Genomic DNA, 121,896 nt, shown 5'->3' on the forward strand with positions numbered 1-121,896 from the left:
CTACACTACTAGGGTAAGTCGACCAACGTTACACTACTCCAGCTACGTGAATCCCATAGCTGGAGTCGACGTAGCTTAGGTCGACTTACCACAGTATCTACACCCCGCTGCGTCGATGGGAGACGCTCTCCCATCAACTTACCTTACTCCTCTCGTTCCGATGGAGTACCGGAGTTGACCAGAGAGCGCGCTGCAGTTGATCACAGCAGCGTCAGTGCTTGGTAAGTGTAGACATGGTCTCACATTAAAAACATGATACACTAGAACCTCAAAGTTACGAACCCCAGAGTTACAAGCTGACCTGTCAACCGCATGCCTCATATGGAACTAGAAGTACGCAATCAGGTGGCAACAGAAACAAACAAAAAAACCCACAGTACAGTACTGTGTTAATGTAAACTACTAAAAAAAGGGGAAATTAAATTTTTTTTGACAAGGTAAGGAAATATTTCTGTGCTTGCTTCATTTAAAGCAAGATGGTTAAAAGCAGCATTGTTCTTCTGCACAGTAAAGTTTCAAAGCTGTATTAAGTCAATGTTCAGCTGTAAACTTTTGAAAGAACAATCGTAACATTTTGTTCAGAATTACGAACAACCTCCATTCCTGAGGGGTTTGTAACTCTGAGGTTCTAGTGCAGTAGGCAACACTGGACTTTGTACCTTACCAGATAGTGAAAGCTTAATCTTGTTATATTGAAGTTAATGGAAAAGTGCTTGTTCACTTCAATAGAAGACAGTACTGGTCCCTAATTCACTTAATTTCATTGTGCAATGAAGATAGCTATGCATGAAAATACAGCACAGCCTTCCTTAGATGTATATGCTATCAGATTAGTGTGAATGCCATGCAGCATGTACTACACATGTACAGGTACAATGTAATTGGTCACTGATGCTGGCAGATCAGGTGCCAGTGTAACGCCGACAGACCCTGGTCGTCGGCGGGCGGGATCGAACCTGGGACCTCAATGCATGAGCTAAAAGCCAACTGACTGTTAGCTAAGGTTGTAGAGCAGACTCATTAATCTCTATCTCTCAATGCCACTAGATGGGACAGAACACCACACCCAGGAGGTGTGTGGGTTACATACTTCCCCTAGCTGAGGAAGTGCGGCCGGAGATTCAGAGACTTCCCAGTTGAAATCCCGGACGAGTCCCCACTATGCTGCTTAGAATTTGGGGAGGGTGATATTTCTAAGCTTAAGCAAGGGATCCTCAAGCTGCTTAGCTTGGGTTAGCCCTAAAGGACATATAGAGCTTGCACATTACTGCAGCTTCTAGAACCTTCTGAAACCTAAGACCGTAACTCGTGTGTGTGTGTGTGTAAATTTTACCTGCTTTAACGTTGTAAATAGCTCGGTAGTTTATTACCGGATTGGCTACAAGCATTGTCTTTGGTGAGAAAGCTAAGGTACAATTTATCAGGGATAAGTGATTGGTCCTTTGGGACTGGGAATAACCTGAACATTGTCATGATTTTTGGTGTAAGGGACCATCTATCACAAAGGCAGGCTTGCCTGGGTGGCAAGCTAGACCAGAGTGCCCAAGGGGACAGTCTGTGACTCCATGTTAAGGCTGTTATAGCACTTGAGTTCACAGTTGACATTGAGTTTGTGCCCTGATTTAACAATCTGCCCTGAGGTTAGCACCCACATTCATGAGCCACTCCAGATAGCGTGACAGTCACCACTATCAATTCAAAACCAGTTTTCACTACAACAGTGGCTCTCAACCTTTCCAAACTCGTACCCCTTTCAGGAGTCTGCTTTGTCTTGCGTACCCAGGGCCGGCTCCAGGCACCAGCTTAACAAGCAGGTGCTTGGGGCGGCCAAGGGAGAGGGGCGGCACCTGCGGCAATTCGGGGGCGGCAGGTCCCTCACTCCCTCTAGGAGCGAAGGAGCTGCCGCTGAACTGCTGCCGCCAATCGTGGCTTTTTTTTTTTTTTTGCTTGGGGCGGCAGAAATGCTGTAGCCGGCCCTGTGCGTACCCCCAAGTTACACCTCATTTAAAAACTACTTGCTTACAAAATCAGACATAAAAATACAAAGGTGTCACAGCACATTATTACTGAAAAGTTGCTTATTCTCATTTTTACCATACAAGATAAATCAATTGCAATATAAATATTGTACTTACATTTCAGTATACAGTATATAGAGTAGCATAAACAAATCATCATCTGTATGAAATTTTAGTTTGTACTGACTTTGCTAGTGCTTTTATGTAGCCTGTTGTAAAACTAGGCAAATATCTAGATGAGTTGATGTACCCCCAGAAGACCTCTGCATATCCCCAGGGGTGCATGTACCCCAGTTGAGAACCACTGCACTACAAGACTCAGTGGTACTTGCTCAAAGATTACTAAAACCTGGCATGAAAGTTTTCTACCTGTAGCTATTTTGACACTGAGGCTGTTTAAACAATATCAAGAGGTTTTTTGTTTTTTTTGTTTTTGTATAGAGAAAGAAGTTTAACGATTCATACTTATAGAGCTAAAATCTTTTGTTCAAATTTGGCAGAAGCCATGTCTAGACAATTTCAGCCTGAGAAGTTGAATAAACTTAATAAAGCTGAGCTGCTGAATAAGATGATGAAAATACTTCTCTATAGTGGTTACTGCTGTTCCCTCTATTCCAAATCTGGTGAATTTAGACAGGTAATATTGAATACACAGCATTGTTTTACAGAGGGTGTTAAATTGTGCTCCTAGTTACTGGGAATTCTTGTTTTCGGTGTTGTTGGAGGTGTGTTGGTCACAGGATATGAAAGAGACAAGTAATATCTTGTATTGGAGCAAATTCTGTGGGTGGAAGGAAGGTACAAGCTTTCAAGCTACAGAGCTCTTCTTCAGGACAGGGGAAAGAAGCAGTGTCTGAGCTAAATACAAGTTGGGACAGATTGTTAAGCAGAAGGGGTAACACATGTTGGAGATGGTCACTTGACATGAAGTGGGCAATAGGAGATTAAATTATGCATAAAGGATTTGAAGAGCAAATTAAGGGTAGCAGGGTGTGTTACAAATTGTTGTAATGAGCCATAAAACCACTGTCCAGTTTCAGTCCATGGCTCTTGGTGTCTAGCAGAGCTATGAATTTAAGTTCCCAGGCTCACCTTTTGAAGATGTGGTGAAGGTTTCCCATGATGACAAGCATTGAAAGATCAGAAATGGAGTGAGCACTTTGTGAAAAGTGTTTGCCCAGACATATGATATGGTGTTTTTGTCTATTTTTCTGTACAAGTGTGACAAGATGGCCAATGTTCAGACGGTGGGTCCCATGCTTTTCTTGGGGGGCAGGGGACAGCTAAGACATCACCCCTTGCCCTTGGGTGCCAAGGCCCCCGGGAAGGTGGTAGAGGAGGGGGTCTGGGTTTGCTCCTCACTCTGAGCCCCAGCCCCTCTCAACCCCTGCGGGTTTCTTACCCTCAGTCCTTAGATGCTGGGGGAGGAAGTCTCCCTGCCCTGCCAGGGTAGGGTCTCCCTTACTTTGGTTCTCTGGTCTTTCAAATCTCACAATATGCCTCCAAGCTCGCTCGCTCGCTCACTCACTCACTCGCTCGCGCTCTCTCTCTCTCTCTCTCTCTCGCTCTCTCTCTCTCTCTCTCTCTCTTCCTCCTCCTCCTCCTCCCTGACTGCCTTAAGCAGAGGGTTTTATCAGGTGCCTGACAGGGCCTTAATTGATTACGGGTGCTCCAATTAACCTGTAGGAACCCTCCCTAGTCTATAGGGAACCACGCCTTAATTAGCCTAGGGCTTAAATATTTCCCCTCTCCCACTGCTCCCTGGCCCTCTTGTATCACAAAGTTCATTCCAGAGTGTAGAGAATATCTGGTTTCAGCCACAGTTACACATTAGAATTGATTTTCCTAATTATTGCAAGAGGTTATCATACAGGAGCAAGGTAACAAAAGAGTTGAGACAGTATAGGTTCTGAGTTACAGTCCTTTAGGAGTAGGGTGCCCAGACATCCCGATATTAGGGGCTGTGTGTCACATAAGCAACTATTCCCCCTCACACACCCCAAACCCCCCCCCCCGGAAAAAAAAAGTATCCTGATTTTTCATAATTCCTATTGTGACGGGTTGGATCACAGAAACCCCCTTGGGAGCTGCCACCTGATGTGCAAAGACTACCTCTGCTCCTGTTTTCCCTGCCAGCTCAGGACTCCAGCACCCTGTCTTGCTGAGACAGACACTCCAGTCTGCTCCAACACAGACCCAGGGTCTGAATCACTTGCCCCAAAGCTGCAAGTTTACCTGAAAACAGCTCACAGAAGTGTGCTTGTCTTTAGCACTCAGATGCCCAACTCCCAATGGGGTCTAAACCCAGATAAATCCGTTTTACCCTGCATAAAGCTTATGCAGAGCAAACTCATAAATTGTTCGCCCTCTATAACACTGATAGAGAGATATGCACAGTTGTTTGCTCCCCCAGGTATTAATACATACTCTGAGTAAATTACTAAATAAAAAGTGATTTTATTAAATACAGACAGTAGGATTTAAGTGGTTCCAAGTAGTAACAGACAGAACAAAGTAAGTCACCAAGCAAAATAAAATAAAATGCGCAAATCTATGTCTAATCAAACTGAATACAGATAATCTCACCCTCAGAGATGCTTCAGTAAGTTTTTTCTCAGACTGGACACCTTCCAGGCCTGGGCACAATTCTTTCCCCTGATACAGCTCTTGTTCCAGCTCAGGTGGTAGCTAGGGGATTCTTCATGATGGCTCCTCTCCCTCCTTTGTTCTCTTCCACCCCTTTATATATCTTTTGCATAAGGCGGGAACCCTTTGTCCCTCTGGGTTTCCACCCCCCCTCCCTGGAAAAGCACCAGGTTAAAGATGGATTCCAGTTCAGGTGACATGATCACATGTCACTGCAAGACTTCATTACTCACTTGCCAGCACACACATATACAGGAAGACTCACAGGTAAACACAGCCATCTGCAGACAATGGGAGTCATCAAGGTTCCAAACCATCCTTAATGGCCCACACTTTACATAATTACAATAGGCCCTCAGAGTTATATTTTATATTTCTAGTTTTAGATACAAGAGTGGTACATTTATACAAATCGAATGATCACACTCAGTAGATTATAAGCTTTGTAATGATACCTTACAAGAGACCTTTTGCATGAAGCATATCCCAGTTACGTTATATTCACTTTTTACCATATTTTTCTAAAACTATCCCAGTTACATTATATTCACTTATTATCATGTTTTTATAAAACCATATAGACTGCACAACGTCACAGCTATTTGGTCACCCTAATTAGGGGGTGATTATAGTTACTACTTTGATGCAATCCTGTTTATAAATAAAGAATGTATAAAGCCCTGTGTCCTTTAAGGCAGGAGGAATCAAACCAGGAGAGTTTCTGTGTTCATAGTTCCAAGACTTTTTCAGACAGCACTTAATCAAAGGACATGTTGAGGTTTCTCTCAGGCCTGGGCTACACTAGCGGGAGGGTTTGAACTAAGATTCGCAACTTCACCTATGCTATTCGCGTAGCTGAAGTCGAAGTATCTTAGTTTGACTTACCTAGCCATCCTCACGGCAGCGAGTCGACCACCGCGGCTCCCCCATCGACTCCACTTACTCCTCCTGCCTAGGTGGAGTACAGGCATCGATTCGGGGATTGATTTATCGCGTCTAGACGAGACGCGATAAATCGATCCCCAATACATCGAACACTACCCGTCGATCCAGTGGGTAGTATAGACGTACCCTCAGTGTCATACTTCCAGTGCTTCTGTGGCTGGCTGGTGCTTCCTTCTCTCAGCTTCTCTGGTCTGCCTCACCTTCACAGCCATAAACCTTCACACAACAATATCCAGGGAAACCCCTCACCCTCCAGGCGCACTGCATAGGACTTTGTTTTGGGCAGTAACATTTGCCTGTGTACTGAGCAGAGGCTGTTATTGTTTCAGCTAGGTGGTTCCATGAAGGAGTTTAACTGTTTCTTAATCTACCCCAAATGAAGGGTGGTTGTTCTACCCACCAGTTTGAATGAGAATTAACCCAAACCATAACACTACACAATAAATAGGCAAGTATTTTGCCCTTCGTGTATGGATGTAGTAAGACTTGCCATCTGCCAGTAACTCCTACAGTGTGTAAGCAACTCAAAGGGTATGCACTGCAGCTGGGAGCATGCCTCCTAGCCCCCATGGACAGGCTCCAGTTAGCATGCTAAAAATAGTAGTGTGGACATTACAGCTCCGGCAGCAGCTCTGGCTCTCAAGACAACCCATTCCCTTGGGTCTGAGTTTGGGTGGCTAGCCTGAGTCTGTGCCAGAATCGCAATGTCCACGCTGATATTTTTAGTGCACTAGCTCAAGCCAAGCTAGCAGAAGTTGGTCTACCCAGTGTGGGAGCCGGAGGCTTGTTCCCAGCTGCTGTATAAACATATCCAAAGAACCGATGCAAAATACATTTATTTCAATTCCATAATCAGCTGTACTATTAATAACACTTCATGTCCGTGTCTGATTAACTTAATGATTTGAGAAAAGATGGGCCACGTTATATGAGTCGAGTAAAAAAATAAAAGTATTGTAACTCTGCTGTCTTACCTTGCCCTTGTAGGATAACCTCTTGCAATAATTAAGGGGGAGGGGGGAAATCAATTCTACTGTCAATTGTCATTAATAAAAAGCTTGAAGGGTTGAAATCTCAGCAATTGTTCCTAATTTAAAACCCCTTTCTTAAAACTGGATTTTAAATTAAATAACCCCTTAGCAGGACTAGGGGGAAATTATCAAGGCCCCTTAGTAGGGATTTATCTTTCCCAGAGAAAGCAAGTAGAGTATAACATAGAGGACAAGCACTTGTCATTATATTACAAGTGCTTTTCCAAGAATCTAGAGGTTTAAAATGCTAACGTACAGGTATCAGACAATTTAACCACAGCCATCAATGTAAGAAGTGGTTTGTTAGGTACCTCATATTCAATGTAATTAGATGTTACTCCCAGGGCCGGCTCCAGGGTTTTGGCCGCCCCAAGCAGCCCAAAAAAAGCTGCGATCGCGATCTGCGGCGGCAATTCGGCGGACGGTCCGAGCAGGAGTGAGGGACCGTCCGCCAAATTGCCGCCGAATAGCTGGACCTGCCGCCCCTCTCCAGAGTGGCTGCCCCAAGCACCTGCTTGCCAAGCTGGTGCCTGGAGCCGGCCCTGGTTACTCCTATTAACATTCACATACTAGGAAAATGATTCTGTACTCCTATTCACGGGCTGCATGAAAGCTACCAATCTGATCTCAACTTTTACTACTTTTTTAAACACAGGCATGCTGCTTTTTCCCTTCTTAATGTTGTATGCATTGTTGTGACTGGGGGGCAGGGTATAGGTGCTGGAACTAGGGTTGCTGGGAATGCTGCACTCCTTGGCTTGACGTGGTTTCCATCATATACAAGGTTTACAGTTTGGTGCAATGGCTCTCAGCACCCCCCACTATACAAAGTGTTCCAGTGCCCCTGCAGCAGGGGCTCCCTCAAGTCCCCTCCAGAACCCACTTCTGCTCCTTTATGTCTTCTGCCCCCAACAGACACCCAAGGGGTGTGGGGGGGTCTTCAATCAATTAAACAAACAAAAGAAAAGTCCTTTCCCCTCTGGTTTCCCTTATGAAAGAGAGGAGTCCATAGAAAAACAAAGAGAAGCAAAGGTAACCGTCTTCCTGGGCTAGCCCTTTAGGCCTAGTCTAAAATGGGGCCTACTTCCAGCCCTTCCTCCTGGGTCATGTCACTTTGGGAGCAGTGAGGCCTACCACTGCCTTCCTCTCAGCAGAGCTGTCTCTACTGTCTGAGGCAGAGCAACCATCTTCCTATTCATCACCCCTTCCTGCGGCAGGTTTTCCCTTTTAAGCTCCCCCATCCAGGCAGAACAAGCCTTGCAGGTGTGCCTTGGTGATGTCGAACAGGCCCACAGGCACTCATTAGCCTCTTCTCTGCCAGAGCGAGGGGATGTCCCTTCACAGTGACCTATACAGTTCCAACATTGTCTTCCTTGTCTGTAACGCACCTCGCACACAGATCCTTGCCTCAAGGAGCTTGCCGTCTAGATTAATAGTCTTATTTACTCTGGCATCAACCTGAAGCTATACAGCTGCAGCTGCCTCCCGGCCAAGTATCATGCTCTCGATCTAGTCTCAGAGGACAGTTGCACAATCTCTCACCTTCTCATTCTCCCACCTAGGAAGGTAATTTTTCCTTTTGCTTTGCAATTTCAAATTGAATGAATATAACAGATTATAATTTTGATCCAGTACGGGTTTTGTTATTTTGGAATTTCTGAAGCATAATGGCATAAACGAGATAAATAAAGTAATTATTTGCAATGGCAACTAATGCAATATTAATTGCACTAAGTGGATTTTAGATTAAACAGATACAATTTACAAAATCGTTAGACCCTCTAGCTACTCATGGCAAATCAGACATTGCATCTCATCCTGCTGTTAATATTTTCCAGTAAAGAAAAATGACATATCCTGTGATCCCTTTGCTCCAGATTCTACAGACATGGCTATGATTCACTATTCACAAATTTTATTTCAAATGCACTTTAACATCGTAAGTGCTGAAACTCACAAGCCTTAGTGAGGCACCATAGTATAGTGGTAAGGGAACCAAACAAGAGCCAAAACACTTGGGTTCTACTCCTGATTCTGCTACTGAATGGCTGTGACTTGGGGCAAGTCACTTCAGTTCTGTGCCTCAGTTTCCCCACCCTCTATTTAAATGGTAAGGTCTTGAGGGTAGAGAATTTCTCACTGTTTATAAAGTATTCATCACAATGGGGTCTTGATCTCATTTGGAGCCATTAGATGCCATTGTAATACAATAATCTCTGGATGCTTGTAATAACCAGGCTGCTCAAACATAAGGTAGGGGAGATATCAAGGGAGACACTTACAAAAATTAGCTTAACTACAACTCACTAATTCAACTTTTTGCATAAACTGACCAGCCAGGCATCGTCACCATGTCATCTATCTTGATTCTGTGTCATGCTTAAACATGATAAAGTTTCTTACCAAAGACACAACGAAGTAGTACGTAATCAGCTGGTTTAACTGTTTTTAGGGGGGCTTTAAACCTTCTATTCTCCCCTTGGGGTATATGGACCTTGATTGTCACATATAGTGTGTTCTGTCACTGTCTCCTTGGATGTCCTAGTCTCTCTCTCCATGTATTCTTCTATAAAGAACAACTTTAGGCAGTTGGTCATTCTGGCAACATGGCAAAACCACTGTCACTGGAGCGTTTTAATGACTGAAGCCATGCACTGTGCTTTCAACCTTCTACTGAGGTCATCATTTGTTAGTCCATCTAGCTTTACCATTCATAGAATGCCTCATTCAAATGGCTGCAGCTTTTGCTCTAGATGCTTTGTCAGTACCCACATTTCACAACTGTAGAATAAAGTGGGTACAATGAGCATTGTATGTAATTGGGTCTTAGCTTTCATGGATGGGACTCTTCCCATTGGTATTAAGGATAAAGAACAAGTTTCCTTGGTTCCGAGTAATGCCGATTAAATGTCATTGGGAACTTAATTCCTTATTGTCCCAGAAAGGGAAGGTGATGCTGGCATGTCAGTGTGGGGGCACCAGGTTTCCCAATCTGAGCTCAGTAACTTATTAGAGACAAGCCAGAAAAGCAAGTCAGTTCTAAACTGCAACAGTTAACACTCCTGGAAACTAAGGGACCCCCATCCTTCTCCCAGTGAAATCAAGTTGCCATTAACTCCAGCAGGAGCCTGTTGTGCTAGCATGTCTGTGCATGTCTGTGTTGCATTGTGCAGGAGATCCTGTATGTACTATCCATGGGGTGCAGGCAAAGTTGGATCCTACTGGACAGAGCAAAAAATTTTACCACAAATTCCACTGCCTATATGGAGAACCAGAATTTGGTCCACCAAACAAAAGGTGCTCTATGCTTCCAGCTACCAGATTTTTGTGACCCTGTTGCACTGAGGTCTGAATGTGTTTGCTCTAGGAGCAGTTATACTTATGCTCTATTTAGGCGTTAGAATTTTGAGAGCATCCAAGAACTGTCAGAAGCCAGCTGCTCATTCCGGGTTTTTGCTGCACACGTGGATGCAGTAAGGTCCAGATATTTTGTGCACTGGTATCAGGTAATTCCCGTCCGTTTTGATAGTACAATTTAAGGGCGGCGGCGGGGGGGAGGGGGGAGGGGGGAAGGGGGAGAAATAGCTGGCAGAATCCAGGTTTTATAGCTATAAAATCCTGCTCTTACCTCTTTCCCTGTCCTTGCAACAGGTGCTCCCCACCCCCCAGCTCTACTCTTTGGGAGAGCCATGCAGACTTTCCCTGCGCAACTGCGGTTGGATCAGCCTCTTTAAATCAGCACTCATCTTTGCTGTCCTCCCGCTTCCTCACGTGCATGCCTGCTGGGGTGGGAGTGATCGGGGCTTCTCCTCTACAGGAATCAGGTCCCGGACAGCTCCCCTGTTAACTTAGCTCCATTGCTGTGAGCGCAGCTGGGGACGGGAGGGAGGCGGCAGCCGACCTGTGGAGAGGGGAGGAGGAGTGGAGCAGAGGAGCTGGAGCAGAGCGGATTGCACTCAAAGCTCCCAGTGCATCCGCAGCCCTCTGGCATGTGCTCCATTCTCTAGTCCCTCTGCCTCTGGCACATCACCGCCAGCTGCTGCTGCTGAGGCCCCTGCACTGTCAACAGCAACCAGGAGCTGGGTCAGAGCCTGAACAGAGCCCCAGAGAAGAAGCCCCCAGGAGCCCAAACACTGCAACTGGAGGAACCTCCATTCTCTTCATCCCCTGAAGAAAGGGTCCAGGCACAGACAGGAGGAGAGAGCTCTTTGAAGCAGGGCCACTGAGCACCAAATAACTCAGACAGACTGCCACTGTGGGCACCAGGAGTGGTCCCTAGCAGGCACCCCGGAGGATCCAGTCTCTCCCCTGTACCTACCCTGGTTCCATGGAGGAGGAGGAGGCTGTACTGTCTCCCAGGGCTAACAGCACTGAGTGCAGCATCGGGGCTAACTGGACAGGCTCCCCCGTGTGTTGGCTGCAAGTGTCTGGGGGTGGCCCAGAGGTAGTGATTGTGCCTGTGCTCTTCGGGCTGATCTTCCTGCTGGGCATGGTGGGGAACACACTGGTGTTAGTGGTGCTGGGGCGAATCCGATCCGAGGGACGCCCTTCACGCAGCGCCACCAACATCTTCATCCTCAACTTGAGCATTGCCGATTTCTCATTCCTGCTCTTCTGCGTCCCCTTCCAAGCCACCATCTACTCCCTGCCAGAGTGGGTTTTCGGCGCCTTCTTCTGCAAGTGGGTTCATTACCTGGCCATGGCCACCATGCTCGTCAGCATCTTCACCCTAGTGGCCATGTCTGTGGACAGATACATCGCCGTGGTGCACGCCAAGCGCTCGCCCTGCATCCGCAGCAAACGCAATGCCTCCCTGGGTGTGGGCATCATCTGGCTGCTGTCGCTGCTCATTGCCATCCCCGTGGCCCAGCACCAGGCCCTCATGAGTGGCCACCAGCAGGCACCCAACAGCTCCTTCTGCTGGGAGCAGTGGGCTGATGATTCAGCTGCCAAGCAAACCTACAAGGTGACCATCCTGGTGACGGGGTACCTGCTGCCCCTGGTGCTCATTACCTGCTGCTATGCCAAGGTGGGTGAAGGGAGAGGAGGGGGAGGTGGGTGGCGGTCTTATAAGGGGTTCCAAAATTGCCAGTTTCCCTTACTTCCTACAGCAGGACTCATGATCAATCCATCCACCCCATGTTCCCGACGGATGGAAATAACCCCCACCACTCCTTGTTCCTTTCCTAAAGCTGAGGATACCAATTCCACACCAGGTTGGGAGGGGATGAAAAGAGGGGAGTGGGCAAAATTGGGGTAACATAACAGATCTCCAAATATTTATTTGCCTATTCCCTCCCCAGGATTGATGGGTGAGGGGATTGGAACAATCCCCGCATATGCCTTCTCCAGGATTGATGGAGACTCATCCCTTACCAGCCACCCCAACTCCAATGCTGATTCTTGTAGCTTCACAATCGTTTTCCTACTTTTGCAAAATGTTCCTCCCTGTGTTGCTGGGTGAGACCCACAAATAAAGGGAAATACAGTTAAGAGCCTTTTTCTCAGACCATTAAGTTAAAGTATTAGGTAATGCTTCCAATAAAAGCAACTTAAGTTGATGTCCCTTTAAGATTAACTGAATATTCTACCAGTATAACAAATCTTCTTTTAAAATGTATGCTTGAAATTTCAGTAATAGGATTTACATTAGAAAGAGGCACTTAACTCTTCTACTGTGTTTATACTGAAATCTCTAATCTCTGTCCTTGTGTGTGTGAGGGAAAAAAAGCCCTAATATACAAACATCTTTCAATAAAGTGCTTAGCTTCCCCTATGGTAGCTTAAATTGATGCTGGTTTCTTTCCAGTTCATTGCTTATGGTGTGTGTACTGGCAAATGGCATGTGAACGACATTTAATAGATGGATTTTCTTATAAATAATTGATTTAGGTACGTTAGTCGCCTGGCTCCAATAGCCAGAATATAATAATTGCCTAGTTACAGCAGTGCTGTAATTGTGTTTTAAAAGGTTAATTTAAATTCTGTTAGAGCACTGAATGGAAATTATCTTCTTAATAGTTTGTTTTGTTTTTTTATAGTCCTACATCTCTTTGAAGTCAGAACCTACAGGTATGTCTACACTTAAAATGCTACAGCTGCTGTAGCACTTCAGTGTAGACTCTACCTACGCCAACGAGAGGGGTTCTCCCCTCGGCGTAGGTAATCCACCTCTCCAAGAGGCAATAGCTAGGTCAATGGATGAATTCTTCTATCGGCCTAGCACTGTCTGCTGGGGACTTAAATTGGCTTAACAACGCAGCTCAGGGGTGTGGATTTTTCACACCCCTGACCAACGTAGTGAAAGTGATCTTATTTTCTAGTGTAGACCAGACCTAGATAAGTAACTTTAAATTCAAGTTACCACTTCAGAGTGCCCAGTTAACAGTTGTGCAGTAAGTGCCCTATACTGACTGGATACACTGAATATACTGGATACTGACTGGATATACTGACAGTGGGGTACTGACCATGTTACATCTTGACGGGACGTAGAAACGTAGTTGAGTTAACCTGATCCAAAGTCCATCGAAGCTGATGGAAACACTGCCATGGACTTCAACAAGCTTTGGATCAGGCTGTTTACGTATAATGAGCAACTCCTTGTCCAAACTTAGCTTTTTTCCATAATTTTCCCCAGGAAACAAGCTTTTAGAAGAAACAGTAAGGGTTAAAATCTGGAGCTGAAAATTTCAAAATGTATTTAATAAAGCATTGAAGTAGACTTTTGTTGAAATCTAACATCTTTACAAATCAGTTCTTTTCATTCTTAAATGTTTCCACAAGTTGCAAGTCGATATACAAACACACACAGCATGTAATAGCATTTGTGCATGTGGCATCTGCCACTGAATAGTTTATTTTTTATTTTGTTTAGGTTTTATATCATCTTCATAAAAAAGTGAAGAACATTTCCAAGAAGTCGGAGAGATCAAAGAAAAAGGTAAAATAAAAACACTTCCTTAAGTCTGTGGAAGCAATTAATTATAAACTTTACTTCTATCATACCCTGAATATAGTGTAATACATAGGACAGATCTTTAAACGGACTAATGGCTCTATATACTATACCTGTGATTAGACTGGGGCAGTCCAGGAGCACAGGTGAGAAAAGAGTGGAAGGGGCAGGAGCAGAGAAGATCAGAGCTCCACCCACCGGAGTGACATTGTCAGCATTTCAGCAGGGCCGCCCAGAGGATTCAGGGGGCCTGGGGCAAAGCAATTTCGGGGGCCCCTTCCATAAAAAAAAGTTGCAATACTATAGAATACTATATTCTCGTGGGGGGCCCTGCGAGGCCTGGGGCAAATTGCCCCACTTGCCCCCCCTCTGGGTGGCCCTGCATTTCAGTAGGTGAATGGGAGGATCAGCCACCTCACTGCTGGGCTATACACAGTGCAAGGCTGTGGCTTCACCTGCCTCCCTCCTTCCTGGAATTCCCTGAAAAGGCAGTAGCAGGAGTCAAGCTCTCTTTATTTGCTGGGAAGCTGAAAGGAGAAATGAATGGGGCGCCCCCATCCTCCCCCTGGGTCCCTGGAGAGGATTGCAAGGAGCAGCAGAGTTGCAGACCTGACAGGACTCTCTCCCTCTCTTTCCTTCTGAATTCACTGGTGTTGCAGCAGCAGGAGACAGGCTTCGTTCTCCTGTCAGAAAGCTGAGGATGGAGTGACTGGGAGATCCATTCTGCTTGGAGGAGCATTCCCATATTGATAATTATATTAAGGATAATCCCCTACAAGATATATCCCTGGAAATTAGGTGGGAGGCCTTTACATCAGAATAAGGGGATACAGACAGCTCTCATATTTGCCAGCCAAAGGCTTTATGAATGAGGGAACAAATCTGGCAGATTACTAGTCAGACTGGTTTCCAACAGAAGATCCAGAACAGCCTGAAGGACAAAAAATGGAATACTCAAAAAAACAAGGGTTATTAACAAAGTGCTAGTGGAATATTCCCGAGAGAGAAATACTAGCAAATATGCAAACATGGAAGAACTGGGAGCATGTATTGCAGGATTTTAAAATGCCCAGACTGACACATAATGAAAGAGTAGTACTACATGGCCCAACAACACAGGAAGAAATAAAGATGGTAATCTCATCACTAAAATCGGGGGGAAATCCTGGACCAGATAGATTCACATTGAATTCTATAAAATGTTTAAAACATGGGTAACTCCATTGTTAGCAAATGTATTTCAGTCTTCCTGGTCAACAGAGTGCTTACCAAATACCTTCTATCAAGCAGATATAGTTTTGATACCTAAACAAAATAAGAACTTATCAGATCAAGCATATTACAGGCTCATTTTTTAAACATAGATAGTACTATTTTAACTAAAATATTAGCATCCAGATTAGAGACAATTATGCCTAAATTAGTACATCAAAGCAAAACTGCCTTTATTAAAAAGGAATAAGCCCCTTAAATAACATAGACAATTCCTACATGTGGTATAGCGTTCCAAGAGTGCTAATAAAGATGCCTGCATTCTAACTATGGATGCAGAAAAGGCTTTTAACTTGGTAGAACACCCTTTTTTGTTTAGCAATACGGTTTTGGCGAACACTTTCAGAAGTGGGTTGAAATCTACAAAAATCCTATAGCATGTATTTGGGGAAATACCAAAAAGGCTCCATTGATACCATTCTACAGAGAAACAAGACAAGGGTGTCCCTTATCACTCTTATTATTTGAGGGGCATTGAAGAAATTCAGGCAATCAGTGTTCTGGGAACAGAAAACAAAATTTCATTATGCTGATGACCTTATGCTTTTTATACGAGATATAAATAAAAGTTGGCTAGTATCACAAGAAATAATCAAAGCTTTTGGTTAGGAATCAGGATACAGACTAAACTACTCCAGATCAGATACTATTCCTGGGCTTCAGAAGATACCCAATAAATGATAAATCACCACAGAAAAGTAGTGGATGATTAAAATTACATATTTAGTAATTAATGTATCACCTTAAGTGGAGTGAGGGGGTATTAAATCAAATATTGAGTAATTAATGAAAATTATTTAAAAAGACTTAGAAAGGTAGGCATTACCATTGACTTTGACGGGTAGAATTGTGTATTTTAAATGAATATCCTGTCCAGGGTCTTGTCTCTTTTTTCCCCATGGTTCCCTTTACACCTCCCAAAAATTTAGTCAGGAAATTTAAAAAAATACCTATTCAAAGATTCCTGTGGTCAAACTGGAAACCAAGAATCAAAACAGAATAGCTGGAACGTCCTTGGTGCTACCAGACTTCAAGAGATATTATAGCACACATTAGACTGATACAGGAAGGGATTTCACAGAGAAAATCCATCACAAATACAGATAGAACAGAAAATGGCAAAACCCAATCTCACATAATTGTATGCTGGACTCTTATCCCAAAATTCTAGCACCAATGAAATATCACTCACTACTTAAAAGTGCACTGACTAATTGGGCATATGTGAGGCATTTGACCAAACAAAAATACCAAAAATAAAAAATAGAGCTTTCAAAGCCACGTTGAATAAGGAAGATTTTAGATATTGGGGCAAATATCCCTATAATAAGTGGAAGGATTTCTTTATAGATGGGCAACCCTTAAAACAAACATGTTGCTGATATATTTTTTGAAAAAGAATGTGCAATCTGAGTTTACACAGAGTGCTTACTTTATTAAACACTTTTAGAGAAGAAAGGAATCAACAAAATTATCTGTATTAGAAATAAATTTATATACAAGCTTGAAGTCTCAGCAATCATTATGTCTACACCAGGGTTTTCCTCAACCTTTGAGTCATGCCCCACCTTAGCTTTTTTTTAAACTTAGAGTCCCTCCCTTATAATAGAGAGAAGAACATTGCTATCTGGTGTTGCTAGTGCATTTGTTCAGGAGATAATGGGAAAATTACTCAAAATGCAAGTCAAACGGTACTATAAAAGCACCCTTTACCTGAATTAGTGCTGCCAATGTCAGTCAATGAGAAATCTGAGTGTGTGGCATTGCATATAAAATGATGGGGTCTAAATTAGCTGTTACCACTCAAGAAAGAGATCTTGGAGTCATGGATAGTTCTCTGAAATCATCCACTCAATGTGCAGCGGCAGTCAGAGAAGCGAACAGAATGTTGGGAATCATTAAGAAAGGGATAGAGAATAAGACAGAAAATATCATATTGCCTCTACATCATTTTATGCCACTGGTATAATTATAGTGGAAACTCAAAGTTTATGAAGGCTTAAAACAACATTCTAGTTGAGTTTTAGACCCGTAGCTCAGCATTTCTACTGATTCAAACAAAACCAGTCACTGTCCCACCAGTACATAATTTGAAGCTATTGCAGAGATTCTGCCAGTCTTTTATGTGAATAAATTGTTGAGTTGGGGCTTTAATACACAACCATCATAACCATTTTCATTTAACTATATGTATCACTTATTATTTCCATTATATATAGCTACTGTTTTCCATATTTTGTGTTCAGTAGCAAACTCACTTCAGGGAAACTTCAATCTGTTTGGGTACTGTATGTGCACTGGACAACGCTGGTCCATGATTAGAAAACAACTCTTTCTACTTAATAGAGCACCCCCATTATCTTACCTGTGTTCAGCTACGTTGGTTTAAGTGCTGAAAGACTGAACTTTCTGGCCTGCCGTGACTGGACATCAGAGGTCAAATTCTTCCTTAGTGTAACTCCATGGTTCAACCTATTTCCTTTCACATAATGGATTGGCATTAAATTGTATCACATCCTATCGCAAACTGAGCAATTGCCACTCTCCCATCTGCGGTGAGAGATTTCTCCAGTTACACTGATTTAGGTTTGTGGTTTGCTCCTTCTTGATATGAAACTGCATGAATTATCTGAGCAAAAACTTAAGACCCATGGCTTATCTCCTGCCCATTGTCAAGGAGGAATACTGGGTATGAAGGGATAGACCTCCACCTTGCAGGAGGAAAGGTGCTGACTGTTCACAGCCCAAAGAGACTGAGAATTGGAAAAAGCTTGTATCAAGTCAGTGTTACGTATATGTGGTGTTTATTTAAACTGCGCTTTTGCCTAGGGGCCCCAGTGTAGCTAGGTGCTGAACGTACATGCTCCCTACCCCAAACAGTTTACAATCCAAGTCGAATTAACTTACTTGTGTAGACATTTACCCCTGTTATGTGTGAAATTGTGCAGACTTGAAGGGGTACCAACTGCATCCAGGTTTGAAAATGTAATGCTGAGTATAAAATGACATAAACTTATCCTGTAGAAGTACTGTAATATACACAACCAGTTTCCTGGGAATTCTGTGTCCCTACTGGTTGGTAATGATCTTAATCTTCCTAAAGTGAAGCTAAGGAAGATCAGTAACTATATTAGAATAATTTTCTTTGGGATCTTTGCCCCCCCCCCCATTAGCTTTTAATAGCTGCATTAAAGTAAATTGCTCATTTCAGATGCAAGCTGTTTTCCCACTATTAGAAATAGCCTGTATACTGCTAACTGCATTTTATTATCCATTCTATCTTAGAATTAAGTGTTTGTTTTAATAGTGCTTTTATAGCCAGTCCTGTCTAAGTAGTCAAGAACCTTCTTACTTACAAAAGTGAACTATGGTGGCTACTGTAACAGTGACTGGACAAGTTTCTGACTTGAGGTATAGTTCCACTATTTAAAAGCTAAAAGACTCCTTTTCTTTCACTCTGACCATGAGTCTCTTCTCCTTATCCTAAATTTACTGCTCCACTCTTCAGTCATAGCTCTGAAAGCTGAATCAGAAACATGAGTAAACAGATGCTATTCAGTGGATGCCTAGGAAATATACAAATCACCTTGCCAATACCCTTTTTATCCTATTCCTCTCTCCTCTGCTTTCTTACATTTTGTCCACAGGGGTTCCATTTGCCATGCTATCATGGCAATTTGAAAAGGCTCATAGGACCTAATAAGGCTGGTTATTCTGAAGTTTCAAACAGTGACTGATTAAACTACATGTAGTGTGAAGAGTGGAACAAATAGCAGTGATAGGGTATGTAAAATGCTCAGCTATGCACACAAGTGTGGTAACTTCTCATTCTAAAAACGTGTGCCATACCATAGAGTGGCAGCAGTAGCTCCTGCTATAGAAAGTCGCGGTGTGATTGCAATATACATCTTCTTGGTAATCCATCACTGAGGAAGCAAAAAGGACAGTGCTTTTGTATCCATGAACACTGGATCCCAGCCAGGTGGGTTTGTGATGATGGAAGATCGCTTTAGGTGAGAAACTACTTTAGACGAGGATTTTAGCCTGACAAAGTTAAATTGAGACGCTAAGAAGCATGTTTTGCTTTTGTTTCAGATGTAATTATTTCTGTTGCCACTATTAGCCCTACTCAATATCTCTTAAAACTTACCCTTTGATAATAAACTTATGGTTGGTTACTAATTGTATGTCAGTGCTGTGATGTTATAAAGGACCTGATCCCGAATTGTACCAATCAAACTGCGTGTGTTCTATTCCCTTGGAAATAGCGAACCTGATAGCTTCTGTGCGTGTCCAGTGACAGGGGCTGAACATTACAGGGGACACTTCAGAGGTGCTTGAGGACTGGGGCACAACAAGTGTTAACCTGCAAGGCAAAGGAAGGGCTGGCAGATTCCTGAGGAGATTGTTTAGGTGGCTAACAGACTGAAAGTGTCAGGGAGCTGACATCCAGTTAAGCACCAGCAAGTCTCTCTCTCACTATGGTGTGTGTGCGCGGGGGGAGGAGAGGGTGGAAACAGTGACACACAGTCCTGGGCATCTTGAGAAAGTGTCACAAAGTGATCACCCATTTTTATGCTATTAGTACTTAACATGAAATCAGACTTACTCTTCAATGTGAGTCCAGTCTTGTGGTATGACACCTTTTACTTTCTCATTTTGGTACTTTTCACTCAGCAAGTGCTCTCACATCTCCCTTCTTTTCACAAGCAGGATTGGATTGTCATTTTCTTTCCCGTTTTGATTCAGCCATTTCTCTTATCCCCTTATAAGCAGTCGATACTAGGCAATTCTCTCAGGTGTTCTCAATTCCTGCATGTTCTTTCAAAATGTATTTAAAACATGTAGAGTGTCAGCCACTGGCACAGTAGGTATTGCAAAGAACACTTCACAAAAGGCCTTGATAGAAATTGAATTACTTCTTGTAGTTTTTATTAAACTAGCTTCCCTCTTATATAACTAATTGGTCTGGTAGAGCGACAAGTGGATTTATTACAAACCTGGTCTTAGCAAAAAAAAAAAGCAACAACTCTAAAAAATGAACAGCTTTCACTTTACTATTTTGTTTCAGGCTGTCTGCACAAAGCTGCTTGCTGCAGGTCTGAAAGTCTAAGTATAATTTGGAAGCTGCAGAACCTCTAGTTTTATAAAATATGCTTATAATTTCACAGTGATGAAAGCCTAATTGCCTTGATTTATCAAATGTAAAATTAGCATAATAACATGGTCTCTTTGAATGAGGTGACAGTTTTATGTACATATTACTAGACTTGATTTTCATCTTCCATTAGCACATTGAGATGGAAAACAAAGTGCAGTCATCTTAACTCCAACCAACACTCTCAACTCCCTTCTGCCTTGCTGCCTCACTACCGTAATTTCAGCCAATATTAGCTAGAATGGTTTTGCTCAATGTTTTTTCCTCCCTTGTGCAGAACCAGAAAAAATAAAATAAAATAAAATAAAATAAATAATTTTAAAAATCCAACCTTCCCTTTTGATTTTGTGGGAAAACAAAGGGTTGGCTTTGTGAACCTTTACTCATGCAAGTCTCACAAACCTCAGTGAGTCTAGACATGAGTAAGGGCTTCAGGAGCAGGCCTAAAACCTTGCAATGTTTACTAGGACAAATCTTCACCTGAATTACTGTTTAAAACAAAACTCATTGGTAAGTGTCAAATTCCAATAGTTTACCAAAATGAGATGTTTAACACTGTGGATTCCATAGGTAATATTCTTTCAGATTAGGAACACACTGAGGGCAGGATACAGCCAACACACTATAAAAGCACACTAAGGAAGATAAGCCGTAGGGATGTAAGGGGAGAAGTGGATGCCGAGGGACACCACTCAGAGCACTGACCAATGGAACTCCAGTGGTTGCTGCCAAGAGCTCAGTGCTGGGTCAGAGACTCCTTTCCATGCTTTTCAGGGGCATTATCTAGCACCCTGAAAATATCTGCAGCTGTCGGTGACCTAAGTGGAATTTGTGTCCATCATCCCTGAAAAGAAGGCAATGAGAGCAAGGAGAAGAGGTTTAGGGGGGGATAGCTGCCTCCATCTCTAACAAAGGATCAGCCCCCAATTTGACTTAAGAAGTTCATGTGCATGAATATGTGCAGGAGGGGAACGCTTCAAAGCTACCCAAAGGCTGGGTCCTGAGTTGTTAAACTTGGGTCTGTATCCAAACGACTGGAAAGATCAGAAGAGAGTTGAGATTTGGCCTAAGATCTCAGCTGGGCCTTGCCAGTGAAATTCAGATCAATATCTAAATCCGGATGGAGCAAATGTACACAAATGAGAATGGAAGAAGGTGTTTGATATGGGGTAATTATTAATAGAGACATTAAACAACTGTAAAATGGCTATTCATAACATGCTGCTTATATTCTTCAAATAGGCAAGTGAATACTTGACTTTCTTAATTTTTTTTTACACCAACTTGATAAACACCCTTCTTATGTAATAATGGATTTAAGTTGATATCAGTTGTGAAGCACAGTAATAGTGCTGGACACTTATATCAGTGCAGACCAGCCTTTTCCCTCCACTATCACTTAAACAATGCAGATGGTTGTAGCAGTATATATCAGTGTCCTTTAGAAAAATTCTGCTTTTTTCTTTAGAAACTTTCTGGCACAGTCAATATTGCTAAATGTTTGTTGCTCATCCCACATCTTTCTGTTCTACAGATTCTACATCTGCTGTTTTGCCACCTTTCCTGAGTTCTTCCTCCATTACTTTGTCATGTGTGGAGTTCCGTGGTTTTCTTGTGTCTGCTCCTTCACTGCTGCTGTTTGAATTGATTCTCTTCTTTGACATCTTGCCTATTATGTGCAATCTGCATCATAGGGGAGGAATAGTACCTGATATTCGGGCAAAGCTGTGCACAGTGGCAAATGTGCATTAGTTATATAGTTAGGGTTTTGTCATAACTATAAAGGGAAGGGTAACAGCCCTCCTATGTACAATACTATAAAATCCCTCCTGACCAGAGACACCAAAATCCTTTTACCTGTAAAGGGTTAAGAAGCTCAGGTAACCTGGCTGACACCTGACCCAAAGGACCAATAAGGGGACAAGATACTTTCAAATCTTGGTGGGGGGAAGGCTTTTGTTTGTGCTCTTTGTTTTGGGGGTTGTTTGCTCTTGGGACTAAAAGGGACCAGACATCAATCCATGCTCTCCAAATCTTTCTGAACAAGCCTCTCATATTTCAAACTTGTAAGTAACAGCCAGGCAAGGCGTGTTAGGTTTATCTTTGTTTTCTCAACTTGTAAATGTCCCTTTTGCTAGAGGGTTTACCTCTGTTTGCTGTAACTTTGAACTTAAGGCTAAAGGGGGTTCCTCTGGGCTCTTTGAATCTGATTACCCTGTAAAGTTATTTTCCATCCTGATTTTACAGAGATGATTTTTACCTTTCTTTCTTTAATTAAAAACCTTCTTTTTAAGAACCTGATTGATTTTTCCTTGTTTTAAGATCCAAGGGGATTGGATCTGGACTCACCAGGAATTGGTGGGGGAAAGGAGGGGGGATGGTTAAATTCTCCTTGTGTTAAGATCCAAGGGTTTGGATCGGTGTTCACTGGGAAATTGGCGAAGAAGTCTCTCAAGGCTACACAGAGAAGGGAGTTAGTACTTGGGAGTGGTGGCAGCAAAACCAGATCTAAGCTGGTAATTCAGTTTAGGGGTTCACATGCAGGTCCCCATATCTGTACTCTAAAGTTCAGAGTGGGGAAGGAACCTTGACAGGTTTATTTTTAGATTCCTTGAGATCATTTGAAAACTAAAACTAAAATTGCTGCATACTTGAGGGCAGCTTTGATGCAAGCCCTCTCTGTCTCTAGATTTATGCTTTATTTGCCTCATTGAAGGGTCTCTGATGTATACTGTTCATACAGCATTTTTGCCCACTCCTAATATTCAAAAGAGCTAGAATAATTTATTTCAATGTACTAGAGAGCTATACATAATATGAAGTACTCTGAATAACAAATGGATCTTTATTGTACAAAGCTTGTTCATCATCCTCTATTCCATTTAGCTTCCAAAATGATTAGTGCATGCTCCCACTCATCAAATCATGAAGTAATTGAGACAGGAGTTTTCAAATGTAATATTTGTGAGCACTCTTTCAATTCACTTTGATGTTCAGGGTGTACAGCTGAAGGCAAACTGTTTACTGAAACACCTTGAATCGAAAATACTGAGATTGAGCTGGGTGGGAAGGCCTATGGAAACCATGCAAATCAGCAAAAGAGAAATGGAGGTTGTGCTAAGTCCCTATCAGTTATCTACTAGTAGTGAGAGGAAAGGCAAGGTTAAAAACAAAGGGTGAGGTGCAGAAACTATGACTAGGTTTAGTTGTAAAAAAACCCCAAAAACCCTACTAAGGTGACCTCACGTTCTCAGAGCGGGCAATGCCTGGATTGGGCATGCCACAGGGATCACTGGGCTTCCCATTCAGAGCTGTAATCCGTCTTCCAGGTGGAGCCAGCAGCAACAAGGGCCAGGTTCAGTATCTAGAGGTTCCTTTTCAACAATTCAACACGAAACCAGCTCGAGCTCTCACCTTGTGACTTGGGCTTGTGACCCCCTGGGCGCCTCTAAGAGGCAATACTGCCCCTCTCACAAGCACAGAGTCTGAGTGTAGCAAAAAACTTTTAATAAAAGGAGGGAACTAACTCAGCATTAATTTGGGAAAACACCCCAAACAGGGTTCATAAACATAAACCACGAGCAAAAGACAAGTAAGTTGGGCAGTATCCTTTTCCCATCAGGTTCTTAAGTCCAGCAACCCAAAAGTCCCTTTAATGTTCCCGTCCCTTCGCTGCACCCCACTCACAGTTGCTGTCCTTGGTCAGTGCAGAGCCAGAGTTCTGAGGTGCAGCTGCAGAGTTCACCTCCCACCCTGGGTGGGGGTAAGGCGGTACCTTACACGCTCCGCTGCTCAGGCACTCGCTCGCTGCCCCTTTCTGCCAGCCAATCACACCTCTCTGCAGGGCTCTGCTCTGGCCCTCTCCGCCAGATGCCCTGCTGGCACATTGCCACGCCTCTCCATCAGCCACCCTGCTGGCCGCTCGCCGAGATGTCTTCAGGGCGCCCCACTTCACAGCTCTCAGTGATTTCAGCTTTTAGTGGGGAAGCCTCACTGCTGGTGTACACGGGGCAGTCTCTTGCATCAGAGACACTGTCCCACAGCAGGTCTAATACTCAGACCTGGCTATCCGTGATTTCAGCTCTGCAGCGTGTCACAAGCCTCTCAATTGAGTCTAAATTAACTCTTATTACACAGTGGAGAGAGGCAGGGTCAAGTGGTGCCTATGGCCCTTAAGCAGGGCCCACACCATCAGGTACAAATACCTATCCCCTCCACCTCTCTCAACTCACTGGGCTTTGTAACCCATGTCCCCTGCCTAGCGAATGCCATTAAGTTGAGGGTGAGTCCCTCCATGGGGATATGCCACGTACAGTTCTGCTGCCCTCAATTCACACAACAAAGATAACAACCCTTTATTACTCCTGCCCCAATAACAAGGAGACTGGGGATCCAACACCAGCCAAAAGTGATCATTTGGGCAAGCTATCCTATCATGCTGAGCACCTAGACAGGGTGGGTGTGCCCATGCAAACGAGATTAGTTCCTGAAGTCCTCTTCCACAGCTCATCACTAGACGTCAGTGGAGAGCTCACGGACTCTGCTTACATCCTCCCACAAGCCAAGAATTTGTCATCCCGACAAATCACACTCCATATTATACCAAATTCATTAGTTCCCTCAAAGGGCCTCAGGAAACCCACTATGGCTTTCACAAACCTGTGAACTAAGTGTCGCTAGTCACCCCAGGTGCATCATAAGTTAACCGGCTTACTAGCCTTATAACCCTGTCCTGCCTATGGAGAGAATGGAACAAACTAAAACTGATTCAGGGAGTGCTGCACTGAATTACCACTGACTCTTTACAAAAGCAACGAATGCAATTAGTGCTACCAGAGTAAGAGTAGAGAGCCCTGGCCATGAGGCCCCTGCATGATGATTTTGGACATTTAGGAATGGAGCGGACCGTGGAACTTATTCCTAGTAGGTTCTATTGGCCCCGGATGAGACATAAAACTGGGCCACTGAGCTATCCTATTTACGGTATTTCTATAGCCCCCATTACCATAGTAGTCAAGAATCACAGACCATCTAGTCTGACCTCCTGCACAACGCAGGCCACAGAATCTTTAACACATTTAAACTCACAACATCCCTGTGAGGTAGGGCAGTGCTACTACCCCTATTTTACTGATGGGGAACTGAGGCACAGAGAATAAGTGACTTGTGTAAGTTCATATAGGAAATAGGGGGCAGAGCAGGGAACTGAACCTACGTCTCCAAAGTCCCAGGCTAGTTTGCTAACCAGTGGATCATGCCTTCCTCTATTCACATTGTTGAAGAGCAAATACCCATTTTGCGCATGTACTTACAATGATCATGTACCCATGTTAGGTGTACATTTTTGAAAATCATGTCCTTCGTAATCAGAACCTTTGGACTACATATCAGTACTGTAACCTCATCATAGCAAGATTAAAGCTAATGTTAAAAAATTATGTTAAGAAAAGAGCATCTGTACATCTGGGTATAGTGCTTAGATTATCCACAAATACAAAAAGTTTATTTTTAAAGTTATAAAATACATATAGTGCATAATCAGCAATAATCCAAATTTAGGTGAATAAATTTAAGAATACAGTTTAGATATTAGCATCCAAGTATTCAGGTACATCACTCATGAAAAGTTATACAGAGAGTTGGTTTTAGAAAGCAAATATAGCAATGAATGAAGATTGTCCCTCAGTAATTGAGAATATAGCGTAGGTTGTCCATTTAGAAAATACATTCCCTCAGAAAAGTATTTCAGTGACTTTCCCCACTGCACTTCTCATCGGCACTCCAGCTCAACCCTCCTGGTATTGCCGATGTCCAGTGATGTGTTCTATGTAGATGTCCCTCAACTACCTGATAGCGTCCAACACCATGACTTGCCGCATCAGTCGAACGTAGCACTGACCGATTCCGCATTCTCTCAACACTCCCTCATTACTGGGGTCCCATGCGCCCAGGGCTCTGACAATCAGCACATGTGTCTGAATCTGGTAATCCTGAGCTCTCAAGGTTTTGGCCATAGGGGCGTATTTCTCCACCTTTCGAGCTTGGGCGTTGCAGAAGACCAGGGTCCTGTTCTCAAAGGGCACTGTAATGTCTACTATCATGATCTTCTTCTGGTCCTCGTTGGTGATGACGATGTCCAGTCACAGATGGTTGTCGGTTCTGGGGATGGCGGAGTTCATGGCCACCTTCCCTACGGGTGGCGGGATGGCTCTGACTAGGTGATCTTGGATGGCTATTCTTTCCCCAAAAGACAAGCAACTTTGCACAGTTTGCTGAAGTGGAAAAAGTCCCAGCACGGCCAGAATTTAGAGCTTTGCAAGGTATTTGCAGCACTATTGTACCAACTCACCCTTAGAATCTAGCTTTGAGAGCGCTTGAGTGTCTCTCTGGGGAAGGGAAAGCAATAAAGAGGGACTTGGAATCCAGTTAAGAAAAGCCGTTTTATGTTCGTAAGTACAGACGTACCAGAGGGCACTGCTATTATTTTGAAAGGATAATACCAAGTTTGGATAATACCATGTTGTTGTGTATGGTATGTATAGGAACTCCCCTGTTTACGCAATTCTTTGTGTAAGTGAAGCAGTTCCACTTCATTATTTCCATTTAGTATTTTGTTTAAACTGGTCACCAGAGCTGTAAATGCTCTGCACATCTTACTGCTATTAAATCTACATTTTTCTTCATCATTTTTAATTAGATTCCTTTCACAACAGTCTGGATTGACATTGTTCAAATATTTATCTCCAATTATCCATCCAAAAAGTTATTTGGGAATTCACTTTATTTGCCTGATCCTATAATTGAAGGACTGCTCTCGAATTCAAGAGAGTTGTCAGGTTATGATTATGTTGGAATTTCATTCATATCTGACTTTCTGAAGGTGCACACAGTATTAATACAGTGACTGTGCTTTTCTGGTATGTGTTGCTTCCACCAACGCCCACATAACAAACTGAAACATTCTAAACCTCTTAACAGTTCATTAATTTAACGTCTGTTTAATTCCCCACAACTGAAGTGTTTTAAACAGTGAATAAAAATCCCTTTCTCTTCAAAGGCTTAGTTTTTCTTCTTGATTTGCAAACTCATAATTTCACTAGTTCTTCAGGGCCAGCAAGACCCAACTTTTTAAACGTAAAAGATAAGCAAGAAAGTTTTTACACATCATGAAGCAGCAAAATCAGCATGAGCCTTTTTTTCCCCACCCAGTGAAAGGTATTTGCTTAAACCTGATCATGTTTCTGCAGGACAAAACATTCTCCAGGAAGTGATAGTATTGTTGTAACCATCCTGACTGAATGAGGTCAAACTCAAATATAAGTCAGGTCTGACAGCAGCAGTTTATGGTAAAATGTATTCTTTCCTTTACTTCTGGAGTCTTAGCTGTGAATCTTGTTGATTGTCAGAAAGTCCCTTTCCAGCTGCCCTCCTGCATAATGCAAGTAAATCCTACAACTCTGTAAGAACATTTATACATATACACAGACCATGACAAGTCATTGTCTGTGCACCACCAAGTAGGCTGGTTAGCAAATTGTGTGCTTGATTCTGCACAATTACCATGTACAGGTGGGAGCGCAACACACAGAGTGCTTAGAGTAAGGGCCTTGTGTTCAGTTCCAGTTTTACTTTGAAATTAGCCCAAAGATGTGTTTCATACTGAATAATACTTTAGCTCAGCATACCTGACAGCATAAGTCCATCCATGGCTATAATGTAAGAGAAACATCTCAAGGTCTTTCTATTCAGATACTTCATTTCAAACTTAGGGCACGGGGGAACTTTGAAGGGTCTCACATGATGGATATTAGTCACTTTACAGTACTGATTTTCAAGTGTTTTCAGTCTCCTATTCCAAAGACAGCCCTCAAACAGCAGTAGGGAGTCTTTGAGAAGTCACTCCCGTTACATTGGGTAGCACAACCTGGTCCCAGCAAAAAAATAAAAGTCAAGGATCTCAGTTCAGTGAGTTAATTTGCAAGTATCCTGAGCAGAGTAGTTTCACAGATCCACAGGGTCTGGTCTATGCCCCAGCCTGTAACCAGGCCCTTGGGAATGACCCCCCCCATCCCCACCCCCCTCAATGTGCCAAACCCCAAGCGTTCACACAGTTCTACTGGGGCAGGCTTGTGGCCTCCAAGACTGAGCCTAGGGGCTGTAGCACTCCTGCTTCACACCATGAGCTCGGCCCAGTGGGTTCAACTGACACAGACTCCTGGTCAGAGGCTTTTACATTCTTCAGGGATCAATGCACCTCAGCAGGTATTTTCAAAACAGAATAGGATTTAGTATACGAGAGCACTGCATCAGAAGGCCTTAGGTTAGCACAGAGAAATAAAGGTTGAGACATAATCCATTCTGGGCAAACCACTGCAATCAGCCATCCAAGTTGCTATGGACTCCATTTCAGGCTCTGTCTCGGTCTTTGTCAGTCCAAGGTGAGAACTCTGTGTCTCTCTAGAGGGAAGCATTTAACCGCACCATCTGACACCTTCCCCTTTCTTCTCAAGCTGGGGCCTCAGTTCAACTTTCCTGTGGAGAGGTGGGGGGAAAATCTCTTTCCACGTGGTTGCTGGATATGAGTGCTCTGGCCATTGTGGCTTCTGCTGTCTTTTTGGGTTCTCCATTGATATGGGTCAGTTTTGAGCCAGGACCCATTCAGCCTGTTCATGATAGTTACATGACAAAAACTCTGTCTCCTCTGTCTCTGTTCAGCCCCAAGAGCAAATTTAACCCTTTTGCACTGACTGGGTAACAATGCTAAGTACAGAGAGAAACTGAGGCACACACAGACATAATAAATATTACAGAAAATTCTCACTTTGTCACAATAAGGAAAGCTCAATCTCATGAAAGTTGGACTGCCCTTGATAACTACATTTTCCAACACTTCCTGCTGAAGTATGTGATTTTTAGGACTTATTGCCGCTGCTATATTAGTCTGCTTGAAATTGCAGATCTGCTTTCCAAATGCTATTGCTGCCCAAGAGAAAAGGAAGCCTCACCTCACTCATTCTGGTTTGTTCACTAAGTGTTGTATCCGTTTTCCACCACATGTGATAAATACACCAATGCCTTGTATAGAAAACTAGCAGGACTCCCATAGATGTACTTTTAGTGTTTCTACCATTAGGCTTCTTCTTCCAGTATGACTGGCCTTCCTTGGTGTGAAACACCTCATGCTCAAAGATTCCATTGTCTCTCTTCTATAGCTCTGTAAGCAGAGTCTGAATGAGCTCTCCGCTGACATCTAGTGATGAGCTGTGGAGGAGGACTTCAGGAGCTGATCTTGTTTGCATGCCCCCCCCCCCCCACCCTGCCTAGGTGCTCAGCATGATGGGCTTGCTTGCCCAAATGATCACTTTTGGCTGGTGTTGGATCCCCAGTCTCCTTGTTATTGGGGCAGGAGTAATAAAGGGTTGTTATCCTTGTTGTGTGAATTGAGGGCAGCAGAACTGTACTTGGCATAAAACTTTCTTACAGACAGTATTACGGGTATCTGACTCCACATCCTTGTTCAGGAACAACAAAATATATACCAGTTGGTGTTCTATCAAAGTATTAATGGTTGCAGCTTGCCAAAAATATTGCATTAATTTCTCTCCTTTTTTGTAAGAAGGAACAGGTTCTGATGAGGATTTTTCTTAGCCGGTCTACAAATATAGCAGTACAGATTACTAATAAATCTTTCAAATTTGCCTCTATTTTTCATTTAGCAAAGTACAGATGTGTAGAGCTTCTAGACCAAAGGCAAGATCATTGCTCCGTTCAGTGTGTAGCAAGTAGGTGTGTATTTTAGTAGCTCATTGTGGGAGGCCCACAAATCCAGCAACCATCATCCCTGTTCCAAAGAGCTTAGAATCAATCTCCATGGAAGATATACAACAGTCTCAACCATGCAGTTGGTTTATGTGCATGAGTCACATAGCTACAGGGTTAAACTGACCTTGAGTAAAATGTCTAAAATCTGCACCAAAATGGTCATTGCTATTGTGAATTACCAGATGCCATTCTAGCAAATGAAGCATGCTTGAGATAGTTTCAGACTGCATCCGTCAGAAATAAGAGTAAAGAACAAGAACACCATGAACAAGAATCACAACAACCTTGATAAACCTGCGTGTCCTACAGTGCTTAGCTCCTAATATTGTCACTTAGATCAAACCTTTCATATTCTGCCTTTCCTAACTCCCTAGCTACCTACATGAAATGATAAGCAGTAGTCTGGGATTTAACAAAAGGATGCACATACTCCAATTCTGAACATACCAGAGCATAGTAGGTTTCTGGGGACTTGAGTGACCTGTTCTGCATATTTAATACAAGCTTCATTTAATGGGATACATCTCTTTGGTTTACATTCTTTGCTCTTTTGTCAGTGTTAGGGTTTTTTTTTTTGCATTCAGTCAGTTTATTGTGTGTCCCCAGGGTCTGTCTGCTCTTTGCTAATTCTGATTGTCAGCCTAATCACCTGGCAAGAATTATTTGAAAATCAAACTATGTTTTAAAACTTCCAATTCTGGAACAATTTAGGTACCTTCTGCATACAATTCTGAAAGTGGAAAAACCAGTCTGTCTAGAAAACAAGTGCTTTAAACACTATTGAAATTCCTAGGCCTTTTTTGCTTTGCCTATGAAGGCTACATGTACACTACAGCACTTACAACAGCGCAGCTTGTGATGGAGACGCTCTAAGCCGACGGGAGAGCTCTCCCGTCAGCTTAATAACTCCTGCCTCCATGAGAAACGGTAGCTATGTCAGTGGGAGAAGAGTGATGGGGGACCAGGTAACAGTCTTCAAATATGTGAATATCCATTATAAAGAGGACTATGACCATTGTTCTCCATATCCACTGAAGGTAGGACAAGAAGTCTGCAAATTAAGAAGGGCTTAATTTGCAGCAAGGGAGATTTCGGTTAGATATTAGAGAAAAAAATTCTAACTATAAAGATAGTTAAGCACTGGAACGCACATCCAAGGCAGGTTGTGGTATCATCACTGGAGCTTTTTAAGAACAGGTTGGAACACCACCTGTCAGGAATGGTCTAAATTTGCACCAGCACAGGAGACTGGACTTGATGACATCTGGAGGTTCTTTCCAGCCCTGCATTTCTATGATTCCAGGTTCCTTCTGTGCCTCAGTTTCCCAATCTGTGAAATGGGGTTAATGATACTGGCCTCCTTAAAGTGCTTTGAGATCTATGAATGAAAAGTGCTGTATAATTATGGTATTATTATTATTTTCCTTAAAATGTATGGTGTACTTCACTGGAGCTTTTTCATCAGCCAACAACAAAATCTGGTTCTTTGTCTTTATCCTGGACCCTGATACCTGCCCAGCCAAAGAATCCATTCCATGTTTTTCCCAAGACCTTGCTAGGCCAGGACTTGAGTTTCAGTGTTGATTGTGGGCATTCAACCACAGTGGATGTGGTCAAATCTGACAATTCATTACATTAATAAATACTTCTTCAGTACTAATGGCTACCAGTGAGCTGGCGTACAACAGCCACATCCTTCCTAGCCCTGCTATCCTGATGTGAGACAATCTAGGTAGGAGCAGGGAGGGTTTCAGAAACTTAAAACATGGCCATTGGCCTGCTGGATGACCTATGGGTTTTACTAGCTCCACCAGTCTTGACTGAAACCATGAGCAAGTCACCATTTGTAAAATGGGTGTCCGGCGCACATCACCCAAGTGACTTCCCTGTAGGGAGACTTCTTGAGGGTTGAGATTACCTTGAGTTCCTGCAAAAGACTCACTCCTGTGGGAAGGCAGTAACGCTTGAATAACATGGACTGTAGTACACACAGTGCCTCAGATTTAGTGAGGCTTATTTAATGACTTTGTGACTTTGCACTTCTATCGCAGCTCTTAACAAAGGGGATCTCAAAATATTATGTTACCAAATTACATTGAAAATTGCAGGATGGTGATAGACTCAAGGTTTACATTGGAATGCCTCAGTCTCTCAGATCTCATCTATATGTGGATACGGTCTCATCACATGATTCCTTCCACTTAAATCTTCAGGAGAGCTAGTGCGTGGGGCTGGGGGAAGGTCTACTCCTGGGTGCCACAGAACCCAAATCTGGGTGTAGACCTGCCGCTACCTAGATCTTCTGCCATTGCCCCTTGTTCTAGTGTGGCTGGTAAGAACAGCTGTAACAGCCAAGACCTTGGGGAAGAATCCTTTTGATCCCCTACAAAACCTCTCTGTGTCAAGTCCACCTATTTGGACTTGGCACTGATTCGAACTGCTGGCAGGCAGGAGGGGAACTATTCCACCACCCTTATGTCCTTTCAATTCGGTTTAAGTAGTCAATTACTTTTTTTTTTTTTTTTTTTTTTTACACACACCACTATAAATTTGCTGTAAGGAACACATTTGTCAGAGTTAAGTGTGAGAGCAGTTAGCAGTCACTTGCCCTGCTACCACCATATGTGTTCCTCTTTTCTGACAGACTGACGCCTGTGCTGTGTCCCACTGCTCCCGGCGTACTTGTAAATATAATAGTTGTGTTGGCTAGCAGTAGGAGGTGTTCACACTACAGGCCCTCAACTGAAGAAGTCACACTTTGAAACAACTTTTTTGGACAACACAATGCTATATTCCCTCTCTTATCAAGTGTTGTAATCATGAAGCACAAAGTTAACAGTCGGAGCATAGTGCTAGGAAATTCAGTGGTCTCATCGCAAGAATGAAATTGGAAGTCTTGTTGCCTTCCCAGAAAGGCATACCAGAGTGGGTTAAATGCTACTAAGGGCACGTCTACACTGGCAGAGTTACAGCACTGGCAGTTACAGCGCCGCTCAGAGAGCGCTGAAGGAAAACTGCTGTTGTGTGTTCACAGTCAGCTGCCTGTTCAATAGCGTGTTCACACTTGTGGCACTTGCATGGGTATTCGGAGCGGTGCACTCTGGCCAGCCATCCCACAGAGCATCTCTTCCTCTTCTGCCACTAAGAGTTGTGGGAAGGTGGAGGGGGTCCTATCCCAATGCCCCGTGATGCATTGCTTCGCATCCCAGCAATCCCTGTGCTTCTGTCCGCATTTGGCACCATCTTTCAACGGTGTGTACTGCATGCTCTGCCTCTTCGGTCTGCAGGAATGGATCCCGCACTGTTGACCAGTATGCTGCTTGCTCTTACTAACACACCACGAATGGCAGTGAAGTTATTCCTTAAACTACAAAGGCAAGAGCAGTTCAACATTGATCTCGCCACGTGTAGTAGGTACGACACGAGATTGCTTGTGGCATTCACGGAGGTGCTGACCACAGTGGAACGCTACTTTTGGGCTCGGGAAACAAGCACTGAGTGGTGGGATCACATCATGGTGCACATCTGGGATGACGAGCAGTGGCTGCAGAACTTTCAGATGAGGAAAGCCACATTCATGGGACTATGTGAAGAGCTTGCCCCAGCCCTGCGGCGCAGGGACACGAGAATGAGAGCTGCCCAGTCGTCGGAGAAGCACATGGTGATTGCACTGTGGAAGCTGGCTACTCCAGACTGCTAGCAATCAGTTGCTAACCAGTTCGGAGTGGGAAAGTTGACCGTTGGACTCATATTGATAGAAGTGCGCAGGGCAATTAATCGCATCCTGCTCCGAAAGACCGTGACTCTGGGCAACATACGTGACATTGTGGATGGCTTTGCACAAATGGGCTTCCGTAACTGTGGAGGGGCGATAGATGGCACGCATATTCCAATTCTGGTACCAGACCACCTAGCCACCGATTACATTAATCGGAAGGAGTATATCTCGATTGTTCTTCAGGCGCTTGTGCATCACTGTGGCTGTTTCACGGACATTAATGCAGGCTGGTCCGGAAAGGTGCATGACACATGCATCTTTCGGAACACTGGCCTGTTCAGGAAGCTGCAAGCAGGGACTTTCATCCTGGACCAGAAGATCACCATAGGGGAAGTCGAAATGCCCATTGTGATCCTGGGAGACCCTGTCTACCCGTTAATGCCGTGGCTTATGAAGCCATACATGGGGCACCTTGACAACAGCAAGGAGTGGTTCAACAACAGGCTGAGCAAGTGCAGAATAGCTGTTGAGTGTGCTTTTAGCCATTTAAAGGCCCGCTTGTGCTGCCTATGTGGGAGACTGGACCTGGCCGATGACAATATTCCTATGCTTATAGCCGTGTGCTGTACGCTCCATAATATTTGTGAAGGAAGGGTGAAAGCTTCACTCAGGGCTGGACCGCTGAGGCTCAGTGCCTGGAGGCTGAATTTGAACAGCCAGAGACCAGGGCTATTAGAGGGGTGCAGCGCGGGGCCATAAGGATCAGGGATGCCTTGAGGCAGCAATTTGAAGCTGAAAGCCACTAATATTTGTTTCTATGCTCGGGAGTGCAGTGATTGTAATGCTAGGAGGTGACTGTGATTGGTGCAGATGATGCACTGGGAAGGTTTAAGAAAACTGCCTGTTGATTTGGAGGGCTCTGTTTGCTTTCAATTAATGGAATAAAGATTGCTTTCAAACCAAAACAATTCTTTTATTAAAAAACAACAATCGGAGGAGAGAGACAAACAAAAAAACACATCAGCACTGTGGCGGATTGGGGGAAGGGAGGGCCCCAGGAGGAGGTGGGGTCCTGGGATGGTTAAACATTTGTGTATGTCCAGGTATCATGCAGCCCTGTCCTTTGGAGTACAGTGCAGCGGGTACTGTACTTCAGCAGGGCTAAACTGCAGAGGGACGGGTGTTGAGTGCACTGCGTACTGGGAGTCCCCACGGCTGGACTGTGATGGGGCAGGAGTGGAATGCAGCGGGTTCAGACTGGAGCCAGCAGGTTGATAAGAGAGTGTTGGCAGTGTCTGGGGGGTGCATGGGAAAGAGTTTTGTGATAGGGGCTGCAGGGGAGGGTGGGGACAGAGCTGCTCAGTTTGCAGTTCTAGTAGTGCCTGGAGCGTGTCTGCTTCGCGCTCCATAACTTTTAAGAGCCACTCCGTGGCTTCATTCTGGCACGCCACATTCTCCTTTCGGTCCCTCTTCTTGCTATCCCGTCACTCCTTCAATTCTTGTTTTTCGTCAATGGAGTGCATCATGACATCACACAGAAAGTCCTCTTTAGTTCTTCGTGGACGCTTTCTAATTCTGCGCAGCCGTTCAGCCCACGGTGGGTTGGGCTCCCAAGGTCATATCTGCAAAGCCAAAATGCAACATTTTACTGAAGCAGTATTGTTTGCAACACAGATCACTGATTCAGTGATTTAAAACACAGCCACTAGTCACAGACCTGTCACTGACTGGCTGACCCCAGGCAAGCACACACGAGCCACAAGACCCCCAAAATGGTGAGTAACTGCAGGGGCAGGGGAAATCAGTGTTCCAGGACTGTACTGTACACGTGGCTCTTAGAGACAGCCAGCACTGTAGGGGGGGGCCTTATAATCATTACTGTCCCCACACTTTCTACAGGCTGTGTTCATTATGGAAGATATCTCACTGCTGAGGGTGAGCAGGGAATCAAGGGAGGGTCTTCTCCAAGACTGCAGCTTCTGCCCTGGCCCTTATGCGGCTCGCCTGTGTGCAGCAATGGTCCCACCCCCAGTGACGGCAGAGCGGCGTGGGAAGGTTACCCTTAATGAGGCAAGAAACAAAGCAGCTCTGCCGAAGAACCTGTGGCAGCGGATTGCCCAGTATCTCCATGAGAGTTTCGTGGAGATCTCTGAGGCAGATTCCCGTGAAGTGAGGGAGTCAATCAACACCCTGTTCCGCCGCTCAAACTAGGCATGTAGTGGTACATGCATCATACAGACACAAGCCTGCTTTCTGCAACCCTCCTGCCCCCAACAACTTGCTTCAGCGATTCCCAAAATCAAAGCCACTTACCAGGGGCCTCCTCTCCTGTTTGCGCTTTGCCAAGCTCCGACAGCTGTGACTGGCTAGCCTCCTCCGGGGTACAGAAGAGCTCCTGGTTGCATGCATCTCTGACCTCTGAGTCGTCCTCTGCCTCTGGGTCCCCCTCCCCCTCCTTGTCCAAGATTTGCCCCTCCTGGCTTGGTCCATTCTAGACTGGCACGTGAGCCACCAAAGTATCCACAGTGGCCTTCGCAATGGAGGTGGGGTCGCCGCCAAGTATCGCATCCAGCTCTTTGTAGAACCGGCAGCTCGTGGGCGCAGCACCAGAGCGGCAGTTTGCCTTCCGCGCCTTGTGGCGTTCGCTTTGACCCTGCATTGCAGTGTGTCCCGGTCATGGCCCCTTTCTGTCATGCATCGTGAAATCTGTCCGTTGGTATCATAATTCCTATGGCTGGAGTACAGCTGAGACAGACAGCTTCCTCTCCCCAAATCCTGATGAGGTCCAGCAGCTTGGCATTGCTCCAAGCGGGGGATTGCCTGGTGCGTGGAGCAGGCATGATCACCTGGAAAGATGCGGTCAGACCACCGCACACATCACCAAGCAAACAGGAAGGGGACTTTCAAAATTCCCAAGAAATTTAAGGGGTGGGGCTCATGGTTGGTCACCTGAGGGCAGGGCAGTAGCGTTCAAACCAATGAGCAGAGAGGCAAGAACAGGCATTGTGGGACACCTCCCGGAGGCCAATTGCAGCACTGTAATCAACCAGGGTGTCTACACTGGCACCGGTGCAGGAAGCTGTACGCCTCTCGTTGGGGTGCTGTTTTTACAGCGCTGCAACTGTTCAGTTTCTGTGCTCTAAGTGGCTTGGCAGCATGTACACCTCAGGAGTTACACCGCAGAAAGCTGCTTTACTGCGCAGAAACTTTCCAGTGTAGACAAGGCCTAAGGCTCTCCATCTCTGGGGAGAAGATTGTAATTGTGTTGCTCTTGGTTGCCCCTAGCAGCCTATTCAAGCAATTCATCCTGAAAGCAGCATATTGAATCATGGCACACAATGTCAGTCGGGGCTGAGTAAAATGTTCAAAACAGTCTCTAGCTGAGAATTGTTTAGTAATTCTGGGGGGGGGGGGGGAAGCCTTTTCTAGGATAGCTTCTACCAAGAGTTCATGTGACTTTTCTCAGTGGTTTTAAAAAAAAAAAAAAAAAAGAGAGAGAAAAAAGTTAGGGAAAAATTATCTTCCATTACAGAACACATAGCATTCGCTATTTCCAGATTCAAAATTAAAGAATTGGAGACAGATGTTGTGGAGGTGACACTTTTGTTACTCATCTACTCATGCCCCTTCTCTCTCATGTTTTCGCTGTAGGAACAGAACTGAACACAAACACATCCCTAATTTTGTTCTTATAGTAAGCATTGGGTGTGCGTAAGACTTACAGATTGATAGTTGAGTTACCTTCCACAGATGGAAAGGGAATTTAGATTTAGTGTGAGACTTTTCTAAAGGGGGTGCTGTCCATGTGAATGTCCACATTTCTTAAAATCTCCTGGGGTTGGAATCTCGGGGTCCATCTGTTCTTTACTTCCTTGTATGGTTCTGTTCTGTAAGGTAGACGAGAGTGGAGAAAGTCTTAATTTCATTTCTTGGCTCATGATAAGTCAGAAATGAGAGGTTATTTGTTTCAGATGTTACATTCAAGTGATGTCAGACAAATATTCAAGAGTGAATAACCTGGCTGAAACATATTGCTGTCTTCATCTGAATTGAAATTCAGATAAAATGAGTTCCCCAGAAAACTTAATCTACTTCCAAAATGGAGTACGAGTGTCCACACAGGGAGCTATTCCTCAACATCTATTCCAGGCTATTTCATGGTATAGACAAACCCTGATATAGTCACTGCCAGCTGGCATGCTAGAATGTTTACTTGACTCCTTGACTTTAATTTTAATAAATACATAAATGCATATGACTCTGAGAAAGATTTGCATAGCTTTAAAATCAAACTTACATTTGCAGAACATAATTCAGTAATTATAGCTCTTTTAAACCATTTGTGGTCGGGATTAGTTTCCAAGCAGCTGTTCAGTGGAACGTAAATAAACAGCTCGGGGAAGATTTAATGGGAATCCTTAAGCTTACAGAAATAACTTACATGCACAACTAATTGCATTCAACCTGTATGTAAAATGACCATATCTTAAAAATAAAATTGGGACATTTTTGTGGTGACACTTTTTAAAGTCATGAAATAGTTAAACAATAAAAGTACTTTAGGTGTGCTGCGGTCATTACTGCAAGCATCTGACTCAACAGCAACACATCCCACTCTCAGAATGGAGGATTCCCGCCCCCCAGTAAATTAGTGTTCTGAACTTGCTTTATAAAACACTGAACACGTCTAACATTCGTTCTGAGCAAAAAAAAAAAAACAACCAATTTTGATAAGGTCCATGCTCGTTCAGTTATTTCTTCGCTCCAAATATTTCATAACATCAAATACTCATTCAGCTTAGACTGTTAATTGTAAGCAGAGTAAATTCTGCTCTGAATAGTACATCTAGATGAACATTTTGTGGCTATAAAAAAAGTTTGAAATGAAAAGTTGGAAAATAACAGGTTTACTGAAATGTAAGACATTATATGGGTTTGCAAAATGCACTCCTAGCATTTGTTGTGAAATTTTTTTGCAAAATTTAGTACCTCAGAAATTGCCTTTAGTTGCCCCATATTTTTTAAAAAGGACTAGTGATTGTTGTGTGCCCCAAATTCGTGGGTGTCCAGCTTGAGACTTAAAAGAGCCCTAATTTTCAGAGGGTTAGTGGTCAGCACTTCTGGAAAATTGGCACCCCAAAATCACTTCACTACTTAAAATCTTGGCTCCTATACAGCATTAACAAAATACACATTGTTCACTTTCTTCTCCCAAAAAGCTCTAGTCCAGGGTATGTCAGTGGAGTTTAAAGCTGTGGTTCCTTTTTGCCTCCTCAAATATTTCTATTTAAAGATTTCAACTAATGGCAGGAACATAGCAAGCCCCTCCCACAGTTTCACGTGAAATACTAGAGATTAAGGTATAGTGATGCTGCTCCAGTGTGCTAAAGAGCCACTAGATATAGCTAGTAAATGACACCGCTTGTAATCAGTTCACTAGAAAATTACCCCCTTTCTAGGAAAATAATTACATGTAATCCACTTGAACACATAATAGGGATCTGTGTTAACAAAGAACAGTGAAACTGGATATTGAAGTTGCATCAGGCCAGTGCATTAAATATTATCAAGCCAAAATGAAGGCTTGGGCTTAGCTGACCTGGCTTTTTTACAAGCATTGCTTTGCTGTTCACAAAAAATGATGTGTCTTATGACAACTCAATGTTTGTGTGTATATAAACAATGTTGTATAAGGTATTAAGGTGGTTTAAAAGGTGTAAATAATTATATAATACTAAAATTATGCAATTGGAGGGGAAGATGCCCTACATTTCCCTTTATGGTTAAAAAAAATTGGTTACTTTAACTTAATTTAGACAGCATGTGGTAGGATTGTGATGCTTTGGGGGTTTCACCCAGACTGGTAAGGGGTTCTGTCACCGCCTGTTATGCTATACAAAGCACATGAGATCTTTTATGGGGAGAAGGCTAAAGCACTGCATTTATTGAGAATACAGCAGTTAGCATATGCTTTTCAGTTACACACACCATGCACACAGTCCTGCCAGTTGATGTTTATAGTTACCAGTCCAGAGTCTGGATCAATCTAGTGGCCAGCCAGATTGGTTGCAGAGGGGAGCCGGGCTCTGTCGGTCGCAATCCGATACTCCTGGAGTGTGGCAAGACGAACCCAAAGTCCCATGGCCAAGCACCCTGTTCTTATAGTCTTTTTTTCCTCTGTTGAAGTCTATGGATTTTGCTGTGTCAGTTTCTGACCGGTTACTTCTTAATTGGCGTTATCTTTTGATGTTAACATTCCAAAACACCTCAAAGAGGGTCATCCTGTCCTGGTTTTGATTTAATCAATTATCTTGTCTTTAGGGGTGCCAGCCTTCACCTCAGGGTCGTCAATCTACCCTTCCTTAATTATGGATACGCATTGATGGTTCTCTAGTGTCATTAAGTCTCTTCACTCCTTCTTCCGTGATCATTTGGCTATAACAATGGCCTTCACACCTTATCTTTTCCTGATGCATGCGTTCCTCATTCACACAGTCTTTTACAGAGACCTTTGAAAATACAAACAGCCGCATTTTATATTGAGCAAAAGACATAGTAAATTAAGACTTCCTAAATCTTATAATCAAAACAATTCACATTGGGGCCCAGGCCTTCAACGTTCCTCAAATCTCCTTAACATAGACACAATACAAGATCCTGTCTCTTACTTACTAAACTTTAAAACAAAGAAATGTATATTTAACTAGTGTGCCTACTTTGTAATACATATAGGAAACCATAGTAGACTTTTACTAAAAATATCTGGGACAAAATGGGGATCTGTGGGTCCCCCCCCACTGCCTGAAGCCGGCAGTTGCACAGGGACTAGGGGTACCTCTGCCACCTCCAGCTCTGGGGATACCCACGGGCTCCCGTGAGGGCTGGGAAATGCGGGGGTTCCTCCACTACCCCGAGCTTGGGGGTTCCCCTACCGCCCACAGGGGCAGGGAGCTGCAGGGTACCCCGCTGCCCACAGAGGCTTGGAGCTCTGGGGACCACCACAGGTGGCGGGGGTCCCGATTTTATAGAGACAGTCCCCATTTTGGGGGCTTTTTCTTATATAGGCACCTATTATCCTTCACCCCTGTCCCAATTTTTTACACTTGCTGTCTGGTAACCCTAGACTGAGCACTCCAAGTATAGCGTATAAACAGGTTTGTCCTAAACGAAGAAATGTGGATTCACCAGTCTACCAGGTCAAACTTTGTAAGCCAGAGACAATGAAAATACATTGCACATGAGCATGGGAGAATTTTATCTGGTGATACACTTCAAAAGAATACATTTGAAAGGTTTACTAGACTATTAAAGTGAAGAGAACCCCTGAGTTATCCATCACTTAAGGGACAAGAGGCCAGCGCTCTTGGAATCTGTGTAAACGTAGATCCTTCAGCCAGGGTGGGGGTAAAGATGCTGAAAACTGGTTGTAGACGAGAAACTGCCTGAGACCAGGATTGTAAATTGCTACTTTTAGATACTAGAAAGCATATTTTTACTTTTGTTTTGTTTATAATCTTTTTCTCTTGGTTAGTATTACTTAATGTATGATGCTGTGAGCTAGTGAGGAAATATCTCTCTCTGCCCTATCTTATTTGTAATTCAGAATAACCAACTTACTATCCATATCTTGTTTTCAGTGAGGTCAAGGATATTTCAAAGTTTTGGGGAGAAATGGCTTTGTGTACAGGTCATTGCGGGCTGGCATACTATATGAACTGCTGTACTGGAACAGACCAATTCTCCATCAAATCTAGTATTCTGTCTCTGACAGTGTCTTGTACTAGATGTGTTCTAGGAAAGCACCTTGTATGTTTTCTTGCATTTTTATAGAATAACCTGTCCATTAGGACAGTATATTTCTTCCTAAGTTTATGTGGTTGGCTTATTTTATGATACAGGTTTGTATCACTTCAATTTTGATCCTACATAATGTAACTGCAGATAGGATATTCCTCATGCTACAACTTATATAAAAGTCTCTGTGACGGTTTGGATCACAGAAACCCCCTTTGGGACGGCAACCTCTGAGCCGGTTTTCCCTGCCAGCTTGGAACTTCAGTCCCTTGCCTGGTTTGAGCCAGACACGCTTGCCTGCTGCAAACACAGATCCAAGTCTGAACCACATCCCCCACATGCTGCAGGCTTAACTGAAAATAGCTTAAGAAGTGCTCCTATCTCCAGCACTCAGCTACCCAACTCTCAGTGGGGTCCAAACCCCAAATAAATCTGTTTTATCCTGTATAAAGCTTATACAGGGTAAACTCAAATTGTTTGTCCTCTATAACACTGATAGAGAGATATGCACAGCTGTTTGCCCCCTCCAGGTATTAATACATCCTCTGGGTTAATTAATAAGTAAAAAGTGATTTTATTAAATACAAAAAGTAGGATTTAAGTGGTTCCAAGTAATAACAGACAGAACAAAGTGAATTACCAAGCAAAATAAAATAAAACACGCGAGTCTAAGCCTAATACAGTAAGAAAACAGATAAAATCTCACCCTCAGAGATGTTTCAATGAGCTTCTATCACAGACTGGATGCCTTCCTAGTCTGGGCACAATCCTTTCCCCTGGTACAGTCCTTGTTCCAGCTCAGGTGGTAGCTAGGGGATTTCTCATGACTGCAGCCCCCTTTGTTCTGTTCCACCCCCTTATATAGCTTTTGCACAAGGCAGGAATCCTTTGTCCCTCTCTGGGTTCCCACCCTCCTTTGTCCCTCTCTGGGTTCCCACCCTCCTTCTAAATGGAAAAGCACCAGTTAAAGATGGATTCCAGTTCAGGTGACATGATCACATGTCACTGTAAGACTTCATTACTCACTTGCCAGAACACAGGTATACAGGAAGACTTACAAGTAAACCATCTACAGTCAATTGTCCTGGTTAATGGGAGCCATCAAGATTCCAAACCACCATTAATGGCCCACACTTTGCATAATTACAATAGGACCTCGGAGTTATTTCATATTTCTAGTTTCAGATACAAGAATGATACATTCATACAAATAGGATGACCACACTCAGTAGGTTATACGCTTTGTAATGATACCTTACAAGAGACCTTTTGCATGAAGCGTATTCCAGTTACATTATATTCACACATTAGCATATTTTCATAAATTCATAGAGTGCAACATCATAGTCTCATCCTCTCAATCCTGCTAATCTTTTGGCCTCTCGCGTGGCAGTAGTTCCAGAGGTTAGACATTGTGCAAATTATGTCCTCCCCTCAAGTCTTAATTTCTTGTTAATTTCATTGTGTATTCATTGCCTCCAAGCAGCACAGGTGATGATCCTGCCAGATTTCACAGTAATTACTTAACACTTTTACAGCACCTTCACCGACACAGATCTCAAAATACTTAAATAAGTTTATCCTTGCAACACCTCTGTCTCTGGAGTATTATTCCCACTTTTATAGATTGGATCCTCATGTTAGAGTAAAGTTATTGGCCTAAGACTGCATGGGAAGTTTGTGGCAGAACTGAAAACAGAACCTCCTTTACCCAAGTCCAAGTGTGTTTGGACTGGAAGACCATCCTCCCCGTTTAAGGCTTTGTCTTCATCAATTCAAGGTTTGTTTTTTATTTACAGTGAAAAAACAAACAAGTGATAGAATTTTACAGTGAGCTAGGTGGAGACAAAGCACTGGAGGTGTTTACCTTGAGGTAGCTAAACAAGGTCAGCACTATACCTCCATCTGGGCTTGACCTCACCTAGTTTACATGGCAGTAAAATGCAAGTGCCTTGTCTCCTGTTTCCACAGAGGGATAGTAACACACAGTAATTATCAGCCGGTGCTAAAAAACACAAAAACCCTTTTCCTGTCAGTGAGCCTTCACAAGTAGGGATGAAGATCCTGACAACTTATTTAGGAGGCATCCTGAAAGCATACAGAAAGATGTGAAGGTGGTGGCCTAATCAGGTTGCATTCTTCCTTCTGAGAATATATTGAACCAGAGTTCCAGCAGTGTATTAAGGGTTATGTTGGCTTGAATTTCTGTCAGAGAATAAAAAAACAAAAACAAAAAACACTAAGATCCTGACCTGCAGTAATTAAATCTCATTATTTAACCTGGGTCTGTTGGTCCACCTCAATTCCATTCCACCTATCCAAAATAGTGTTCCTGTGTTTCATTACACAGCTGCTGCATTTCAGTGATGGATGAAGTGGTGCACTGCGTACAGTACCTATTAGTAAACACTTGAGTTTTGAAAGGCAAGCACTATAGATCTGCATAGTGGTAACATTAATGCTCTGCAGAGTTGAAAGAAAATGAAACAGAACTAAATGTGGTATTGTTTTTGGCATTTTGAAAGCATAGGATTTGTCCTACTGGATTTGATCACTGGTCCAGCACTGGCCAGTGCTGCAGGCCAGGGGGAAAAGAAACCTTATAATTCATGCACACAACAGATCATCTCCAGCACTGACTGTATCTAACACGTGGCTTTGTCTTTTCCAGACAGCGCAGACAGTGCTACTCGTGGTTGCTGTATTCTTGATTTCCTGGCTGCCGCACCACATCATCACCATGTGGGCAGAGTTTGGTCAGTTTCCCCTGAACAACATCTCCTTCACTTTTCGCATCATCTCTCACTGCTTAGCCTACGGGAACTCTTGCATTAACCCCATCATCTATGCTTTCCTCTCGGAGAACTTCCGCAAAGCCTGCCGGCAAGTCTTCACCTGCAAGTTCCTCCTGCAGCCAGCTCCGGCTGAGAAGCTTGTGAGAATACGCATGGAGAACTTTTCTACCACCCACTCAACGACTAATGTGTGACCTGGGCATAAAAAATGAAAAACATTTCAGTAGAATCTACTGGAAAAACAGAAGATGGGGAGAGTAAGGGGGGCCCCACTTGTATAGATATGATTATGGAGTAGAGTGCCTCAAGAGTGACTCATTCATCATGTCAATGGAATCATGAGCCATTCCTTAATGCAGCTGTTAGCATACTTCACACAGGAACAGCTGGTCCAGTTGTAGCCTGCTAACCACTAGATTCTATACAGCAGCGGTGCTCAGACACACCACACAAGCTCCTAAATACTTCCAGATTCACACAAAGAGGCTGAGGCATAAGTTTAGATGGAAGGTGGAGTTTTATCTGATAAGAAAATAATCCAGTTCTGTGTCCTTCAAAGAGCAGTCAAACTGATGGGGCTGAATACAAACTGGGGTGTGGTTTATTTTGGAGCGATTGCTTGAAGTAATTAGGAAAATGTCTTGTTGCAAAGTCTCTAATGTTACTGTTGTATCTTAAATCACATCTGGATGTCAGTGTTTCTAGTGTATGTGAACTGGATTTATTTTTAATTAATTTGCTGTGATTGGGTCTCCATTCTTCATAACAGGTTTTCCTAGCCCTCTTTGACAGAGTGAAAGAGCTCAGTACATTCATGTAACTGACCAAAGTCACAAATTATGTCTCAGAGGTCAGAGCATTTGTATTTGTCTGCTTCTTATCGCCCTGTATAGTTTCTGGCTTGAATGTTAGTACCAGTTACATTCAGGAGAACATTATCAATCATTGTCTCTAATGCTGGTCTGTTTAGAACCAGCGAGGGGGAGAGCGCAAAATTTAAAACTAAAACTCTTAAAAGAGTATATTGTTAAGTGTCAGTGTCTTTCTGTTCAAAGGTATTGTTTACACAAGGTTTTGTTTGTACACATACTGTGAGCATGCCTTGCCAAAGCATCAACTGTATCGTAGCAACCATCGTTTTGAGGCCTTTGAACTGAGCATTATTGCTGTATAAACCTGGTGTTTGTAAATATATAAAGTGCCATGCTAGTTCATTTTTTACATTGTGTGGCTGAAAATTTTATTTTTTTCATTGTTATGTAATTTGAAAACTATTGCATTAAACGTTGTGACCTGCAATTCAGACTGAGCTGTGTTGAAATGACCCAAGAGAAGGGTATTCTGCTCAAGGGACTTGCAATGTTTCATGAAAAGGATTTTATTTTAACAACTACCTTTATTAAGGTTTCATGTATGATTTTCAAAGGGTTAATAAATGGTTTATTAATTAACCTATGTGCCAAACAGGTTGCTTATAACCACCTATAAAAGCTTCTACTGCTATAATCATAACATATACTAATGTCTGTAATATGGTTATAATACCTGTCAATCACTTAACCCTTTACAGTTTATACCTTAATATGGGAGCAAAACATCCTTCATAAATTTACTGGGATCTTAAGACCACACCAAAAAAACTAAGGCTCTCTTCACTTTCCCTCATCATAACCCGAGGGCAGAATTATCTTCTCTGATCCACAAAGTGGATACCTTATTACACTTCTTCGCTCATTTCCTTTGAAGAACGCTTGATATCAAGGAAATGTGTGTAATGAGGAAAAAAGAGCATTATCTAGTAGTTCCAGCATGGGACTGGAAGTCAAGAGTCAAAACTCATGTAAACTGAGAGTCAGGGTAGCTCAATTTCCCCTGTAACAATGGGGATGCTATATACCTCCATAGTGCCTGGTGGGAGCTTAAACTGGTTAATTTCAAGAGCCTTAGCTAATATACAAGATGTTCTATACACAACCAAGATTTGCAACAGTGAAGAATGATGAATTTTGTCCTGAGAACTTAATTCCACAATGAGAAGTTTAGTCCATTGTGTGCAATATCTACATAATGGGAAGAAGATTCAAACTCTGGTATCACAAATCCAAAACAAAAGCCTTTACTAAAAGTAAAAAGTCTGCTCCATCTGCTCAGCTGGTAAACATAGCCATTAAACCTAAGAGGGACAACACATTCCATTAGACTGGTGCCAACTGAATATATAGGCTAATGAAGTAAGCTGCTACAATATAGCTTTGTCCCTTGTCTTGTATTAGATCAAAGACATTTAGATACTACATGAATTTCAGAATATGGCTCCCTTTCTCAGTGAACATCTGACAATAGACTGTAATAGAGAATCAAGTACTAAATTAAGCGTTTTGCCTTCAGAGACATGTAATTGTCCAAGCAAATAAATAAACAGCCTCCCTCTTTAGCATCAGACATTCTAATGCTGATGGTACATCGGTCCTGTAGAACAGGACTTGTAATCTTTTAATGGAGCACAAAGCACTGGAAACAGGAATCTGAAAAGGAGAAGTTTGAAACCAAATAATAGAATCTAAGACCAGAAGGGACCTCCAGATCATCTAATCTGATCTCCCGTGTATCAGAGACCACCAACACCTTCTAGCATCTGCACACCGAGCCAGCAACAAAAATTAGACCAAGTTAATTACACCCCTAAGAAGACTAAACTATTATGTACCACAGGCCAGGTCTACACTACCGCGGTAGTTCGACGGCTGGCAATCGAACTTCCGGGTTCGATTTATCGCGTCTGGTCTGGACGCGATAAATCGATCCCGGAAGTGCTCGCCGTCGACTGCGGTACTCCAGCTCGGCGAGAGGAGTACCGCGGAGTCGACGGGGAGCCTGCCTGCCGCGTGTGGACCGCGTCTGAACCGCGGTAAGTTCGAACTAAGGTATGTCGACTTCAGCTACGTTATTCACGTAGCTGAAGTTGCGTACCTTAGTTCGAATTTGGGGGTTAGTGTAGACCAGGCCACAGGCAGAGAATAGGACCGAGGAGCACCAATGCTGGAGGCATTGCAGTAACAAGGGATTAAATGAGATATACTCAGATGATCCTGACAAGCAACCCACACACCAACCTGTAGAAGAAGGTGAAAACACCCCACAGGTCACTGCCAATCTCATCTGAAGGAAAATTACTTCCCGACTTCACATATGGCGATCAATTAGATCTTGAGCATGCAAGCAAGAACCAGTCAGCTAAGCACCTGAGAGTGTGAATGCTCACTACCACCTCAGCACACCAGCCCACCCCATCTAGAGTCCCGCTGCCAGCTGTGGCCATCTGATGCGTCAGAGAATGGAGATAACTCCAGCATGTACGTGACTGGGTGAAGCCCTGAAGCATGAGATTTTAGGATCAGACATAAACCAGAAGGAACCCTCAGGGCTGCCTCCCACCATCACACAATCCCACTCATAAATTTGTCCAGTTCTCTCAAAACTAGTTAAGTTGTTTGCCCCCACAACTCCTCTGAGGAGACTACTCCAGAATCTCACTCTTCTGATGGTTAGAAACCTTCTAATTTCCAGCCTGAATTTGTTCATGACCAGTTTATACCTATTTGTTCTTGTGCCAACGTTGTCATTTAGCTTAAAAAGTTCTTCACTGTCTCTGAGGTTTATCCCCCAATGTATTTATAGAGACCAATTATATCCCGTCAGCCTTCTTTTTGCTAGACTAAACAAGCCATGCTCTTTCCAGTCTCCTCTTATAAGACAGGCCTTCCATTCCCCTGAACATAAGTAGCCCTTCTCTGCACTTGTTCCAGTTTGAATTCATATTTCTTGAACATGGGTGACCAGAACTGTACACAGTATTCCAAATGAGGTCTTACCAGTACCTTATACAACAGCATTAATACTTTCCTATCTTTACTAGAAATGCCTTGCATGATACATCCTAGGATCACATTTGCCTATTAAGTTGCATCCCATTTCTGTTACTCCAGTCTTCTAGGTCATCCAGTTCCTCCTGTACAATATTCTGATTCTCTTCTGTATTGACAATGCCTCAGCTCACTCCTACTTTTTGTACCAAGATCACTAATGAAAACATTAAATAAGACTGGCCCTAAGACTAATCCTTGAGGAACTCCACTAGTAACTTCCCTCCAGTCCAACAGTTCACCTTTCAGCACAACACACTCCCTTCTGCCAGTTAGCCAGTTTCTTGCCCACCTTATAATTTTGTTCACTAATCCCTATCTTCTCTAATGTAACTAATTTCCCATGTGATAGCACAACAAATGCTTTACTGAAGTCCAACTATATTAACTGCATTTTCTTTATCTAAAAAATCATTAAACTTGAATCAGGGTACCCTATTTATCTTAGAGAACCACATTATTATTACAGACTGTGACATGAAACATAGAATTATAGGCTTTCTTTACGTACGGCGACTGTAATGGGGGTCGCATTCATCTCTTGCAAACGCCCCATGTCCAAGTGCATGTGACTGCATTCACTCTCTAAGTTTGTGGTGGGTCTATGGTGACTCAGCCCTCTGGCCAAGTCTCACACAGTCTGTACGTGAAATAAAAACCCCTTCTGGGGAAACAGTCCAACCGGGGGGACCTATCCCAGTACCCCTCAGTTGGCCTCTCTTTCCTGGTAGCCCTCCCTGGGCTCAGGCCCTTAATTAGTCCATCAGTCTTTAAAATGGCCTTGGCCCTGGTATTGAGCTGTACTCTAGGGCAGTGACTCTCAACCTTTCCAGACTACTGTACCCCTTTCAGGAGTCTGATTTGTCTTGTGAAACCCCCCCCCCCCAAATTTCACCTCAGTTAAACTACCTGCTTACAAAATCAGACATAAAAATACAAGTGTCACAATACTATTACTGAAAAACTGCTGTCATTTTTACCATATAATTATAAAATAAATCAACAAACTGTAAAATATTGTTCTTACATTTCAGTGTATCGTATGTAGAACAGTATAAACAAGTGATTGTATGAAATTTTAGTTTGTACTGACTTCGCTAGTGTGTTTTATGTAGCCTGTTGTAAAACTAGGAAAATATCTAGATGAGTTGATGTACCCCCTGGAAGATCTCTGCGTACCCCCGGCTGAGAACCACTGCTTTAAGGCTCTCTCCCTGGAGGCAATGTCCTTGCCCTCTCTGCCCTTTCAGGCCCCAGCTCTCCTGCTGGGGCTCTAAAAGAGTTCATTTCCCCTTATGGGATGCATCAAAGTCGAGGACACTTTCCTAGTGGATTCTGGGGGGCGGGGACCCAGGCCCATTCTCTACTCCGGATCCCAGTCCAGGGAACCTAAAGATAGCAGCTGTCCGCCGTGCCCCTTTAACTAAGATGCGTTGCTGCTATGATTCCCTGGCCACTTCCCCACGGCCCAGCACGTTCTTCATCCTTACCTCAGGACCTTATCCTGGTTGAGCCTCAGCCACCAGCACGGAGCTCCTTCAGCCAGCCGGGCACACCATCTACGCTCCTCCAACTCCAGCAAGGAACTAATCTCACTCTGGCCCTGCAGCTCTTCTTACACTAGACTGCTGGGCCCTGATGGGCTGCTCCCTGCAGCCCCTTTCTGATTGGCTGTTTCCCCCACAGCCACTCTAAGCAGCTTGGAGGACCCTCTCCATAGCCCTTCTCTAGGGTGAGGTGTGGCAGGGTCGCGAGGCCTCAATCAGGGGGTATTAGGGCCTGCCACAGTGACCATACATCCTGTTTTTGCCATGACATTTTTGGTAAATCTGGGCATTTGTCCTATTTCCTCTGCGCCCCTGTGGGGTAAGATCAATGTTTGGGCAAGAGCAAACAGGACAAATGCCCAGTTTTGCAAAAAAAGTTGCAGCAGCCCCTCTGGCCAGTAGTGACGCCAGCCCTCTCAGGTCAGCAGCCCCCGCAGGGCTGGCCTGAGCCACCTGGTGTTGCCACTACCTTCAGAGCCAGGTGTCTGGCCAGCAGCCATCGCTTTCCAACAGCCCAGCTCTGAAGGCAGTGCCACCACCAGCAGCAGCACATAAGTAAAGGTGGCAATACACCATTGTCCCATTTTCAGTTTAGGGAAATATGGTCACCTTACCTTCGTGCAACAAGTAGCACTTAAATTCACCCCCTCATTCCTCCCTCACTGGAAGGTAACCTCAAAGTGATGTAGAACGCAAGCTTGAAAGGTGTCTTCCTTTCCCATTTTATGTTGCTCCTTCCCCTTAGAAATAGCTGGTCTCAACTTCTCTGAAGGATCTCAAAACAAAACCACATTCAGATCTGAGTATTTCCATGAGGGTTGAGAAAGAAAATAGACCAAGGCTACACTACCTCAACCTCTGTTTTACCTATTCTGTAGATAAACAGGACTTAATTTCCACAGTCAAGCCAAATACCTTCACCCATGAAATAATGCATTCAAAGAAAGTACATTAACACTCTAAAGAAGTCAATTGTTATTTCTGCAACTTTTAAATAAGTTGCATCTAATAATCACTGCCTACTTGAGGATAATGGGGAATACTGTAATTACGCACAGATACCTTACCCTATTCCATGGTCAAGACTATAATAAATCAATTAATATGTAATTCCTTCAACTCATGCCCAATTTAAATTGAAATGAAAATTACTAGATTTCAGGAACAGAACAAATGCAATGCAGCCCTTACTAAACAGAGGAAAAATTTAACATTTATTTGTTAGTCGTGGGGTCTGTTACATCTGTTTAGATTTAGAAAAGCATGAAGTAGCAGGTCATACTGATATACATCAGTGCACTTGCCAGTAACTAACCAGGCAGAACTGGCAACTTTAACACTTTTGTTATGTTGTTTCTTTGCACATATCCTCATTCTGACTCACGAAACGAAGTTTAGCTGATTTAGTCTTCAATAGAAGTCATTATCAGCACCCTAAATCCAATCTGAACATTAGCATTTCATTGTTTGTCAGCCTGAGTCAGGTCTGTTTTAGGCAAAGGCTCCTTAATGGCAGACTCCATCCCAGGGAGACTGGTCCTTCTCCGGGCTGCAGTCTCTATCTTCCGCACCAGATCAACATCCCAACGATGGGTTACAAAACTAACCACAGTCCCAGGCACCTTGCTGCCTACACGCCCAACCCGCCCTACCCGATGGAGATAGTCTTGCAACGTGGATGGGAAGTCATAGTTGACTACTAGCTCCACACGGCTGGTATCCAGTCCACGGGAGGCTAAGTCAGTGCAGATGAGGACATCCCTTTGTCCCTTCTGGAAGGTGTTAAAAATGCCTGCTCTCATTGCTGCAGGCATCTGTCCCTGTAGCCTCAGGTGCTTGATTTTGTGATCATCTAGGATGTAGCCTAGCCAGTTGACGGTGCTGGCATTGTTGCAGAAGATGAGAAGGGCTCCGTTAGAGGGGCCCTGGTCTTTGATGAGCTGCAGTAGCTCAGATGCCTTGTCACTGCCTTTGATGCGGATGAATTTCTGCTGGACATGGGGCAGGAGGTGATGCAAGCTCTTGCTGGTGAGGGTGGTGAAGTGGCCCAGGGTGGTGACCTTGCTCAGCAACTGACCTAGCCCTTCAGGAAAGGTGGCTCCGACGATCACTAGCTGGGTTTTGGTGTCCCACTGGTCGGCCACCTCCTTGGGGCTGTGGGCGATGGGGGCTTGCATGAGCACCTCCTCCACCAGATCCAGGAAAGTGGGGTCCAGCAAGGTGTCAGCCTCATCCAGCACCAGACAGCACAGCCGCTCCAGCCTCACCATCCGCTTCCGCAGCGCCTTGCACAGGGCCCCAGGCGTGGACACCAGCAAGTCGGCATCGGGATCCGAGCGGAGCTGGTTTTTCACGCTAGCCATGCCCCGGCCACCGCCAATCTCCCGCACCCGCAGTCCCACGGAACGGCCCAGGGAGGAGGCCACGATGCGCACCTGCTCCGCCAGCTCCCGGGAGGGCAGCAGCACCAGGCTGCGAGGGGAGGGCGGCCAGGTCGGGCCCAGCGAGGGCCGAGACAGGAGTTTCTGGAACAGCGGGAGGAGATAGGCCAGGGTCTTGCCGCTGCCCGTCTCGGCGGCGCAGAGCGCGTTGCCCCCGCGCAGCAGGGCGGGAATGGCGCGGCGCTGCACGGCCGTGGGCTGGGTGATGGAGAGGGACTGCAGGGCGGACACCAGCGCCGGCTCCAGCCCCAGCGCCTGGAAGGAGCCGTCCCTTCCCGTGGCTGGGGGGGGCCGCAGGGCCGGGGCCTGCTCTTGGGAGCGCTCCAGCTGGAAGTAGTCCCCGCAGGAGCGCCGGTGCTTCCAGCCCGCCGAGACCAGGAGCGGCCGCTCCCAGCGCCCCAGCGTCAGGCAGCGAGGCTGGCTCAGCTGCGGCCGCCGGCTCCGCAACAGCAGCTTCCCCGCCCGGGTCGGAACCACCGGCACCTCCCGGCCCCGCCTGGGCGGCTCCCGAGCCAGCCTCAGCTGCATGGCCCGGGAGATCCGCACCACGTTCTCCGGGGGTGGCCCACCGCCGCCGCCCGCCGGGCTCCGCACCCAGCGCACCAGGAGGAGTCGCACGGCGGAAGTCCTAGCCCCGCCCAGGACCAGCTCCCCGGGAGTCACCATCAGCGCCCCGGCCTTGCTCAGCGCCATCCCGGGCGGCTATTGCGGCCCCGCACCTTGCGCGAGAAACACCCACGTGGGGGGAAAAGAGAAGGGGCGCCCCCTGATGACGTGTGATACGAGTGCCGGGAGGGGAGGGGAGGCGCATGCGCAGTGGGAGCCGGTGCAGGGTAGGTGTGTGGTTGCAGCAGTGCAGCGCGAGGGCGACCGAGGTGCCGTTGGCCAGGATCTGTTGGGCAGGTGAGCGGTGCCGGGCGGGAGCGGCCGAGCGCTGGGTGGGGGTGGTGTCTCCCTAGGTGCGCCCTGCCCGTGGCAGGCTGGTTCTCCACAACGGGGATGGGGATGCGCGCCCGCTCCCTCCGTCGCCCCATCCTCATAGCTGCCCCAATGCCCTGTTCCCCCGCCCCCAGGCTCCCCTTCCTCCAGACCTACTCCAGGGCCCTCCCCTCCCGGCCGGCCCAGGGGTCCCCTCCCCTCCCCGGGTCCCCCTTCCCCTCACGGCCGGCCCAGGGGTCCCCTCTCCTCCCCGGGTCCCCCTTCCCCTCACGGCCGGCCCAGGGGTCCCCTTCCCTCTTCAGGTCCCCAGCCCCCCCTGCCCCCCCAGCTGACCCCATGTCCCCCAGGCTCTCTCTTCTCCCCCCCCTTCTGCTCCAGGGCCTTCCCCATAGGCCCCCCCTTCCCCATCCTCATAGCCCCTTGTGCCTCCTCCCCCCGTCCCTAGGCTCACCCACAGTGGACTCTGTGCCCTCATCATGCTCCCTTCCCCCCCACCCAAGCCCATCTTCTCCCTCCCAGGTCCAACCCCTTCCTGCGGCTGCCCCAGTACCCCTTCCCCTTGCCCTCTTTTTTGCTATGGCCACCTGTCAAGGCTGTATCCCCACTTTGAACTTTAGGGTACAAGTGTGGGGGCCTGCATGAGGACTTCTAAGCTTAACTACCAGCTTAGTTCTGGTCCGCTGCCACTATTCCCTACCCTGGGAAGCTGTTAGAAACCTCTCACCAATTCCCTGGTGAATACAGATCCAAACTCCTTGGATCTTAAACAAGGAGAAATTGACCCTTCCCCCCTCCTTCCTTTCACCAACTCCTGGTGAATACAGATCCAAACCCCCTTGATCTTAAAACAAGGAGAAATCAATCAGGTTCTTAAAAAGAAGGCTTTTAATTAAAGAAAAAGGTAAAAATCATCTCTGTAAAATCAGTATGGAAAATAACTTTACAGGATAATCAAACTTAAAGAGCTCAGAGGACCCCCCTCTGTCTTAGGTTCAAAGTACAGCAAACAAAGATAAACACTCTGGTAAAAGGTACATTTGCAAGTTGAGAAAACAAAGTAGAACTAAGACGCCTTGCCTGGCTTTTTTACTTACAAGTTTGAAATATGAGAGACTTGTTTAGAAAGATGGGGAGAACCTGGATTGATGGCTGGTCCCTCTCAGTCCCAAGAGGGAACAACCCCTTAAAACAAAGAGCACACACAAAAGCCTTTCCCCCCCCAAGATTTGAAAGTATCTTGTCCCCTTCTTGGTCCTTTGGGTCAGGTGTCAGCCAGGTTACCCGAGCTTCTTAACCCTTTACAGGTAAAAGTATTTTGGAGTCTCTGGCCAGGAGGGATTTTATAGTACTGTACACAGGAGAGCTGTTACCCTTCCCTTTATAGTTATGACACCACCTCACTGTCATACCCCCCTGGGCTTTTAACATCCTTAAATCCTCACAGCTGCTATAATGTCCCCTTTTCCTTCCCCTGGCCCGCTGGGCTGTTATCCCCATCTCCATGGCTGCTTCAGTGGCTCCATTTCTCCCCATTCTTATAACTGCTCCAGTGTCTGCTTCTCTCCCTCCCTACCTCCTGGTCTCCTTAGTCCAGGGCTGCCAGAATTGTCGGTACAAAAGATGCAGGCCCTTAAGCACCATCCTGGGACCAATCCCTTGGTAGGAATCCTTGTTATTGGGTGGGAGCCAGTACTGAGAAAACGGAGCTGCCCCCTATGGCACCATGGGGATAGCTTGAAGAGATAGAGATTACAGTGGTGCCTAGCATGTGCCAAGCACTTTCCAGTCACTCCCTGCCTCATGCAGTAAGACAAAATTTTGTCTCTTCCTAATGGCTTCTTTCTCCACCCCCAGATCTTGCTGTATCAGCTTCTAACTAGGAGGTTTAGTAGTCACCTCTAACTAGTAGATATCTGCCCAATTTTTAAACCATAGGGTTGTTTTCTTCAGATGCATGCACAGATGGTAAGTGTTAATAATGCTAATGGGTGTTGGATGTATTGACAGAAGTCTATGCAGAACTCTTATTGACTTATCTGGTAGCAGAAGCAGGTCCCTTGTTTGTAATTAAAATTGGTCGGAAATAAGATCTGGTCAATAAGAGCCTCATACACTGCCCATTGAAGTCAATGGAAAGACTCATTGATTTTAATGGGCTTTAAGTCAGGTCCTGAGAGAGTAGCCAAGTATGCTACAAAATATCTGAAGGCAAATCATTTTTAAAGGTGCTGAAGACAGCTGCAACAATCTCTCCCAGTTTTTATTCTAGGACACTGGCTCCTGGCATACTTGCAACTTTAAAAGTTAGAACAGGTGCAGATGTTATAATATACATTACAAGTTGTTTCTAATTAGCCAGGTCACCTAGATAGTTTAAACTATATATGAAAGGAGCACCTTATTCCAAATATGCTGTTTTTGTGATTAGTCCAAACTCTAGTTGCCAATTTTAGATCAATCTTAACGCTGACCCAGTAGGCAAAGAAGAAAAACTATCCCCCAGACCTCTTACCATGAATTGTCATCTTGCGTTTGTAGCTTCTTTTGTGGTGAGGAACTGCTTGGGTGCTTTGCTTCTTTAGGCTATTCACTCAGGCTCTGCTAATGTGTCACCTTTTGTCTGTGACTGACTTAAAATTAACCAGTCAGTTGTGTGAAAAATTGACTTTACACCCACAAGGCAGAGAACTGAAACCCTAATAACGAGAGGCCAATAGGAAAGATAAAGAGGGACTCTCACAAAAGTGAGATCCAAAGATGAAACACAACAGCAGGAAAATGTCGGGGAATGCTAGGATAGATCAGTCTGTTATACCAGACCCTTCCTCCCCCCAAGCCTCAGCCCCCTATACCCAACCGCCCCCTCCGAGCCTCCCGAACACCCATCCCACCGAGTCCTACCCAGCATTAGGGATGCCTTGGCTGGTGGCTCATACCCTGCGCTGGGCTCAGCTGCTAGTCCCGGCTGGGGGTGGGGAAGAAGCACAGTTCCCCTGCAGGGAGTGACGAGGTCAGACCCACCCCCAGAAACTTTCCCTGGCTGCAGGAAATGCTGCACCCCATCTCCTGCTTCCTGCCCCCATCACTACTTAGCCCCGAGGGAGCCACTCCCCTGGCGGCCCAAGCCCCCCGCACCCAGACTCCCCTGCTGAGCTTTCCACACCCAGACCTCCCTGCTGAGCCCTAACCACATTCATCTGGATCCCCTGCAGAGTCCCATTGCCTCTGCACCCAGAACCCCACCAACAAGCCCCTGTGCATCCAGATCCTCCCCCCACTGAGCCACTTGCACTCAGATTGCCCCACACAGAACCCTCTTACCGCACACCTGGAACCCCTCTCCCCCCCACACTAAGCCCCTCCACACTTGGATCCTGCTGAGCTGAGCTGCCTGCCCACACCTGGTACTCCTGGCACAGAGGGGCAGGGCCCTGGGATGTTCCTCACCACCTGGGGTGGGGGGACCTGCAGGGTGATCTCCCACCTCTGTGAAGTCAGTGGCCTGTGTTCCTCACTGCCATGCTGGAGCCTCCACATTTATTTATTTATTGACAAATAAAATTTGCAAATTTTTGCAGAATTTTAAAAGTGTGCATGGAATTTTTAATTTTGTTGGTGCAGAATTCCCTCAGGAGTTGTATGTAGCTGACTCCAGCTGCTGTAACAGCTGGTTGTGAAAGAGGGCACCAGGACACACAGGACACAAGCATGATAAGGCTTCAGAGCTTGAACTCTGCACCTTCTGTTGCACCCAGCATCATGTAGGAAGCCCTATGCAATTGCTGAAGAATTGGTGTGATGTGATCTCCATAGCTGATATCTAATGGATGCTTTCTGCATCAGCTGAAAGTGACCCTGAAGTATAGCCCCAGCAGGAGAGTGTTGTAGTTCTCCAGTCTAGAAGTCTCAAAGGCGTGGACTGTTTATTCATATAAATTCCATACCACTTCTTTTAGTCAGATAAACTGAGTTCTACTGTGTATATCAAACACATAAAATAAACTGAAATAACATATAATTAAGGTTGCAAAGTGAAGCGCTCAGAAGTAAGGAAATGCTGGAATTAAAGTTGTCTGCATAACTTTAATTCACCCCTCTCTTGTGCATATGAGTTGTGATAGTCTTTAATTAGTCACATGGTATTTTTTCCCATATGATTCCTACCTCATTAAATGCACATAATGGATGGTACTCTTGGCAGCTATTCAGTATTTTGTTTTCTCATTGTTCACTGTCGCCCAGGCCTTATTTATTGCACATTACTGCAATCCTTCTCTGAAGACAGAATTAATAATTCCTTCATGGGTTTTTCTATGGTACCTGATCACTATAATGTTTGTGAAGCACTCCGACACTAATAAATTCATTTTCACAGGAGATCTGTGAAATGAGAGGGCATTATATCCCCATTTTACGGATGTGGGGACTGAGATTAAGGTCAAAAGCATCCATTAAGTTTGGGTACCCAATTGGAGACTAGGACTGAGTTTTACAGGGCCCGTAACATTATGTAGGACTCTGTGTTCACAGATCCAATTGACTTCAGTTGTAATTGTAAGTAATCATCACTTTTGCAGATCACGTACCAAAGTCTCAAGTCAAGTATCCAGAAAATAAGCAACACATAATTAGTGACCACCTCTGAAAGGTTTGATTTTTAAATGAGTTGCCTCGCATCACATAGGGACTCTGTGGCAGAGAGAATCCAGTTCACCAGGGCAGCATTCAACTGCCTTAACCATGAGACAATCCTTTCTCTTCCTGCAAGCCCCTGTTCAGTGACTATACAGCTTCCAGCTTCTGCAACAAATGAAGCAGGGGTCCTACAGACAAGTCTCCTTCATTACACACCCCTGATTCATCCCCAAAGCAAGTCTATCCTGTACACTGAATGAGGCAGGAGTGCTTTGGAAAAAATGGTATGTAATTAAAGTTTGTATCATAATGCATATGCTCAAAGGAGTCAAAGTAAGGTTTCCCAGGCAACCTTAATTCTGGCAATTCCTAAATCTTGAGACCTTGACTTCGCAACTGTAATGTTTTCATCTAGTGTTTTTGGGTTTCTGTGTAATTTCTTAGGCTATAAAAAACTACACTGCAAAAGCACAAATTACATCCTGTGACATCTTATCGACCCCTACATGGGTCATCAGTAGAGTCAGAACCTTTAGATCTACCATACACACCTCTGCCACTTGAGCTAATGGAGTAACTGATAGTTGATTGTAATCCTATATGTGTACTAACAGTAGAGAGGAACAAGACACTTTGTCAGAGGGTTTCACAAGTATTTGGTGACAGCAGAAGAATGGTTAGACTCAGGCAGAAAACTTTGGTCCTGTTGCAGGCTCTGGAAGGGACTGTGCTGCAATGGGCGCAGACCACTGCTCATACCTCCCAAGCTTTACCCTCTTGCCTTGTTCCCTCCACCCTGTTCCTGTCCTATTCTCCTCACACAGCCACTTCCACTCTCCACTTCTCAGGCTTCTCATCCCAGTCTGTTTGCCCAGACATTCTAAAGCAGGGGTCGGCAACCTACGGCACGCTGGCCAAAGGTGGCACGCAAGCCGATTTTTGATGGCACCCAGTGGCGGGCTGAGCCAGGGTTTCCACCGGGGTTTCCGCGGCAGGCTCCTGCCAGCCAGGGTCCCACTGCCGGTCCTACTCAGCACCCACTGCTGGGCTGGGTGAAGGAACCCCAGGCTGGCAGCGGGCTGAGACCCCGGCTGGCAGGAGCCAGCAGCCGAAACCCCAGAGCGGGGGCGGGCTGAGCCATTCAGCCCGCCGCCATTCTGGGGTTCCGGCTGCTGGCCCCTTGCCAGCTGGGGTCCCCGCTGCAGCCCCACTCACCTTGCTTCCGGTTGGAGTTCCAGCACAGGCCCCCTGCCAGACAGGGCCAGGCCTCCGGCCCTGCTCAGCCCTACCAGCCGCCAGCTCCACTCACCTCAGCTATCGATCTGGGGTTCCAGCCGCTGACCTCCTGCCAGCCGGTTAACAACTGATCACTCAGAAGCCTGTGTGCAGCTTAAAGTATCCAAATACGGGCCAGACATTGGAAAACTCAGCAAGGAAAAACAAGGGCAAGGATCACACTAAACTGATAAGATCTGCATTTTAATTTAATTTTAAATAAAGCTTCTGAAATATTTTGAAAACCTTGTTTACTTTACATATAACAGTAGTTTGGTTATATAATATATAGACTTATAGAGAGACCTTCTAAAAAACATTAAAATGTATTACTGGCACACAAAGCCTTAAATTAGAGTGTATAAATGAAGACTCGGCAGACCACTTCTGAAAGGTTGCTGACCCCTGCTCTAAAGCCTTCCTCCACCTTGTCCCGTGTTGTCTTACCCAGCCAATCTCAGTTCCTCCCCAGCTCCTTGCCCAGTCTGTTTCTCCCATCCTCCTCCTGGTGTCCAGTTGACCCCTCTCTGCCACCATGCCTCATCAACAATGACTGTGCTCCTAGACAAGAGATGCACACCGCGGCACGGAAGGGACTCCTCTCTGGGAGCGTGTGAGACACTTGCATGCAGTAGTGTGAGCAAGGACAGCTGCTGTTGAGCCTGGTGTCCATGCCAGTGGGCAGGGCTGGGAGCGGTACAGCAATGCTGGAGGAGCTGACCGGGCTGGGTGCTGGCTCCTGTGAGCGGCAGCCCGACATGCTGCAGTGGTTCCTGGTAGAGCCCTGCAGCTCCGTGGACATCCACTTTATATCCATGGATATCCTCATCCGCAGATATATATTTGGATCTGCACAGGACTCTAGTTATAAGTACACAGTAGTACTTATAAGGCTGGGAGTGAAGGCTCACCTGTATTTCTGTTAGATGGTTGGCTTATAAAACAGTCTACTTTGCTCCTTCGCAGTCAAATGCAGGGATTCTGAAGAAACTCATCTGAGAAAGTGAGATTTATCCCTTTAACTAGATCCATTTGTTATCAAAATGAAAAAGCAAGCTGGCAACTTATTTTAGTAATAAATTGTAGGTTTTAAAAATACACCCATGAATTTTGATGGGAGTGGGGGAAGGAAATCTTGATTCTATATGTCCACTGGCAGAGAGAATGTTTCTCTCATTTGTTTCACTTTCTGTTTCAGAGCATACAACAAAAGGAATGACTGTGAACACTCCAGCGCTCTGTTTCAGAAGCAAGAAAATTCTTGCTCCCATGGTGCGGGTTGGAACATTACCCATGCGTCTTTTGGCTTTGGATTTTGGTGCTGATATTGTGTATTGTGAGGTATGAAGGCTAAAGAGATGGGGGAGGCTCTGTTTTTTATGATACGGCAGTTTTATGAACAATATTGGTTTCTCAGTAGTCCTGTCCTCATAGATGTTAAAGGGATTAGCATTGTTACTGCATGGTCTTCAAACTTTCACATGTAGCCTTTTATTTTATTTAAAGTGAATTTTGTAATGTGGCATTACACCACTGTGGGTTTGTATCTGGTGGCTACAGTTTCAAGCTCAGCGGAGTGAAAGTCACTTCTGCTATTTGCTTCAAGATTTAGCTTCTCTAGGGGTATGTCTACACTACAGGATTAATCCGAATTTATATAATTCGAATTTAGGAAACCGATTTTATAAATTCGAATGTATTCGGCCACACTAGGCACCATTAATTCGGTGGTGTGCGTCCAAGCTACCGTAGTAGCATCGATTTCCAGAGCGTTGCATTGTGGGTAGCCAATAACATCGAATTGCGGCCACACTAACCTTAATTCGGATTAACAATACCGATTTTGACGCTACTCCTCTCGTCGAGGAGGAGTACAGAAATCGAATTAAAGGGCTCTTTAATTCGAATTAAATGGCTTCGTTGTGTGGACGGGTCAAGCGTTAATTCGAATTAAAGCAGCTAAATCCGAATTAAAGTCGTAGTGTAGACCAGGCCTAGGAACACACAAAGACCAAGGATAGTGACCACTCATACATTTACAAGTATAAGTCTGTTTTACAAGTTTTATTAAAGTTACAATTAAAGTTATGATTATGCATATATATAAAAAGTCTATGAAGACCTGTGCACAAGTTACGAATATAGTTATACTCACATCCTTAACAATATTCTTATGGTCTGATGGCTGCCTTGCCAATTGATCACTAGTAGAGGGATGGTTCCTGATGGAGTTTTCCATAGGAAGCTCAATTTTTCTAATCTAGACAACCTCTTTTTATAATATGTTCTGACTATACCTCATTAGCATTTACACAAATAGTGCACCTTGTGGTAAGGGCATGTGTTAGAAAAATGTAACTACCGGGTATCTTGTCAGCAAAATATTACTTTTACTGTTAATTTTTTGCAAGATCACCCATAGGTACATCTTTTCCTGTAATCTTGTGTCATAGGGTCATTCTTTGGTCACTTAGGGCAGGTCCACACTGGGGCAGGGGATCGATCTAGGAAACGCAACTTCAGCTACGAGAATAGCGTAGCTGAAGTCGACGTTTCCTAGATCGAACTAAATTTACTTACTGCGGGTCCACGCGGCGCAGGCAGGCTCCCCCGTCGACAGGCAGGCTCCTCCTCTCGGCGAGCAGGAGTTCCGCAGTCGACGGGGGAGCGCTTCTGGGATCGATCTATCGCGTCCAGATGAGACGCGATAAATCGATCCCAGAAGATCGATCTCTACCTGCCGAATTGGGCGGATAGTGTGGACCAGCCCTCACTTATGTCAAGCATTTCTTAAGCTAGTGGCCTAGTAACTAAGCTGACATTTTACAGGCCTCAGCCTGTAGGCCTTGCGTTTCAGCCCTACTTACTTAGATATCTAATACATACTTATCACTTCTAATTACTGATCAATCTTATACGTCTATAATCCTACAATTTAAATCTATGTAGCATACAATGATTATCTATGATATAGCATATGAGTTAATTATAACATCACACAACGCTCAATAAACGAATGATAAAATGGACAAATTGGCTATACGTGCATTCCCTTAATTTAAAAAAATATCGTTAAGAGGGAATAGATGACTCAGGATATTGGTAGATATAGATCCTCTGATTATTATGTTGCCATTTGAATCTAGCACAGGTTTGTCATGAAAGTTTATTTGATCACTGTTTGGGAGCCTCAATGAAAGGAACATGGTAGTTTCATTTTAGTTGCAAATAGACAATTTTTCCATGAACAAAAGCCATCATCAGAACTAGCTCTAATTTTCACACTTGTTAGCATTCTTGGCGTAGAGGCAAAGGATTGAAGTGGGCGAACCTTATGGGGTTTGTCTATAGTTCTTCTGGGAGTGAGCCTTCCAGGCAGAGTAGAGAGACTTGCGCTATCTTGGCTTGAGTGGCAGTTTCCAACCCCGTCTCTGGACGCTCTCAGAAATTACCAGATAAACTGGCCCCAAAGAGATAGTGTACACACAGCTTGAATCATAGAATATCAGGGTTGGAAGGGACCTCAGGAGGTCATCTAGTCCAACCCCCTGCTCAAAGCGGGACCAATCCCCAGACAGATTTTTGTCCCAGAGCCCTAAATGGTCCCCTCAAAGATTGAACTCACAACCCTGGGTTTAGCAGGCCAATGCTCAAACCACTGAGCTAGCCCTCCCTTGACTGGTACAACTCAGGTCCTTAATAACATTACAACACTGTTTTACTATAAATATATTTCAATCTAAGTTTATTATCAAAGGTTAAATTTTAAAAGATAGTGAATAAGGCTGATAAGTGGAAACAGAAATGGGTACATATATAAAACAAAACATACAATGAAATCTTAGGTCTATACTTATTAGTAGTTCCATTTCCTATTTAATAAAGTAGATTTTCTCCCAAGGATTCAGTCCTTGACAGAGCTTCTTGTTTTCAGTTAAAACAAGGATCTGAACTTTCATAAACACCCCCACCCTTCAAGGAATTTCCTCTGTGAATGGATAACAAAAAATTCATACTTATAGTTCAGTAAACCTTTTGTAATGCTCTCTGGTTTTAATCTGCTCTTCCCCGATGATTTCACATCCCCTTGTTGGTTGCAATTGCACATGGGGCTTCCATTGTATTGAATAATAATAATTAGTTTACATCTGAAACAGAGGTGACTAAACATGTTTTGTCTGGCAAAGAACTTGTTTATGAACTCTGCTATGTTACAGATTTTAAAACATATTTTCAGTGTGTAAGTGTAACTCCTTATATAGCATGTATACATTCATTTCACAGTGATATTAATGAAGAGTGTGTCACCAGCTTTCATTTGATACCTTACAAGAAACTATTGATTACTCCTGAGGGCATTCCATGCCAAAAAATTAAAAATTATGCGCACAATATTTTAAAACTCTGCAAAATGCTGCAAATTTTATTTGTCAATAAATAAATTTGGGTCCAGCATGGCAGTGGGCAGCACAGGCCACTGGCTGCATTGAGGTGGGAGATCACCCTGCAGCCCCCACTTCCCCCGCTACAGAGACTCGGCAGTGAGGCTTCACCTGACCCTGACACAGTGCAAGGGCTGGGCCTGCCCCAGAAACACCCCAGGGCCCTGTCCCTCTGCGCCGGGTGCACCAGGTGTGGGTGGGCAGGCTCAGCCCAGCAGGATCCCTGTGTGGAGGGGCTTAGTGTGGGGGGATCCAGGTGTGGAGTGAGAGGTTTCTCTGTGGGGCAATCTGGGAGCGGGCGGCTCAGTGGAGATCTGGATGTACAGAGGATTATTGGGGTGTTCCAGGTGCAGGGGCAGTGGGACTCTGCACGGGATCCAGGTGAAGGTGGTTGGGGCTCAGGAGGGTGGGGTTGGGTGTGGGGAGATGGGGCTAGGCAGGGGGTGTGGGTGTGGGGGGGTTCAGTAGGGGGGTCCGGGTACCAGGGCAGTGGGGTTTGATGGGTTGGGGGTCCAGGTGCAGCTGGTTGGGGATCAGTGTGGTGGGGGTCTGGGTGTGGGGGGGCTCGTCGGAGGGGTCCAGGTGTAGGGGGGTAGGGCTTGTCACGGTGAGGGTTTGATGGGCCTGCTTAATGGGGGAGCCCCAGCTGCTGCCGAGGGGATGCCACGTGCCGGGCTCAAACTTCCCCCCCATGATTCCCCTATCCCCTTTTCTTCTCCATCCCCCTCCCCTCATTCCCACATTCCCCCTGCCCTATTCCACCCCCGCTTCCTTCCTTCCCCACTGTCTCTGTCCCCCCTTCCCTCATTTCCCAGCCCCACCGTGGGCACTCACTGTTACACAGAATAGAAAACAGGAAGACTCCCAGCATGCAGAAGGGGAGCGTGACTGGCACTAGGACCCAGGAGGCAGCGTTCAGCTGCAGAGTCGGTGGAAGCCGAGAGACAGCCTCCTTCAGCTGGGCAGCTCTGCACTTGCAGAATGACGGGGGAGCAGTGGCATGTGTGCCCCCCCGTGTGCCACCCCATGCCTCGCCTCTGTTTGGAGGGGCAGCCCCCGAAAAAAACTGCACCCATGGTTGCACAGTCCAGTGGAATCCCCCCACGAGTAATTGATGGATAAATACTGTGAAAGCAGTATGTTAGGTGTAGTGAGCTTGTCTGACCAGATAGAAGTTGCTGTTACAGAACAGTGAGCCCTTTGCCAATTGGCATTAAGAAGTTCTGAGGGTCACACATCCCCTCTTACAGTGAAGCAGTGGGGTCAGCCACTGGCTGTTCCATAGGCTTTGGATCATAACCCTCTTGCCTGGACCAGTTGTCTGCCACAATATTTTTTCTTCCCTTAATATGCACAGTTTTCATGTCATATTCTTGGAGGGTTATGCTCCAGTATAGCATTTTGGAATAAGTATCTTTGGTTTGATATAGTCGCACCAACAGAGAATTGTCTCTTGAGGGTTGCGGCACACCTTATAATACCCCACGATACCCTTCAGAAGCCTTGTCTACACAGGGACACTTGGGAAAGTTAATCCAAATTAATTAAAGGTGTGAATTTAAATTGGATTAGTTAAATCACATTAAACTTATGTGCAGATGCTTTTATACAGAATTAAAGTGGACTTAATTTGATTTAGTGTAGTTCACTTTAGAAGTGAATGTAGTTCACTCTTCTGAATGTCCCTGTGTAGAGAAAACCAGAGAAGACAAATAATCCCCAGTTCATAGATGGGGAACTGAGACACAGATGACTTGCCCAAGGCCATGCTGAAAGTCTGGCAGAGTTAGGAGTTGAATGCAGGTTTGTGTCCCAGTCCAGGGGAATATGCTGAATTAGTTCATACTCTAGATGCTCTGCCCAAACATACCCTTTTACTGGCTGCCCATGCTAATTTTCTGGATTGTACCTGCTGGCTTTGGGTTCCTTGGCAAAATAGTGTTGTGGATTGCCGGTGCTGCCAAAATGCCCTTTTAGGCTGGGCTTCCTGCTGTCTGGGGTCTTGAAGCTTGGGTTTCCAGCACAGAAGCCTGCAGAAAAGAACCTATACATTTTAATTCCCAGGCTGAGACATTTTTTATAGTTACAGCCTGTAGCTTTATCATACAAATTAGAAGCCCTGAAAAATTGGTTTTGTAATAGAAATACTGGCGGACCCTTTAAGTTGATTGTGGAATGGCCATTGTGATAGTTTTCAAAATTATCACAGGATATGAAAATGTCTTTCTAGAAAAGAAAGGACCAATCACAATAGAGTGGGAACTTTAATCTGTAGATAACGTAGGCTCTCAGTTCATTATAATCTTCATACAATTTTGTCTTCCATGTTCCTTAACTGTTTGGCTTTCTTTTGTCTTCTAAAATAGGTTGCTTTTTTGTATGATATAGAGTCTGACCTTGACTAGATAGTTTAAGCAAAGACAAAAAATATTTTTTGTTGTTGCCTCGTTTAATGGCTGTTGGATAGTGAAGAAATGGAGAAAAGTTGTCAGTAAAATCTGATTCTTTCAGCATTTGAGAATATCTCCAGGAAACTGCATAGTTTCTCCGATCTAGAGAGGTGGGTCCTGGACTTCTCATCAGGGTAATGCTCCTGGACTTTGCTGATGAGAGGTTGCCTCTTTTTGTTTCAGCCTCTGAGTAATAGGATTAGTCTCCTGGCTATAGGTGTCTGGTCACTTTTTACCCCAAGCTGTAGAATTACCATAGGGTAGTTGATTAGATGGGTCACTGATCTAGTATACTGTTATAACATTTCTGTACATATGATTATGAAATCTAATTGTGGTCATAAACTATTGTATTTTATAGTGTTTCTTTAATTTTCATTCATGTCCTTTTCTGCTGTTTCTCTAGAGCTGAAATATAGTATCTCTCATAAGAGGCAAATTAACTAATTTTACTCTGATAAACTTGCTAGTTTATTTTTATTTAGTTTTTTTAATTCACTTACATATATTTCTGATCTTTATTCTTAGGAGCTGATTGACATAAAGATGGTGCAGTGCAAAAGAGTTGTAAATGGCAAGTACAATATATTTTGATAAAAGCTTTCAAGTACCCTTTTTTTGTTTCAGTAAATGATGAGAAATGCTCTGTTACTTTGTTGATTTGGTAGCCAGAGACTCTTAAGCAGTAGCTACAAGAGGTGTTAACATTCCCATTCCATTTAATAAATTGTTAGAGGGACACATTTGGGTTAAAAAAAAAATGGAAAACATAATTTCCTTACTGTTATTTATAATTACCTACATTATTAAAACTAAAATATTAAGATCTAATTTGCTTTTAGCATCTTGCACATAATTGATGAAATCTTAGAAAATGACTTCTCATGCTTAAAGAATGACATGAGTTTATATGTTCTCCAACAGTTGAATCAGTTTGTTCAGCTTACAGAGGATATTTTTTTGAGTCAGGTTTTAGTTCTTTCTGTCATAACAAAAAATAATAAAGTTTCCATAACTGAAACTTTAGTTGATAATTTGGTTGGTGTCTCATTATATAGAATAGAATCCAGCTTGCTTTGCAATGGATGTATGAAGCTAACAGGACTGAAAGCATATTTAGTAATGTTTACAGATAGAATTTGAAGACTAGGACTGGTCGATTTTTCATTGAAAAAAAAAATGTTTTGAGAAAAAAAATCTCCTTTTTGTAATGGGAAATTAGCACAAAAATGTGGGATTTCCCCCCAAGTTTTCTGGTTTTCAAATGAACTGAAAAAATAATTAATCTTTTTTAATGTATAATTTACCCCCTATTCGCTCCTTTCTCCCCTTCCCCTTTTAGTGGCAAAATGGAAGAAAGAACGATAAAAAAGAGAAAAGCGGGGGGGGGGGGGGAGGAAAAAGGAAGAAAATTACAGTGGGGTTGTGAAATGAGGGTTAAAGGGAAAATGAAACTAAGGGAACAATGTTTGAAACTGAGAATTTTCAAAGAAATCTTTCAAACAAAGTTTCTAATAAAGAAAATATTGTTCCGTATCAAAACCTGCAAAATTAAAATGACTTACAAACTCTTGTAGAAAATACTGAAGTCATTTTTAATTGTGCTCCTACTTTTGACCAGCTCTATTGAGGAAACATTGGGAGCATCTATGTTGAATTATAGATTCAAATTAACACATTTACAATTATGTGCACTTTTACCATTTAAACTGAGGTGGTTTTAAGTGCACTCAATGCACTTATTTGCATTAAATATATGCTGTGTTTTATCTCTATATATTCAAACTCATTGGTGTTGAATAAACTTCCTCCTTAATAACTTTTTATTGGGAGAACTCCAGTAAGCTATATCACCTATATAGTTAGCCTTCTGATTAAGAATATAAGTATTACAGCTGAAATACAATGGGCTTTGTATTGTTTTTTGGTGAGAAAACCTGGAGACAATTATTAGAACATACGTTGGAACACACAAACATTCATGGTCACAAATAACTATACCAAGCAGTTTCCTCTTTAATGTGATAGCTCAGAGGGACACTCAAGGGAGTGTAGTAGTCTTCAACATAGAGCTATTCTCAGTGTAGGTCAGTTTTTTGAGCTCTTGCCTTGGCTGTTTGGCTTGCCCCTCTCCCCATTTGTAAGCTGAAAACCTACAATTTCTATACTGTTTTAAGGTACATAATGGTGAATATCACAGTAATGGTGCTGTACAACCCAAGAAAGCACATGCTGAAATTTTTGACCATCATGTAAACATGTAGCAAACTGGGTCTTGATTTGTTTTGTTTTATTAATGTTTATGTTTTAGTAACGGTTAGTTGAAAAGAAAAGATGAACCTGAATTGTTTGAAGATGAAAATGGGGTGACAAAGGTGTACGTCAATTTTTAGGTTTCAGAATCTTCAACTAAAATAGTAGCTTCCACTTTGGTACAGTGCCTAATGCAATGGGGTCCTGACTTGGTTGCCCTTTAGGTGCTACTGCAACATACATTTCAAATAATGAGTAGTGACTGCATGAAAAGGGTGAGGAACTGGACCAGAAACAAGGCAGAGCATAGATATTAATGGACCAGATGGAACACATTCTATATAGATTTATAGTTAATATAGTCCCGTTGGCTATAATGAATTTTTCTGTGTAAATCATTACAAGATGACCCAGTTTATGTTAACAGTTTGAATGAGAAGGGCTTAACTGACCCTTCTGAAAGCAGATAAAATTTGAGTCTACAAGTATATGCTTACAAGAAATGAGATTTGTCCCAGTGTGAAGGATCACCACAAAGATCTATACACCTCTCTGCCCTTCAAAGTGGATCTTAAGAGATAAAGAGGGACTGGCACCTTCATCCTAAAGGTGTCAGGTGACATTGGCAATTATGATTTCTAAGGAATTTGTATATGGTGTGGTGTATTAGTATACTTTGTCTAATATTATTCATATTTTTGTGAAGAGACCACATTTGTTTTCCTCAGTTGCTGACACCAGATGTCAATCTATTTCATCTGTATTTATAATGATGTTTCATTAGGATGTTCTCGGTGGCATCTGTCAGCTTAATCGCATGAAAACTGCTTCTGCGTAATAAAATTCTTTAATGTTCCAACTAAACCTTGGAGTCAGTTTGCTAATTTTTATATTAGCAAGTTATTGGCTAAAAAATTGTATTTTTTCCCCCATCAAACTTAGAGATTCATGGAATTCAAGCCAGAAAAGGCAATTGTGATCCTCTAGTTTAATCTCCTATATAACACAGGCCGTACAACTTCCCCAAAATAATTCCTAGAGCATTTCTTTTAGAAAAATATCCAATCTTGATTTTAAAATAGTCAGTGATGGAGAATCCACCACAACCCCTGGTTAAATTGTTCCAATAGTTAATTGCTCCCAGTGTTTTGTTTTTTTTTAAATCTGCCTTTTTTCCATTTTGAATTTGTCAGGCTTCAACTTGCAACCATTGGATCGTGTTATGCCTTTCTCTGCTAGATTGAAGAGCCCATTATTAAATGTTTGTTCCTCTTGTATAAGCCTCAATCAAGTGACCCCTTAATCTTCTCTTTGTTAAACTCTAGGTTGAGCTCCTTTAGTCTATCACTATAAAGCATGTTTTGTAATCCTTTAATCATTCTCGTGGCTCCTCTCTAAACCCTCTCCCATTTATCCACATCCTTGTTGAATTGTGAACACCAGAACTGGACACAGTATTCCAGCAGCGGTCGCACCAGTGCCGAATACAGAGGTAAAATAACCTCTACTCCTACTTGAGATTCCACCGTTTATGCAGTCACAGTTTTCACTTTGAACACTTGGAGTTGTGGTTTTCAACCTTTTATCCTTCTGCTAACCCTCACTGAATCACTTTTTCTTTTCTGTGATCCCATATTTACTACTTGCAGGCAGTCCTCAGTTGCACCTCAGAATCCTTTGTGCCATTTTCCATGAGAACCAGTAGAGTGTTTTATGGGTGCGTTTGGCATCTGAGGACTGCTTTCAAGTGGTTAAGGAAAACTGGATGAGGAGAGCCATTTGCTTGTGGCCACGTTTTTAGAACCTCTCACCTACATTAATGAACATAGGTCAAAGTGAGCCTTGGCGTAAGTGGGTGCTATTCCCATTGAAACCAAAATGGAACTGCTCCTACTTAAACCATGGCTTAATTGGCCCCATGATGGGAGTAGAGAAAGGGACGTTTGAGGTATTTGATCTCACTTTAATATAGGAATATCAGCAGTTCTGTAAAGGTAAAATTAGTTACTGTATTTTGATATATCATAATCTATAAAAATATTCAGTCTGAATGAGTAGAAAAATAAAACATTGAGTCAATGTTACTTACAGCTTCTCAGTGGTTTGTCTGTTTTCGTCTTGATCATGGAGTTAAATTCAATTGTTTTATACTCAAATGAATTTACTGTATTAAATTCAAGGCTTCATAACACATGTGCAATTCTCATTAAGACCTTTTATCAAGAAGATTTTAGAATCTGGTAATTTCTGTAGGCTAATACAAGTCACTGTTTTGCTGTACGTACCTCTCTTCACAAATGTTTTAGAATACTGCAGTAATCCTTTTGGATTTAGCAATGGATTTTGCAGTAATCTCAACTGCAGTCCTTCCCAGAGAACCTGGCAGAGTTTGGGGGAGAGGAAGAATGCTATGTATGCTTTCAGTAAATTACACAAATTTAAGATGCCATCAGGTTAGCTTGGGCTCAGAACGTTTTCTAAAAACAAGGTTTAAAAAAATTGAATTTTTTTCAGTTGGATTGAAGTCATTTTAATTCTAGTATAGGGTGACGGTAGGAGATGTCTGGAGTCCAGCATTCTCCTGGGGTATCCATAAGCAACACTGCAGCATTATGCCTGGTGATTGAGAACTGGAGAGTGAAAGTGACTAGTTCACATGCATTATGCAAGGTGAGAGAAATTCATGAATATTAAAGGTTCACATTTTAAAATACTTCTTGCTCTGATTAGAAATTGAAAAAAATTAAACCTATTAACCTAAATGTTAAAGCTCCAAGTGTCTTTGACATAGCTTACAAAGGCAAATAATAAAACTAGTAACTGTTGTTTACTCCAGGAACTACACATCTTTACACAGGCGTTAATCCTTAAGCCTCTCCCTCTCCAAAAGCCTTGGCATGGCCTGAAAATCAACAAACCTATTTTTTGTTTTGTTTTTGCCAGAACCTGGGCTAGATTTTAAAGCCGAGGTCGCCTCATAATGAAGGCTGTACCATCAGCTTCTCCTCTAAATCAAGAGAGATCCAGTTCAGGTTCTTGCGCTAATTGTGGGTGGATCAGTATGGCATGAGAGAGAGATGGACAGTCCCTCAGTAGTCAGATTGTAAGACATTTAGGGCTTTTAAAAACCTAAAGAATACCTTAAGCTGGACTAGGAAACTGTTGGAGAGCCAGTGCAGAAGATAAGAGTCCATGTCAGTTCCTGTTGGTAAGCACAGCCTACCAAATAGGCTGCCTCTGGTTCTGCATCACCTTCAGCCCCCTGGTTGGCTTAAGGTGCATTGCAGTAGCTTACAGTTATGTTAGGAGCATTGACCAAGGAATTAAAAAAAATACATATTTCAACATAACGTTGTCTTTAGAAAAGCTAGCCAAAGTGCATCACTAACAGACAGAGCAGAACTGCTCTAGCCATTCAGGGAAATAACTCATTTATAATTGTTTCTATATATGCTTTCATAAACAAGTTTTGTTAAAATTTAAATAACTTCAAGTTGATAGTTTAGTCTCGTGAACTAGGACATTCAACAGTAAGTCTTGCATTTCACATCGATTCTAAAACCACTGTTTTTTCACAAATATCTGTGTGAGGGACGAAGCATTGGTTGTAACGCTTAATTGTCCGTTCTATTAGTTTGTATTACCACCTAATGAACTTTTCAGTCTAGTTGATTTTGCATATATGACTCAACTCTGCATTGTTTCTTGATAAACTTTATGATTCTGACATTGAGGTCTACATCTTTATTTGGTAGAATTTCATTTATATGCAAACTGTATATTTTTAATTGCTTCACCTGGCTTATTTTGTGATTATATTTAGCTATATTATTTTCTCCCAATTTTTTGTGTCTCTCCTATTTTATGTAGAGGTGCTTGAAACAGTGGACTTTGTAGCGCCTAACGAAAGAGTTGTTTTCAGAACGTGTGTGAGAGAGAGAGATTGTGTTGTCTTTCAAATGGTAAGAAACCAAGAACAGTTACATTTCTAATATCAAAGTAGATTAATTTTACTAGCACTGTACTGTTTAGATATGTCTAAGTGTAGCTCTGTGTCAGATGTTAAGTAGCTCCCAGATTTCTCAACTAGGGTTAATCTTTCTGGACTCTAATTTCACACTGATTGCATTGCAGGATTTCTAAACTAATTGTATACAAGCTTCATTACATACAAGCATACACAGAATAGATGACCAATGTGTATATTGTGGGCCACAGATGTAGCTTATTTCTACACCATGTTATTTTAGCTATATGTTCGAACATACTGGTACCAAAACTAAATTACAGTGAAATGTGATCTTACCATCGTTTGTAATTTCATTAAATAGAACTTATAGCTAGACATCATTTGTGTTTAGTAGTTTTAGTAACATTTAGCACTTATTTTTATCAACATTTTTTGTTTTCCTTGTTCATTCATTCAGTTAACTGGTTCATTTGCATGTGTCAATCCTGTAAATAACAGTGATGTTTAACATTTCACAATGCCATACACTTCACAGAAGAAAGAAGGACATTGTTCCTGCCCCAAATAATATAAGTTTTGGACAACACAAGCAAGGGTTGGTGGGCAAGGATTACTGAGCTACAGTCACCCAGTTCTCAGTTTAGGCATGTCTCTGTCATGGTGGTTCAGCTAAGATTTCCATATTTATAAGAAAAAGGGACAATATTTATTGTGAATATAATGTTTTTATTAGATTAAAACAAATTCAGTCTTGACTTTTAAAATGCAGGACAACATTTGTGTTATATAATGGGCCCTGATCCTGCAAAGATTTAAGTACATTCTTAACTTCACACACTATGCTGACTTCAGATATGTCTTTAACTGACTAATTTTGCTATCTAGTAGTGGATCTCTGTCATATTCTACATATACCCACTCTAAAAAGTGTATAAACGGTGTATATCTACACAAAAACATTTATTATAAAACAGAATCAAGTGAACAAATATTGATTATATCCTTTTTGCCCCATAGGGATCAGCAGATGCTGAGAGAGCCTTGGCTGTAGCCAAGCTTGTGTAAGTTCTCATAGAATCTTACCTGAAAATAATTTCTTTTCCTGTGGCTTGCTGAGGTGTAATTTAATTTGTAAAGACTAGTTTTCAGTTTTAGCCAAATGCAGCTATCATTTGAAACCAGGCATTGAAAACTTCTGATGCGATTTGATGTATTTTTTCCTAGTCTTTTTTATTTGTACTATTATTATTATTATCATTAGTTGTTATTATTAGTTATTTATAAGTCTTTCAAGGGGAAACTAATATTTTTAAAGGTCAGAAGTAAGGAATAAGAGTCCTGTGTGATTAGCAGAGCTACTAGGGTAAACAAAAGTTCCACATGCCACTAAGTGTTAAAGGAGCTGCTCAGCAAGTTGCAGCAGAGTTCACCATCTAGAAAGATCAGTGGGGGAACAGCATGAACTGGCTGTACTCCTGCTCCCATTAGCAGTAATGATTTTTTTTTCAAGGCAGTAGCTGCTCAAGCAATTACTTTTCATGCGAGTGACTGCTGTGCAACTTTGTAATAGGCATGCCAGGTCTCTGTCCTCAACGTGTTTTCTTCTGGGTGCTGCACACCTCCTGATAAAGCCCTATTGACCAATTTCTTGTATTCTTTGTGATTTTAAAGCTCTCAACCAGATGTGTGTTAAATAGAAGAAAAACAATGGAAGTTTTGCTTCAGTGGTGGTGAGGAATATAACTTTTAAACCCACATAAGATCTCCTGAGAAATCATGAGACATTTTTCTTATTTATTTTTGAAAAATGATATATAATAATATGTTGCAGGGTTTGAGTCTGTGGGGAGAACATCCTAACTATGTTTGTTCCCTAAGACTCAGTAAGAGTCTTTGAATTCTTCAATAAAGGCAAATGAAATTCTTATATACTTATTGAAATAGCTTTGGAGACCACTGTATAAGTATACACAAAATTTAAACTAGTGAGGAGATAAAAGAAAAGATTCAGAGGTTTGGAAAAAATCTCTAAACTTCAAATTCTCATCTAAACCTCTTGGGGATGGAAAACTCACTCGAGCAGGCTCTCTGGCAAGATGCTTTTTTCCTTTTTCTAGTCTGAAATATTTGTGGGGATTTTTTGTTCTTTTCTTTTCAGAGAGAATGATGTAGCTGGGATTGATGTCAACATGGGCTGTCCAAAAGAATATTCTACTAAGGCAGGTTGATTTTAATCTCTTTAAATATTCTCTTTTCCTGTTTAAGAGGCACAGGATGCAACACATGTTCTGCTTTTCTGGTTCTGGCAAGTTATTTGATTTTCTCTGTTCTGAATGTTGTGAATGTTCAATTATTTGTAGTTGCAATGAGTCATTCTATTCTTGGCTGCAACTGTGATCTCTTGTCCTTATTTTTGAATTGTTAACTGTATTTGTCCAGACCATTAGAAGCATCAGGCCAGACATTTTATTGTTGCTCCCTTTTCTCTGATTTGTTAGTCAAAATTTGAGGCCTTGCAGGCTATTTAAATTAGCAGGAGAAATTAATGAAAATCAGGTATTTCCTAGGTGCAATCCTGCTTATTTACAAAAAATGTACACACAGTCATCTTTCCCTGAACATAGTAGGAACAAAGAGGAGGCAGTTTCCTTGAACAGAATTTCAAGTCTCTTTCCTGCCAGTATTCTGCTCAAAAAGAATCTCTCTGTCGGCTTCCTCCTAGGGCCATGTTAAAAGTGCTTCTCTTGCTGTCTGCTGGCTTATCTGCTTTAGTGCCCCCTGCCCTTCTCCACTGCAATCCAATCAATCCCCCTGTTTCTATTATCACTAAACAAAAGGGAATTTCATTGCTTGCTCACTTAGGGTATGTCTACACTACCCGCCGGATCGGCGGGTAGCGATCGATCTATCGGGATCGATTTATCGCGTCTAATGTAGACGCGATAAATTGATCCCCGATCGCTCTCCCGTCGACTGCTGAACTCCAGCAGTGCGAGAGGCGGAAGCAAAGTCGACGGGGGAGCCGCGGCCATCGATCCCGCGCGGCGAGGACGCAAAGTAAGTAATTCTAATTCGATCTAAGATATGTCGACTTCAGCTACATTATTCTCGTAGCTGAAGTTGCGTATCTTAGATCGTTCCCCCTCCCTCCCCCCGTGTAGAGCAGGCCTTAGGCAGAATGAAAGGCTGCCAGAATGCTCTCCAGTATGACATCATGATTGGAAGGTTCTCTTCAGCTTAAACAATATTTCATCTTTAGGGATGCAGCGGCTTCAGAAAGCTGCACATGCTGGCTGTTCATCAGGCCAATCTATTCACAGGAATAACTAGCTTGTTGCATGAACAGAAAAGCAGGGAAGCTTTGCTCTAAATAGATGTAATGTTTCTGGGGACGGGATAGAGGTGCTTAAGGTGACCCCTGACTTCAGTGCATCACAGTTTTCTATTAGAGGGTTACAAAACACCAAAATCTCAGCCTTCTGGTTATCGTTGTTGGCTAAAGAAATTTAGTTTGGTATTTCAACTTCCTTTAAATGAAATATATTGGGGATTTTTGGATCATTTCTATTGTAGCAGGGTGATGCAAATGAGTCTGACTTGCAGCATCCTTTAACTGTAGATATGAGAATTAGCATTAACATTAACTGGTATTTTAATTGCTGTTACCACTGTCAGTTATAAAAGAAAAAACTAATATTTATTCCACTCTAACATGAAAAAGGAACACCTCAAAATGCTTACATATGAAACAATTATTTTATTAAATAAAGAGATAGCAAATAGAATTAATTCTCAGAGCCAAAAATCTATTTTATTGAGGAGGAAAATTTCATTTTTATTTTTACAGCTCATTAATATTAAACAAATACCAAATATTCGTTATTACCAAATGATGCTGATTAGTTAAATCACACAAATAATCTTTAACATTAAAATTATTGCTAAATAAGAAATTAACTGGAAATGAATGATATTTTAAAGACAGTAAAACCACAACATTTGAATAGAATGATCAATTTCATTAAAATACAATTCTTGATCAGTTCCTATTGTCCATATGACATTTTCATATGCTAATCTATTTATGGTTATTTATAACCGGGTAATAGTTCTCCTCTGGAATTATATCAAAGACAGGAGTAACAAAAAAGTTAAATATAGATTATATATTTTGGATATGGAAATCAGATTTTGATACCTTTGAGCAGTTTGTAGTTGAATTTGTGAACAGTATTCATTCTGCTATAAAATTGCAAATGTTGATAATCAATAATTTTAGGATATACATGTTAGCATATTTCAGAACAAAATTGGTACATCTCTTTACAAGAGAAGTATAGATAAAATATTTTTTGTACACGATAGTGGATTTCATGTTGAAACTATAATAAGAAATTTACCATAATCTTCAGTTGTTGAATTAAATGAATATGTTGTAATCAGAGAGAATGTTTAAGATTGATTGATTACAGACACAGCTGGTAACAATACCTATAGTCAAGGTTTTCTAATGCTTTTTAATTGTAAGACTTCAGTTGGAAATTTCAGGTTGACATGTTCTGTGCTGGTCATCTGCCTCAACCTGAATATTTTTGGAAAGTTCCATCAAAAAAGATTCAGCTATTTCCAAGAACAAAGTTAGGAGGATGTGTTTTGCTAATATTAAAAAAACCAACCTACCAAAAACAAAAACCCAACCCAGTTTGTTGAGAAGCAATAGTTCCATGCTTTGGAACAGGGACTTAAAATTTGGCAGGGGTCACCTTGGGATCCCCATGATCATTCACCCAAAATTGGCAAAGTTATAAACCTCTGAAAATCACCATTTGTACATGTTCGATAGGAGTTTGTTAGTAGCGGGCAACAAAATTTTCTGAACATTGTGTCTGCAGTGCCTGAGCAGTACTTTCCCTGCAGTTGCTCTTTCTGGCTCCTGTGATCCCAGGCCCCAGATCTGAAGGCACAGATGCTCTCTACTGGGCTCTGAGTGCTTTCCTGCTGTTGCCCAGGCAGGATGGAGAAGGATATTTCACTTGAATGCAGGTGAAACTGGAGCAGAAGAGGAAATGGGGATGAACAGGGCTGGAGAGACTATAAGTTCTGAAATACTCTCTTTCAGAATTGAGCCCAGGATTCCAGAGTGCCGACATTACTCTCTTGTTTAGCAGATAGCTGTGAAGCATGCTGGCAAAGTTCACGACTCATCCCCTTCTAGTGGGTAGCCACATATAACAGCCTGCTATTAAGATACCAATTGCTCCAACAGCTCAGGTGATAGAGCTCTGTACTGTGAATCTAAAAGTCCCAACCCTGCTGATGATCTATGTGAGATGATTGATATGGTTCCACACAGGGCCGGCTCCAGGCACCAGGCAACCAAGCTGGTGCTTGGGGCGGCACCTGGAGAGGGGCGGCGCGGCGCTCGGGCCGCCGGGGAGAGCGGGGCCACAGCCGGGCTCGCCGCCTTCCCCCCGGCGCTCTGGCCGCCCTCCCCCCCGCGCCCTCCCCCCGGCTGCCGGGGGGAGAGCGGCGAGCCCCAGCTGGGGCTCGCCGCCCTGCGCTCTGGCCGCCGGGGGGAGAGGCGAGCCCCCGCCTCTCGCTGCCCTGCCCCCGCCGGGGCTCGCTGCCCTGCCCCCGCCGGGGCTCGCCGCCCTGCCCCCGGCGCTCTGGCCGCCGGGGGGGGGGAGAGCCGAGCCCCCGCCCCCGCCGGGGCTCGCCGCCCTGCCCCCGCCGGGGCTCGCCGCCCTGCCCCCGGCGCTCTGGCCGCCGGGGGGGAGGAGAGCCGAGCCCCCGCTGGGGCTCGCCGCCCTCCTCCCAGGGCTCCGGCCGCCCTCCCCCGGCGCCCTGCCCCCGGCCGCCGGGGGGAGAGCGGAGCCCCCACCGGGGCTCGCCACCCTCGCCCCGGGGCTCCGGCCGCCCTCCCCCCGGCGGGAGGCGCCGCCCCCCCCCCGGCTCCGCCCCCTCCCCGTGGGGGGGGGGGCGGCCGGAGGCTTTTTTGCCTGGGGCGGCAAAAAAGCCAGAGCCGGCCCTGGTTCCACATGATGGAATTTGCTTTTTTTCAATTTTCCTTTTTTTAAAACTGAATTTTTAAAGTGTGTAATTTCCTATGGTACGAGAACATTTAGCCCACTTAACAGTTAGGAAATTACAAAATTCAGGTTGCTGGTGCAACCTTAATTTGTCTCCGTTGTTCATGTGTTTTGAGTCTTTTAATTACATAATCTGTATTGGTCTATTGCATGGTAATTGTAAGATCCTTCTTTAAATATACAGGTGTAATTTGAAGAGTATCAGCAAGATATCTTAATTTTGCTGGGGACATGTTTAGGTTTTGCATTATTTTCGGGAAATGGATATGTGTTTTTGTGTGATTGTATGTTGGAAGGGGAAGGTTGTTGTGGAGTTGTGGGGTCTGAACTCTTGTAGGTATAAAAAAATTTCAATGTTTCAACTTAAGGTGAGATTTTAAACCAATTTAGTGAAACCAACGCAAAAGACTCTATGAACATAGACAAATCTTGTGTGCTTTGGATATTTTGACCCCGATCCAGCAAAATACATAAGCATATTCTTAATTTAAGTATTTTGCAAGTCTGCTCTCATATTTTACTTAAAGGACATGGTCTTGAAGGGAGGCTGGTATGGATATTTAATGTTGCTTAACTGGTGATTTCCTTGATTTTTAGTGGTGGCATGCCCAAGAAATTAAACTTTTTTAAAATGTAGGTATATATATAACTGAATATAAAAGAATTCTGTAAATTGTGACCTGCGATATTGGCTACTACATTTTAAATAGAATTTTAGTTAAATCAACCTTACAAAACATAGTTTCCTACTTTATTGAGGCAAATAAATTCCTTGATGGATGAGTATATCATCTTCCTCCTTGGCATAGTAAAGGTGAGTGGCTCAGATTTAGATTGAGGCAGGTAAACATTCATGACAGTTTTGTAAGCCTGAGTTTGTATAACTGGTTAGTTTTAATAAATATGTTGGGAATGAACAAATCAAAACACTACCCCTACACATGCAACATTAAAATAATCTAAATCGTCTAAGGTTAATTTGCATTAAATTACATTTTTAACTTTTTGGCATTTCTAAACCAGCTGAAGTATAAATAGAGCTTTTAACAGGCCATGTTGCTCCATTTTAATGTCAGGTGCACAAGCAGAAGAAAATACAGAAATGTTGCAGCAGTTGTCATAGCAAAGAGCTGAAGCTCATACAAAATGACTTATGACTTCATTCCAGAGAGAGAGAGCCTGGTTGCAGTATTAAACACTATATCCTGCTGTCCTTAATGCTTTTGGCATAGTTAATAAATCTCCTGTGAGATGCAGCTTTCAGGCTTCATCTTGCAGAGACTGAAAAGACAAAGCATCTTCACAGGTAATAATTAAACATTGTCATTCTGTATAATTTATATTAGAATGTGGAGTATTTTACCATATGATTGTCATCATATTGGGTTAAGTGAGTATTAAATCTGGACCTAACCTGCTGATCAGTGTTCATTTAGATAGAGCCATATTACAAAAACCCTTAACTATTTCCATCTAAAAGCTTAAAAACATCAAGCCTGTAACAGCTGCCTCTTGCTCTCTGACTTGCAGACCAAGGTAGCTCATACAGTAATTGTTTACGATGAAGCATTTTTTAAGCATTAGGTAAAGATACAGTTTCTGTGGTATTTTATTATAGCTAGCCTGTGAATAGTCTTAGAAAGCTGTTTGAAATCAGACCTTCTAGTATTCCATCTGGTTTGAAAACATTGCCGGTAAAGTGGGAAATAATAAAAATGCCAAGGCTCACATTGCCAGACATGTCCCTGTAATGTGTATTACCTTGATATTGCACAGACTCTATTTTGCAGTGCAGGTAGAGCTTTTTTTTCTATTTTTCAAGCAACAGGAGTAGGATATTTATGTCTGAAAGGACTCTTGTTTTCCCGTAATGGAACATTTCTTTTTGTCAGACTGTTTGAAAGGGAAAGGTGTTTATTTTAGGCCACATGACCTTAATGAGATGGAAGAAAGGTAGAGTTGTGCAATGGGTCTGTTTTATAGTAGATGAACCAAAGAAACATAGTGACCTTCTGCAGGAGATATTAATGAGAATAGTGCTTTTTCCCATCCTGAAAATTGTTCCCTGTGGACGCTGATTACTTAAGGAACATAAGAATGTAGAAGTTGCTTTGAGATAAGGCATCTTAACTTAAATACTCCAGTTAATCCCTTATCTAGGCTCTGACAGTGGTCAATATCATATGACTCAGAAGACCGTGCAAGAAAACTTATAGTGGAAAACTATAGAGTAACCAGTTCCTAGGGAAAGTTTCTTCTTAACCCCTTTCAGTAACTTGTTGGCTTATCCATTGAAGCTTGAGAGTTTATAGCCCTTCTAAAAGTGTGTTTTATCTACTGCAACTGTGGATAGTCTCATCTATATAAATGTCTAATCCTTGTGTTTGAATTCTGCTAAACTCTTGGCTTCAACAATACCATGTGACAATGAGGTCCACTAGTAAATTATGTATTCTCCAAACAAATACTTGTTTTTATTATTTTTAAACTTGTTGCATTTTAATTTCATTGACTGTTCCCTTGCTCTTGTATTATGAGAGGGTAGATCAGAACCTCTCTATACCATACATTATTTTGTGTGCCTTCCTTTTGTTCATCTTCTCCCTAAACTAAACAGTCCTAATATTTTCTATGTCTCTTTTCATCACCAATCTCTGGCCCTTGCCCAATTCTCCCACTCCCACCTCTGCCCATTCCTGCTGTGTTTTTGAAATAAGGTGGTATTTTCTTGGCACAGTATTTTGGGCCATGGTGCATGATTGAGTTACAAAATGGCATTATAATATTTTCAGTGTTATTTTCTTTTACTTAATATTTTCTTCTGTATCTTAACTAGAATTGGGTAGAAAACAGTCTTTCCCTGTAAAACTTGCATATCTTTCTAATCATGACAAAAGGACAAAAATACTAAACATTTTGCAGGAGGGAAATACTGAAAAAAAATTATTTTCAGGAGATGCAAAAAGAAATTTTTTGGCATGTTCTCCGACAGCTTGTCACAGTGGACAGACAAGACAGCAGGAAAACAACAGGAAACCTGCCTGGTGTCTGGAGGAAGTTTTGCTGCAATCAGTGTGTTCCTAGTTTTGATTTCAATGGATCAGCTTTTTCTGACAGAAAAGTATTCCATCCAAAAATTTCTGAACCGATCTAATTTTAACACTTACAGCTAGCTGACTGGGTGGCTGTGTGTATATAGACAGTGTGATCGAGGAAGAACATCCAAATTAGAGGAGGGGAAAGTTATATTTTTAAAATAGTAGTAGTTGTTTTGTGCTGCCACTTCCTTTTGTGTAGGTACATAGTATGGGAGACTGTATTGGGACCATTGGCATTTAGGGCTCATCAATCAATTGAATGGTGCTAAGGAGAACATATGAATGAAATTTATCACCTAATAGGAAGAAACAAAGCAATCATAGTGGTTAGGTACAGATTTTGGAATTTCTGGCTGTTCATCAGAGAAATAGAAAACAAAACAACTTCTCAGTATTCAGTTCCCTAAGCTGTTGCTGCTTCATTTGCTGACATCATTCTAGCAAGAATGTTTTCTTATTTCACCAAGTAAGTGCAGCTATGCTCTTTCACCTAATATATTTCAAATTTGTATTCTTTATTAAATGAAAATCCTTCTGTAACCAAGCCAGTAAATGATGCGTAAATAACTTTGTGCCATACCTTTTAATTAGTGTATAGTAATTCGCACTTACGTGAAAACATTTTCCTTGTATGGGAGGATTTAGTTTTGTTGTTGTTTGCCATTGGGTAAGATACGAAATGAAGAAAGTGTTGATTTTTTGAATGTTTCCAGTCTGTAATTTATTCTATTGGCATGTGTTTCCCCAGGGAGGTATGGGAGCAGCGCTGCTGTCTGATCCTGACAAAATTGAGTGTGTAAGTATCCGGTTTGTTGGTTTTATTGTGCCTAGAAAAATATGGTGCTTATGTATAATAATTGAGTAATTCTTGAGCTGCTGGATTTATTGGAGTGAGAGAGAATTGTGTGAAAAGCAGATTTGGGAGAGCAAGGGATGGAATAATGTCTAAAGTTTTGCAGGTTCAAATGAAATTCACATAGATTATACTGCTGGTTTAGTTTCCTTTATAGCCACAGGAACAACAATATTGCTGCTGACTTCCTTTTCAATTTTTAAACTTGCACTTTTTGGTGCTGTAGTTGGATTTTCTATTTTTCTGGTTTTATTTTTAGTTTAATTCGAGCACAAAGCGCAGCAAACACTTTACAACCACATGACACAGTCCCTGCCCTGAGTAGCTTTACAATGTTTAGTTTTCAATGGCCTACATGTTGGTAGAGCTCTGCAAGAACTCTTATATAGCCTTAAGATTTGGCTCAATGAGGAGTAGTGGGCAAAACTGAGTATATTCAAGTGAAAATATAACATTCCTTAAATATCACTCAGATTGCTTCCATATGATAGCCATCAACCTTAGTTGATGTGTTTAGACTATAGTTCCAAATGCCAACAAAAAGTTACAAATTACCTTTTGAGCAGTGACATTGAATGGCTCTGGAGCTCTTGTTCAGCTCTCCATGTGGCTTTTGTCAGGTAAGGGTCTGGGCAGTGGACTCCTCTTTTCCTCTGCCTCAGGCAGAACGTGTGGAATGTAGATCACAGGAGTACACACTGAGCATATGGTTTGGTGGTCTGAAGAACGGGTGCTGCTGGGATCCCTTCTGAAAGTCAGTGTGGTGTTCCCTTCCATCCAGTAGTTAGTTAGGAGTGGGGTGACGGAAAGGAAACAGGAGGTGGAATAGGAGGGAGATCTCCCAAGCAAGTGTATGGCTTCCATGCAAGGCAAGAGTTAGGGGAATTAAGTACACTGGGGCTATCCCTTTCTCTTCCAGCAGTCAGAGGAAGCAGAGCAAGGGGACTGATTTGAAAGCACCTTAAGAAGGAGATCAGTGTCCTTATCTCCATTTTGCAAACTGGGACACTGAGGCACAGAGCGGTGAAGTGACCTGCCTAAGGCTATGGCAGGGCATTGGCAGAGCTGGGAATAGTACAGAGATCTGAGTTCCAGTCCAGTGCTCTACCCACTGGGGGAATGTGGAAAAGACCGGAGAGGTTGCAGTAGTAAGGCACGAGATGACGTTTTACACTCATGGACTTTAAGGTCAGAAGGGACCATCATGATCATCTAGTCTGACCTCCTGCACATTGCAGGCCACAGAACTTATCCCCTTGCACTCCTGTAAGAGACCCATGACCTCTGGCTGAGTTATTGAAGTCCTCAAATCGTGATTTAAAGACATCCGGTTACAGAGAATCCACCAAAGGTTTTAACAGTAGTAATAGAGAGAATGTGGAGATAAAACTGGCATTAGTATTAGTATTTTTTGTGTGTAAGGGAGATGAGACCTCAGTCCAAAGTGTTTAATCTCACACAACCAAAAATGTGTTGCAGTCCTTATATATCCAATAATTTTGTCTCTGTCTGAGTCAGAGCACTCTTTTTGACAGAGAAGATGCAAGTTTGTGCAAGCAAGTTTCATAGGCTGATAAAAATGTTGTTTATTTACTGAAGGGCAGATGGGTTGATTGCTTCTAAAGTGTGTTGCAAGAAGTTCTACTTTTGTTGCTATTGGGTGTCTGCAATTTAGACACACAGGTTACCTTTTAATGTGTAGTGTAAAAACATTTTTCTCATGTGGGGTGACTGAAGGGATGACTTAGTAGCAGCTGGCCATTGCCATTTAAAATTATAACCTTTGCATCTGTTATCCTCAATATATGCAATCAATACTTCTTACCAGGTATTTGAATGAAAGCTGTTCCTCAATATTTGACCTTGATCCAAAGGCTGGCCTAGATAGCTCCCACCCTGTTACGGAGGTTTGATTTGACCTCAGGACAATGGACTTCAAAAAAAGCAGACTTGAACAGACTCAGGGAGCTGGTAGGTAAAGTCCCGTGAGAAGAAAATTAAAGGGAAAAAGGAGTTCAGGAGAGCTGGCAGTTTCTCAAGGAGACGATATTAGAGGCACAGCTGCAAACTATCCCGATGCAATAGATAGGAAGAACAGTAGAGGCCAATATGGCTTTAATGACCTGAAAATTAAAAAGGAATCTTACAAAAAGTACAAAAGAATGTAGGGGGGAAAATCAAAGGCTAAGGCACAAAGTGTCCACCTCGCAAGGGACATAAAAGGCAATACGATGAGACCTTTTAAAATACATTAGGAGTAAAAGAGAGACGAACAAAAGTGTTTCCTGCTTACTGGGAAAGAGCGCTAATAACTGATGATATCATGAAGGCTGAAGATTTTAATGCCTCTCTTGCTTCAGTTTTCACTAGAAAGATTAATGGTGACCAGATACTAATATTAAAAAGGGGGAAGGAACTCAAGCCAAAATAAGGAAAGAACAGAATAAAGAATATTTAGGTAAGTTGGATGTATTCAAGTTGGCAGGGCCTGATGAAATTCATCCTAGTGTACTTAAGGAACTAGCTAAAGCAGTCTCGGAACTGTTAGCTATTACTTTTGAGAACTCATGGAGGATGAGTGAAGTTCCAGAAGACTGAAGAAGGGCAAACATAGTACCTGTCTTTAAAAAGAGGGACAAAGAGGACCCGAGGAATTATTGACCAGTCAGCCTAACTTTGATACCTGGAACGATACTGGGACAAATTATTAAACAGTGAATTTGTAAGCATCTAGAGGATAAAACAATTTTAAGGAATAGCCAGCATGGATTTTTCAAGAGCAAATCATGCCAAACCAACCTAATTTCCTTCTTTGACAGGGTTACTGGTCTAGTGAATAAGTGCAAGTAGTAAATGTGATATATTTTGTTTTTAGTAAGGCTTTTGACACAGTCCCACATGACATTCTTATAAGCAAACTAGAGAAATGTGGTCTTGATGAAATTACTATAAGGTGGGTGCACAACTGGCATATAAACTTTAACTAACTAACTAACTAAATGTATTGTAAAAAGCAACGTTCTATATAGGAACCTTTATATATTTTTCTTTAGAGAAGTGTTCAAATGTCTTCATATGTTCAACAGAGCAAGATTTACTCATGTTGCTTCTGTAATAGTATTTATCCCCTCCTTTCTTTAGATTCTGAGTACCTTGGTTAAAGGAATTTGTAAACCAGTGACCTGCAAAATCCGAATCTTGCCTTCGGTAAGAACATGTTTTATTATGCTTAGTTCCAGTTAATGTTAACCCTTGTAGCCAGATTAGAATACCATAAACATTAGAATGAAATTTTAACTGATTTTAACCCACTGGATTAAGATATACAGAAACATATACTTTTATTCTGAAATAAGAGTGTCCATGCATTAACTCAATAGAACAATTCCATAGATAGACAAGCCCAAAGCAACTGACAGTGAATTTCTTAGAGAGGCAAGATGGTTGCGGTAATATCTGTTATTGGACCAACTTCAGTTGGTGAGAGAGACAAGCTATCAACCTTACACAGAGCTCCTTTTTAGGTCTAGGTAATGTACTCAGTGTCACAGTAAAAACAAGGTAGAACAGATTGTTTAGCATAAGTAGTTAACACATATTTCAAGGGACCATTCACGGTGAAGAATTTTGCTGACTCAATCTCAAAGAATTCTTTCACAACAATGAAGATGCCACAATTACCACATCCCCACCGGCAGTCATAAGAAAAAAAAATCACCTGATTGGACACCTCACAGCGGACCGCCACACTCTTACTCATTACATTGATTGCTTCAGGAAAAAAATTGACGAGGATAACAAACCTCACTTCCGCCACAATCTCTCCACCGCTGAGAGGACAGCTGTATAGTCTCTGAAACTCAACCACCAGATAGTGATTAAACCAGCAGACAAAAGGTTCACCATTGTAGTCCTCAATTGTGATGCGTTCTTTAACAACACCAACAAGCAACTGTCTGACTCCACCTACTGTAAAGAACTCAAAGTAGACCCCACACCGCAGTTTACCCAGGAATTTAAGGATGTCATCAAATCTTTCCCCAAACAATTCCGAGAGAAACTCTACAACCTCATCCCCATGAACCCACTTCAGAGGATCTTCTGTGTTTTTCCCAAGATACACAAACAAGGAAACGCAGACAGATCCATTTCATCTGGCCCTAGCACTCTTAATAAAGAAATATCGAGACTCATAGAAACCATCCTCAAACCACTCACCACGCAAAGGGCCGGCTTCCTCCAAGATACTACAGACTTTCACCACAAACTCCACAGCATTAACAATCTCACTCAGAACACTGTCCTCGCTGATGTAGTTGGTTAGAATTTACCTTTTAGTCACTAATTTCTTTTGCATAGACTAGAGTTTTTAAGCTCCAGTAGTCAATTTGTCTTCCCTTTGGTAATTTCATCTGGTTATTTTCAAATTACTGTCTTATTATGTGCATAATTATTGTGACTGCACATGCAAATTGAATGTATGCACGTATATATGAACAAATGTGTAATTAGTTGTGCAAAAACTGATGTATGTGCAATCCGTGATTGCATGCACAGATTAGGCATGTACACATTCTTTAAAATCATGCATAAAAAGTATTAAAAAAGTAAAATCAGTGTATCTTCAACAATCTTCATAGATTCCGAGGCCAGAAGGGACCATTGTGATAATCTAGTCTGACCTCTTGTGTAGCACAGGCCATAGAACTTCCCCAAAATAATTCCTAGAGCATACTGTTGAGAACAACATCCAATCTTCATTTTAAAATTCAGTGATGGAGAATCCATCAGAACCCTTGGTATGTTGTTAATGGTTAATTACTCTCAGTGGTAACAATGTACACCTTATTTCCAGTATGAATTTGCCTAGCTTCAACTTCCAGCCATTGGATCATGTTATACCTTTTTCTGCTAGATTGAAGAACTCATGATTAAATATTTATTCCCCATGTCGGTATTTACAGACTGTAATCAAGTCACCCCTTAACCTTCTCTTTATTAAGGTAAAAGAATGATCTTCTTTAGTATATCACTATAAGCCAAGCTTTCTAATCCATTCATCATTCTTGTGATTCTTCTCTGAACCATCTCCAATTTATCCACCACATCCTTCTTGAATTGTGAACCTCAGAACTGGACATTGTATTCCAGCCGTGGTCATACCAGTGCCAAATACAGAGAGAACCTACTTGAGACTCCCCTGTTTATGCATTCAGGGATCACATTTGCCTTTTCGGCCACAGAATCGCACTGGGAGCTCATGTTCAGCTGATTTTCCACCACAACCCCCTCTACAATCATGAGATCAAAGAACTGGCATGTTCCCTTTTCACTTTGAACTGTCCTAGATTCTCTTCCTTCTTGTTTCAAGCTGGTTTTGCCTAGCATGTATCTTCCAGCAGAACAGCAAGTGAGCGACTGTCTCTACTTCAATGCCATCTGCATCTCCCAAAGGTTGAATGTGCTACAGTAGAACCTCAGAGACATGAACACCTTGGGAATGGAGGTTGTTTGTAACTCTGAACAAAGCATTATGGTTCTTTCAAAAGTTTACAACTGAACATTGCCTTAATACAGCTTTGAAAATGATGCCCCCCCCATCTTTTTTAGTAGTTTACATTTAACACAGTACTGTACTGTATTTGCTTCTTTTGGGGGGGCGAGGGGGGCTGCTGCCGCCTGATTGTGTACTTCCGGTTCCAAATGAGGTGCGTGGTTGACTGGTCAATTCGTAACTCTGTTGTTCGCAACTCTGAGGTTCTACTCTACTTTCAGATGAACCACAGTCTACTAGCCCAGCTTCTGAAAAGAAAGCGAATCCTTCGCTTTTTCTAAAAGCTGCATAATTGCACATAGCAGGATAAATTGGCAATGTCCTGAATTCCATCTGTCTTTCATTAGGCTCATGTTTTCTCTTTGAAGGAATAGAAGGGGTTTTTTTCTTTATTTCATGAGACAACCAGTAATGTATGGATACTAATCAAATTCTTCAGTCACGGGGGCATTTTTCAACATATATCCTAGGGAAATGTTTGTGACTATTTCATGCATGAATAGATGTGAGGGTGAATTCAAATTCAATGTGAGTGATCTCTTCCATCCAAGAAGCACTATATATGACTTATAGTATATTCAGTGCAATAGTACCTGCCAATCAAGTGTGTTTTTATGTCTTTTAAAAGATAGCCCAGAGATGTGTGAAGGGAAATAGTCTCAAATGTTGTATTCCCTGGGTCAAGCAGGTTCTTAAACTGTAATTTCTAAGAGACGTATTAAAAATGGCATGACTGGAATCCTATTTTAGCCATAATAAATAGTTCTCTAAGTAAAGCTTATATTAAGGGTTATGTTCATATTGGGTATGACTATTGTAATATAGGAATTGTGTACACTTTGATGGGAGAACAGATTTCCTGCATGTGTTTGTATAACAATCATGGGATTAAGAGCTCTTCCTCCATCAAACTAAAATAATGTGTTCCATTTTTTCCCTCCTCAGCTTGAAGACACTATAAGCCTGGTGAAGAGGATAGAAAAGACTGGTGTTGCTGCCATTGCAGTCCATGGAAGGTAAATATGTTTATGTGGAAAGATTATTATTATTATTGTTGTTGTTGTTGTTTGTTGGCAGGTAGAGAGCAATAAACTAGCGCTAGCTGATTTACTTCACCTTGTCTAGTTCAGCTGCAAGGAAGTGGTTCTGATTTCAATGACAGCAGCTTAGTACTTTACTACATTAGGCTCCTTATTCAGGAGCGTAAATAGAGATTTAGCAGCTTAACTTGATGCTTCTGTTTTTCTAAAATCTTAGCCTTGGTAAGACCAAATAAAAGGCAAAATTATCTAACATTAAGGAATTAAATAGTTTCATGCTAGATTTTAATTCTCAGGTGTGTGAGGTGTACAGCTGTGCACCCCAAACATTAGGTGCTTCACCTGCACAGGGAACTAAAATAGCCATATTTTTCAAGACGTGTTTCGTGTGAAGCAGGTTTACACCTTGCAGATGAACGTAAACTCAGACAGACTAGGTTTGTCACTGCAGGACTGGAATTGTCTGCTAAGAGTTTACTTATGTACAATTTCCACTAGAAATCTTTGAACTTGTCTTTTTCTTTCTGTGTTGCAAAGGAAGAAGGAGGAGAGGCCTCAACATCCTGTCCACTGTGAAGTGATCAAAGCCATCTCTGAGGCAGTCTCTGTTCCTGTAATAGCAAAGTAAGTTAGATTAGTTAGGTGGTCATTTTAAGGTATCCATGTCTAGCAGTAGACATTATGCCAAGGAAATCTAACTGAGCAAGAAGGGATTAAGTGCAGGAAACTAAGGGTCTCCTCATATAGGGCAAATGAGATAATTACAAATCACAAGGTTAGAGTGAGGCTTTGGTATTAGAAGTCGGCCATCTGAAATGTCACTGTCTTTGTTTTAGTGCAAAAAGGGCTCCTTAATTATTCTGCTGTGTACTAGTGTTGTGTCATGACATGGCCCAGTCCTCCTCTCTGGAGAGACACCAGTGTTTTGTTTGAATCCAACGGCTGAATTCTATGTGCTTCTAAGCCATCTGGGTAGTGACTGATTTCTGTTCCTAGCTCTGGGTTTCTCAGGCACATTCCCAGGTGCAGACTCCTCCCTTGGCAATAGGACCCTGCTCTCTGATGGCCTAGGCCCTGAAACTAGTGCCACAGCCCTCCCAAGCCCCCTGTTGCCTAGATACATTTCCCCAGAGTACACTGGCTGTGGGAGCTCTGGTTTCTTATCAAAATGTTGGGTAACTTTCCTATATGTCAGAATTGACAGTAACTCTTCATTTAAGGGGACCCTGAAGAATTTTTATGACTAGTTTTAGTCCACCTTTAAAGTGAGTTGGCGTGTTCTGTTACAGTTAGAAAATTGTTGGGAGGGGAAAACAGGATTTTAAATTATTTTTAGCTCACAAAAGGAGCTAGATTGATAATTTTAGAAAATGATGTTTTCTAGCCATAGAACATGGTACAGCAGAGCTAGAGGCAGAGCATGCTCTTACTCACTGTTCCCCTGCCAGTTTGCCTCAAACGTGAGCCTGTGCTCATTCAATGTTAGGCCTTTCTACTACAATTACCAACAAGGGGTACCAGTGTTGGAGGACTTTTTCTGAGGTGCACCTGGTCCACTGGGAATTGAACTGAGATCTTCAAACTCATTTTGCACAGGCCACCAAACAGCATTTTCTTACCAGAACAGCTGACTTCTAAAAACTATTGTGCACCTAATGAAGGTGGCACATACAAAATCAGTGCTTGTCTCCTTTAGGGAAACTAAGCCAATTTATGCTTATTGGGGGGTGTCTTGAGTTAAGGAGAACCGTTCACTAGAAACTGGATTGGTACCACCTAACTCATTTTACAGAAGCTGCCTACCAATCAGTCATCAGATGCTAATAACTTTTGGCACTACTGGCCTGGTCTGACTTTGGAAGGCTTTCATATCCCATTACTAATAATCCTGTAAGCCAATGATGGGCCGTAGGTTGTCCACCACTGCTCTAAGCCAGCCATTCTACCAGAGTGGTGCTGATTTCCTAAATAGATTATACCAACAATGAATAACATGACAGTCCATAAGCCTTCTGTATTATCATGCATGCCCAGCTCTATTAATGTGCAGAATACACTGTTTTCTGCATGGTGGTGTCACGTTAATCATTGTTAATCATAACAAAGATGTTCGTTTTCAGTGGAGGATCTCATGACTTCATCAAAGAATATACTGACATTGAAGCCTTCCAACAAGCAGCAGGTGCTTCATCGGTAATGATAGCTCGTGCTGCCATGTGGAACCCATCCATCTTCAGAAGAGAAGGCCTTTGTTCCTTGAAGGAAGTCATGCAAGAATACATCAAATACGTACGTTTGGGAAGATTTTACCTGTAATTAACATAGTTTAGAGATGTTAACCCAAGTTTCTGTAGGGTGTCTTTAATTCCTCATTATTTTTCAATTAGTAAAGCTCCTGTAATATTTTTGCGTATTGCATAAGATGAAAACTATTACAATTTTTACCAATTTTTCAGTGAATAAATCATTGAATTTTTGTCTAGTAGACAGCCTTACCTTTTTCTTTTGTTTTTTTTTGTTTTTTTTTTTGTTTTTTTTGTTACATACTGTGCTTGCCTATTCTCATTCTTGAAGCTCAGGTTTTAGGAAGATTTCTCAGGCTTTTGGGACTCCCTCAAAAATCTCTGCACTTGTGCAGAACTAGTGCCAGGAGTGCCAATGTTGTGAATGCTACAACAGTGAATGTGATATTGAATGGAGCAAAGTAGGAATAGAAAGATGAGTTCTGTCTAGGCAGGCTGCAGAGTTTCACGGTTTTCTAAAGTCATGTAAACTACTCTAGAGAAGTATATTCCTCTTCTAGAACAAGTTAGGTTTTTTTCAAATGGCAGAAAAATACAGAGAAGGTTGTTCAGTCAGCTGTTTCATTATAGTGTTATAGTTCAATTGGTGGGCCATCTACCCTGTAATGTTGACAAAGAGATGCTGTGAAGGAGCAGAGAGACGGCTGCCAGGTACAGCAGTGGGTTCAGCTAGCCCCGCCCCTTATACCTGCAGCCAATGCCAGGCCTAAAAGGGGGAGAAAAGAAGGGAGCCTGGCTCAGTCAGGGGCTGGCTGACTGACAAGAGGCAGGAGCTCTCTGTGTGTCTACCTGAAGGCACAGCCACAACCTGCCTGCCAACGCAGCCACTGGAAGCAAATAAGTCTTCCCCTGCCAAGGGGAATCTACCGCCAAGCCCCAACTGTGGAGAAACTGGACTAGCAGGGCCATGCCCCAAACTAAAGGACTTGCATAGGGAACAGTTCAGACAGCAGGTCCTGAGCGCCGCGCGCCCCCCCCCCCCCCCATATCTCACGGCTGGGAGCAAGATCCATCTCCCCAGTGCAGGGGTGTGAGTTGCCCAGGACTCTGAGCCAGGACCTGAGGGAAAGGAGGGGCAGGTTCCCTCCTCCAGCCCCTAACCAACGATCTAACCACTAGGTCGCCTGGCCACTGAAGGCCCTATCACAAATGCATATTTTAAAAAAAAACAGATGAAAAGAATTGGACTTCAGTGACTGACAGTGTCTTAATTTTTTTCTTATTCAATTTTGTAACCATAATGAGAAAAAGCTACATACTAAAAATCTAGAAAAGTTCAATTTAAAATAAGTTAAAGTTTAAGGCCTAAAATGCATCATCACCTTGATAGATCAGTCCTTCAGCCCTCGTATAGATTGCACCGATCACAACACGTCTTCCATTCTGCTCATATTCTGGCCTTCCTTCTCCTTGTGCAGCCATGTCTTTTCACAATAAAATCTTCCCATCTCTTTGGAGGTCGGCCGAGTGGTTATTTGGTTCCTGTGGGTACCACTCAGCGACAGCTGCAGTCCATTGATTGTCAGTGAGCCTCGCTGTATTCCCAGCCCATCGCATTTTACTATGCCTCCTCTCAATGGCGACGTCCTGCACTCCCCATGCTGCTGTCTGATCACTTCATTGGGGACTCAGTTGTGGATTGAAATTCCCAGAATTCTTCTTTCCATCACCATCTCCGTGGCAGACAGTTGTTGCTCCTCTGTCTTTGTCAGCGCCCATGTTTCGCTGCTGTATAGCATTGCTGGCAGTACTGTTGAGTTGAAGGTATTGTGTTGATCGCCGAAAATACTGTCAAACTATAGAAAATACTGCGACAACTCAACACAAAAAGCAGCCAAGTCAGACTGAAAATTAACCACTCCAAAACAAAATGTATGCAGTCTGATACCTTGCCAAAAGCCCAAATAACAATCAAGTGTGAACAAATAGAAGAAGCTGAGCAATATGTCTATTTGGGCCATGAAATTAACATGCGCCATGATCAGGAAGGTGAATTCTCGCAAAGAAAGAAAGCAGGTTGGTGCGCATTCAATTCTATCAAGGATGTCCTTCAAGGAAAAATCAACAAGGCAACATGCGCCAGCTTCTTCAACTCAACCGTACTGCCTGCAATGTTGTACTGCAGCGAAAATGCATCATAAAGAAATATATTTTCAGCCCTACAAAGGTGTGCCAATTCATTTGTGCTATTAATTCCATTGTCATTGGCGTTAAACCAGAGATGAATTTGGCCCAGTCTGTTGTGTTGCCTGTGTTACGCAGTTAAGTACCAAAGATTATTCCTAAAACAGAATTTACTTATGTCCATATCAGCAAGACATTTGTGAATGTGAATAGTCTCATTGTCTTCAGTTGGACTGCTTACACACATAGGTACCTTGCTGAATTGGAGACTTGGCTAACAAGGCTGCATTTGCAGTAAGTGAAAGCTGTATTTATTTTTATACAAAACCTTCCCCTCTCCCCCAACCAAATACAGCTTTGATCTGTTCACATCATGAGGGTAAAATCAAGGAATGACAAATGGAAAAGGACAAAAATCAAATTAGTCAAACTTCCACTGCACTCAAAGGTGTAAATCCATCAATTTGAGTAGTAAAGTAGTATATGTGTGAAATTCTTGTCAACTACTTTCTTGTTTTTCTCAAGTGTATAAAAAGCCAATAAAATAATTCAGATTTTTTTTCCAGAAAAAAACACCAAAAGAGTTCTGGACTATGTTAATAAATGAGAGTACTGAGTAGACTTTACTTTATTGAGAACTGTGTGTGCTGTGCTGTACATTCCTTAAACTATGTTGAAATGCAGCCAGAAACACGTGGAAGGTTAGGTAATAGGAATAGTACTTTCTTTAGTGTATTTTTACATATTACATGTCTCTTTCCTTCAGGCAGTGAGATATGATAATCACTATACCAACACAAAGTACTGTCTGTGTCAGATGTTAAGAGAACAGTTAGAAACCACAGAGGGAAAGAAACTGCATGCTGCACAGTCGACTCAAGAAATCTGGTAAGCATTTTATATAGGGAGTAGGAATTGCTATACTGGATCAGACCTGTGGTTCATCTAGTCCAGTATCATGTCTCCAGCAGGTGCCAGCATTTCCTCTGCTGGTACCAGAGGGATGAGCTTTTCCTTGACTCAGGCTAATTCGTAGGGGATTTTTTCTGCCACTGTCATACTATAATTCTGTGTTTGCAATATGCTGTTTTACATCTTTAGGATAACTGTTTACCTCCCTTTCTTTTGGTTATCTGGCAACGAGTGGCAGTGTTAGCCAGAATATGCTCAATGCAACTGTATGCAATGTGTCCTTGTCTGTCTGGCCACAAGAAAATGGGGCTGTTGTCTCTTTAAGGGCTCCCTGTGTAACTAGTAGCAGAAGGGGGAGGAAGGGGAAAGTTTCGGGGGGGAGGAGAGGGGTGCTCTTACAAAAACTGATTGTGTTAAATTTTGGATGCATCTAGAGAAATGAAAGGCACAGTTTATAAAAATGAAATAATTAAACCCAGACCTTCACTGTATAAGAGCAATGTTGTGCCATTTTGAAAATACGTTCCATAGCTTTTTTGCATTTTTGTACACCTCAAAAGAGATTGACCGGAAAGCAGTTTCACAGGCCTGTCTTAGCAGGTCCATAAGCCTTTGGAGCAATGTTTTGAACAGTCTATTTAATCACTACATAACTGAAGAACATTTAGTTCTTTTTAAAATGAGAAAACATCTCTGTAGATAGTAATATGATTTAACACTGCTACCTAGTGGTGTTGATGCTAAATTGCCCCTAATAAAAGTTTTAGCATACTACAGTTTTCATTCTGATTGAGTGCTAGTGTGTGCACTAATATATTAAGGTCAGAAAAGAGTTTACATGGCTCAGCATCTATGGATGGCCTTAGAGTGGATAAGGAACCTCCTCATTTACATAATAATTCATCCTGTATTGTTCTACTGATAACAATGGAGACCATAGTGTACACATGCATTTTTACTATTGAGTTGCCTAACCCCACTATGAGACATGTTATGATACAGTGGTTTAAAAAAATACTTAATATTGTGTACACTACAGCTTTTGTAGTTACTACCACCTGTGAGAAATTATGGATTCCAATTTTGCAAGTGCAGTTGCACCTATGATCTATCTAATGCATAAGATGTTAATCAGAAAAAGGACTATAAAAATGTCACCTTGCTCAACAGATCTGCTCTCTGTGTATTCAGATTCTTGTCTCTTTACTCTTTTGACAATGTTAACTACTTTTTGTTCCTACTAGCCCTTCAGAGCTGATACAGGTCTGGGAGAGAGAGTTGGGTTCTTTTTTGGCTTATGCATCTGTAAAGTTGTAATTTAATTGAAATGGCAGAGTCTTTGATGGCTTCTGGCTTGGCTTTCAGATCCCAGGTTGAGTCTTTTGGCCAGCAGGTAGAGGAATGAACTTCTTTCTTGTAAACTGAGCAAGCTTTGCAAGAAGTCAAGAAGAGATGAACATAGAACCCCATGATTCTGGACAGTGTTACTTTGCAGCATATAACTGTACCTCAACTTAGTTTTCTAAGCACATGTAACTTATTTGAAATAAATTTTTAATATTTATTTTAATTATTAAAATTGTGTGTGAACACAAATAAATTCTCTCCTAATGCTAATAATAGAAGTAATATTTTTTAATAGTGAAGTCTTTGAAATGGGCAGTTTCTATGAAGAAACAACAGCTATTCTGGAAGCTAAGGCATCATTAAAGGCCAAGACACAAGATGAAGATGAGCAGATGGAAGACACAGATGTGATAAAAATGGCTGTTAGATTTGACAAGTAAGCATGCAAAGTTAATTCTTCACCATCTTTTTGAACTTACAGTTACACTTTTGTCTGATCTTTGGTACCTGACAAAACTTTTATAGGTGGAAATCGGCAGTTCAGATATTACAGCAACATCTTGGATAAACTTTTTAAGAGGAGACAGTCCATATACCGTTTAATTAAATAGTGCAATATGTTAATTGATAAAAAATTTCAGGTACACATAAAAGAACGTGAACATTGATCTAAACAAAGCTGTTTTGTGTGTTAAAACTTCATAGAGTTTAATTCTTTTTAATGAAATTTAATTAAGTCTCAGTATATTTTTCTAAATACTGTATTTTTTTTCTGCTGACGCGAAGTTCCAGCAGGAAATTACGAAGTGCATAGTAATAAGCACCCTCAAAATGCTTTTCCTATTAAGAAAATATATTTTTTAAGGGATAACGGTCAGTGATTAGTTAAGTATATCACTCTACTGAAACTAGCTCTCCTAAACGTATGTACTGTGCAGGAGCTTGAAAGCACATTAATAATTTTTCTTTAATATGTACCAGGAATCTTCAGAAAATGTCTCCAGGCATTCCACGAGACATTAAATTGAGGAACTGTGGGAATCACAGTTTGTAAACATTCTGTTATTGATCTAAGACAGTGGTCCCCAACCTTTTCCGTGGGGCGGGCGCCGGATGACTAGCCGCCGAGGACAGTGGCTGCCGGACAAGCAGCCGCCGAAATGCCGCCGTGAAGCGGCAACGTCAAGAGGTATCGCTGCCTAAATGCCGCCTAAATTCGGTGGCATTTCGGCAGTAGCGCTTCGTGACGTTGCCGCTTCTCGGTGGCGTTTTGGTGGCTGCTTGTCCGGTGACCAGTCGGCGGGCGCACATGGATGCCCCGGCGGGCACCATGACGCCCACGGGCACCACGTTGGGGACCCCTGATCTAAGATCACCTAAATTTGAAGTGATCCTGCAGAATAATTTTTTTATACTTCATGTTTATCCAATCTCTTGAAGAACCTGTCGGTCCTGTCCCACTGGTTGAATATTGCGCAAGATGCCTTTCAAAGGCAGTCACTACCCTTTCAAACTCAGCAGGAGTGACTCCCTAAAGACTGAGCATGATGTCTCTACAGTATTTCTATTCTCTGCCACACCCTAGGAACCATATTCCCAGTTCGATAGTAGAAGCAATGTCTTATAGAACCAATCTCACTTTTCTCTCCCTACCCTTTCCCCCCCCCCCCAGTAATAAATTAATTCCTGGAAAAGTTTTTAAACCACTATTGGAAAATGTTTATGATAATTATAAAAAAAAAAACCCTGTGGTGTGGCTTGTCAGTTTCAGTCCGAAACTCAATAGAATGCAAGCAATTTGGCCCAGCTTTCCTATCAGTACCTTGTCACTGCTTGTATGACTGCACCGAGTGAAGGTGGGAGGTGTTTAATAAGGAAACAATATGTAATATTAGTTTTTAGATACCAATTTAAAGCTGTATTAATTGAACAGTTCCCTGAGAAAAGGGGTGGGAGACCCATCACTTGGGAGTTTTAAAATTAGACTGGAAACAAAAACTAGTAAAAATACTATAGTAACTAATCCTGCATTGATAGAGAGATTACCTGTCTAACTTAATATAGGTCTGTTCTATAGAAATATTTTCTGTACAAACCTTTTCACTACAATTGTGGGATTATTTTGTATTTCATTTTTCTGTCTAGGCGAGAATATCCACCACAGATTACTCCCAAAATGTATCTCTTAGAATGGTGTAGGAAGGCGAAGCACCCACAACCTGTTTATGAAACTGTGAGTCTCTGCATTTCTCAGCAAAAGTACAAGGCAGATCCTTAGCTAATACATTTATGCCATAGTTTACTGGGGACTGTCAGGAAACTGAATTGATTGGTTTGAAACAAGATGATCTCAAAGTTTAAAAATAGTTTTTTATTTTTAAATTGGAGTTTTGTTGACACAGTTGCTAGACGGTTTGGTATGGACACACATGTAGATTACGGGGAGTTACAGCATGAAATTAGCACATTTCTGCAGCATAGAAACATTTCTCTTTAGGTGTGTAATTTGACCTCCCTTAAAATCCAATGAAAATGTCCATTATTTTTTCTGTATGAAACTAGTGATCTGTTTTAGTACTAATAATAGTGAGGAACTCAAGTATTGGGCAAGCTTCCCCCTTACAATTCTGCCTATGTATCTCAATTCTGACCTGCACTTCTTCCGACTGCCACCCCCCCTGTGGGCGCCTCAAGTGGAAATGGTCAATTGTGAGGTAATTTTGTAATACACAGAGCAAGGGATATGGATGAAACCATCACATTTATTAATTATATTTCACTGCACCTACATATGAACTCATTCCTGTGTAGATGAAAGAAGTAGTGTCTTACTTCAGTGGACCACCCTGTCGTTATGTCTAGATTATAAAAAATTTTAAATTCACTAATAGCATTTTTAAAAATGCCATTTTGCTGTGTTCCTGAAAAAATGTGTGCACTGCCTGTCTGAATTTTCCTTGTGTCTCTGGAAACACATGATAAATAATACTGTATCTAATATTGAAAAGCTAAATGAGACATGGAATATTAGAATGCAGCACCACTGAATTCCTAGAATTCTGTTCATTCTTGCTAATGTCATCTAGGATGTCACAAGTCTGCTTTTTCTTTTCTGTCTAGGCAGCAGCAATTTTTGCAACTGCTGTGGTAGATAAACAAGAAAAACATGTTTATAAAATGAGAGTGCAAACAACTGTTGCAAAAGGACATCTTAATTTCAAAATTCTAAGAGTCTACCCCATGTCATAAGTGCTATGCCAGGTAGTTCATGTTTGCAGGATCAGGTTTCTAAGTGATTAAGCAAAGGTAAAGAACCCTGTAGTGGTGTGATTTGGGCCTGTAACTTTTATCAGTATAAGTTTTACAAAGTTTGGATTTAGAGTCTCTTTTATATAAGAAAAACTAGACAAGTAATGAAATTGAAAGGCAAGGGATTTAAAACTGATAAAAGAAAATACAATTTTTAATACAACACAACTTACTGTGGAATTCATTGCTGCAGGATATGATTTAAATCCAAGAGCTTAGCAGGATTCAAAAGGGTTAGATGTGAACATGGATAATATCAACAGTTTTATTAGGTGGCATAAACATATATGAGAGACAAACCCTCAATCTGTTACTGACTAGGGTTGGGAAGAAATTTCCAGTATGCACAGGTTATGATGTAATTGTTACAAGGTTTCTTGTACTTGCCTATGTTGCATCTGGTGCTAGCTGTTGTTAGAGATAGGGGTAAGTGCAATGTGCCTATCAAGCAGTTCTTGAAGCAACTCTAATTTGGACAATAGATTCCTTGAGTATTTTGAACGTGTGAGGGGAATTTTGCAGTGTGAAGGCTTAGAATGTTAATGGTGTTACATGCTCCCAGAGTAAAAACAAGACTAGGGGTATGTCTACACTACAGGATTAATTCGAATTTATATAATTCGAATTTAGGAAACCGATTTTGTAAATTCGAATGTATTCGGCCACACTAGGCACCATTAATTCGGTGGTGTGCGTCCAAGCTACCATAGTAGCATCGATTTCCAGAGCGTTGCATTGTGGGTAGCTTTTACATAGCTATCCCATAGTTCCCGCAGTCTCCACCCCCCTTGGAATTCTGGGTTGAGACCCCAGTGCATGATGGGGCAAAAAACATTGTCGCAGGTAGTTCTGGGTACAGCCTCCCCCTCCCTCACTGAAAGCAACGGCAGACAACCATTTCGCGCCTTTTTTCCTGAGTGAACTCTGCAGACTCCATTCTGCATCAAGCATGGATCCCGTTGTGCTCCAGAACGCAGTCTTGAACATTATAAACACCTCGCGCTTTCTCGTGGAGTTTATGCTTACACAGGACCAGAAAAAAGAGGCGAGGAGGAGGAGAAGGCGGCGATTGCAGCGCAGCGACCAGCGTGATGAGGACATGGACACGGACACAGAATTCTCTGAGACCGCGGGCCCCGGTGCTTTGGAGATTATGATGTTAATGGGCCAGGTTATAGGCTTTGAACGCCGATTCTGGGCCCGGGAAACAAGCACAGACTGGTGGGACCGCATAGTGTTGCAGGTGTGGGACGATTCCCAGTGGCTGAGAAACTTTCGCATGCGTAAGGGCACTTTCATGGAACTTTGTGACTTGCTTTCCCCTGCCCTGAAGCGCCAGAATACCAAGATGAGAGCAGCCCTCACAGTTGAGAAGCGAGTGGCGATAGCCCTGTGGAAGCTTGCAACGCCAGACAGCTACCGGTCAGTCGGGAATCAATTTGGAGTGGGCAAATCTACTGTGGGGGCTGCTGTGATGCAAGTAGCCAAAGCAATCACGGAGGTGCTGCTACGAAAGGTAGTGACTCTGGGAAATGTGCAGGTCATAGTGGATGGCTTTGCTGCAATGGGATTCCCTAACTGTGGTGGGGCAATAGATGGAACCCATATTCCTATCTTGGCACCGGAGCACCAGGGTACCCAGTACATAAACCGCAAGGGGTACTTCTCAATGGTGCTGCAAGCACTTGTGGATCACAAGGGACGTTTCACCAACATCCATGTGGGCTGGCCGGGAAGGGTTCATGACGCTCGCGTCTTCAGGAACACCAATCTGTTTAAACGGCTGCAGCAAGGGACTTACTTTCCGGACCAGAAAATAACCGTGGGGGATGTTGAAATGCCAATTGTTATTCTTGGGGACCCAGCCTACCCCTTAATGCCATGGCTCATGAAGCCATACACAGGCAGCCTGGACAGGAGTCAGGAGTTGTTCAACTACAGGCTGAGCAAGTGCAGAATGGTGGTAGAATGTGCATTTGGCCGTTTAAAAGGTCGCTGGCGATCCTTATTGACTCGCTCAGACCTCAGCCAAACCAATATCCCCATTGTTATTACTGCTTGCTGTGTGCTTCACAATCTCTGTGAGAGCAAGGGGGAGACCTTTATGGCAGGGTGGGAGGCTGAGGCAAATCGCCTGGCTGCTGATTACTCGCAGCCAGACACCAGGGCGATTAGAAGAGCACACGATGAAGCGCTGCGCATTAGGGAAGCTTTGAAAACCAGTTTCATGACTGGCCAGGCTACAGTGTGAAATTTATGTTTGTTTATCCTTCCTGAAAACCCGCCCCCTTTATTGACTCATTCTCTGTAAGGAACCCACCCTCCCCCTTCCCCCAGCTTGCTTTCAAAGGAAATAAAGTCACCATTGTTTAAAAATCATTTATTCTTTATGAATTGATTATAAAAAGAGGGAGAGAACCTGAGTGGGGTTTGGGAGGAGGATCAGCGGGAAGGAAAAGCCCAGTAAAAAAAGGTTAAGAAAATGGCAGCCTTTTGCTTGGGCTGTCCACTGGGGTGGAATGGGAGGGTGTACGGAGCCTCCCCCCCCGTGTTCTTACACATCTGGGTGTGGAGGCTATGGCAAATGGTGAGGAGGTAGGGGGGTTATACAGGGGCTGTAGCGGCACAGAACCTGAGTGGGGTTTGGGAGGAGGATCTGCGGGAAGGAAAAGCCCAGTAAAAAAAGGTTAAAAAAATGGCAGCCTTTTGCTTGGGCTGTCCACTGGGGTGGAATGGGAGGGTGTACGGAGCCTCCCCCCCCGTGTTCTTACACGTCTGGGTGTGGAGGCTATGGGACATGGTGAGGAGGTAGGGGGGTTATACAGGGGCTGTAGCGGCACTCTGTTCTCCAGCAGCCGTTCCTGAAGCTCCACCAGACGCCGGAGCATGTCTGTTTGCTCACGCAGCAGCCCCAGCGTTGCTTCCCGACTCCTCTGATCTTCCTGCCGCCACCTCTCATCTCGAGCGTCTCTCCTCTCCTCACGTTGGTCCCTTCTGTCCTCACGGTCACTGGCTTCTTTCCTATACTTGCAAACCGTCTCCTTCCACTCATTCAGATGAGCTCTTTCATTCCTGGTGGATTGCATGATTTCGGAAAACATCTCTTCTCTCGTTTTTTTTTTACGACGCCTTATCTGGGATAGCCTTCGGGAAGGAGGAGGGAGGCTTGAAACATTTGCACCTGCTGGAGGGAGTGAAAAAAGGAGAGAATTTTTTTAAAAGATACATTTTTCAGAACAATGCTTATACTCTTTCACGGTGTATACTATTCACATTACATAGCACATGTGATTTCTGTGCAAGGTCGCATTTTGCCTCTTAATATTGAGTGCCTGTGGCTTTGCTGCTAGAGATCACAGACGCAGGTCGGGGCAACAGAATTCACCTTGCATGCTGCCATGGTAAGCCACTGTCTTTAGGCTTCTGCGCCCTGCTTTCCCACATACCAAGCAAAGCCCGTTGTGCTGCAGTTTTCCTGTTAGCTTGTTTTCTGCTGCTGAAGGTTAACACCCCCCCCCCCATCCAATTCTCTGGGATGAGTGCTTTATCCCTCCCCCCACCGCGTGGCTGGTATCAGGGAAGATCCCTGCAGGAACCAAACTAACACCCCCCCCCCACCCGCCATGAATTCTCTGGGATGAGTGCTTTATCCCTCCCCCCACCGCGTGGCTGGTATCAGGGAAGATCCCTGCAGGAACCAAACTAACACCACCCCCCCCACCCGCCATGAATTCTCTGGGATGAGTGCTTTATCCCTCCCCCCACCGCGTGGCTGGTATCAGGGAAGATCCCTGCAGGAACCAAACTAACACACCCCCCCCCCCACCCGCCATGAATTCTCTGGGATGAGTGCTTTATCCCTCCCCCCACCGCGTGGCTGGTATCAGGGAAGATCCCTGCTAGCAAAACGCGAAAAGCTCTGGGCCAATCCTCCCCCCCCCCCTTGCACTTGGCTAAATGCAGGGAAGGATTTCTTTTCAGCCACAGGCAAACAGCCCAGTAGGAACGGCCACCTCAGTCCCCTTAATTAAATTCCCTTATTTCAACCAGGTTACCCTAAGCGATATCACTCTCCTGAGGATTACACAGCAAGATAAAGAACGGATGTTGCTTGAATGCCAGCAAACACCGGGACCATATGCTGCCAGGCTCTGTCAGGCAATGATACCAGATTACTTGCTACTAGCATGGCGTGGTCAAGTGTCCTACCATGGAGGACGGAATAAGGCTGCACTGCCCAGAAACCTTGTGGCAAGGCTTTTGGAGTACCTCCAGGAGAGCTTCATGGAGATGTCCCTGGAGGATTTCCGCTCCATCCCCAGACATGTTAACAGACTTTTCCAGTAGCTGTACTGGCTGCGAATGCATCCCAAGTGCTCAGGGCAAATTAATCATTAAAAATGCTTGCTTTTAAACCATGTTTTATATTTTAAAAGGTAAACTCACCTGAGGTCCCTTCCATGGGGTCATGGTCTTGGGTGCTGGCTTGGGAGGCTTGGGAGGGTACTTCAGTCAGGGTGAGAAACAGTTCCTGGCTGTTGGGGAGAACGGAGAGCTGGGTGCTCTCTGCCAGCTCGTCCTCCTCCTCCTCCTCTTCCCCTTCCGCGGAATCATCAGGTGTCCCTGATGAGATTATCCCCAGCTCGGAATCCACAGTCAGAGGTGGGGTAGTGGTGGCGGCCCCCCCTAGAAATGCATTTAGCTCAGCGTAGAAGCGGCATGTCCGCGGCTCTGACCCGGAGCGACCGTTTGCCTCCTTTGCTTTTTGATAGGCTTGTCTGAGCTCCTTGACTTTCACGCGGCACTGATCTGTGTCCCTATTGTGGCCTCTCTCCATCATGCCCTTGGAAATTTTTTCATAAGTTTTGGCATTTCGTCTTTTCGAACGCAGTTCAGCTAGCACTGAATCCTCTCCCCATATAGAGATCAAATCCAGTACCTCCTGTACGGTCCATGCTGGTGCTCTTTTTCGATTATCAGCCTGCATGGTTACCTGTGCTGATGAGCTCTCTGTGGTCACCTGTGCTCTCCACGCTGTGCAAACAGGAAATGAAATTCAAATGTTCCCGGGGCTTTTCCTGTCCACCTGGCCAGTGCATGCGAGTTCAGATTGCTGGCCAGAGCGGTCACAATGGTGCACTGTGGGATAGCTCCTGGAGGCCAATAACATCGAATTGCGGCCACACTAACGCTAATTCGAATTGACAAATTCGATTTTGGCGCTACTCCGCTCGTCGGGGTGGAGTACAGAAATCGAATTAAAGGGCCCTTTAATTCGAATTAAATGGCTTCGTTGTGTGGACGGTTCCAGAGTTAATTCGAATTAAAGCCACTAAATCCGAATTAAAGGTGTAGTGTAGACCAGGCCTAGGAAGGACTCTGTGTTGTTGCTCGTTTTACAAAATGCAGTACCTTACACCTGTAATTCTCTCCTTTCTCTAGGTTCAAAGACCATTAGATAAATTATTCTGTTCAGTTGTCACAGTAGCTGAACAAAAATATAGATCAACCTTATGGTAAGTCTTCTCTGATGTGTTTTGTAACTGGGCCTTAGTAAAATATTTGTTTCTGTGATGTACTGTTGGAAAGGCAACATGTAAACATGGAGAGAAAAAATACTAAGTAAACTTTACTTTATAAAGATATAACTGGGAAGGAAAAAACTTTGAAATATTTCTGTAAAGTGGGACATGATTAACTGAGACATGCCAAGGAGGAGCGAGTTCCATAGCTGAGGGCCCTTCATAGCAGAAAGACTGTCTCCAGTAGTAGGATCCTTAAAAGGTAAATAGTGTGTGAGCCCATATTTCCACTAGGACAGTCCTCAAGGTGGCCTCAAATAAGGCAAAGGCCTCTAACGTTAAGAGTTTTAAACTGTTCTACTGGAAAAAAACACTTCCCCACCAATATTTGAGCTACGAGCTTTGCATGGAAACCTTTGTCAAAGTGATGCCGTACTTCCTAATCTTACCCACTATTTTCATAACATTCCCTCAGTAAGCAAGGGATTTTTGAGGGAAGACTTGGCCATCCTCATGACAATAACCTTTACCCAGCAGCAAGACTTCTCTTTTTTTCAGGATGGAGAACAAGATACAATCCAGTTGGGAACTAGAGCTGAGTGAACAATTGATTAGAAGAATTTGGTTTGTTTCTAACCAAAACTGTATTTTTTTCTGTTTTTCATGCTGAAATGAAAAACCAAAAATATTTCCTTTGGATCAGTTAACATTTGACATTTTTGAAAGTAGATGGCAATATTATCAACTTTTGCTCCAGAGCAGTGACAGAACTTGCTGGATTCATAAAGCGAAAGAGGTAGTTGCATATCAGCAGCATTCTGATGATACTCATCCCAGTGTTTAGGAATATTATGTATCTATTTCTTTGAACTAAGTCTTATAATGGTTCAGGCCTGGGATACTCGAGCTTATAGTGAAAATCAGATTACATTAATTTAATTGTTTTATAGAATAGATTTAACAAAAATTGGGTGTATGTTGCAATATAGGAGACACAATGAAACAGACATATTGTAATCAAATATATTGACTATAAAATATCTTTGTATTTGTGTAACAAGTCAGCTTTATTTCACCGCACTGCTCCTTTGCATTTTGTCCTCTGATCTACACAAACTTTTCCATGTGCTTACTGGAAACCCCCTTTCCTGCTCTTTCCTTCTCACTTTGAAGACAGGAGGAGTTTTTCCATTGGTTAGAGTGGGAGCTAGATTGGAACCCTAGTCCAATTTAGGAATATTTACAAATTCATATTTTTATACATGTTCTGCCTTTATTGTACTGTGAATACCTTCAGTAACTCAATGAATAAATAAAATAAAGTGAAATGGTACATAAAGGTATGAAGGTAGCAACTTTTTAAAATGTTTCTTATCCCAAGACTCTGTTTAAAAAAAACAACAACCTAAAGCTGGGAAGAAATCTGTCTATAGTTTGAACTAATAAATTTATTGAAACACTGAATCTGAAATGCCAATGATAAATACTCAGCACTTGAAAAGCATTCTTCACCCATATATCCCATCAAAGATGAGTAGTATTCCCATTTTACAAATAAAAAATGAGGCAGAGAGGGGTTAGGTAACTTGCCAGAAGTCACGTAGTAAATCAGTAGCTGCCTCAATTAATGCACTAAGGTTCCACAATAATATTTTATAGAAGCATCTATTAATAATGGAATTCCTTGAGTTTGTCGCAGGCAGATATACTTAGGATTGCATCTAGCAAATTGCAATTGAAGATCAGTGTTGGACAAATCCCCTTTTAATACGTATATACAACAGACAGCACGTTATTTTAGCATTGTGCTTCCAATGCTATAATTGTCAATCAGCATTCCCATGAAGTACTCAGACTTCAGCAAACTTCCAGCTAGACCATAATTCTCATTCCAAGCTTAGCTGAATTAAGAGAAACAGAGAATCCTTTCATATGTTAAGTTTCAAGAACATATAACCCTGTCCTCAAAGCTAGTTTGTTGGGTTTCAGTCCTGGTGGAGCTGTGCCCATTTTCATTGACTTCAGTGGAATTGCACTCACATTAGGGATAAATTTGGACTTGAGGATCTTTCCATAAATTCTTTTAAACTCCGTGTGCTTTATTCAGGGCTTTTGATGTTAGTAGGAGTAAGGATTGCAGCAATTGGCCAAACTCCCACTGATGTCCTACCTTCTGAGTAAAGACTGTTGTGACTGCAGGATTTGGCTCAGTATTCTTAGACAGCATTCTCTTACTTGGAGTGACACCTTAGAGAACACAGGCACCTAAAGAGATGTGAATGTGCGTCTGGAACTGAGCTCTTTTCTTTTCCACCTGTTAGGCTGTTGTAGGTATTGCATACTGTTTATTTCACTGTGTTGCAGCAGAGACAGGAAATTAATTCTTTCAGGCATGTAAAATATTGTCCTTGGCAATATGCAGGCTTTGCTTTTACTTTTATCTGTGCTCTGTCTTACTCTTCAGGGACAAGTCAAAGAAGCTAGCAGAACAGGCTGCAGCTATAGTCTGTCTTAGGACTCTGGGTCTCCCAGAGGGGAAGCTTAACGAGGGAGAAAACCACCTGATTAACAAACGCAAGAGAGAGAACGAGGAGTTCCTGAACAACAAAGAACATGAAGATGACCACCTTGTTGAGGCTTCACATAAAAGAGCTCATTTTACTGAGGGAGCTTCTGACTCCAGCTCTTCTGAGGTGCCACGATAGCATGAAAAGCAAACATTCCACAACTGTGCAGCTACCAATTCACTTGTTTTTTTTTATATCCTGCTATTATATTTCATCTAGACTCTATCAGTCGGAGACAGGTAAACTCTGCCCGCTTATGAAAACCTACTGTACTGGGTAAACGTTTTTTGGTTTTTGCTTTGGTGCCTTTCAAACAGGATAAATTAGCAGCCTGGGTTTTAAATAAGAATGAGAAGATGATCCCAACATTCAATTCTGTTTCAATAGCAAACTATTTTCAGTTTAGCTTTTGAAGTGTTGAGGTTTTTGTTTAATATATTTTATAGGTAGAAAAAAGAGTTTTAAACACACACAAAAGAGGTTCTTAATAGATTGTTTCCAACTGTTGGAGTTTTGGTGTAGTTTTCATTAACAGGGATAAGTATGTTAGAAGTTGTCAGCTCTTGTCTGAAAATACCTGTAACAAAGTTATAGCAGATTGTGTCATGATCCCTAAAGTATTTTGTATGAAGAAGATATTCAAAACATAATTCATTGTTGGTGAACTAAATCAAAGTGGCTTCTCTATTTAAAAAATAATATACACCTTTATTTTAAATGGAAGTGTCTTCGCTAAACCATTGTTTTCTAACGGAACAGCAATATCTAACTGGGATTGTGTTTAGAGTTTTTAAATCAAAAAGATGTACGTGCATATTTAAAGTGACAGCTACTCAAATCTCTGAATTTTTAATAAATCTGCATAGTTTGCATTTAACTGAAAAATAATTGCAATTCGTTTCCTACTTTGTAGACTGCAGTTAAAAAAACAGTTTTAAAAGCTGCTTTCAGAACTAAATGTTCCAGTTTCACACAATGGTTTTAGTCACAGAACACTTCAGAGCAGTGACAGAATTTGCAGTCTAGTTAACAAGCCATAAACTTCAGGAATAATCCTTTCCTCACTGACATTCATGTCTGGGGCAGGAGCTTTTGTCAAGGGCGTTTTTAGACCGTCACGAGGAATGGTCATGCAAATACTATACCAGAATCTGATTCATTCCCTGAGTTTTGCTGGCAGAACGCAGGTTGCAAGGCCCAGTGATAAGAAGCAGCACAAGTTGTCTGCAATCCAGCTCTGCTGGACAGGTCAGAATTGAGCAGTGCATTCCCAGTTGAGAAAGCATAACTGGGGCACCTGGGAGATCCACTGGAGCTCTTCTGGATCACCATCCATAGTTTTCTGGCAGAAAGTGGCCAGGCATATTGCGGAATCACCATCTATGCTATCATTTACTGTCAGGGAGGAAACTGCCACAATGGAAGATGCAAACTGCAAATCCTGCACCTCTGGGAGGAGGTTTATTAACCCCCAGTCTGACCAAAATTTCTTGATTCTCTTAGTTTAAATAAAGCTGTGTGTCCTGGAGAGTGGTGATGTATCCCTGGATGAAGATGCTGGCTGACAGTAGAGGCCAGGTGACTTTTAACAGCCACACTTTAGTGTTGCCTCTTCCGTCCCATTTGCTATGGCATTCCCTTCAGTAGGCCGTGGGGTTGGACAGCCAGAGGGCATCCTATCAAAGAAGGGAGCAGCCTTTGAAAAGTCTTTGATTCGGCTTCCTAGCTTCTCTCTCCCTCTGAATCTTAGTTTATTCAAAGGTTTTGCATACACAGGCTTGTCCTCCTCCATAAGTAAAATGTAAAGATCTTATAAGTGACATAATTTGAGGTCATTTTATGTTTGCATGTCAAAAATAATAGTCTTTTAAAAACTTTTTTTTCCTGGAAAGCCAGGGAACTTATGGCCCTTAGTGCCTGCATAATACTCACATGAGCCTTAGTATCAGTGCTGCATTCACCACTAAAGGTTTATGGAATATTTGGGCCAAACAGGGTCTTCAAACACAAGAACCAGAGGAGCAGCATAATGGAATGTTTGTACCCTAGTTCTGACTCCCTTTGAAGCGCCCAGAGAAGTCACTCAGCAGAAGGTCAGCAGCTGAAGGCATGGGGCATTCTAGGATGGAAGCCTAAGGGCCACGGCCTGTGTTGCAATGCTATTACACCATTTTCTTGCCCTGGCAACTGGCCCTACATGACACCCCCCACAAGCTACACCTTTCTCTGCTCTTGGCAGAAACAGTATGTCTTGGGAAATAGAATTGTGAAGGGAACCATAGTTGGTCAGCACACAGATGCACGTTAACCCTGCTTTTATTGTTATCTATGTGCACCAGTTCGGGGGTGGTCAGAAAGGAACTATTTGGTATATGGCCTCTTGTGGGGAAGAGAGAATGGAAAAATTAAACATAGGGAAATAATAGAAGATCAGAGAAGGTGCTGCCTTAATTTAATATCAATGTCCAAAGAAAATACGATCAATGTTTTTAGTGTGCAACTACAAAACATGTATATTGTGAATTGGCTGAATCAAACTGAAGTATCATTGAAATAAGTTAAATTGTCTAGACTCTAGAAGACCTAATGCTTGCAAGGTAAGTGTTTAAATAACTATGTGATCACAAATCATTATTTTATTTATCTAGTATGACTTTTGTATAAGTAACTACAGTTAGTTGAATAATATATAATTATGGTAAGATAAACAATGTAGCATCTGCAAACAAGAAAGTGAGATGCTGCTTTGCTAGAATGAATATTTCAGGCTAAATTTGGCAGTGATGTAAATGAAAAATGGTCAAAAAATGGTTGCATACAAAGTGTGATTTATGCTCCCATTTGATGTCCTCGATGTGGGTCAGGAAAAGCAACTAATGGGAGTCTGTATGTGTTTGTGAGGGAGAATCCTTTATCTGAGGCTATGATTACACTGCCCCATGGTTCAGACTTTGAGGGCGTGAACAGCAGTGCACATCAAAGGGCTGTGCAGTAATTCTCCTATGTGGACACAAACTAAAAGGTTCTTAGTTTGCATTAATGTCTTTCTGTTTGCAGAGGACTATGTTAACGTGAACAGGGAACCTTTTAGTTCACTCCTAAAACGGCCACACAGGAGAGTTACAGAGTGCAGCACTTTGGTGTGCACTGCTGTTCGCGTCCTTGTAGTCCAAACTGCAGGGCAGCATAGACAAGCCTTAATTGCTCTTTCTGCTGCATTCCTCCTAACCCACTTTCCCCTGCTATGCAACTTTTTGCACCATTCACATCACTGAATTCATGCTAGATACATCTGTGATAGTGGCACCTGCATATACCAGATCTGAGGTTTGCTTTTGATCTTAAAACAGGTTCTTATTCTGGGGAACAAAATGCCTTTTTTTCTAGAGACTGTTCTATTCAAGGTATTGGATTGGAACCATATCTTTTGTAAAAAAATAAAAATAAAATAAATAAATAAAAAATAAGTTAAAAAATATCTAGACTGTGGCTCATCTATAATACAATTTGTCGTTTATATTTTCTGCATTCTCTCTTGGCTAAAAATATGGATTTATTTTCTGCGTATTCCTTGTATAAACTGAAGATGGCAGATGTCTTTTGTGCAAATGCCAATTCCTATACTAATGTATCTTAGCAGTACAGCTATGCACTACTGCATTCTTGCATAAGATGGCAATCCAGACCACAGCTTGGATTTCAAGAAGAAATTTAACACCAATCATAAGAAATTGTCTGCTTAATTTAATGTGGCCATGCTATATGAATATGGTAGTCAGATAATATTGACAGAAGTCATTCTCTATTTTAAGCATTTGTTTGGTAAAGGAATTTCACTACTAAATAGTCCTTGGAATTTAATGAAGCAATTATTCTTTTCTGTCACAAGGTAAAAAATATGGGAAGCCATGCTTGATTCTTGACATTGATGGCACTGGGACCAGAAAATATAGGTAACAATACCGTGCAAAGTGTGAGGATTAACTGTACAGGATCTCTGTGAGTAGGGAGCATATAATACTACTCTGTTTATTTGTAACATGAATGGGAATGTGAAGGCGTTCTTCTGAGCCTTTTATCTTGGATGCTCCCAAGTTGGAGACTACCTCCTGAGGCCTTGTTGGTGGAATGCTTTTTGGAATGTCCCAGGCTCCAAGCCCAACCCTGCCCTGGAATGCGAGGTTAAATGTTGGCGGTACAAACACAGAGTTTGAATATTTAAATTGTAGAGTTCCCTAGTACTGCAGTTTCAGAAAGCTGGCAAGTGTCAGCTCAGCTGCTGTCTGATTCAAAGAGTAAAAATGCCTTTAGGTTTGTTTGGTTTTTTTTTTTCCTTTGGTTTTTTTTTGAGTGGAGGGTTCACTTACCCGTTATGACCTGCAGAGGAGCACAGTTTTCAAAGTGCTTTACCCAGCAAGCCTGCAACTGGTCACAAACAGGTGCTGGCTTGTTAAAGAAGCTCTCATTCACAAAAGCGTTTTGTCACTTGTTTTGTAGTCAAAGCCACGGGCCCAGTGTGTCTGAGGGTATGTCTAGTTTCAATAAAACACCCATGGCTGGCCCAGGTCAACTGACTCAGGCTCATGGGGCTATAAAACTGCAGTGTAGTCGTTTGGGCTCAGCTGGAGCCTGGGCTCTGGGACTCTCCCCCCCCCTTAGGTTTCAAAGCCCGGTCTCCAGCCCTAGCCCCAACATCTACACTGTCGTTTTATAGCCCCACAGCCTAATCCTTATGAGCCCAAGTCAGCTGACCCAGGGGAGCCAGGGGTGTTTTATTGCAGTGTAGACATACCTTCAGAGACCAAATAATATGTTAAACAGGGAGCCTGTTTGTAATGGTGTTTACAAAAGGGGTCAGAGGCAAGAGGAACTGTTCCAGATTGGTGATGTGGCTTGTAATGTTAGTGGTGACCTCTCTGCTGCTATGAATAAGCTTATGTTTGAGTCTTATTCTCTCACTGAGGACAGAGCTGATGGAAAATAGTGAAGGCAACATGAGAAGCCATTGAGGAGAGGGGGTTGCCTGTATTGTTGATCAGCAGTTCCTTAGGTCACTTAAGGACTGGAGTTGATGAGCTGCTATGGGAGTCAAGACCAACCATCCTTACTCAGAAAAATAGTAAGCTCAATGGCTGTGAAATAGCAGGCTGAAAAAATGCATGGCATTCATGTCTGTGTATAGTATTCACTTAACTGGCAAATGAAAATGTCAGTGCCAGACAGTTAATGGGAATCTGCCTGTTCAATATCTGTTGGATCAATAAATTAATGCCTGCCCCCTGTCCCCAGGTGGTGGGGGAGAGTCTGTTTTCCTTGTTTTTAGCATGATCTTGTCTTATTCTGGCAAATCTCCTATTTTATTCCTGTGGTATTTTACAAAATACTGTGTGGTGAGTGACACTGTTCACTCTGAATTTGTTTTCCATTTCAGTCACTCCAGACCAAATGATGCAACAACTCCAGATTGTGTGATTATGTGAAAGATGGGGTTGCTGATTTACTGTCTTTAAAAGTTTCCGCTTAGCTGGTGATTGTAACTGAAACAGTGATCATGTAACTGTGGGCATGTATAACTGATTGGTGTTCTGGGTGCAACTTATGGAACTGGACCTGGACACTGATCTGCTATCTTGATCTGTAACCACTAGTCTTAGAGCTGTGCACATATATCTGACTGTTTTATAATAATGTCTTTGTTGATTTGCAAAATATTAACACACACATTACCTTCAGTAGGAATTTGGGGCCAAATATAAATTTGCATGTGCCAGTGTTGGTGAAGCACAATTTGGTAAGTTTAGCCCAACTCTAAGCCTGGACTGTGGCTGTTGTCTTTCATTTTTCTTTTTCTTGTGTGCATGGCTAATTTCACTTCATATTGAAAATGAGCTAAAGCAAAGGAATCTACCTCAACCCTTACATCTATGTAAGGGGTTGAGCAATGGTCCCTGTGGCCCTCCTAAGGTTCTCTGGAAGAATAGGAGAAGAACTTGAGAGATAAAGGAGGTTTGAGGATGTGGGAGCTGGTGTTGGGTAGAAGAGTGGTTAGGGAATACTGGAGCTAGAGTATCCACAGAATTTGAAAATTCGTTCACAAGGGATACTCTGACCCTCTGCATGAAGTTTTCCACAATGATGCCTTTATGCACTTATGAAAGTTCGTAACTTTCAACAGCATGCGGCTCCCACAACAAAAATTATATAACTCAACAAAGAATTTTCAATGCCTTGGGTACATAAAGTTTTTTATGAGGGCCCAGTGTAAGTGGTTCCTTGGTGTCCTACACCCACAAACTCTCCCAGTCAGCTAGGAGTTTCAATAGCCAAAGATATACTAAAGAGCATAGAAAGGGGAATCCCCCCGCCCCACTGTTTCTGGGCTCCCAGTTAGGTCTACAGCTTGAGTACATGCTTATCCCACAAAGTTTGTAAGCTCTGCTTGTGTAGGGGCTTAGCTTTGGCTGGGCAAGGGGTTCAGAAGACATGCACTTTGAAGTTTCTCCAGTTCATAGGAGAGGGATTCTCTTCTGAAGACTTCATACTGTGCCTGGGATGGTGTCCCTGTGCTCTCTAGTATTTCCAGATTATGAAGTTTCTTTTAAATTCTCGTTGGTTGAAAACAAACTTAGGAAACGCCATGTAAATATTTACGGTCAGACAAACGTAACCTTGCATGCATAGTCTTAACTCTGCCCTTGTACATATGATTTTTAATTACCTATCACGAATATAACATTTTTCTTTTAATCTTTGATATACTATTTACTATTCTGTGCAGCTAGTGGAAGTCATTTATGTGAAAAGTACAACATAAACTGTACTTTCATAACCTGGTTCAGATTTAGTAAAATAGAGCAATAATAAGAATGTGCTGGCATATATAGGGTGCACAAATTTGTAGCTAAATTAGTCCCTTAATTTTTAGAGAAAAACAGCTATTTATTTGTTAAATTGTCACTTTACCGCCAGTATTTGTTTTACAAATGAATTACAATAACAGTTACTAAAGAAGCATGAAGCTGCTCTCTTGACTGTGCTGACATTTGTGACAAGAGTGCGCCCCAGCATTTGAATGAGTAAGAGCAGCTGGTTTTCGGGTAAGCTCCATTCATTAAAAACTTTTTAGTTCACTTAAAATTGGTTTAATATTTAAAATGTGTATATAGAGAGAGATTGAATGGGGAAAAATATTGGAGAAATTGTGGTGAAAGAGGAGATTTTATACATATGTGGTAGAAATGTCCAGTCATTAGCTGGGATCCTAGATTTCCGTGATTGGAAAAAAAAAAAAAATTCTCTAATTAAAAAAACATAAAAATCTGTGTATTTCCACATTTAAAATGAAATACTGAACTTTAGTTTCCCTAGCCACGATATATATAGGTATCAGTTGAACATGACTTTTTTTTATACATTTACAATTTTTAAGCAAGTTTGAAGCCTACCAGTGCCATCAATCATTATAATAAAATGAATAGAATTGCAGTATGTATTCTTATATATACCAAATACTTCTATGTCTGTATACTATATTTTCAGAATTTTTTTTAAATGCACAAAAAAAGTGAAAATTGCTTTTATATTAATGTTACTCTCTGAGTTAGTCCTGGAGGCTGAAGTGAAATTTGAGATGCATTAAAACACTATACGCTGTTGAGTAACCTCTATATGCCGGACACAGTTTACTGGAGTATGTTTAGCTGTGTAAATTTAAAGCGCATTCAAAATTCAACCCCCAGAGGGAGAGATTGCGCAAATTGAATAAATGGCACTGGTACTTAAAGTAAAATGTAATTAATAGTTAATTTTTTTTATTTTTTCACAAAATGAAAAACTATAGCTTTTCTGTAAAAATGCTGTTTAGCATTTCCTTTGTTCCTTTGTTACAAGTTATTGGTGAAATCCTTTGTTACAAGTTATTGGTGAAATCCTTTCCACCTGGATGTGCAGATGCACAAGTTAGCAGAATTATGTACAAAGCTGCTCATTAGTGCACAAGCAGTAGTGTTGGCCAGCTAGCATCCTGCCATGGCACACAGGAATGTGCTGGCAGTTAAAACTGCAATGGGGTAAGAACTATGCCAAAAGGGGGAATAGTGGTTCCATGATCCATCAAGTACATTTGTTACTCTTGGCAGCAAGTACACTGATGAGAGCGCTGAAGAGGCTGCTGCCATGCATCTTGCTGGCTTACTTTGTGATGAATAGCCATGCAGATCTTGAATGGGCCACATACATCTGGCTCCTTGCCATCACACAGGTGTTGGGCAGGAATACTGATATTTGGCCATAGGTCTGCACCTTGAACTTCCTGCTGGGAAACAGCAGTAAAATGGTGTCCCTCAGTGAGACCCCAGCAATGGCTGGAATTATGGACGTACTAAAAGAGTAGCAAGTATATTTTAAATAGGAGTTTTGAAAAATGTCATTTTAAATATGTTTTTCTTTTGAGTAAATGTTTATTTAGGGTCTAAGCCAAAGCCCATTAGTCAATAGGCTCCCGTTGACTCCAGTGGGCATTGGATTGGATTTAAATTTTAAGGTATTAAGCACTGCAATTTTCTTTTCATTCTCAGGTACCAGAAAGTAATGTGAATTATAAATTTAGTTCACTGCCTGTTATAGCTCTTTGAATCATTGCATAAGACTTGGAGAAAACCTCCCTTGCAACAAAACTGCAGCACTTACATCCCATGTAACTCCCCATCCAACTAAGAAAATCAGAAGTTGAAATCACCCTATTATCCCCTCCCTATATTGGAACTGGGCCAAAACTTGGACACCATGTAGAGCATAAGTAAACAGCTGGGTGCTAGATACGTGTAAGAACCACAAAACACATGTGGTTTTAAAATGGTCTTAAAAACAATTCAATGTGGCGTAGCTTCACTTTAATAAGAGAATAATTAGCGAGAATAGATATAATTTAGACTGAATTAATTGGTATTTGATAAAACACTTTCTTTCCAGCAAACTCTTCAACAGACCAGCAAAAGAGGTCAAAAGTAGATTAGATAGTTGAAGAGAAATGTAACATCCGTATCAGTTTCCTTCTAGTGGTGAATTACATGTACAGACTAAATGATGTGAGCTGGGATATTTGCACATCCCATAATGATGATGGAACTTAATTAACAAATTGTATTTAGAAAACACATGATGCAATTTTGAGTTGCAAATAGAGTGCAGGTATAAATTTATAATGTGTTTCACTGACATTCACCCTAGGAGCTTGTAGCACTTTATAATTTAATGACTGAAGACTTTGTAATGAAGGTAAGTGGTAGTAGAATACAGTTTAATGTGGAGAAACAGTGGCAGCAGAAAAGGTGTGATTTGTCTACGGTCACATGGTGGTTTGGTGGCAGATGCAGACTTAACCTAGGAGGCCTGCCCCCAAATGCCATTCTCCAGAACAGTGGTTCCCAACCTTTTCCATCCCTCCCAGTGTTCCTTCCACAAAAGCCATCTGTTGTATATGACCAAATCTTAAGAAGCAAATAGATTCCACTTAGACTATGCAGTGAATGGAATCATATCATGGAAGGACAAGGTGTGAGATCTCTCTGAGTAACTGGCCACCCTGATCTGCTAAATTTGCTTGAGAGAGCGTTAAAGATAAAACTTCAACTGCAGGTTGTGTATCTTTCATGAGTACAACACATTCCTCGCTAGGAAGAGAAAGGAAACATGTTTTCCCTATGGTTTTCTTTCTGGGTAAAGCCTCAAAGTCTTAAGCAGAAACATGGCTGACCTGTCTGATCCTACAAGTCATTGAATCAATGAGCATTGCTGCTATGCTATTACTCTGGGTGGTGTGATGAGGGGGAGAGGTCTGAACTCTGTTTTGCATTAATTTAATCCTTTTGCTGCACCTGCATGCACCCTTCTGTCCTTCTGCCTTGAAAATGTTTCTTTAAAATCACTCTGCCAGGGTTCATGGTCATCGAGTTCCACAACTATACTGGTACACGGTCATGTAGTCACATGATCTTTGGGCAGCACCAAAGCATGGCAAAATTGAAATCTTCTAATGATGGCTGTGTGAGGGCATGATGGATTGGGGGAAGAGAAGAGGAGGGCAGGGAGAGTGAGAGCCAATAGCTGCTAAGCTCTTAAGATTATATACGACATTTTGTCACACAGAGTAGAACTGACTTAGCATTTGCCTGTGGTTTCTGTTTACCTGAAGTTGTACTAAAGTCATATCTGCACTACAAAATCATGTCAACCTAAGTTACGTTGGCATACTGCTGCCGCAGTTGTTATATCGGTTGTGTGTACACTTGGCTCCTTGTGTCGATTGTGCGTGTCCTTACCAGAAGCGCTTGTATCGATGCAGAGTGCAGTGCATCATGGGTAGGTATCCCACTGTATAACTCACTGTCATTTAGTGCAGGGTCCTTTTGGGAAGTTCTTGCAATGCCTAATGGGGCTGAAATGAGTTTCACAGGAGTGACTGGGAGCAGCGGGTCAAGTTCCCATTATGCAATGTTTTCCATCCCATAAATTTCATCTCATCCCATAATTTTTGCGCCTTCTTTTCAAAATCCCAGAAACCCAGGTATCCCTCCTCACTGTCCACCATCTCTGACCGAAGCATGGAGCCTGCACAGCTCTGCACTGTTGTCATGAGCACCGGGCACATGATCTGCAGTATTTGCAGAGCCACAAGAGGCTGCAGGGAACATGATGATTCCTTGGAGGCTAGATTGCTGTGGGACAAAAAAACAATTCAAGGTGGTTGTTGGCATTCACGGAGCAGCTGCAGATGGTGGAGCGTCAGTTCTGGGCCTGAGAAACCAGCACTGACAGGTGGGATAGCATCATCATGCAGGTGTGGGATGAAGAGCAGTGGCTCCAGAACTTTTGGATGCTCAAGGCCATGTTCCTGGATCTGTGTGCTGAACTCGCCTCAGACCTCCAACAGCGGGACGCCAAAATGAGAGCTGCACTGGCAGTTGAGAAGCAAGTGGCAGTTGCACTGTGGAAACTTGCAATGCCAGATTGCTACCAGTCAGTCAGGAATCAGTTTGGAGTCAGGAAATCTACTGCAGGAGCTGTTGTCATGCAAGAATGCAGGGTCATTAATCGCCTCGGGATGCACAGCACAGTTACGTGCAGGAGGACATAGTGGATGGTTTTGCAGCAATGAGGTTCATGAACTGTGGTGAGTTGATAGATGTCACGCCAGTCATGCCAATCCCTACTGTAACACCAGACCAGCTTGCCACAGAGTACATGAACAGAAATGGCTACTGGCAGGGACAGTTTATTGACATCAGCGTGGGCTGGTCAGGGAAGGTGCATGACACTGGCATCTTTAAGAACACAGAACTGTTGATAAAGTTGCAAGTAGGGACTTTCTTTCCTGACAGATGGATTACCATTGGGAATGTTGAAATGCCAATAGTGATCCTAGGCGACCTCGCCTACCCCTTGTTCCCAGGGCTCATGAAGCCGTACACTGGCCTCCTTGACAGCACCAAAGAGTGTTTCAGCTACAGGCTGAGCAGGTGCAGAATGACAGTTGAATGTGCCTGTGGTCATTTGAAGGGTTGCTGGTGGTGTTTACTTAAAAGATTGGAGCTTAGTGAGAAAAATATCCCAATGGTTATAGTGTCCTGCATATTTGTGAAGCAAAGGGGGGAAAGTTTCTGCTTGGGTGGAGGGCGGAGGTGGAGTGGCTCTCTTTTGAATTTGAACAGATACAAGGCTCAACGCGGAGCTATACAGCTCAGGGAGGCTTTGAAAGAACATTTGAATAGTGAGACAGAATAATGTATGTTGCTGTAGTGTGATCTGCCTGCCTTGCTCTTTTTCAGCCCATTATGAATCTTGTAGTGATTGCTGTGTATTTAGGAATATAACATTGTCAATGCACCTATTCATATTGTTTGTGAATGATGTTATGGGTTGTGTGACACGGTGCAATAATAGAAAATTGGTCGCTGTCCTGCTCAGCACCAGCCAGCATATGTTGTGAACTAGTAAAGATGAATTTTATTCTGTAACATGAACCAGGCAATTTTAAAAAAACATTTAAAACTTAATAAATTAAGGAAAAAACTTATGAAGGGGAAAGAATAGTCATTTCCATTTCAGGTACACATACACCAACTGTGGCTTTCACAGGTCAGTGTGTGTGAAGCTGAGATTTTAATTCCCCTCAGGTGGAGTAATAGGGGTCGTGCACTGACCCCTGATGTCATGTGGAATGTGGAAATGGGGCATGGGGAGGTCCTGATACTGAGTTCTCTGTGGGCTGCAGAAGGAGGCGAGCATGGGATTGTTGAACCTGCAGGTCCACCAGAATCTGCAGCATCTCTGTTGTCTGAGAAGCACAAGTAGGGTGACCAGATGTCCCGTTTTTAAAGGGACAGTCCCGTTTTTGGGGACTTTTTCTTATACAGGCACCTATTACCCCCCACCCCCTGTCCTGTTTTGTCACAGTTGCTATCTGGTCACCCTAAGCACAAGCATCTCCTGCTGCATGTCCCTCTCCTTTTCCTGCGCCCTCCTCTAACTCTCTCCTCCCTGATGTCTGCAAGGGTGATCCTCCAGGCTCTGTGCTTGTTCTCTGATACAGCACTGGCTTACAGGATCTCCTGGAACATGTCATCCTGAGTTCTCTTCTTTTTACTACTTACCTGGCTTCTGACCCTGAAGGCCACACTGGTGGCAGCTGCAGATGCGGAATGCAGAGATACCATTTTCAGTGTATTCATGGCTGAAATCAAAACTTAAGATGCTGAGCTTACTACCCTTGCTCCCCCAAAGCTGTAAGCACTACATTCTCATTTCTGCTTGGGATTGATACTCACTATGGCTAGTGCTGTGCTCTATGGCCCTCTGGGGGTTGGGGAAATGAAGAAGGAATAGCTTGCTTGCATGATTCTAGTTATATAGGGCAGTGAAACTGAATACTGACACAATTTTCCACAGGGAGTGGTGATTTTAGCTGATATCTCACTCCTGAGGGTAACCGGCAGAGAGTACAGCTGCTACTGGCACCCCAATGCCGCCCGGGCCCATTTGCTGCTAGCCTGTGTACTGCAATAATGCCTTCTGAAGTAATAGCTGAGTGGCATGGCAATGTGTCCTACCACAGCGGGAGAAATAGGGCAGCCCTCCCTAGAAACCTTCAGCAGAGGATTGAAGAGTACCCTCCCCATGAAAGTTACATCAAGATCTCTGCGGAGGATTCATGGGACATCCCAGTGCACATAAACTGCTCCACGTAGCCCCTACTGCCTAACTGTAGAGGTGAATGACAAGCAGATAGCAACTTGCATCTCTTGGTTGTTTCACTGCCTCTTCTAGCACAAGTAAAAATGAGTTACTCAGAAGATGTCCTGCTATTTTGCAGGTGCCATCCCTGTAATTCAAAGTAAATTGCATATACTAACCAGGAGTTTCTTTCCCTGCATCAGGCTTGCCTGTGTTTGACTGTTGGGACTGGCTAGACGGCAGTGGAGTAAAAAACAGGTCCTGGCTCAGTGCGCAGCTGGATCCCTTGGTCATCTGTCCCCCCCCATACTCCTCCTCTTCCTTGTCCATCTCCTCCTCCTAACTGTTCACAGCATGGGCGTGTGACTTGGGCTCCTTGGAAGTATCCACAGTGCTCTTGAAGTATCCACAGTGCTCTCCTCATAGAAGGCAATTAGGTTAGTCAGGCACGACTTCCCCTTGGTGAATCCATGCTGACTTCCTGATCACTTTCCTCTCCTCTAAGTGTTTCATAATTGATTCCTTGAGGACCTGCTCCATGATTTTTCCAGGGACTGAGGTGAGGCTGACTAGCCTGTAGTTCCCCGGATCCTCCTCCTTCCCTTTTTTAAAGATGGGCACTACAGAGCTCCGGTATGACCAGGCCTAAGGATCTTCACCCCAAATCCAATGCATAGACTTCTCGATGACTCTCCCCGGAGGCCACAATTGCAGGATTTGGCTCTTCCCCCCCCCCCCTTTTTTTTTTTCTTTTTCTTTTTTTCTTCGACATATAGTGGCACTGCCATCCAGTTCTTTATGTGGTATCCCACACCTATGCCTGATCTATGGAAGCACATGGAGGCCAAAGCCTGATGCAAAAGAGTTTGTGTTCTTTCTTTCAGAGAGAAACAATCTGAAGAGAAACTCCCTTCTCCTTCTCCCCCTCCCTCCCGCCAGCTTATTTATTTCACCTAACATCTTAATTAAAAAGCAGAAGGACATGTAAGCAAGTTTAGGTGAAAGGGAGGCTTTCCAGAAAGAGCTGAAGCATTTCCATGAAGTGAAGAGTTAACCTCATCCTGTTAAAAAACAGCTTGCATCTTCCCCTATCAGTGCTAGGCCAGCACTATTCTAACCCATTTCCCTCTGAGCCCAGGCTGTGAACTCACCAATTACCTGGTGGGAGAGAACAATTCGCCCACACAATTCACACCCTTCACACTTCCCTTGCGCTCTGGTGCCCCCACACACACTCACCACATTGACATCCTACCTGGCCTGGCAGGGCTCAGACTGTATAATAATGTGCATGCACAAATGTATGTACAGATACTAAGCTCTCTCTCTCTCAACAAATTTCACAGAGTTCCAAGCCTGATGCTCAAAGCACTAACCCATCCCTTCAGGCAAAATAAAAAGGAGTGGCAAAATGGCTGATTTCTTGAAGGAGCTTCTAATCCTCTAATTGCACTTTCTCCAACCAGGTATCTGTGGCTGGTGTGAAATTTTTCTATTCCAGGGCCAGAACTCTCAGCTAGGCCTCCAGTCGTTGGTGTAGGGCTGTGATCTTTATGTAATGACACGGATAGGTCACTTAGTCACATCCAGTTCTCTATGACTTGATTTATGTAAAAAAAAAAAAAAGCAGCATCCTGGCATAGAAGAGGAAGCTTATCCATAAGTTTTGTATGCAGCAGTTCTTCTTCGAGTGATTGTTCCTGTGTATTCCACAGTAGGTGTGCGTGCTCACCACGTGCACCGGTGCTGGAAGTTTTTCCCTTAGCAGCATCCGTAGTAGGGGAGCACCGCTGCGACCCCTGGAGTGGCGCTGACATATCGCGCCATAAAGGGGGCTGCGTGCTCCCCCCCACCCTCAGTTCCTTCTTGCCGCCAGTGAAGGTAGTCGGAACTTTGTGCTCCAGCTTTGCTGCAGC

The 121,896-nt window shown here is 42.9% G+C and overlaps 3 protein-coding genes across 3 annotated transcripts; 2 read left to right on the forward strand and 1 right to left on the reverse strand.

Moving 5' to 3' along the window:
* Positions 1–10,967: 10,967 nt before the first annotated feature.
* On the forward strand, positions 10,968–44,351 carry LOC135889032 (galanin receptor type 1-like). The gene is made up of 3 exons (XM_065416848.1): positions 10,968–11,669; positions 13,518–13,583; positions 44,034–44,351. The coding sequence occupies exons 1-3, from the start codon at positions 10,968–10,970 to the stop codon at positions 44,349–44,351; spliced, it is 1,086 nt and encodes a 361-aa protein (XP_065272920.1).
* A 6,472-nt stretch (positions 44,352–50,823) lies between these two features.
* On the reverse strand, positions 50,824–52,761 carry DDX28 (DEAD-box helicase 28). The gene has a single exon (XM_065416645.1). The coding sequence runs from the start codon at positions 52,759–52,761 to the stop codon at positions 51,088–51,090; it is 1,674 nt and encodes a 557-aa protein (XP_065272717.1). The 3' UTR covers positions 50,824–51,087.
* Positions 52,762–52,890: 129 nt separating this feature from the next.
* Positions 52,891–106,888, forward strand: DUS2 (dihydrouridine synthase 2). Its single transcript, XM_065416683.1, has 16 exons — positions 52,891–52,971; positions 60,116–60,258; positions 66,338–66,383; positions 71,933–72,024; positions 73,050–73,093; positions 74,191–74,251; positions 81,968–82,015; positions 85,214–85,279; positions 88,572–88,642; positions 89,204–89,290; positions 90,787–90,955; positions 93,860–93,981; positions 95,648–95,788; positions 97,498–97,585; positions 104,104–104,177; positions 106,648–106,888. Exons 2-16 carry the CDS (start codon positions 60,133–60,135, stop codon positions 106,886–106,888), a joined length of 1,476 nt encoding a protein of 491 aa, XP_065272755.1. The 5' UTR covers positions 52,891–52,971; positions 60,116–60,132.
* The last annotated feature ends 15,008 nt before the right edge of the window (positions 106,889–121,896 follow it).

The sequence above is a fragment of the Emys orbicularis genome, chromosome 14 (genome assembly GCF_028017835.1).
Source record: "Emys orbicularis isolate rEmyOrb1 chromosome 14, rEmyOrb1.hap1, whole genome shotgun sequence".
Taxonomy (NCBI): domain Eukaryota; kingdom Metazoa; phylum Chordata; order Testudines; family Emydidae; genus Emys; species Emys orbicularis.

What these genes read in the sequence shown, in the direction of transcription:
- DDX28 (XM_065416645.1), bottom strand. Translation starts at nt 52,761, where the DNA reads ATGGCGCTGAGCAAGGCCGGGGCGCTGATGGTGACTCCCGGGGAGCTG.
- LOC135889032 (XM_065416848.1), top strand. Translation starts at nt 10,968, where the DNA reads ATGGAGGAGGAGGAGGCTGTACTGTCTCCCAGGGCTAACAGCACTGAG. An exon ending in TTACCTGCTGCTATGCCAAG is followed by an intron (nt 11,670 to 13,517) that starts GTGGGTGAAGGG and finishes TATTTTGTTTAG; the next exon opens with GTTTTATATCATCTTCATAA. An exon ending in CGGAGAGATCAAAGAAAAAG is followed by an intron (nt 13,584 to 44,033) that starts GTAAAATAAAAA and finishes TGTCTTTTCCAG; the next exon opens with ACAGCGCAGACAGTGCTACT.
- DUS2 (XM_065416683.1), top strand. Translation starts at nt 60,133, where the DNA reads ATGACTGTGAACACTCCAGCGCTCTGTTTCAGAAGCAAGAAAATTCTT. An exon ending in GTGCAAAAGAGTTGTAAATG is followed by an intron (nt 66,384 to 71,932) that starts GCAAGTACAATA and finishes TATTTTATGTAG; the next exon opens with AGGTGCTTGAAACAGTGGAC. An exon ending in ATTGTGTTGTCTTTCAAATG is followed by an intron (nt 72,025 to 73,049) that starts GTAAGAAACCAA and finishes TTTGCCCCATAG; the next exon opens with GGATCAGCAGATGCTGAGAG.